The sequence below is a fragment of the Oncorhynchus keta genome, chromosome 25, assembly GCF_023373465.1.
Source record: "Oncorhynchus keta strain PuntledgeMale-10-30-2019 chromosome 25, Oket_V2, whole genome shotgun sequence".
NCBI lineage: Eukaryota > Metazoa > Chordata > Actinopteri > Salmoniformes > Salmonidae > Oncorhynchus > Oncorhynchus keta.
The window spans coordinates 18,173,767-18,317,287 of record NC_068445.1 but is presented as its reverse complement, the minus strand read 5'-3'; the positions used below and the strand labels follow the sequence as shown (position 1 = coordinate 18,317,287).

General features: G+C 42.5%; 6 protein-coding genes across 22 annotated transcripts in view; 5 read left to right on the top strand and 1 right to left on the bottom strand.

Annotated features, from left to right (window-relative positions):
• LOC118382028 (drebrin-like protein B) overlaps positions 1-10,748 on the top strand; it is a 16,011-nt gene extending 5,263 nt beyond the window's left edge. For 4 of the 6 annotated variants that reach the window (XM_035768900.2, XM_035768904.2, XM_035768901.2 and 1 more), the window contains 13 exons: positions 1,901-2,013; positions 2,119-2,193; positions 4,036-4,182; positions 4,715-4,792; positions 5,640-5,791; positions 5,903-5,957; positions 6,571-6,645; positions 6,997-7,132; positions 7,457-7,573; positions 7,987-8,103; positions 8,297-8,376; positions 8,576-8,657; positions 9,303-10,748. In XM_035768900.2, coding sequence (XP_035624793.1) covers positions 1,901-2,013; positions 2,119-2,193; positions 4,036-4,182; positions 4,715-4,792; positions 5,640-5,791; positions 5,903-5,957; positions 6,571-6,645; positions 6,997-7,132; positions 7,457-7,573; positions 7,987-8,103; positions 8,297-8,376; positions 8,576-8,657; positions 9,303-9,439 — 1,364 coding nt within the window. In that variant the 3' untranslated portion in view covers positions 9,440-10,748. Of the gene's footprint in view, positions 963-1,900; positions 2,014-2,118; positions 2,194-4,035; positions 4,183-4,714; positions 4,793-5,639; positions 5,792-5,902; positions 5,958-6,570; positions 6,646-6,996; positions 7,133-7,456; positions 7,574-7,986; positions 8,104-8,296; positions 8,377-8,575; positions 8,658-9,302 lie in introns of all 6 variants that reach the window. The other 2 variants (XM_035768906.2, XM_035768903.2) reach the window with 2 other exon arrangements.
• A 9,769-nt stretch (positions 10,749-20,517) lies between these two features.
• Positions 20,518-28,076, top strand: LOC118382026 (AT-rich interactive domain-containing protein 5A-like). 3 transcript variants are annotated; one of them, XM_052478788.1, is made up of 7 exons: positions 20,518-20,608; positions 22,077-22,159; positions 24,965-25,120; positions 25,346-25,398; positions 25,971-26,068; positions 26,165-26,324; positions 26,450-28,076. In XM_052478788.1, exons 3-7 carry the CDS (start codon positions 24,967-24,969, stop codon positions 27,716-27,718), a joined length of 1,734 nt encoding a protein of 577 aa, XP_052334748.1. In that variant the 5' UTR covers positions 20,518-20,608; positions 22,077-22,159; positions 24,965-24,966; the 3' UTR covers positions 27,719-28,076. The 3 variants fall into 3 exon arrangements, with proteins under 3 accessions (XP_052334748.1, XP_052334750.1, XP_052334749.1); XM_052478790.1 differs by having other exon boundaries at positions 20,521-20,568; XM_052478789.1 differs by lacking the exon at positions 20,518-20,608 and adding an exon at positions 20,638-21,927.
• A 322-nt stretch (positions 28,077-28,398) lies between these two features.
• LOC118382027 (DNA replication complex GINS protein SLD5-like) lies at positions 28,399-34,591 on the top strand. 2 transcript variants are annotated; one of them, XM_052478792.1, is made up of 8 exons: positions 28,399-28,715; positions 28,901-28,987; positions 29,083-29,196; positions 29,301-29,398; positions 29,532-29,620; positions 29,773-29,863; positions 31,770-31,874; positions 32,150-34,591. In XM_052478792.1, exons 1-7 carry the CDS (start codon positions 28,608-28,610, stop codon positions 31,864-31,866), a joined length of 684 nt encoding a protein of 227 aa, XP_052334752.1. In that variant the 5' UTR covers positions 28,399-28,607; the 3' UTR covers positions 31,867-31,874; positions 32,150-34,591. The 2 variants fall into 2 exon arrangements, with proteins under 2 accessions (XP_052334752.1, XP_035624792.1); XM_035768899.2 differs by having other exon boundaries at positions 28,400-28,715; positions 32,270-34,591.
• Positions 34,592-58,889: 24,298 nt separating this feature from the next.
• Positions 58,890-78,009, bottom strand: LOC118357932 (phytanoyl-CoA hydroxylase-interacting protein-like). 3 transcript variants are annotated; one of them, XM_035735238.2, is made up of 5 exons: positions 77,750-78,009; positions 66,491-66,670; positions 65,005-65,179; positions 60,309-60,426; positions 58,890-60,209 (listed from the first exon to the last, which is right to left on the bottom strand). In XM_035735238.2, exons 2-5 carry the CDS (start codon positions 66,656-66,658, stop codon positions 59,666-59,668), a joined length of 1,005 nt encoding a protein of 334 aa, XP_035591131.1. In that variant the 5' UTR covers positions 66,659-66,670; positions 77,750-78,009; the 3' UTR covers positions 58,890-59,665. The 3 variants fall into 3 exon arrangements, with proteins under 3 accessions (XP_035591131.1, XP_035591132.1, XP_035591133.1); XM_035735239.2 differs by having other exon boundaries at positions 66,491-66,667; XM_035735240.2 differs by lacking the exon at positions 77,750-78,009 and adding an exon at positions 67,041-67,125 and having other exon boundaries at positions 66,491-66,667.
• Positions 78,010-86,802: 8,793 nt separating this feature from the next.
• LOC118358342 (DNA-directed RNA polymerase III subunit RPC4-like) lies at positions 86,803-94,180 on the top strand. 5 transcript variants are annotated; one of them, XM_035736065.2, is made up of 9 exons: positions 86,803-86,822; positions 89,549-89,717; positions 89,820-89,863; positions 89,981-90,138; positions 90,245-90,369; positions 90,472-90,643; positions 90,759-91,009; positions 91,110-91,262; positions 93,324-94,180. In XM_035736065.2, exons 2-9 carry the CDS (start codon positions 89,550-89,552, stop codon positions 93,441-93,443), a joined length of 1,191 nt encoding a protein of 396 aa, XP_035591958.1. In that variant the 5' UTR covers positions 86,803-86,822; position 89,549; the 3' UTR covers positions 93,444-94,180. The 5 variants fall into 5 exon arrangements, with proteins under 5 accessions (XP_035591958.1, XP_035591955.1, XP_035591954.1 ...); XM_035736062.2 differs by lacking the exon at positions 86,803-86,822 and adding an exon at positions 86,916-87,062; XM_035736061.2 differs by lacking the exon at positions 86,803-86,822 and adding an exon at positions 86,940-87,117.
• A 796-nt stretch (positions 94,181-94,976) lies between these two features.
• Positions 94,977-126,408, top strand: LOC118358340 (glycerol-3-phosphate acyltransferase 4-like). Of its 3 annotated transcripts, XM_035736057.1 has the most exons (13): positions 94,977-95,121; positions 96,474-97,090; positions 103,214-103,283; positions 103,386-103,686; positions 111,501-111,575; positions 111,691-111,780; positions 118,034-118,127; positions 118,413-118,528; positions 120,012-120,067; positions 120,215-120,300; positions 120,388-120,516; positions 125,408-125,487; positions 125,656-126,408. In XM_035736057.1, the coding sequence occupies exons 2-13, from the start codon at positions 96,917-96,919 to the stop codon at positions 125,762-125,764; spliced, it is 1,380 nt and encodes a 459-aa protein (XP_035591950.1). In that variant the 5' UTR covers positions 94,977-95,121; positions 96,474-96,916; the 3' UTR covers positions 125,765-126,408. The 3 variants fall into 3 exon arrangements, with proteins under 3 accessions (XP_035591950.1, XP_035591951.1, XP_035591953.1); XM_035736058.2 differs by lacking the exons at positions 94,977-95,121; positions 96,474-97,090 and adding an exon at positions 101,368-101,386; XM_035736060.2 differs by lacking the exons at positions 94,977-95,121; positions 96,474-97,090; positions 103,214-103,283; positions 103,386-103,686 and having other exon boundaries at positions 110,199-111,575; positions 111,659-111,780.
• The last annotated feature ends 17,113 nt before the right edge of the window (positions 126,409-143,521 follow it).

The following is a 143,521-nucleotide window of genomic DNA, read 5'->3' as shown; positions in this document are numbered from 1 at the left end:
TATTCTACAAGTGCACAGACACAAGGGACAATAGACACACCGGTCTCGACATTGCAGATGAGCTGAAGGCAGTTATCAATAACCTTGGACCACAGAAGGTATTTCCACTGGTGACAGACAATGCTGTGAACATGAAGGCTGCTTGGTCTAAGGTGGAGGAGTCCTACCCTCACATCACACCCATTGAATCTGCTCCTCTAGGACATCATGGCACTGAAAACAATGGATACACTCTACAAGAGAGCCAAGGAAATGGTTAGGTATGTGAAGGGTCATCAAGTTATAGCAGCAATGTACCTCACCAAGCAAAGTGAGAAGAATAAGAGCACCACATTGAAGCTGCCCAGCAACACCCATTGGAGTGGTGTTGTCATCATGTTTGACAGTCCTGGAGGGGAAGGCATCTCCAAGAAATGGTCATATTATAGTCTGCCGATATGGACAGGCCCATCAAGATAGATGATGTATTTTGGGAGAGAGTGGTAAGCAGCCTGAAACTCCTGAAACCTATAGCAGTAGCCATTGCACGGATTGAGGGAGACAATGCCATCCTGTGTGATGTTCAGAATCTGCTTGCAGATGTAAGAGAAGAAATGCGTACTGCCCTGCCCACTTCACTGTTGCTCCAAGCAGGAAACTGCAGTTCTGAAATGCATCAAAAAGCGTGAAGACTTCTGCCTGAAGCCCATACACGCCGCAGCGTACATGTTGGACCCCAAGTATGCTGGCAAGAGCATCCTGTCGTGTGCAGAGATCAACAAGGCCTATGGTGTCACTTCATTTCATGAAGCTGCTAGTTGAGGACTTGAGATGTCTGTTTCTCAAACTAGACACTAATGTACTTGTTCTCTTGCTCAGTTGTGCACCGGGGCCTCCCACTCTTTCCATTCTGTTTGGCGCCAGTTAGTGCTGTTCTGTGAAGGGAGTACTACACAGCGTTGTACAAGATCTTCAGTTTGTTGGTAATTTCTTGCATGGAATAGCTTTCATTTCTCAGAACAAGAATAGACTGATGAGTTTCAGAAGAAAGGTCTTTGTTTCTGGCCATTTTGAGCCTGTAATCGAACCCATAAATGCTGAAGCTCCAGATACTCAACTAGTCTTAAGAAGGACCGTTTTATTGCTTCTTTAAACAGAACAACAGTTTTCAGCTTAGCTGACATAATTGCAAAAGGGTTTTCTAATGATTAATTAGCCTTTTTAAAATGATCAACTTGGATTAGCTAACACAACGTGCCATTGGAACACAGGAGTGATGGTCGCTGATAATGGGCCTACGTCGCTATTCCAATAAAAATCAGCAGTTTCCAGCTACAATACAATACATTAACAATGTCTATACTATATTTCTGATTAATTGTGTTATTTTAATGGACAACAAATGGGTTTTTCTTTAAAAGACTTGAATTTCTAAGTGACCCCAAACTTTTGAATGGTAGTGTATGTTGAAAATGTTTTTGGGAGATGTGATGGATCATTCAATATTCCCTTTCTTTTGTTGTTCAGTGAAATCATCCCATGTGAATAGTCAACTAATTTAATTAAAAGTTAAAATTGTAACATTTTTTTCCCCTATTGGAAGGATTTAATTATTTGCAATTATGTCTACTTATGATTAAGGTCAAATGTTTGTTTCTTTTGCCATCTGGTAAATATATCCAACGCAAAAAAAACATATACATTTAAATGGTATTAATTCCCATGGAAAGTTTCAATCTCTGAATATTCCACAAAATCTGCAAACCTACTTACAACACACACTGTCAAAAATAGAGCATGTTGAAAAAGGGAGTCATTTGCCATGTATTGTGTACATAATGTAGGCTATACACAGTCATGTACGTGAGAGACTTTGCATAGAACATAAATTCTACAATGTTCCTGATACTGGTGTTTTCAGATGGTGGACTGGAGGAACTGGTGGAGGAACTGAGCAGCGGTAAAATAATGTACGCTTTCTGTCGTGTCGAGGACCCAAACTCTGGCCTGTGCAAATACGTCCTGATCAACTGGGTGAGTGCTGCACTACACTCCCTTTTCTTCCAAAGGTGGCACTCCTCTGTATTTTGTAAATCATGTTGTCAAGTTGAATGAATCCTATGAGTATTTGTGTTTCAGACTGGAGAAGGTGTGAAAGACGCCAGGAAAGGACTATGTGCCAATCATGTCAGCTCCATAGCTAATTTTCTCAAGGTAATATAATTTGGCATGGTTTAGACCACTAACTCTGGACCTCGAAGCCAGTTCCAAAGCATTTTTAAATGATTCCCTTCAAATTAGGGACTGATTTAGACCTGGGACACCAGGTGTGTGCAATTCATTATCAGGTAGAACCGAACCAGCAGGCTCCGGACCTCATAGGCTAATAGTTGAGTACCCCTGGTCTAGGCATTTTCTCCATACAGACTGCTTATGTTTAGTTAATGATCAAAATCAACTACTTTTGGTCATGTAGTGTAATTCTGTAGTATGTGGACACCTGCTCATTGAACATCTCATTCCCAAATCATGGACATTGATGGAGTTGGTCTCTCCTTTCATGCTATATCAGCCTCCACTCTTCACGAAAGGATTTCCACTAGATGTTGGAACATTGCTGAGGGAACCTGCTTCCATTCAACCACGAGCATTAGTGAGGCCGGTTACTGATGTTGGACGATTGGGCCTAGCTCGCAGTTGGTGTTCCAATTCATCCCAAAGGTGTTCAATCGGGTTGAGGTCAGGGCTCTGCAGGCCAGTCAAGTTCTTCCACACTGACCTCGACAAATAATTTCTGTATGGACATCGCTTTGTGCACTGATTGTCATGCTGAAACAGGAAAGGGCCTTCCCCAAACTGTTGCCACAAAGTTGGAAGCACAGAATCATCTAGAATGTCATTGTATGCTGTAGCGTTATGATTTCCGTTCACTGGAACGAAGGGGCCTAGCACAAACCATGAAAAACAGCCCCAGACCATTATTCCCCATCCATCAAACTTTACAGTTGGCACTATGCTTTGGGGCAGGTAACATTCTCCTGGTATCTGCCAAACCCAGATTTGTCCGTCGAACTGCCAGATGGTGAAGCATGATTCATCACTCCAAAGAATGCATTTCCACTGCTCCAGAGTCCAATGGCAGCGAGCTTTACACCACTCTAGCCGACGCTTGGGATTGCGCATGGTGATCTTAGGCTTGTGTGCGGCTGCTCGGCCTTGGAAACTCATTTCATGAAGCTCCTCAACGAACAGTTATTTTGCTGACGTTGCTCCTAGAGGCAGTTTGGAACTCTGTAGTGAGTGTTTCCACCGAGGACAGATGATTTTTACGAGCTTCAGCACTTGGCTGTCACTTATGTGAGATTTTGTGTATCCTACCACCTCGTGGATGAACCATTGTTGCTCCTAGACGTTTCCACTTCACAACAGCACTTACAGTTGAGTGGGTCAGCTCTAGCAGGGCAGAAATTTGACGAACTGACTAGTTGGAAAGGTGGCATCCTGTGACGGTGCCACGTAGAAAGTCTGAGCTCTTCAGTAAAGCCATTCAACTCCATTGTCAAACATTGGCAGTATTCATGGCTGTGTCCTCGATTTTATACACCTGTCAGCAATGGGTGTGGCTGAAATAGTCTAATCCACTAATTTGAAGGGGCGTCAACATACATTTGTGCATATATAGTGTATTTATGTGTACACTTGCAATACTAACCTCAACAGGACATGAAATTAAGAACAATTGCAGGAATGACTGAGTAGACACCCCTGTTAGTGCCAGTAATAGCTTTTGAGTGTTTAAGAGTTCAGCAGAAGTTGGATGCTACTTATGGTAAATTATTGGTTGTGGTTTCTGAATCAGCTCTTGAAGTGGTCTGTTATCAGTTGTTATCATGAAAGTCACCTTGCTAACTGCATGTCAACAAATCCTATGGGTGGTGGCTGTCAGATATCAAATATCCCTCCTATGGACAGCTTTTTCATGGACAGCTTTTTCATGGCCTTATCTGTCTAATGTGTGACGCGTGTTTGTAGCTAAAATGTCTGCTGTAACTCCAGGGAGCCCATGTCACAATAAATGCCCGTGCAGAGGAGGATGTGGAACCTGAGGCTATTATGCAAAAGGTGGCCAAGGCCTCAGGGGCCAACTACAGCTTCCACAAAGAGTCCAACAAATTCCGAGACGCTGGTCCCCAAGGACCTGTGGTACGTACCAAATACATCATCTTATCCTTTTGGAAATTTAAAATCAGAACATTTTTAGTTATGCATTGAGTTTGTTTCATCAGATGTTAAGTGTCTGTAGAGATGTTTTGTACAGGCAGATTGCACTGTTAGGCAAGTTGCTTTGTGGTCAGATATACTCTCATAGCTAATTTGTTTCGGTTAATAAGTTGTCTGCCTGTGGACATTTTTGGTAAGATTCATTGCACAAGGCTGCGGATGAGAGATTGTCAGTGTGGGCTTGTTTCCAACATGTTGGATGTTGTGACGTGCAGAGCTGGTTGTTTACAATGACTCATGTGCAGTAGAATCCAGGGGCTTAGTTGAGCTCATGATTGTTGGCCAGGGCTGGAGCCAGAGAGGCCAGGCCAGGACAGGCTGTTTAAAGCCTGTTAACTCTGCATAATTAACTGACATGCTGTGTCAGTACTGGATCTAGGTGGGGGGTTGGTGTCTAGGAGTGCCAATTAGTTTTTTGTTGTGTTTAACTAACGCTTGTATTTTGTTGTGACAGGGCTCTGTGTATCAGAAGACCAACGCCATGTCTGAAATCAAACGGACCAATAAAGACAACTTCTGGGCGCAGGCAGAGGTGAGTCAGCCCCAACACCTTACTGCCACTACAGGGTCTCCATGGTGTCCCCCTCCCAGAGTGCAAAGAACCTTGGCGTGGCTCCAGCAGGTTAATGCTCTACAACATCCGTAGAGTATGACCCTACCTCACACAAGAATGGTGCAGGTCCTAATCCAGGCACTTGTCATATCCCATGTAGAATACTGCAACTAACTCGCTGTTGGCTGGGCTCCCTGCTTGTGCCATCAACCTTCCTATGTTCTCCATGTCGCCACGCTCCTCCACACACGCCACTGGTGTCCAGTCGACGCTTGCATCATCTTCCAGACCCTGGTACTTGCCTACAGAGCAGCAATGTGAAGCCCCTCCTTACCTTCAAGCTATGCTCAAACTCTATATCCCAAACCGAGCACGCCACCTCTGGTCTCTTGGCTCTCCCACCCCTACAGGAGGGCAGCTCCCACTCAGCCAGTCAAAACTCTTCTCCGTCCTGGCATCCCAATGGTGGAACAAGCTTCCCCCTAAACTAAGGACAGCGGAGTCCCTGCCCATCTTTTAAAAACGTTTGAAAACCTACCTCTGGAGAGTATCTTAAATAACTCTCACATGCTTTTTCTACTTGCACTGACTTTGCCCATGAGGGAAAATGTACTTGATACGATTGTGATGTTGTCTCACCTAGTTATCTTAAGACGAATGAACTATTTGTGAGTCGCTCTGGATAAGAGCGTCTGCTGAATTACAAAAATGTACATTTAAATGTAAATACTGGTTAGATTAGCTTGTGTTGCTCCGCTTGTTCTGATGAAATAGTCCTTTGTGACAGTGAATACCCTAACCTGGTCTCGTGTTCTGTGTGTCTCAGAAAGATGAGGAGAAGCGGCAGCAGGAGGAGCGCAGCAAGGCAGATGAAGAGCGCCACAAGCTGGAGAAAGATCGGAAGGATCGAGAGGCCAAGGAGGCAACTCTCAGAGAGAAGAGAGACAAGGAGAGGGCCTCTATGATTGACCAGCAGAAGTGAGTAAAATGGTGGTTAGTAAACTTAGCTGAAGGTGGTTATCTTATCGAGTTGACCTTATTAAGACAGCCAGGTTTCCATTAAGTCTGCTTTTCCCATTTGTTTAACAGGAAGTACCAGCAGCAGCAGGAAGCTGAGAGCAGAGACAATGAAAAACAACAATGGGTGAGTTGTCTGCTGACTCACTGCAGGACAGGCCGGCTGACTGAGGAGAATTCAAATCAAATCCGCTATGTTTAACTGGTGTTTCATCCTCATGTAGGGGGCAGCAGATCCGTTTATGCAACATGCACCCTGCCAGAACTGGGTTCAAATACATGTGTATTTGTTATTTAAATAGGCCTACATATTTTCAAATAATGTAGCCTTACTCAATTAATTCTATTGGAATTATTTTCAAATAATTTCCTATAAATAGCCTACTATTTAAATGCATCTTCAAATACTATTTTAAATACCTGGGTTAAAAGCAGGGGAGTGTATTTGAGTCAGTATATTTTAAAATGCATGTCAATACTTTCCAAGTGTATTTCCAAATGCATTCAAATATTCAACTATTAGTTTTTTCCCCCCCAAAAAATATCTGAACACTTTCTTTGAAATGTATATAAAAGTAATTGCGATATTTGAACTCAGGTCTGCACCCCACCTAAATGATCTGTTTTAAATGTCAAGGCACACATTTAGGACGTAGGTATAACACAAGAACAAACTATACAGAACCGGTAGGTGTAGCCTCGTGGGTAGTGTTGAATTATGTGTGGTGCATCATCATCAGGAGGAGCAGGAGAAGGACTTCCAGGCAGCTCAGAAGAAAGGGATGAAGCGTGGTGAATCTGTAGAGAAAGCCAATGTGAGTTAACTGTGGCCCCCTGTAGGTTTAATAATTGTTTAAAGGTTCCCTATACCCTGTGACTCAGAACCCTCTGTTTCCTGCTTCCCTTTCCATTGACACAACCAAATCTGCTCCTTGCTTGAATCTGAACTCCCCATAGCTTCACTTACCTTCATTTTCCTGTTTGTACATTCTTTCTGCTCTACTACCATTTACTGTGGTCATGACTTCTCATCGTTGAACATCATTCAGAACACCTTTATGCATACAGTAGATGGTATTGTTCCCTTTTAATAAAGAACACATCTGGAATGTTGCTATGGCTATACAATACCCAGTGTGTCTGTCTGACCACATGGTGTGTTTCAGGAGGCGGCCTCCCTGATCTCTCAGCGTTCTATGAACCCCAGAGAGATGTTCAAGCAGAGAGAGAAGGGCATGGCCCCCAGCACTGCAGACACCGACACCCCTGCTGCTGCCCACACCCCTGCCAGCCCCCAGCCAGGTATGCCACCAATTCAATACAACTGTTTGCTGTTTATATACATAGTGTAGTTCTTAAAATGTTTTTTTCCATGAGTGTTTCCTAGCTGGGCTTTCTAGCTCTGTCAGGTGGGGATGTGGTCATGCAGTGAGATCAGGGGATTGTCTGGGCCATGTTGAAACATGCAGGAGGCGAATCTTGTCGCATTACTCTGCCTTCATCAACTTTAACTCATTGTCTCGTATCACATCTTGTCTCTAGTCCACATCTGCTTTGTGTTGTCTCTGCTCTGCTGGGTAACCTTCCCGGCCAAACTGTCTGTCTGCTCTGGTGTGTGTTTCTCAGGGCGTTTGAACAGCCCTTTTCTCTCTAAGCAACCATGCGAGCCCGAGCCGTCCCGCTTGCCCCTGCGCCAAGCCTCCCCTCTGCCCACAGGCTCCGCCTCTCCTGTCCCTGCTGCAGGTCTGAGTTCACTCATACTGCTGACACAAACTGACCCTTTCCCAACACACACACGTACTTCACACGTAGGTGACTGAGTGACATACAATTGCTATGTTTGTGTTTTGGACAAATACCTACCTGATGCTACTCGCTTTAAATCCATCAATCTAAATGATTGACCTGATGCTACTCCCTTTAATCTCTTGTTATTTCAATTTAACATCACCCTCATGGCTCATAGGCCATGTCCATCATTAGATCACTGTACGTCATCAATCTCATTCAGTGTCTTGTTGTTTACCATGAGACTTGACAGATGGTTTTATAATTATTCAGTGTCTGAATATTTGAGTTCATGCTTTAGTATGTTTGTACACTGTGTGTATCTGTGCTCGTATATCATTTGTGTGTCATAATTGTGTCATAATAAGAACCCAGTGTGGATGAGCCCGTTGTGGATGAATCCACTCCCAGTGTGGGTGAGCCATCCCAATCTGAGTGCTTGGATGAGCAGGATGCAACCCCTGAGGATCAGTGGCAAGATGAAGGTGGGCCCTGCTCCCCACACACCTCAGTCTGATCACACAACAGTCCGATTCATCTCATCTGTTTCATCATGAACCTTTCTCTGGACACATTTCATAATTACTTTGTACTCTGGATCCCTGGTGTTGCTGCTGCCACCTGTTGGTAGAGAGGTATTCCTTTTCAGATAAAGACAATGCACTTTTTCTGTTTCAGTAAAGGCAACAGCAGCTCCCACTGAGCACAACCATGCCACAGAGCCAGCCCAAAACAACCTCTATGAGGAGCCCCCAGAGGTAAATATTTGTCAACACATGAGCAGTGAGATTCATTATTTGTAAACAGCAATAGTATACTTTTTTAAATCAGAAAATCCCTTATCACAATCATTATTGAAATACCATTTAAGTCCAGAGGACTTTGGTAAAAATTTGCACTTGGACTTAAATGTGAAGAGCATTCTCAGAGGTATAGCACCCCTTGTTGTTCGCTCAGGTGGAAGAGAACACGAATGAGGTGGCTGCAAAGAAGACCGACCGAGGCGTCTGTGCCAGGGCTCTATACGACTACCAAGCTGGTAAGCATTGTTAGTCACGGCCTACTGACAATTTACAGTAGACACTCTACCCACTGAACTGGTTCTCTGTGTGAACAATGTGTAACCGTGCTGTATTTCCCTTATGGAGAATGTGAGTGAAACTGCTAGATGGAAACTGGCAGTCAGTGAGCAGTAGTTACCCTAGGATTTTCTTCAACAACTGTGGCAAATTTGTGGGGGGAATGGTTTTAGAGGCACTCATCTTGGCCCCATAGACAATGTTTCTGTTTTAAAGCTAATTTCCTGAAATTCTACACATTTTTTCATGGGGCTGAGAGAAACTGCAGTTCAAAATGAATTTCCTGCAATTCTACGTTTTGCAATGGCTTATGCCTTGTTTTTATGCTATCTGGGTGATTCAAACATAACAAAATCAATGGGAGCCACATGCCATGACATTTTAGGAATTTCTGATTCTCTCGTTTTTGTTTTGGTGAGTTCTCAAATATTGTCTTATAAAATAATATATAGGTCCATTATCCTTTCTACACACTTCCTGGTTTTTTAAGTGGGGTTCACGAAATCAGGGAAACATTGGCGACGGAATAGACACCTTACAATAATACAGTAACAGATATCCTAATGGACATGGTGATCTAAGGTATTGCTCTTTTCATTCCACAGCTGATGAGACAGAGATTTCCTTCGATCCTGATGACATCCTCAATGGCATCGAGATGATTGACGAGGGCTGGTGGCGGGGCTATGGCCCAGACGGTCATTTTGGAATGTTCCCAGCCAATTACGTGGAGCTGGTCTAAATCCGTACCTTGCCCGCTCACTGGACCAGCATATAGGAGGCAGAAGAGAACCCCCCTCCAGAAGAATTCGGCAGTAGGAAAACTGCTAGCTCCAGAACACAGCATCAGAAGTAACTCAACAGTGAACTTTTCAGAGTCAATTGCTGAACTGTATCCTTCACATTATGGACCAATGTATGAACAGTGACCAGGGAGTGCTCAAATCTATCCCTGTTGATGAGAGACATTTCATTTATGTTGTGAGAACTTAGGTGGCATTGTTTAGGTTTTGATGAAATCCCAAACTGAATCTCTTTCCTCCTGTGATGCAGTAAATTGTCAGCCTTTTTTTTTATGTTTCAATTCAAGATTCCATTGAACATTTAATAGCACTTGTACATCACATATCTTAAAGTGAAGCCAGTTTTGTTCCAGGTGTACTTTTTTTGTGTTATTTGTATCATTCACTCATGTCATGTTCTGGATAATAACATTTCATAGCTCACATAACGGTACCAAATATATATTTTTTGCCTTTTCCTCAGACTGACATTTTATGTGAGTTTGCTTAAATAATCCTGTGAATTTCAAACCATAGTTTGGTATTGCAGTTGAATATTAGAACCAAAATGTTCAATATTTGCTGTGCTCTCCTGTGGCTGAATTCAAGAAAAGATGGGGGTGAAAATGACACCATCATCATATCCTTGTGCAAAAGTATTATTTTTTAAAAATATGTAACGATTATGCTACAGAGCTTGTCCCCATACCCTCCCTCCCTCTGCCCTCTTTTGCCCCTAGAGAATTTGAATGAATGACTGTTTTCAGGGACCAGTTACACGGAACAAGGCATGAGTAATCTTTCCTGTCGTGTTGTTGAATCGTCTTGTCATTATCTGTGTCTTGGGTACAATTTGTCTCTGCTTAACCTGTCTTTCACAGTCCAGCTTTCATCCAAATACAGGTCTGTGAATGGCTTAATTTAGCAGGCTTAAGAGGGCAATGATCAGATGCTGTTATCATGTGAGAGTGCTAAATGAGGGTAAAGGAGTGGGGTGATGATGCTGTCCTCTGGAAAGTGCTTTCTCTCATTCTAATCTGTGTGGAAACCTCATTGTTATGCAACTTCCCTGCTTTTTTTTAAACTTATAATGAAATCATTGCAATAAAAAGTTTGTGGGACATTGTCACTTTAAATAAAGATTTAAAAAATTATTAAAAAGGGTCACTGTAATTTCAAGGTGCATGATGTATCCGTTGTCCTTGTTTTTCAAGAGTATGTTGTAATGCAAATACTTTCGTCATAATAAAGTAGTTCAAGTAAAATGTGTACAAGTCTTACGGCATCTTTTGTAAATGTTGGTTGTGGCGGCAGTAAGTTGATTTAAACATGGGAGGGCAGTAGTAGCTAGCTGATAGAATAGAATGGTGTGAAAGCATTGGGGACATTCAAGGAAGGAGCTGTTTGATATTGTTGCTACAGTTAGGAGTATCACTTTTAGTCTCATACATAAACCTTAGCTGTGATATATATATTCATTCTATAAGCAGTTTCCTGGAATGAGAACATAAAGGTAACTGCCGGGGATTTTTGTTATTACCTCAGTTTCAGTTTCACATGAACGGACAGTTTTAAGTTAAAGTTTTTTTCCCCCATCGTTTAAGATAAGATCACACTTTTTTTCCCTCAACTGAAAAGACATGCCTTAAAGCCTCACAAAGTGCACTTTCTAAAATTATTAGTTCATGTTACTGAAAATGGCTGAAACTTACAAGAAACCTAAAGTCACACGAAAAATGAAGAACTGAAAGCATAGGCCTATATTTGTTTTCTAACGGTAGAATACAACGTGTAACTAGAAAGGCCATTTGATGATGGGTTCCAAACCTAGAGACTGTTCTGTGAGTCAAACCCAGAGACTGTGCTGATAGGAATGGCAAAAACAATTCTCAACTGTTTCTGTTAACAGTTTACTGACCCTCTTCACTGAAAGGCTGAGAACTGTCATGGGATCTTTTACATCGAATTTCTCACTGTAAACACTCAGTTTAACTTGGTATTAACATGAATATGTCATGTGGCATGCATTATGTCTCTAAGATTTACATGTACAGTGCATTCAGAAAGTATTCAGACCCCTTGACTTTTTCCACATTGTTATGTTACAGCCTTATTCTAAAATGGATTTAAAACAATTTTCGCTCATCAATCTACACACAATACCCTATAATGACAAAGCGAAGAACATATTATTTTATGACATTTTTACAAATGGAAGACTATGTATTTGGATAGTGACACAATTTGCATCATTTTAGCTCTGTACACCACCACAATGGATTTGAAAGGAAACAATCAAGTTGTGCTTTAAGTGTAGAATTTCATCTTTAATTGAAGTTTTGTCTTTAATTGAGTTTTGTCAAAATGATTGTATGAACCGTGTAGGAATTACAACCATTTTTATACATAGCCTGCCAATTGTAGGGGTTCAAAAGTAATTGGACAAACTAACAATCATAAATTAAATTGTGAGTTTTAATATTTGGTTGCAAATCCTTTGCAGTCAAGGACTGCCTGAAGTCTAGAACCCATAGACTTGGAACCCAAGGATTGTTTTAAGGTGGAGATATGGTTATTCTGTTGTTATTCAATCGACAGGATAATTGAAAAAAACATGCTTATTTTATTTCATAATATACATAATTTAAAACGGTCAAGTTCTATTCACAACGGTATTCAGTTGATAAGAGACAGACATTCCGTAAATACTAGGAATAGATTGTCCACCATCTATGCGTTATCCAGACAGAAAAGAGAAATAGGCAAAAGAACATTTCGATTTAGAGCAATAAAGAAATTGAATAAATTAACTGAGCAAACTAGAAACCTTTCAAAATATATATTTAAATATTATTTTAAAACAACTTATATATAATTCATAGAAATGTTGTGGGACTATAGTAGATGAAGAATCAATTTTTTTTTTTAGATTGAGTATTTATTGGGGCATTGTGTTAGTATGTTATGTATGTTTGTAATAGTGTGTTATATGTGAAAATGTGTTCGTATTATAAATTGTATTTTAATGTTTAAGGACTTTTGGAAGATTAGTCCAAATGGGGACAAAAAGAGATCCAAATTAAACCAATCAAAAATCAAAATAGACATCACTAGATGCTGGGTTTCTTCTCCGGTGATGCTCTGCCAGGCCTTTACTGCAGCTGTCTTCAATACCTGCTTGTTCTTGGGGTGTTTTGCTTTCAGTTTTGCCATCAGCAAGTGAAAAGCATGCTCAATTGGATTCAGGTCAGGTGAATGACTTGGCCATTGCAGAACATTCCACTTCTTTGCCTTAAAAAAAGTATTGGGTTGCTTTTGCAGTATGCTTCGGTTCATTGGCCATCTGCACTGTGAAGTGCCGTCCAATGAGTTTTGAAGCATTTGGCTGAATCTGAGCAGATAACATAACCCTAAACACTTCAGAATTCATCCTGCTGCTTTTGTCAATAGTCCCCATTAATAAATACAAGGGAACCAGTTCCATTGGCAGCCATACATGCCCACGCCATAACACCACCTCCACCATGCTTCACAGATGAGGTGGTATGCTTCACAGATGAGGTGGTATGCTTCGGATCATGAGCAGTTCCTTCCCTTCTCCATACTCTTCTCTTCCCATCATTCTGATACAAGTTGATCTTTGTCTCACCTGTCCATAGGATGTTGTTCCAGAACTGTACAGGCTTTTTAGATGTTTTTTGGCAAACTAATCTGGTATTCCTCTTTTTGAGGCTTACCATGGTTTACATCTAGTGGTAAACCGTCTGTATTTACTCTGGTGAAGTCTCTTGATTGTTGACTTTGCCACCAATACGCCTGCCTCCTGGAGGGTAATTCTTGATCTGGACAACTGTTGTTAAGGGGTTTTTATTCACCAGGGAAAGAGTTATTCTGTCATCCACCACTGTTTTTTCTGTGGTCTTCAGGACCTTTTGGTGTTCCTGAGCTCACCAGTGTGCTCTTTCTTTTTAAGAATGTACCAAATAGTTGCTTTGGCCACACCTAATGTTTTTGCTATCTCTCTGATGGGTTTGTTTAGATTTTTCAGCCTAATGATGGCTTGTTTCACTGGCAGTGACAGCTCTTAGGACTTCATATTGAGGATTAACGGCAACAGATTCCAAATGCCACACTTTATATAAACTCTAGACCTTTTATCTGCTTACTTTTAAATGAACTAATTAGGGAATAACACACATCTGGCCATGGAACAGCTAAGCAGCCAAATGTCCATTTACTTTTGGTCCCTTAAAAAGGGGGGGACACATGTAAAAAGTGTTGTAATTGCTACGCTGTTCACCCGATTTGGATGTAAATACCCTCAAATTAAAGCTCAAAGTCTGCACTTTCAGCTCATATTCATTCAACTCCAATATGCTTTGGTATATTATGTTGTAGACAGCTAAAATAATAATAACTTGGTCAATGTCCAAATATTTATAGACCTGACAGTAAGTATTTAGACTCTCTGCTATAAGACTCGAGAAAGAGCTCAAGTGCATCCTATTTCCATGGATCATCCTTGAGATGTTTCTACAACTTAATTGCAGTCCACCTGTGGTAAATTAAATTGATTGGACATGATTTGGAAAGGCACACATCTGTCTATATAAGGTCCCTCAGTTGACAGTGCATGTCAGAGCAAAAACCAAACCATGAGGTCGAAGGAGATCCGAGACAGGATTGTGTCAGGGCACAGATCTGGGGAAGGGTAACAAAAAATGTCTGCAGCATTGAAGGTCCCCAAGAACACAATGGCATCATTCTTAAATGGAAGAAGTTTAGAACCACCAAGACTCTTCCTAGAGCTGGCTGCCTGGCCAAACAGCAATCGGGGGAGAAGGGCCTTGGTCAGGGAGGTGACCAAGAACTACTCTGACAGAGCTCCAGTTCCTCTTTGGAGATGGGAGAACCTTCCAGAAGGACAACCATCTCTGCAGCACTTCATCAATCAGGCCTTTATGGTAGAGTGGCCAGATGGAAGCCACTCCTCAGTAAAAGGCACATGACAGGCCGCTTGGAGTTTGCCAAAAGGCACCTAAAGGACTCTCAGCCCATGAGAAACAAAATTCTCTGGTCTGATGTAACCAAGATGAAACTCTTTGGCCTGAATGCCAAGCGTCACGTCTGGAGGAAACCTTGCACCATCCCTACGGTGAAGCATGGTGGTGACAGCATCATACTGTGGGGAGACTAGTCAGGATCGTGGGAAAGATGAACAGAGCAAAGTACAGAGAGATCCTTGATGAAAACCTGCTCCAGAGCACTCATGACCTCAGACTGCGGCGAAGGTTCACCTTCCAACAGGACAATGACCCTTAGCACACAGCCAAGACAACGCAAGGAGTGGCTTCAGGATAAGTCACTGAATGTCCTTGAGTGGCCCAGCTAGAGCCTGGAATTGAACCATTGAAACTCCCCAAATACAGGTGTGCCAAGCTTGTAGTGTCATGCCCAAGAAGACTCGAGGCTGTTATCGCTGCCAAATGTGCTTCAACAAAGTACTGACTAAAGGGTCTGAATTCTTATGTAAATGTGATATTTCAATTCATTAATTTTTTTATACCTTTGCAAAAAAATCTAAAAACCATTTTTTTCTTTGTCATTATGGGGTATTATGTGTAGATGGATGAGGGAAAAAACGATTTAATCAATTTTAGAATTAGGCTGTGACGTAACAAAATATGGAAAAAGTCAAGGGGTGTGAATACTTTCCCAATGCATTGTATCTATTTGAATGCTATCATGTATGTACAGTTGAAGTCGGAAGTTTACATAGACCTTAGCCAAATGTATTTAAACTCATTTTTTTCACAATTCCTGACATTTAATCCCGGTAAAAATTCCCTGTCTTCGATCAGTTAGGATCACCACTATATTTTAAGAATGTGAAATGTCAGAATAATAGTAGAGAGAAGGATTTGTTTCAGCATTTAGTTCTTTCATCACATTCCCAGTGGGTCAGAAGTTTACATACACTCAATTAGTATTTGGTAGCATTGCCTTTAAATTGTTTAACTTGGGTCAAACCTTTCGGGTATCCTTCCATAAGCTTCCTGCAATAAGTTGTGTGAATCTTGGCCCATTCCTCCTGACTGAGCTGGTGTAACTGAGTCAGGTTTGTAGGCTTCCTTGCTTGCACACGCCTTTTCAGTTCTGCCCACAACTTTTCTATAGGATTGCGGTCAGGGCTTTGTGATGGCCACTCCAATACCTTGACTTTGTTGTCCATAAGCTGCTTTGCCACAACTTTGGAAGTCATTGTCCATTTGGAAGACCCATTTGCGACCAAGCTTTAACTTCCTGATTGATGTCTTGAGATGTTGCTTCAATTTATCCACATCATTTTTTCCCTCATGATGTCATATAGTTTCTGAAGTGCACCAGTCCCTCCTGCAGCAAAGCACCCCCACAACATGATGCTGCCACCCCCGTGCTTCACGGTTGGGATGGTGTTCTTCGACTGGCAAGCCTCCCCTTTTCCTCCAAACAAAACCATGGTCATTATGGCCAAACAGTTCTATTTTTGTTTCATCAGACCAGAGGACTTTTCTCCAAAAAGTACGATCTTGTCCCCATGTGCAGTTGCAAACCGTAGTCTGGCTTTTTTTACGGCGGTTTTGGAGCAGTGGCTTCTTCCTTGCTGAGCTGCCTTTCAGGTTATGTCGATATAGGACTCGTTTTACTGTGGATGTAGATACTTTTGTACCTGTTTCCTCCAGCATCTTCACAAGCTGCCCACTGCACTGAGGCTAGGAAACACGGTCTCCACCGATAAATCCATGATTATCGAAAACTTCAATAAGCACTTCTCAACGGCTGGCCATGCCTTCCGCCTGGCTACTCCAACCTCGGCCAACAGCTCCGCCCCCCCCGTAGTTCCTCACCCAAGCCTCTCCAGGTTCTCCTTTACCCAAATCCAGATAGCAGATGTTCTGAAAGAGCTGCAAAACCTGGACCCGTACAAATCAGCTGGGCTTGACAATCTGGACCCGCTATTTCTGAAACTATCTGCCACCATTGTCGCAACCCCTATTACCAGCCTGTTCAACCTCTCTTTCATATCATCTGAGATCCCCAAGGATTGAAAGCTGCCGCAGTCATCCCCTCTTCAAAGGGGGAGACACCCTGGACCCAAACTGCTATAGACCTATATCCATCCTGCCCTGCCTATCTAAGGTCTTGAAAGCCAAGTCAACAAACAGGTCACTGACCATCTCGAATCCCACCGTACCTTCTCCGCTGTGCAATCTGGTTTCCGAGCCGGTCACGGGTGCACCTCAGCCACACTCAAGGTACTAAATGATATCATAACCGCCATCGATAAAAGACAGTACTGTGCAGCCGTCTTCATCGACCTCGCCAAGGCTTTCGACTCTGTCAATCACCAAATTCTTATCGGCAGACTCAACAGCCTCGGTTTTTCGGATGACTGCCTTGCCTGGTTCACCAATTACTTTGCAGACAGAGTTCAGTGTGTCAAATCAGAGGGCATGCTGTCCGGTCCTCTGGCAGTCTCTATGGGGGTGCCACAGGGTTCAATTCTCGGGCCGACTCTTTTCTCTGTATATATCAATGATGTTGTTCTTGCTGCGGGCGATTCCCTGATACACCTCTACGCAGACGACACCATTCTATATACTTTCGGCCCGTCATTGGACACTGTGCTATCAAACCTCCAAACGAGCTTCAATGCCATACAGCACTCCTTCCGTGGCCTCCAACTGCTCTTAAACGCGAGTAAAACCAAATGCATGCTTTTCAACCGATCGCTGCCTGCACCCGCATGCCCGACTAGCATCACCACCCTGGATGGTTCCAACCTTGAATATGTGGACATCTATAAGTACCTAGGTGTCTGGCTAGACTGCAAACTCTCCTTCCAGACTCACATCAAACATCTCCAATCAAAAATCAAATCCAGAGTCGGCTTTCTATTCCGCAACAAAGCCTCCTTCACTCACGCTGCCAAGCTTACCCTAGTAAAACTGACTATCCTACCGATCCTCGACTTTGGCGATGTCATCTACAAAATGGCTTCCAACACTCTACTCAGCAAACTGGATGCAGTCTATCACAGTGCCATCCGTTTTGTCACTAAAGCACCTTATACCACCCACCACTGCGACTTGTATGCTCTAGTCGGCTGGCCCTCACTACATATTCGTCGCCAGACCCACTGGCTCCAGGTCATCTACAAGTCCATGCTAGGTAAAGCTCCGCCTTATCTCAGTTCACTGGTCACGATGGCAACACCCATCCGTAGCACGCGCTCCAGCAGGTGTATCTCACTGATCATCCCTAAAGCCAACACCTCATTTGGCCGCCTTTCGTTCCAGTACTCTGCTGCCTGTGACTGGAACGAATTGCAAAAATCGCTGAAGTTGGAGACTTTTATCTCCCTCTCCAACTTCAAACATCAGCTATCCGAGCAGCTAACCGATCGCTGCAGCTGTACATAGTCTATAGGTAAATAGCTCACCCTTTTTCACCTACCTCATTCCCATACTGTTTTTATACTGTTTTTTATTTACTTTTCTGCTCTTTTGCACACCATTATCTCTACCTGTACATGCCCATCTGATCATTTATCACTCCAGTGTTAATCTGCAAAATTGTATTATTCGCCTACCTCCTCATGCCTTTTGCACACATTGTATATAGACTGCCCATTTTTTTCTACTGTGTTATTGACTTGCTAATTGTTTAGTCCATGTGTAACTCTGTGTTGTCTGTTCACACTGCTATGCTTTATCTTGGCCAGGTCGCAGTTGCAAATGAGAACTTGTTCTCAACTAGCCTACCTGGTTAAATAAAGGTGAAATAAAAAATAAAATAAAAAAGATCCTTTGCTGTTGTTCTGGGATTTTCGCACCAAAGCACATTAATTTTTAGGAGACAGAATGTGTCTCTTTCCAGCGCGGTATGACGGCTGCGTGGTCCCATGGTGTTAATACTTGTATACTATTGTTTGTACAGATGAATGTGGTACCTTCAGGCGTTTGGAAATGGCTCCCAAGGATGATCCAGACTTGTGGAGGTTTGAGGCAATGAGTTTGAAGGTAGGCCTTGAAATACCTCCACAGGTACACCTCCAATTGACTCAAATTATGTAACTTAACTTATCAGAAGCTTCTAAAGCCATGACATCATTTTCTGGAATTTTCCAAGCTGTTTAAAGGCACAGTCAACTTAGTGTATGTAAACTTCTGACCCACTGGAATTGTGATACAGTGAATTATAAATTAAGTAATCTGACTGTAAACGATTGTTGGAAAAATTACTTGTGTCATGCACAAAGTAGATGTCCTAACCGAATTTCCAAAAATATAGTTTGTTAACAAGAAATTTGTGGATTGGTTGAAAGACGAGTTTTAATGAATCCAACCTAAGTGTATGCAAACTTCCGACTTCAACTGTATATACACTCTGTACAAAACATTAGGACCACCTTCTTAATATTGAGTTGCACCCCCTTTTGTCCTCAGAACAACCTCAATTTGTTGGGGCATGACTCTACAAGGTGTCGAAAAGATTCCACAGGGTTGCTGGCCCAGCAGCTTGCAGTTCTTGAAACACTCATGCCGGTGTGCCTGTCACCTACTACCATACCCTGTTCAAAGGCACTTAAATACATTGTCTTGCCATTCACCTTTCTGAATGGCACACATACAAAAACCATGTGTCAATTGTCAAGGCTTAAAAATCCTTCTTTAGCCTGTCTGCTCCTCTTAATCTACACTGATTTGAAGTGGATTTAACCAGTGACATCAGTAAGGGATCAAAGGATTCACCTGGTCAGTCTATGTCATGTGTTCCTAATGATTTGTACACAATGTATGTATATGTATGCAATTTGTGTATAAAAAATGTCCATGTTTTCATCAGCTTAATAAAAGTAAATTGTGAGTCAAATTAAATATTTAATCAACTGACATCAATATCACAATTGCACGAACCAGTAACAATCGTAATACAGTTATTACATATTACTTAACTATTTGATGTGACAAAAGCTAAGTTTTGTGAGAGCGCTCAGCACCTGCCCAAGTCATTAGTATATCAAAGGAAGAATTAATGTAGCGGGTTGAATCAAGGTAATTATTTTTCAACGGCAGTGAAACATGTGTTTTGTCTCAAAAAACTCCCTGTGAAATCTGGCCTGCCAACTGATAGGTTTGTTATTTTGACATTTAAAGGTTGAACATATATCCAAATGTCATACTCTATCTGCAACAAGTGGAAGACTACGGCCTATGCATTTCACTGAGATTTGAAACGTCTCTAGAGCAAAGCTGGATAAATAGTATCCTGCACCAATATTGACGGCTGTATTTGATTTGCTAGGTTTTTATTGAATACCTCCTAAGTTTATAGATACATTATGATTCAGCAAACCATTCCCATGGGTGAAATGCACATTTCAGTGTGGTAGAGACAGTTTTGTTGAAAAGATCAAAATATCAGATTTTGTTTAGGCTTATATGTAGGCCTAATCTTAGCTCATTTCAATGACTATCTAGACAAAATGTTTTTATTGCTATTAGGTCAACATGTGGATTGAAATGAAATGATACTAGATTACTTTTGATTTTTTTTGGGCATTCACAGATCAGATCAAATGATGACATAAAGAGCTGTTGTGTTGAAACGCCGTGCGATGTTTATTAACAGTGAGAATCGCAGAATGGTGAACTTACTAAATTACTGAGAGTTTGACTGTGTGATTTTAGATTGCTTCATGTGTAAATATTTTCTGTCTGGATTTTTAATGATTTGACTACAATGATCAAATATATAATCTGTTTTTGTTTTTTCATCTGTGTAGACTAGTCTAGTAAAACACATAAAATATTGCCTCAGGTAATCAATCTGAGAAAGGCTACATGAGAGTAAACAATTATTAAAACGGTGCTTCAATGTGCCTTGAGCCTATTATTAGGTGTTCACAAAGCTTCTATCAAAAACTCTAACTCCCAGACTCACTTGCTGGCCCCCGAGACATGACGAATGATGATCCACTGAAGACGTCTTATTTCGAGGTGTGCTGAATTAGAGGCGCTTCTTGAATAAGTTGTGCTGAAACAAGGTAAACGATCTTCAGGATTCAACGTATTGTTTTGTAATGAGTAAGTTTTTTTTTTTTAAATGTTAAGTACCATCAGCTTTCATTGTTTTAGTTGGAGAAGAATCTAAATGTTTTGGAAAATACACGTAGTTATAATGATGATGTAGGCTGGAAATTGTGGCACTGTTTAATAACATTTGCAATCAGACAACAGCCTATTGTTTTTAGTAACGTCGATCACACATTCAAATTTTAATCATACGAAATAAAATGTGATGGGAGGTTGTGAAATTGTGCTTAAGGTAGGCTACATTGCCTGGGGCAGGTAGGATATTGTAAGAATGCAAGTTAACTGACAAAAGTTTTTTTTAATAGAGACATAAATTACATGCATGTACGTACGTTCATACATGACAAGGGAAGTTTATGCAAATGTTATAATTTGTATACTAAATTAACTTTTTCGTTTAAAAAAAGCACCAAGCAGAAACATTTGAAATGCCTTATTCAAGCAATATAGAAATATTAGTAGCATTCCTAATTACTGGTTTGGAGCTCATAACACTGGAATACAACCCAGATATGGTCAATTGCAATTTATCAAGACTTAAGCAGGTTACTTTAAACTGTAGATTCATTTGAATGAGATAGAAAAATACTTGTGATTCATTGGAAGTACCTCAATTACATATCTTTTTCTTTAAAAAAGTCCTTCATACATTGACCAAAGTACATATTTGAACAGATGAAATAGAGAAGTTCTATAGAAAGCATGATTCATGCTGTAAACCACAGCTCAGGAAATGGCTGATCTCGAAAGAGAAGCATATATTGGGTGAGGAAGAGATAAGAATGTGGTTGTTCACAGTTCATGGACAATGACAAATACGTTTGACAGTTGTCAGGATGGAACATGGACCGATTCACTTTCAACCTTTTTATGTCTTATACATTCGGATCAGTAATACGGTTTTTCTCTGGCAGCTAAAAAAGACATGTTGTACCTAAAAATGATGGAGGGGTTTGGTCTTGGGTTTGGTGTATGATCATTTGTTTTCATTTATTCACCAACACATGCATATAAAAACTGAAAACCAAATAAAACTGTATGCCTTTTACATGACATTTCTCATTTTCATTCATGTTGTAATGCTTTCATATCAGGAAGGGTACCACATAACTGCGGTTAGACTCATAAGCAGGAAGTGGTTTTGTAACCATGTGGTTTTATATTAGAACTGAATTTTCTTTTGTCGGTACTGGAGTGTGTGTTAGTTTACAAAAGACTCAGTAATAGATCACAAGTCCACTCTTTCTTGCTGCTGGCACAGGACTGGAAATGCAACCATAGGGGAACTACAGAATCAGACTTTCACATAGGTAGGGTTTTATTGTGTCTTGTTCTGGATCACCTGGTCTGCCTGATGATGAATATTCTTTGCTTACAGTTCACACATGCCCTGTATGGAGTGGAGGATGTGTGCTCTCGCCTAGTTGTGACTGTTTTCCCCCCCTGTGTTCTGTGGCAGTATTAGATCCTGAAGGGGAGTGAGACACCAGTAAGAGACCAGTCAGGGAGGAGGGCAGAGGTGTGGAGGGGACACTGAACCAGGTGAGATGGGACACTGTCATTTATCACTCATAAGGACTCCAGGCAGCTTGAGACACTTTCAGTACGCTCACATCCTTAATTTCTTATTTGTGTTTCATTTCCCCACTGCTTTCAGTTCTCTATTTCTTCAAAAATCAAATAAGCATATCAAATATTAAGCTTGTGTAAGGGGTGAATTTTCTCTGAAAAATGGTATGTTTTCTTCTTCTTTACAGAAGTTGTAAAATAACAAAACCACAAGTCACCTGAAGTCACATGCATGTCTTCTCTGATATGTCTGAATTCATGTGTGGCCATACAATTTAAAAACATAAATATATCTAAAGGGAATGATTTCTACAATTAGAAAATGAAATGGAATGTGAAGTACAGAGGCTACCGAAAGTCGAGTGTTTGTTATTGATGATTGTATTTTATGTTTATGGTTTGCGTATGTTCATTGTGGCATAAATTCACAATTTTGTTTTGTCATCATCATAGGAAAATAATATTGCTAAGTGTCATGTTGCAATATCACAAGTCTGAACGTTTCAGCTTATTCACAAATGAGTAATAGGAGGAAGGTGATTATTTTATGTGGGAGTTAAGTGGGTGGTGTATTATGGAGTGTGAAAGAATATATGTACACATTTCCCTGTAATCTATCTACATATACAGAAACTGCAGGAGTTCCACTCAGACACAGTTCTGGTAATTGAAGATTTGAAAATAAAAGTTAGAGCAGAGAAGCATCAAATTTCCAAGACACTGATCTGAGATGAAAGACTGTGGTTTCTGTGGTGACAAGTGGACTGTTGATATCATCAACCTGGCACCAATCAACGTGATTCTTGTTGATACATTGACATCAACATCTCCTACGCCCTTTTCCAAAATGTGAATGTGGGGGAAATGTAGAGGCTGTTTACTGACAGTCTTTCACAGCGATATTCATGCTTATTTTAGTGTGTGGTTTACTGTGATGTATATTGTATGCTGGGCTTCATGACTCGGACTGCAGTTGTTTCCTGTATGAAACCAATGTCACATGGAGCTGACTGACATCTCTCTGTTTTGTGGTCCAGCCATGAATAGAATTAATTTATTCAATATAGTACACAAATAATTTAACAACTGGCTTGCTTATCTTATAGTACTTACTGTAAACCTGTTCAATAGTCATGTGCAACTAATGCATTACGTTTTTAGAAAAATACTATTGAATATTTTCTGGAAATGTATTGCCCTATATGACTAATCCATATTCCAGTCATACATGCTTTGTCTTTGTTCTTATGAAATTTGCATTGTAACTCATTGACTAACAGATTAGATGTGAAGATGGCTGTGTATGTCATTAACAATTATTCTACAACTCTGTAAAGTACTTAACCATTTAAAAATATATATTTAGTTGAAAATGACCTAAAACGCAACGTAACTCATTTATCCATAGCAAGAGAAAGAGTTGCAGCTGGCCAGTCAAGGCAGGAAGAAGAAAGTGAGAGAGCATTGCATGGTGTTAGTGGAGAAGCTCATGGATGAACGATGGGCTGTTGTAGCTAGGAACTGTATCTATGGGACAGCTGTAAAGAGCTGTGAGTCAGTCAGTGCTATCCCAAATAGGGGCCTACATCTTCACTATGACTCACCACTGGGTCCCGCTTCTCGGAACCAGTAACCACAGATAGGAACCTGATTCAATATGAAACTCTGGTTGACTTTTGCCTACAGTGCAGCATACACCACCGAAACAAAATAGTCTCTGTATTTGGTGATTCAGACTGGGATATTGTATTTAACATATGTTTTCATTTTCTACTCTCATTTGATGTAAATGCAATAAAAAATATCAAACTTCTACACTATCTGTCCATAACCCTGTGCAAATTGAACCTGTATGAATGAACCTGTATACAAAACCAATATTTTCCCTTTCAGAATTTGGACTGTTGCCAAAAATGATATTTTTACAAGTTTTTGGGAATTTCAGCTTCCTATACTTTTGTTATGTTAGTAAGTGTTAGTTTGATCAGTTTAACGTGTCATATACACTTCTCATCCTGACGAGTGCAGTGAATTTGAGGACATTTATTGGTGAGCACTGGGGTTAATTTCTGCTTGCCTCTACTGTTTCATTTCTCATTTGGTATCCACCGCATGTTGTGACTTTTCTACTCGTTAGTATTTGCTTACACAAAGCTTAAACAGAGTTCATAATAATCAATTCCTGAAATATGCCTCTGAAAACAACTCTATGCAACACCAGTAGCACTACTGATAATTGCAAACAAAATTTTCTTACTTCACTTTTTTTGCATGGAACAGATTCTAATCATGTGAACTACTTCCTACGCTACTCAGTCTTTGTCATTTCTAAATGACATTCATCCCATTCACTTTCATGTCAGTGGAAAATATATGTATAACAAAGGGCTTGTGAGTAAAGGCTTTGTGGAGGAAAGAGGCCTTTCATACTGTGTAAAAAAAAAAAAAACGATTCATACCTTCATATTTGTTATTACCAGGTCTAGACCATATGTCTATTGGTTTCCCTTTTGTACAGGATGTATGGTTACTTATTGAAAAGGGTGGTAAAAGCCAACTCAAATTCTAGTTGTCCAATAAAGGACAAGTAGTCTGAGAACTGACTTTGTTGCAATCAACAACATAAAAATGATTTCCTATTTTAAGATTGGTTTATTTGCTCATTGCAGTTCTGTTTTGAATAATTACAGGTAAAGTAATAGTATGCATTCCTGGAATTGGATTTGCATTTCTATAATTTCTCTCCCTCTTTTGTCGATCTGGTGGTCTCTACTGCAGCGATGGAGATTTCTGACTCGGCCAGTGACTGTGAGGAGAGGCCCAGTTCGAGCCCAATGGAGACAGAGGAGAGGTCCTTCATGGCAGGTTTGCACTGTTTCATGAAGGACCGTGGCACACCCATCGAGAGGATACCACACCTGGGATTTAAGCAGAGTGAGTCCATGTTCAAAGCATATAGCCATAGCTTTATCACCCAATCTCCATCTGCATACATTATTATATAGATTAATTTCCTCTGCTCAGAGCACCTCAATCTCGAGCGTAGTTTGAAGTAAATGCATGTGTTAAGACCATCTCATCATACTGTAGCTTCATAGCGAACATTATTAATTATATCATTGTGCAATGTCCCCATGGAGTTCAAATTTCTACTTGCAGTTAACCTGTGGAAAATCTACAAAGCTGTCGAGAAGCTTAGCGGTTACGACTCTGTGAGTACACCCATATATAGTACAGAATCATTCAATATCTTCACCAGACATAGGTTATTGCTGTTGATCATACATACAGAGATGGCAGTGGCAGCTACTCTCCTTGTATATATTTGTTATGTTGTCAAAGAGACCACGCAGCTTAGCATCTTGTGTGGCACATTAGCTTAGTTGACAGGATGTTAACATGATTGTTCCTACCACATTAAGAGCTGAGTCCACACTAGGCTGCCAACATGAACCTGGCCATGTATCCTACCGTTCTACTGCTTTGTTCTCTTTGGCTGAATGAAGTTTCCACTCTGTGGCATGTGTACACGCCCAATGCGCTGAGAGAGGAAGGGTTTCTCTGAAATGCCACTTGAGTCAGATTTCACAGGAGCTTGGCCAATAGGACCTGGTTCTCTATTTTAGTAATGGGCCATTCATTTAAGCTCCCTCCATATATTCTTAATTAGTTCCAAAAGACAGATTAAGCATTGTCTTATACTGTACGTCAAATATAGGAATAGTGATTCTGGATGAGTGTCTTAAAGGTGCATGTTTGCTCACTATGGTGTATGATCCAACAGGTGACATCACGGCGGCTGTGGAAGAATGTGTATGATGAGCTGGGCGGCAGCCCAGGCAGCACCAGCGCTGCTACCTGTACCCGCAGACACTATGAGAGGTGAGGACAGATACTGCTTTGCTCCCGCTAACCTGTCAGTCAAATCACTCCATCTCTACCTGTTTTCATGGTGTCATCTGTTTGTGTTAAATACAGGCTTGTTTTACCCTTTGAGAGACAGTTGAGGGGGGAGGAGGACAAACCTCTGCCTCCAAGTAAACCGCGCAAACAGTATAAGAGGAGTCCAGAAGGCAAGGGGAGCAAGTCTGAGGGCAAGAGGAAGAGACCCCATCTGGAAAAAGAGACAGACTCTGAGGTACCTCACCTTTTACCTGTTAATGGCCATTGTCATAACAAAGTCACTTCCTGTTCTTTATTACTCCTGCCTATGTACCCCACCTGTATGAGTGGAAATGACCTCTACATGTTGTCTTGTTACAGGGCCAGGTACATTCTACTCCATTGTCTCCATGGACTACTCCATCTGAAAGCCTCCACCCAGACCATCCTCCACCAATCAGTGAGACTACCGTGTGTGACGACCTCTCTTCCTCAGCATGCACCCTATCCCGCCCAGCCCAGGGCCCTACCTCATGCCCCTGGAGAGGAAGTCAGCTCCAGTCTGCTGCTGCAGATATCATCTCTCCTCTGGAGAAGAAGAAGCGTATGGCCCAGGCCAGCCTGAGCGAGTCCCAGGACTCACAGAGCACCAGTCAGGGTGACTGTAAGGGCAGGCCCTCTGTGATCCACTGCTCCCAGTCCCCAGAGCTGTTCCTTCCCAGCCGGACACGCACTACCTCTGAGGGCTCTCCTCTCCCTCCGTCCTCCTCCTCCTCCTCCCGTAGCCCGTCCCCCTACTCCATCTCTTCTGAGGACTGTCCAGCACTAACTGAAGACAGGCCCCCAGTACCAAAACCAGAAGTACCCCTTCATTTTTCCAGCAACCCTTTATCTGCCCACAGTGGGGTCCACAAGCCTCAGACCTGCAGCCCTGATGTCAAGGAATATGTTGGCTTCCCTGGAGGACAAAGAGATTTCCCTCTGGTCAGCCCCCTACCAGTTGAAACTGTCTCTATCAAAGGTCGAAGTAAAAACTCTGTATGGAGCCCTGTCTGCAATGGGAGTAACAGACATCCAGCTCACCAAATACCCCCACCAACGTCTTGTACATATACTGTTAGGTCTTGCTTGGTTCCATCCACCTCCAGTTTCACCAAGGTTTATCCCAAGTCTATGGAGTCTTTGCGGCCTATACCCTTTCAGCCAGGTTACACATTCCATCAGAACCCAAATAGGCCCATGTTGCATGATGACCGTCTGATCTATAGGAAGAAACTACAGATGGTCCCTCGACATTATCAGACGGAGAAGAAGCAGAAGTCCAGGACAATGTTGCCCAAGCCACTTCCAACTCAACAGCCTGTGTTCCACCCTAATGCCAGCATCCCAGTGTCCTACCTTATCCCAGCCTATGACAGGACAAGGGGAGGCTCTGGGCAGAAGCCACCTGTACACCCTCTCTTTATACCTACCCACGTCAGACTGTCCCAGTCCCAGACCAGCCCTATGTACCGCCATGTCCCAACGGGACACACACATACTTCCTCTTATGAGCCTGCTCTCTACTCCTATCCCTTTCACATTCCTATGTGTAATCCCCATACTGGATACAGCATCACTGATGTGCATTATCCTCACACCAGGCTTTGATAGCCCCACTCTCAGACTCAAGGCCTATTGACAATGTGACAAGTGAAACAGAGATAATGACAGTACCTGCTTCGTTCTAGATATTTTCAAAACTTGCCTCGAACACTGCTGCATTCTATGTGAGTGATCAACAGGGAAACATTGTTGTGATTGTTATGCTGAGATGTGCTCCCCTCCATGGCAACTGACAGAATTGCACTGATAAAAAGGACTATACTTTCTGTATTTGTAACAATAACTTTGAGGTTTACTGCAATGCACATGTGCTTTTACGGTATGATCCAATCATTTTACATTGATATAATATATGAAACAACACAGATTTATTTGTCTATTTCTGAATAAAATCTAAAACTATTCCTGTCTCATCCTAGCCTGCATTCTTTGGTAAGTAACCATGGTCTTTTTTTCTACAGTATTTTAATGACATTGGAGCCAAATTAAACTTCAAATTAACATGCTCCATGATAAATGTTTGAGAAATGGGACATAGCACTTGATCCATGGAAAGTAAACTACTGTTCATTAAATTAAATATTTCATAAATGTCCCTAGCACAGGGCAATGCCAGAGCTGAAATAAACATAGTTTTGCAAATAATACTTGTATTGTATTTACTGTAGGCGTAAACCAAACACTGCGCGTTTGTTGCGCACGTTTGAATATCTCCGAAGCCTTCACGCGTTGCATTCCGTTGGCGCGAACTTTAACCGGAAGTTTGTGGTTTTCTTTGTTGTTTCTGTGTTGTGCTGTCGAAATCGAGCTTTACAGTATTGTTATTTGTAGTTGTAATGTAGAATGTTAACATTCTGCGTAGTTCAGTACCAACGTTTTCTGGTCTGCCGTTGAATAATTATTGTAGACTAAGCAAGTCGGCTGAAGAGCACTCATGGCGGATGCGATGTCTGATGATCATGATGCCAGCGACATGAGCGGAGGAGATGACGGCCAAGAAGATGTGATGACTCCATCGGAACTGATTAGGAAACTGGAAGAGGTAGATAACTAACTAGCTAGCTAGCAATGTTCACTATACTGTAGCCAGACACACATGTTTTGCAATGCACGGATCCTGTCAATACAAAAAAAGACCTTGTCACTGCTGCTACTCTATCATAAAGTGTGTGTGTGTGTGTGTGTGTGTGTGTGTGTGTGTGTGTGTGTGTGCTCCTCTGCCCCCAGGCTTGGCTGAATGAGAAGTTCTCTCCTGAGCTTCTGGAGAACAAGTCAGAGAGGGTGGAGTGTTTGATGGAGCAGCTGACTCACATGGTAAATGGTGGTGGGGTGCAGCAGCTGTATCTCTGTGAGCATGAAGGTTCCAGTAATAATAACAGGACTACTACCTTGTGTGATTCTGTTGACAGGAGGCCAATCTGCAGCGGGTTAGGAAGGGTGATATGAAAGCCAGTGTCCACCGCATGGAGATTGACAGGATTCGCTATGTCCTCAGCAGCTACCTCCGCTCTCGCCTCCAAAAGGTAACAACATCCCAGCATGGTGTTTGATGATGTTCTTATGAGAGGGACTATAAATCAACGCTCGGACTGACACCGTTCTCTCTGGTCCTTTGTTACCGATGTAGATTGAGAAGTTTTTCCCTCATGTCCTGGAGAAAGAGAAATCTCGAGCGGAGGGAGATGCTTCGTTCCTGTCTCCAGAGGAGTTTGCCTTTGCCAAAGAGTGAGTGTTTTGTTGACGTTGACGTTTGTGGTTATCATGACTGTAGCTGGACGAAAGTCTGTGCGTTGTTTGAATGTCTTACTTACTTCCATTATTACTATCGTATGTGCTGTGTTCCATCTCTTCCATTCAGATATTTGGCCAACACAGAGACCTATCTGAAGGCTGTAGCTCTGAAACACATGCCCCCAAATCTACAGACAGTGGATATGCTAAAAGCAGGTGAGGCCTGGCAAGGTATTATTTACTATAAACAATATTCTGATGGGCTGCTTGTAAAAAATATCAGTGGCATAATGTTTAATGTGCATGGATGGAAGCATTGTATTCACATGCCACATGATTAACTCCCATGTGTAATGGTGTGTACCCAGTGCCAGAGCCCTGTCTGGACTCCTTTGTGTTCCTACGTGTGAGGGAGAGACAGGAAAACATCTTGGTGGAACCTGAGACAGACGACCAGAGGTACAGTATCACATATGAGCATTGGACTGATTGATGGGTGCTACAGCTTCACGAGAGCAGCTCCATTTTTATTTGGAAAGGCTTACTACTATCTCATTTTGATGACGAAGTATCAAGATTCAAGAATAAAGTCATGATTTGGATGTTATTTATGCAGCATATGTGGCAGAATATGTCTGTATGCAGTGCCTTGCCAAAGTATTCATCCCCCTTGGCATTTTTCCTATTTTGTTGCATTACAACCTGTAATTTAAATAGATTTTTATTTGGATTTCATTTACTGGACATACACAAAGTAGTCAATTGGTGAAGTGAAATGAAAAAAATTACTTGTTTCAGAAAAAATATATATCTTTAAATTAATAAAATAAAATAAACAACTGAAGTGGTGCATGCATATGTATTCACTCCCTTTGCTATGTAACCCCTAAATAAGATCTGGTGCAACCAATTACCTTCAGAACTCACATGATTAGTTAGATTGCACACAGGTGGAATTTATTTAAGTGTCACATGATCTGTCACATGATCTCAGTATATATATATATATATATACACCTGTTCTGAATGGCCCCAGAGTCTGCAACACCACTAAGCAAGGGGCACCACCAAGGAAGCGGCACCATGAAGACCACGGAGCTCTCCACACAGGTCATAGACAAGGTTGTGGAGAAGTACAGATCAGTGTTAGGTTATAAAAACAATCTGAAACTTTGAACATCCCACGGAGCACCATTTTAAATCTAATATGATTATGTTTTAAGAATATGGTACCACAGCAAACCTACCAAGAGAGGGCCATCCCACCAAAACTCAAAGATTACGCAAGGAGGGTATTAATCAGTGTCAACAAAGAGACCAAAGATAACCCTGAAGGAGCTGCAAAGCTCCACAGCAGAGATTGGAGTATCTGTCCATAGGACCACTTTAAGCCGTAAACTCTTCAGAGCTGGGCTTTATGGAAGAGTGTCCAGAAAAACAGCCATTGTTTAAAGAAAAAAAATAAGCCAACACGTTTGGTGTTCGCCAAAAGGCATGTGGGAGACTCCCTAAACATATGGCCATCAAGGAAAATGCTATGTCTGGTGCAAACCCAACACCTCTCATCACCCCAAGAACACCATCCACACGGTGAAGCATGGTGGTGGCAGCATCATGCTGTGGGGATGTTTTTCATCGGCAGGGTCTGGGAAACTGGTCAGAATTGAAGGTATGATGGATGGTGCTAAATACAGGGAAATTCTTGAGGGAAACCTGTTTCAGTCTTCCAGAGATTTGAGATTGGGACGGAGGTTCACCTTCTAGCAGGACAATGATCCTAAGCATACTGCTAATGCAACATGCGAGTGATTTAAGGGGAAACGTTTAAATGTCTTGGAATAGCCTAGTCAAAGCCCAGACCTCAATTCAATTGAGAATCTGTGGTATGACTTAAAGATTGCTGTACACCAGTGGAACCCATCTAACTTGAAGGAGCTGGAGCAGTTTTGCCTTGAAGAATGGGCAAAAATCCCAGTAGCTAGCTTATAAAGACATACCCCAAGACACTTGCAGCTGTAATTGCTACAAAAGGTGTCTCTACAAAGTATTGACTTTCTGCACGCTCAAGTTTTCTGTTTGTTTTCTGGTTTGTTTCACAATAACAAATACTTCAAAGTGGTAGGCATGTTGTGTAAATCAAATGATACATACCCCCCAAAAATCTATTTTAATTCCAGGTTGTAAGGCAATAAATAGGAAAAATGCAAAAGGGGGGTGAATACTTTTGCAAGCAACTGTATATGTGTGTTCTATTTACTGTTACTATCTGCAAGAATATACCAGCGTACTCCACAGACATTGTTTTGTTATTTATTTATATTCCTGGTCTTTTACTATTTGACATTTTTTGTCCATTTTCTTTCAGAGAGTATGTTGTGGATCTTGACGAGGGTTCTCAGCATCTGATGCGGTATCGCACTATAGCACCTCTGGTTTCAAGTGGAGCAGTACAGCTAATTTAACTGTCAAGGTACTCAACTAATAGGCCACACTGATTTCCCTCATATCTAATCTATGACACACACACACACACACACACACACACACACACACACACACACACACACACACACACACACACACACACACACACACACACACACACACACACATCCATACTGTGTTTTTAAAATATGTTGGAGTGTGCATTATTCCAATCCAAATCTTACGTAATAGACTGCTTTGTACTGACATCATTTTAATTTTTAGCCTTTGCTTTTTTCCCTGAACATGGTCTCTTGGCAGCATTACCAACACAACAATGAGGCAATTTGCCTCTGAACTGCAACACAACAGGCAGTATATTATGTTAGCACGTTTGCAGATCTGTCTCTGTAATAACATAGGCATACTCTATTTGGTCAGTTTTAGGTCCCTCTGTCCTTTGTTCAGTCCCACTTGTGATGGCTGATGACCAGAGGAACACTGACTCCCTTCATTGAACATTGCCTATATTGATTGAAGTACATTGAGAAGGGCTATATGGGCGTTATTTGTGGACTACTAACTCTTCAGAAGCCGGGCATAAACTGGAATGTCTTTTAAATATGTTACTGATTTACGTACCTGAGGACACTCATATCTCTCACATGAAGCCTGCTTTGAGTTGTAATGGTGATCATTGGATATATAGGAGGCTATAAGTGAGAGAGACTTGAGGATGACAGGAATACAATCATGTTATCTACATGTACATTATAAGGTTGAGTGGCACAAACAAATATAGGGAGTGTGTTTGTTGCTTGTACAATAAATGTGATTTGAATGGTGTAGAGAATGTCTCAGTGGTCATGTACAGTGTACACATATAATTGCCATTTGCAATTATATGTGAGAATACTCTTGCTTTCCAACCACGGTGCAAGCATGTCATTGCCATACATGAATTTGTATTTAGCGTGCTGTTGCTGCCTTGGTCTTATGATGTGGTCTATTTCAAATCTGGGTGTGTGAATTGCTTAGACCAATAGAAATGAAGATGTAGATTTATGTTTATAGACAGACTGATATTAATACTTTGACTCCATGGTATGATGTCAAGTCCCCTGTTTTGGGGACCTGTGTGTTTCTAGTGCCGGTTCCGATCGCTTAAATCACAATGTGGACACAAAATGGCTTGCATTGAGCGGTAGCCCTGATTCTCACGCATAGGAGAGTCTCTTCTGCCTTTGTGAAGCATGATAAGAAATCTGACACCACTTGAAGCTGGGATATCCCTCCTACCATTTAATTTGGTCTTCCGACTGTCAACTCCTGCCTGAACCCTAAGTCACAGCCACTAACAATGCATATGCCTGGAATCCTTACATCGTAACGCAGAAGGAGAGTGGATTCGTCTCTGTAGCACATTCAGAAGTCGATTTATAGCCAGCAATCTAAAGTAATTCATAGATTTCTGTTTGTCATAGATGGACAAGATTAATATGAGATAAAAGGTGAGTTCCTAACGAGTTCTGGAAGCCAAGCTAGAGCTCTGAGATGTTCACAATGATGGGGTCAGACGTTTAGAAAATATGTACACTTTCTCTAACACTAAATATATAAATATGTCTCTTACAGTTATACTATAGTTAGAAAAAGTACAAGTAATTTCAAGTCTTATGCATACAGTTTTGTGGAATAGGAAATGTATCATATTTGTACTGTGTATTTGAGCTTGTGCCCTAAACTGACTACACCTAACTATTTTTACCAGAAAGGTGAGATTTGAACCTTTCTTGGAGTATGCAGTGTTATTGTTTATGGCCCTCTCATGATAAATCATTACTTTTGGGGATTACGTAGATTACATTTTCAGTTGCATTTAAGAGGTTAAGTCTTTAGGAATAGGACCTTGTCTCACGTTGCCCCCTAGTAAATAATGGTTGATCAGCCATAAGCTGTGCACCAACGGTCCACAAAGACACAAGCTGTTTGTAGGTGAGAAGAACACACCTGCATCATTACATGCATTAATCTTACACACATCCAATGACACCCAGAATCCCTCTCTTTCTATGCATCAGTAAAAACATCTCAGTTGTGTGATAATTTATGAAAGGTCATGCACATACAAACTATGTACTGTACAGTACCTTCAGGAACTAAAAAATTGAGGGAGTGTACAATTGGCATGCGGACTGCAGGAATGTGCCATTCATCTGCAGCCATCACCTCATGCCTCAGCATGATAATGCACGGCCCCATGTCTCAAGGATCTGTACACAATTCCTGAAAGCTGAAAATGTCCTAGTTCTTCCATGGCCTGCATACTCATTTACATTTAAGTCATTTAGCAGACACTCTTATCCAGAGCGACTTACAAATCAGACATATCACCAATTGAGCACGTTTGGGATGCTGTGGATCAACGTGTAGGACAGCGTGTTCCAGTTCCTGCCAATATCCAGCAACTTCGCACAGTCATTGAAGAGGAGTGAAACAACATTCAACAGGCCACAATCAACAGCCTGATCAACTCTATGCAAAGGAGATCGTCGCGCTGCATGAGGCAAAAGGTGGTCACACCAGATACTGACTGATTTTCTGATCCACGCCCATACCTATTTTTTTAAGGTATCTGTGACCAACAGATGCATATCTGTATTCCCAGTCATATCAAATCCATAGATCAGGGCCTAATTTATTTATTTAAATGGACTGAGTTCCTAATATGAACTGAAACTCAGTAAAATCTTTGAAATTGTTGCATGTTGCATTATTTTTTTTATTGAGATTATTTATGCTTGTCATAACAAAGGGGTTGAATATTTATTGACTCAATTTCAGCTTTTCATTTTTAATTCATTTGTTGAACTGTCCAAAAACATAATTTCACTTTGAGATTATGGGGTATTATTGTGTGTAGGCCAGTGACCAAAAGCTCAATTTAATCCATTTTAAATTCAGGCTGTAGCACAACAAAATATGGAAAAATTCAAGGGGTGTGAATACTTTCTAAAAGGCACTGTAGTTTCACCCACTATATTTGGACAAATATTGAATCATACTTTGCCATTAATGCTGATATTGCAGGGCTTAAATGCTTGTGATTAAATATGAACTGAAGGTGATGCAAGTTAGAATGGGTCATGTTTAATATCTCAGTTTTTAGTAGTCATGGTTTTTCCGGTTATTAGGCTACATCTGGTTGACTCAATATCATCAGCTCATGGTTCTTTATGGCTCATTGGAAAGATAATCAACCAAGGGTTGTAATTGCATCAGCGTTACAGTATGGAGAACTGCAGCTCATCCACTTCTAAATAACTAGGTCAGTGAGTAATACTGTGTGCGTGAGATAGTTTTGTTGGGGAAATGATATGTCCCTAAGCAAAACCTTCTGAAGAGAGACAGTGTTTTTTTTATAGGAAGGTAGTGTGTTGCATCATTTGTTTTTTTCTGAAGCATTTCAAAAGTAATATATTTTCATGACATCACCAGTTGAACTATTAAACTTTAATACTATGAGCCAGGGATCATCAAATAGATTCAGCCGCGGCCCGTTTTTTCATGACAGGATGGTCGGGGAACCGGAAAACCTCATTACAAATCATTTGTAGACTGCAAATTAACTGCAAGAAGCCAAATCAGATATGTTTGACTAAAACATAATAATTTCTAACCTTGCTTACATTTGCATACAATCACGTCTTTCTGTTATGCATGGGAATACTTGGTAACAGATTTCTTAAGTTAAAATCACTTAGAACTCATTTCCTGTGGGTTTTACAGTCTTATGTCCAACAATACAAATTCCACAAAAAATGCATTTTTTTAATTACATTTTTTCCCCAGAGGACTTGGGGGGCCAAATAAAACCACTCGCAGGCCAAATTCAGCTGGGGAACCCTGCTATAAGTCATACCAGGGTGGCGTGGCTGAAATGATGTCCTTCAAAGACTGAATTATTTGATGATAATAATGATAGGTTGGCTTCTTCTTGGCTTACTAATTTTAACAGCTGAAAGAGAAGGGCTCACACTGCCATACCAGTGAGCTCATGGTCTTTGAGACAGAGTTTAGCTATGTGCTGCAGTACATGCCACAACACATTATTAGGCTACATCTGGTTGACTCAATATCATCAGCTCAGGGTTCTTTACGGCTCATTGAAAAGATAATCAACCAAGGGTAGTAATTGCATCAGCGTCACAGTATGGAGAACTGCAGCTCATCCTCTTCTAAATAACTAGGTCATTGAGTAGTACTGTGTGTGTGAGATGGTTTTGTTGAGGAAATTATATGTTCTGGGGTTTACAGAGAAAATCATCACTTGTTTTTTCTGAAGAATTTAAAAAGTGATATATTTTCATCACATCACCAGTTAAAACCACCAGCGGGCCAAATTCAGTTGGGGAACCCTGCTATAAGCCATACCAGGGTGGCGTGGCTGAAATTATGTCCTTAAAAGACTGAATAATTTGATCATAATAATGATAGGTTGACTTCTTTTTGACTTACCAAGTTTAACAGCTGAAAGAGAAGGGCTCACACACATTGCCAAATCAGTGAGCCCATGGTCTTCCAGACAGATTTTAGCTACCTGGTGTAGTATATGCCACAACATCTCATCTGGAAACCTGACCTGTGCAGTTGCATATACAGTGGGGCAAAAAGTATTTAGTCAGCCACCAATTGTGCAAGTTCTCCCACTTAAAAAGTTGAGAGAAGCCTGTAATTTTCATCACAGGTACACTTCAACTATGACAGACAAAATTAGAAGAAAAAAGTCCAGAAAATCACATTGTAGGATTTTTAATGAATTTATTTGCAAATTATGGTGGAAAATAAGTATTTAAAAAATAAAATGCAGACAGATAATTTGTTAATTTGCCATGGTGGGATCTTTTTGTGTAGGTAAAATTGATTATGTGAGAAATGGTGGTGGAAATATTGATATAATAACCATCATATCGAAGTAAACTTGGAGTCACGTGATAATAATGATGATAATGATAATGGCGCCGGAGGAGATGGCTGCCGTTTTACGGTCCGCTAACCAATTGTGCTGTTGTGTGTGTTTTTATTGCGTTATTTGTAACCTATTTCACATTATGTAACATATCTTATGTTTCACCGAGTCGTGGCTGAATGAAGTGATGAATAACATAAAGCTGGCGAGTTTTACGCTGTATCGACAGGATAGAACAGCTGCCTCTGGTAAGACAAGGGGTGGTAGTCTATGTATATTTGTAAACAACAGCTGGTGCATGAAATCTAATGAAGTCTCAAGGTTTTTCTCGCCTGAGGTAGAGTATCTCATGATAAGCTGTAGACCACACTATTTACCAAGAGACTTTTCATCTATGTTCTTCGTACCTGTCTATTTACCATCACAAACCGATGCTGGCACTAAGACCGCACTCAATGAGCTGTATACAACCATAAGCAAACAGGAAAACGCTCATCCAGAGGCGGCGCTCCTAGTGGCCGGGGAATTAAATGCAGGGAAACTTACAGTGCCTTGCGAAAGTATTCGGCCCCCTTGAACTTTACGACCTTTTGCCACATTTCAGGCTTCAAACATAAAGATATAAAACTGTATTTTTTTGTGAAGAATCAACAACAAGTGGGACACAATCATGAAGTGGAACAACATTTATTGGATATTTCAAACTTTTTTAACAACTCAAAAACTGAAAAATTGGGTGTGCAAAATTATTCAGCCCCTTTACTTTCAGTGCAGCAAACTCTCTCCAGAAGTTCAGTGACGATCTCTGAATGATCCAATGTTGACCTAAATGACTAATGATGATAAATACAATCCACCTGTGTGTAATCAAGTCTCCGTATAAATGCACCTGCACTGTGATAGTCTCAGAGGTCCGTTAAAAGCGCAGAGAGCATCATGAAGAACAAGGAACACGCCAGGCAGGTCCGAGATACTGTTGTGAAGAAGTTTAAAGCCGGATTTGGATACAAAAAGATTTCCCAAGCTTTAAACATCCCAAGGAGCACTGTGCAAGCGATAATATTGAAATGGAAGGAGTATCAGACCACTGCAAATCTACCAAGACCTGGCCGTCCCTCTAAACTTTCAGCTCATACAAGGAGAAGACTGATCAGAGATGCAGCCAAGAGGCCCATGATCACTCTGGAAAGAACTGAAAACTGCTGTTCACAAATGCTCTCCATCCAACCTCACTGAGCTCGAGCTGTTTTGCAAGGAGGAATGGGAAAAAAGTTCAGTCTCTCGATGTGCAAAACTGATAGAGACACCCCAAGCGACTTACAGCTGTAATCGCAGCAAAAGGTGGCGCTACAAAGTATTAACTTAAGGGGGCTGAATAATTTTGCACGCCCAATTTTTCAGTTTTTGATTTGTTAAAAAAGTTTGAAATATCCAATAAATGTCATTCCACCTCATGATTGTGTCCCACTTGTTGTTGATTCTTCACAAAAAAATACAGTTTATATCTTTATGTTTGAAGCCTGAAATGTGGCAAAAGGTCGCAAAGTTCAAGGGGGCCGAATACTTTCGCAAGGCACTGTACATCTGTTTTATCTAATTTCTACCAGCATATTAAATGTGCAACCAAAGGGAAAAAAACTCTAGACCACCTTTACTCCACACCCAGAGACGTGTACAAAGCTCTCCCTCGCCCTCCATTTGGCAAATCTGACCATAATTATATCCTCCTGTTTCCTGCTTACAAGTAAAAACTAAAGCAAGAAGCCAGTGACTCTGTCAAATAAAATGCTAAGCTACAGGACTGTTTTGCTGGCACAGACTGGAATATGTTCTGGGATTCTTCCGATGGCATTGAGGAGTACACCACATCAGTCACTGGCTTCATCAATAAGTGCATTGATGACGTCGTCCCCACAGTGACTGTACATACATACCTGATAGAGGAATTTTTAAATTCCCTTATGTTTTATTACCAAAGCCAATCAAATTCACACTCATTTCTAATTCATGATAAGTTGTAAGTTTATCATTTGCATGAATTAGCAAGAGACCAGTCTTAAAAAACAAGTTCAGCATTTATTCTTGATGAGTACTAAATGCTCACACACATTACCACAGGTTATAAACTGAAAATGACGTCAGCGTTTTCCAAACTTTCCATTTCACAAACAGAGGGCCCCTCTAATTCTCAAGCCTCCGCGTTATCAGCACGAAGTCAAGGCCAGTCAGCATAAATCAACATTCCCAACCATTTTGGAGATGGCCCGTTCCCACCACCTGGAGATTTGTACAACTGAATGAACTTAAAGAACAGACCTTCATTGTTACTAAACTTCTTGACTACATTATATACAATTGTGAAAGGGAGCAAGAGGGACAGTACATTATAGCATTCGCACTAGTCAGTTTCTGATTGGAATGTATACATAATTAGTCATTTCAAACATATTTTCCTCTATCAATCCTCCCTTTGATCAAATATTATACATTCAATTCTACATCTAGTTTTATTTAATCATAAAAAATGAAAGTATAAACGAACTTATCTAACCTTTTTATAGAGGTTTATCAGATTATCATATGAATAGACAAATAATCAACAAATCAATTATAAATGTTTATCCAACTCTCCACATTTCATTAATCAATTCTAACCTTAACTCCAACTGTTTTTAAACCTACATCAGAATCATAACACTTCCTTCCGGATTTTCGTCACGGCCTTCATTAAAAAAACAGTTTAATCATGGAAACAAATTACAATCTAATTCCCTTTATCTCAACACTAGCCTCATCAAACATAAATTCCCCACAAATGACAGATCCGGATTCGTCCACTTCCTCTGTAGACATGCCTTCAAGTCCTCCACAGGTCAGAATCTGGAATCGGCCCATAACGCACCATCTGTTGGGTCATTGATCTTTCCAGAGTCCTGGAAACAAGGCCTCGCACACAGGGAATTAGACAACAGCCGCATAAAATTAAAACAGTCATACAGGTAGATACAGCCCAAAACACCGTGATTACAACACTTTTCCATTTTCCAAATGTACTATCATACCAATTAGTCAGGGAAGGATCCACCCCAGAGTTTTCTGCCAACTCGTGAGCCAGGGTGGTCAAACCAGCTAAGGCTTTGGTCACAGATCCGTCCGGAGCTGTGTCATTCGGGATGAAAGTACAACACATGTTCCCGAAGATCACACATACTCCTCCCTTTTCAGCCAATAACATATCCAATGCAATTCTATTCTGCCAAGCCATCAGACTGGTTGCTTCAGTCTGTTCTGCCAACCCTTTAATCGCATCTCTGGAATAATTGATAAAGCGCTGTTGATTATAATAAATATAATTAATCCAGTCTACATTCTTATTGAGAGTAGACCACCAAAAATACTTGACTCTAATCCTGCTAGTATCTGATTTCTTGCCTTGAACTCATCCGGCACCCTCGTGGAACCCCAATGTTATCAATATATACTCTGTCGTCAAAAGACCCCGATGGAGCATCCCTTCTCTCTCGTTTGACTAACTTCATGTCTTGGTGTTGTATGAGTGTAAAGGCATTCCTATATGTACTAGAGCACATAGTCCAGTCCAATCAGTCGGTAATACCGGCCACAAATTCATTCCCCCGCACAACCACCAGATATATATGCCATTTAGCAGACGCTTTTATCCAAAGCGACTTACAGTCATGTGTGCATACATTCTACGTATGGGTGGTCCCGGGAATCGAACCCACTACCCTGGCGTTACAAGCGCCATGCTCTACCAACTGAGCTACAGAAGGACCACTATGTCAGCCCTGGCCACCTTCAACATTTTGAAATCTCCAGAGTTCAACCAGCCTGTCAAATCAGACATGGTCTCGTCAGTGGTAATATTCTCTGTCTTATTGCAGGTACCAACTTCCCCCACGTATTTCCCGTGTGTACTGTATCTGGCCAAACAGTAATATTCTCCTCTCGTCACGGTAAAGGGAGGAAGTCTTGATTTAAATGGAACCTGGAGATATAAATAGTGTAAATCAATACAGCTATCATTACTTGGCATTCCTGCTTTCATGAACAGCTTTACCATACATGCCATTCACTTACTATACTCCACCTTCAGAGAATCTTAGGTAACATCCCATTTCCCTCATCTAGCACATGAGTCAAATGATCCTCTTTGGCACTTTCCGGGGGATCATGGTGAATCAGGAATATGGCCCCCACAATAAAACAGCTCAGGACGGTCAGTGCACACGTGAAGCCCCACCCTCTCCCCGAGAACATATCAACAGCCAGAGGCCAAGCCATCACTTCACTTCTATGAACGCTCACAGCTGGGGAAAGGTCAGGTATAGGGAATCTTCAGAAGGAGTTTGACCCCCGTTCCATATGGGTCACGGTTCCTCTCCTCCTTCTGTGACCGCTCGACAGTGCCAGTATGACCCACCCTCTTACAATGTGTGACATGTACCCAGGTAGCTCTTTCGGCTATTCTCACAGCGAAGGCAGTCACCAGTAGTACTTGGAATGGTCCCTCCCAACGAGGCTGCTTCCATTTTTTTTTTTTCTTCAGTGATCGGATCCAGATCCAGTCTCCTGGTTGAATCTCGTGTGCCACCTCCCTCTGTAGTTCTCCTGCTGGGCATAAAACTTTTGACATACGGGTTTGATTAATGAACCACCTCCTCATGTGTTCCACCATACTGCTTTCTATTTCTACATTTGCTTCCTCCAATCGCCCTAATTGGGACATTCTATAGGGTCTACCAAAAACCTTCTCAAATGGAGATAGCCCCTCCTTATCAGGGGTTATTCTAATAGTCATTAACACTATGGGCAGGCATTTTACCCAGTACATTCCAGTACTTAGGTGTGTTTTCCTTAATCGACCTTTTACCGATCGATTCATGTTCTCGATAAGGCCAGCGCTTTGGGGGTGATAAGAACAATGTTTCTTCATATTTATATCCAATTTCTGACCTATATGATCAATTACTTGATTAGAAAAATGGGAACCATTGTCGCTATAGTTTTCTGGTAATCCGAATCGCGGAATTATCTCCTGACATAATGCTCTAGCCACTGTTTCTGCGTCTGCTGAGGATGTAGGAAACGCTTCTACCCATTTGGTATATTTATCAATTATTGTTAAACACCACTTCTTGTTTTCACTCTTAGTTAATTCAATATAGTACACCGTGAGCAAAAGTTTTTAAAATAGTTAGTTATTCCATATGCTACAAAGTGCTGTTTAACCATTCCTACCATCCCCCCTGTTGATACATGGCTTTGCCCATGTATCAATACAGCAGCATATTTAAACAGTGACTTAGGTAAAACAGGTAGATTCCCTTTATGCCAAATACCTCCTCTATCTACAGCTCCCATTCTGACCCATTTAGTAACTTATTTACCCACTATGTTATCTTTGCTCTTCCTGGCCCCCCCTCTAACTTCTCTGCTCTCCCACCTTCAAGGTCTCTGCGGTGCGGGGGAGGGCTCCTCTGTATGTTTCTCATGTTTTCCAAATTTGAACTACATGGGAACTACAAACCCATGGACCCTCTTTTAGAAAAAAAAATGTCTATGAGCGGCTTTTCTCCAAATTCCTTAATCAATCTATCTTAATCCCAACAATAATCCTAACTCCTCATAGATGTCCTATATTCCTGTTAAATATAATACTATTTAAAAACTTATAATCTAATAGATGCTAACCATATTAAAAATCCTTCCTACACTAACAAGCCCTCTCCTTGGGGACCCTCAGTATTCTATCTGACAATAACATGGGTTTAATATGTGTTGCAAAGTGTGGAATAAAACTTTGGTCCTGGAAAACAGAGTAAAGCAGAACAAAGCATTCTTATACCCCATCTGGTCCTCTCAGCTATTCTTATCCAGCATCAGGTGGGCACCATGCCACCCTTCACGACAGGGAGAACAAACATACATGGGTCATCCTCAGTCAGTAAATAATACAGGAATTAGGGTCAGAAATCCAGTAACCACCATACCGGTATACTTACCAAACCAGTCTCCCAACCAGGGTGGACAGTCAGACTCCTCTACCCCCGCCATGGTCCTCATCTCAGCAGATAGTGCATCAAGCCCATTTAAGGCCCTTAGATATACTACCATCTGGCCTAGTGTTATTAGGGATATACGTACAACATTGTTCACTGAACATTTGTAGACTCCCCCCTGACTAGCAAGAAGCATATTCTAAGCAAGTCCATTCTGTATAAGACAGCCACAAATTGTCCCTACCATCAAAACCAGTCTCCGTGCCTCATTGATCAATAGCTGAATAGTCTAACATTAATTACCTGAATGGGATTTTTAGCATAGTGGTGACAGGTTCGGTCCAGGGGTGATAGAGGAGTGTGTCTGGCCCCGCCCGATCCGTCTGAGACCTCCGGTTTTGGCAGTACCTTAATAGAAAACACACCCACCGTGTCTGTCCCGGTCCCTTGCAGTCCGGGGGTGCAAGTGCCTGCATCAGAGAGCTTAATAGTTTTGATGGTTAGTAGGATTTCATCACCTTTACAAAGTTCAACAGTGCTCCCAGGTTTCCCCCATATCATGGAAAGCCTATCCACCTTTGTGGGGTCCCCTATGCTATAAGATATCCTCTTCTCCAGTCCCAAAACTGTCCCAAGTAGGTTATCATACGGACACCCTCCCCTATTACACAGGTAATGTCTCCCGTCTTTTGACACTCCTGTAACCTAGTGTTAAAACCAAACAAAAATATCTCAATTTCTTCCCTGCCCTGTTGGCTCTAAATATGTTATCTTCCACTATTTATTCTCAATGATAAATATGACTTTCTCTCTGTTACAATACCAAATCCCTAATAGCCCATTCAAAAACTTCACAGCTAATGTTATAAGACAGAATCCTGAACCACTTTCTCATTTGCGGTTCAAACCTTAATTCTAACCCTCAAACAAAACTGCTTCATTTCTAATGAATTTACCTTAATACTAGTAACTCAATATGACCCCATTCATTATACAAATGACTCTCCCCCGAGGCTGATCAGACCTTGGGAGCCAGTCATGATAAGGTCAAAAGGTCATACCATATTAGGCATAAAGAACCCTTTATCTTTTGAATAGAAATAGTCACCTGTATAATTCAAACCCATAAAAAAAACATCTCATACGGTTCCATATGTGAGCCTGTCTCTTTAAAATACCCTTGCACTAAACAAACAGTTCTAACAGTTGTTCCATGTGTATAATTTGCAGACCTTTTTCAATTTGGTCGTTTAAAGCTTCTCTCCCCAAAGTTATAATCCCAGGAGGCCTCTGAAGTGTGCCACCACACCCCTAACTATCATTCCCTAATGTTATTTCGAATCAGAAACTCAATAAGTGAACTATAACTAAACCTAATGATAATTCCCCTTTGACTCAAATCATTAATCATAAGTTTTAAACATCGTCTACGGATATGTTTACTTAAATGACCATGCTACCTTTAGATACAATTAACCCGATAACATTATTATCCAATGCATTACTTTTTCTCTCTGCCGCAAATGTCATACATTTCACAGTGTAAGGAATCCGTAATTTAATCCCCGATATTTAATAAATATGCATTCGCATTCTCTCATGGCTCCTTTAATTTACTTATCTTGGGTAACTTTCATCCGTTCCGGAACAAAGAGTTCTACCTAAACCCGCCAGAACACACTGTTCAACTAAGTTAAATCAAACCCAAAAATTGACTATAACCAATAAACAAATAAACAAAACACTTTTATCTCAACTTCTGAAAGGTTTACTCGAAGCCTCGATACACACTCTAATAGCCATACAGTTTGCTCCGTTATTGCCAGTTTTCTGGTGACAAAAGTGTCGTGCTAGTGACGTCATCATCAAGCGCTCAATCTGCCAATTCGTAGCGACTTCAAATGAATTGTAAATAATTATTGTTCGATTAACCAAACCTAATTTGTCACATCTGTTCAAATTCTGAATTATAATTTACCACCCCAACCAATCGTCTCTAAATTCGCCAATTTTATAAAATCTTTTCGATGGGCATAAATCATAATTGTCTCTTTGTTATCATTTAGAATCCATTTTGCTCTAAATACCTGTCTCGTCTTTGACTTAGTATTTTAATTACAACTCTATTCCCAATACGTTATTCACTTGTCTAATTACAACTCAGACCAGCATTAGCGAAAATGCAGAGAATGCCTTGTCTCTGGGAACAGGGAATTTACTCCTACAACGACACCCAATAATTCTTATGATCCCTTCACGTCGTTCGTTTTAAATCTCTTGATGTATCATGTAACTTATTTTTCTCTCTTCGAATTGTCGTCCTACAATATTTTTAACCCACTGTCATACACTCAAACCACCTGTGATTACCGTGCACTGTCCCTTTAAGATAAGACTTTTCATTTGTTCCCCGCAATGAGAACGGAAACCAGATCGTTTTTAGAATACGTTACTTTTTTGTTCAAATTCACTGGCGTTACCTTAACCAAACATCAATAATCAGAAAAACAATCACAACTTCTTACGATTAAACTATTCTTACCTAATTTATAGTCAAAAGCGTTGCACTATATAGCCCCATTTGAGTGTCGAGCAATTCCGTTGCTTGGCTATAGACACAAATCTGCCCGCCTTTGTAAAATATATATTCCCTATTCCGATTGAGTTCAGTTTTAAATTATAATCAGAGTAAACCCAACCGAACTTCTCAATTTAATTTACCCCAACATTTAACGTACCCTGTTTTTGTTTTAAACTTCTCATGTCAATTGATTCATAAATAGCCATAACGTCCAGGCAGGCTGGAATTGTATTGTATCTCTCCGTTATCCCCTTTTTCACAGTTAATTGTATTTGTTACTCCGACATCTAGACAACAGAAAATAGCCCAAATTTAAACGCCCAAAGTTTTCCCTCAGTTCCCTCTCTTTACTCGATTGTCGCCTCTGACTTCCCCACAGTTAAATTACAACCTGTTGATGATTTTTTTCGTGGAGTGTTACACTCCCAATTTTGTTACAATTAAAACATCTTGTATTTTTCTTTTTCACATTATTACCACATTCCTTATGTATTTGTTTTACCAGGAATTCTAACTTTTCGACATCTAGGCGTCCGTCAAGACCATACCTTTTTCCCCATTTAGGACAGAAATCTACATTCCTTCTATCTTTTTTGTTTCATATAACGGTAATCTTCCGTCTCTTCAGAAAGCAGTTTAGAAGGGTTACTACCCATTATAGTAAATTCCTGCCCCTCCTACTAATTCCAATCTTCAACCCTTTATGTTAATTTCTCTTTATTGGAATCCTTATCTACTTACGCCTAGTAATTCCAATATCTAACACCTTATGGTTAATATCTATTTTATTGGGATCCTCATCTACTGAAGCCTGACATTAAGTTTCACCCGTATACGATACATTACTGTTCCTTTAGGACTTTTGCTAAGATTGCCGCTCCAAATCAGCCTATTTGTAGGGTTGACCGAAGACAAATAGACGGAGTCTCAAGAGTCTCCGTCCACTCGTCGTTCAATCTGATACTAGTTTTCACCCGTATACATGATCAATGTTCCTATAGGACTTTGAACTTAAAATACCGCCCCAAATATAGCTTAATCTGTAGAGTTGATTGAAAATGACCAACGGAAAAGCAACTCAATTGTTCCCCATAATCTACTATATATCTATGGGGTCACTTGTTCCGTCTCTCCGCTGGATACATTGTTCAATCTGACATTTAACTCACCCGTATACAGTAATCCTCGTTCCTTTAGGACTTTTAACTTGAAATATCGCCCCAAATATAGCCTACTTGTAAAGTTGACCGAAGACAAATGGATCGAGGCCAGTCCCAAAATCAATCCTGCAGTGTCTATTCTTGAAAGCTGATGGCATAAAATCACCTGTTCCGTTTCTTCCCACGGAACCTCAACCACACGATCACTTTTCACTATCAAGAACACCGACTACTAAAAACCGGGAAAGACCCCCCCCCCGTCCATTCATCGCTCACTCTGACATTTAGTTTTCACCCGTATACAGTGATCACTGTTCTCTATAGGACTTTGAACTACAATGTCGCTCCAAGCATAGCCTATTTGTAGAGTTGACTTTTAAACTGAGAACAACTTAAATCACTCTATGATAATTTAAATCATTCCCCCTTAATCAAGAATAAAAAATACTGACCTTATCGCCGACTGGGAAAGCAATGTTCGTTGTATCTAGTCACTCTCTCTGTCCTCTGTGGTAATACGCAGGCCTGTTTCAATTTTTAACCTCAATTCAGAGGTCAGGTCTTTAGTAAAACGAGTCGAACTCGTCCGTGCACGATTTTCCAGCTTACTACCCCCAGGCACAGAGAGAGATGTTTAGATCCGGCTCGAAGGACCAAATTGATAGAGGAATTTTTAAATTCCCTTATGTTTTATTACCAAAGCCAATCAAATTCGCACTCATTTCTAATTCATGATAAGTTGTAAGTTTATCATTTGCATGAATTAGCAAGAGACCAGTCTTAAAAAACAAGTTCAGCATTTATTCTTGATGAGTACTAAATGCTCACACACATTACCACAGGTTATAAACTGAAAATGACGTCAGCGTTTTCCAAACTTTCCATTTCACAAACAGAGGGCCCCTCTAATTCTCAAGCCTCCGCGTTATCAGCACGAAGTCAAGGCCAGTCAGCATAAATCAACATTCCCGACCATTTTGGAGATGGCCCGTTCCCACCACCTGGAGATTTGTACAACTGAATGAACTTAAAGAACAGACCTTCATTGTTACTAAACTTCTTGACTACATTATATACAATTGTGAAAGGGAGCAAGAGGGACAGTACATTATAGCATTCGCACTAGTCAGTTTCTGATTGGAATGTATACATAATTAGTCATTTCAAACATATTTTCCTCTATCAATACCCCAACCAGTAGCCATGGATTACAGAAAACATCCGCATTGAGCTAAAGAGTAGAGCTGCCGCTTTCATAGAGCGGGACTCTAACCCAGAAGCTTATAAGAAATCCTGCTATGCCCTCCGATGAACCATCAAACAGGCAAAGTATCAATACAGGACTAAGATTGAATCGTACTACACGGTTCAGATGCTCGTCGGATGTGGCAGAGCTTGCAAACTATTACAAACTACAAAGGGAAGCACAGCCGCGAGCTGCCCAGTGACATGAGCCTACCAGACGAGCTAAATAACTTCTATGCTCGCTTCGAGGCAAGCAACACTGAAACATGCATGAGAGCATCAGCTGTTCCGGACAACTGTGTGATCACGCTCTCCGTAGCCGATGTGAGTAAGACCTTTAAACAGGTCAACATTCACAAGGCCACAGGGCCAGACAAATTACCAGGACGGGTACTCCGAGCATGCGCTAACCAACTAGCAAGTGTCTTCACTGACATTTTCAACTTGTCCCTGACTGAGTCTGTAATACCAACATGTTTCAAGAAGACCACCATTGCCCCTGTTTCCAAGAACACTAAGGTAACCTTCCTAGATGATTACCGACCTGTAGCACTCACGTTTGTAGCCATGAAGGGCTTTAAAAGGCTGGTTCACATCAACACCATTATCCGAGAATCCCTAGACCCACCCTAATTTGCATACCGCCCCAACAGATCCACAGATGATGCAATCTCTATTGTACTCCACACGGCCCTTTCCCACCTGGACAAAAGGAACACCTATGTGAGAATTCTATTAATTGACTACAGCTCAGCGTTCAACACCATAGTGTCCTCAAAGCTCATCACTAAGCTAAGGACCCTGGGACTAAACACCTCCCTCTGCAACTGGATCCTGGACTTCCTGACGGGCTGCCCCCAGGTGGTAAGGGTACATTTACATTACATTTAAGTCATTTAGCAGACGCTCTTATCCAGAGCGACTTACAAATTGGTGCATACACCTTATGACATCCAGTGGAACAGCCACTTGCATCTAAATCTTTTTTTTTTTTGGGGGGTGAGAAGGATTACTTACCCTTACTTACCCTATCCTAGGTATTCCTTGAAGAGGTGGGGTTTCAGGTGTCTCCGGAAGGTGGTGATTGACTCCGCTGTCCTGGCGTCGTGAGGGAGTTTGTTCCACCATTGGGGGGCCAGAGCAGCGAACAGTTTTGACTGGGCTGAGCGGGAACTGTACTTCCTCAGTGGTAGGGAGGCGAGCAGGCCAGAGGTGGATGAACGCAATGCCCTTGTTTGGGTGTAGGGCCTGATCAGAGCCTGGAGGTACTGAGGTGCCGTTCCCCTCACAGCTCCGTAGGCAAGCACCATGGTCTTGTAGCGGATGCGAGCTTCAACTGGAAGCCAGTGGAGAGAGCGGAGGAGCGGGGTGACGTGAGAGAACTTGGGAAGGTTGAACACCAGACGGGCTGCGGCGTTCTGGATGAGTTGTAGGGGTTTAATGGCACAGGCAGGGAGCCCAGCCAACAGCGAGTTGCAGTAATCAAGACGGGAGATGACAAGTGCCTGGATTAGGACCTGCGCCGCTTCCTGTGTGAGGCAGGGTCGTACTCTGCGGATGTTGTAGAGCATGAACCTACAGGAACGGGACACCGCCTTGATGTTAGTTGAGAACGTCAGGGTGTTGTCCAGGATCACGCCAAGGTTCTTAGCGCTCTGGGAGGAGGACACAATGGAGTTGTCAACCGTGATGGCGAGATCATGGAACGGGCAGTCCTTCCCGGGAGGAAGAGGAGCTCCGTCTTGCTGAGGTTCAGCTTGAGGTGGTGATCCGTCATCCACACTGATATGTCTGCCAGACATGCAGAGATGCGATTCGCCACCTGGTCATCAGAAGGGGGAAAGGAGAAGATTAATTGTGTGTCGTCTGCATAGCAATGATTGGAGAGACCATGTGAGGTTATGACAGAGCCAAGTGACTTGGTGTATAGCGAGAATAAGAGAGGGCCTAGAACAGAGCCCTGGGGGACACCAGTGGTGAGAGCGCGTGGTGAGGAGACAGATTCTCGCCACGCCACCTGGTAGGAGCGACCTGTCAGGTAGGACGCAATCCAAGCGTGGGCCGCGCCGGAGATGCCCAACACGGAGAGGGTGGAGAGGAGGATCTGATGGTTCACAGTATCGAAGGCAGCCGATAGGTCTAGAAGGATGAGAGCAGAGGAGAGAGAGTTAGCTTTAGCAGTGCGGAGCGCCTCCGTGATACAGAGAAGAGCAGTCTCAGTTGAATGACTAGTCTTGAAACCTGACTGATTTGGATCAAGAAGGTCATTCTGAGAGAGATAGCGGTAGAGCTGGCCAAGGACGGCACGCTCAAGAGTTTTGGAGAGAAAAGAGAGAAGGGATACTGGTCTGTAGTTGTTGACATCGGAGGGATCGAGTGTAGGTTTTTTTCAGAAGGGGTGCAACTCTCGCTCTCTTGAAGACGGGAGGGACGTAGCCAGCGGTCAGGGATGAGTTGATGAGCGAGGTGAGGTAAGGGAGAAGGTCTCCGGAAATGGTCTGGAGAAGAGAGGAGGGGATAGGGTCAAGCGGGCAGGTTGTTGGGCGGCCGGCCGTCACAAGACGCGAGATTTCATCTGGAGAGAGGGGAGAAAGAGGTCAGAGCATAGGGTAGGGCAGTGTGAGCAGAACCAGCGGTGTCGTTTGACTTAGCAAACGAGGATCGGATGTCGTCGACCTTCTTTTCAAAATGGTTGACGAAGTCATCTGCAGAGAGGGGAGGGGGGGGATTCAGGAGGGAGGAGAAGGTGGCAAAGAGCTTCCTAGGGTTAGAGGCAGATGCTTGGAATTTAGAATGGTAGAAAGTGGCTTTAGCAGCAGAGACAGAGGAGGAAAATGTAGAGAGGAGGGAGTGAAAGGATGCCAGGTCCGCAGGGAGGCGAGTTTTCCTCCATTTCCGCTCGGCTGCCCGGAGCCCTGTTCTGTGAGCTCGCAAGGAGTCGTCGAGCCACGGTAGGTAACAACACATCCGTCATGCTGATTCTCAACAAGGGGACCCGTCAGGGGTGCGTGCTCAGTCAACTCCTGTTCTCCCTGTTCACTCATGACTGCATGATCAGGCACGACTCCAACACCATCATTAAGTTTGGCGATGACAAAAAAGTGGTAGGCCTGATCACCGACAATGATGAGACAGGCTATAGGGAGGAGGTCAGAGACCTGGCCATGTGGTGCCACGATAACAACCTCTGCCTCAACGTGATCAAGGCAAAGGAGATGTTTGTGGACTACAGGAAAAGGAGGATCGAGCACACCCCCATTCTCACTGACGGGGTGTAATGAAGCAGGTTGAGAGTTTCAATTGCCTTGGTGTCCGCATCACCAACAAACTATTATTGTCTAAACACACCATGACAGTCGTGAAGAGGGTACGACAAAGCCTATTCCCCCTCAGGAGACTGAAAAGATTTGGCATGGGTTCACAGATCCTTGTACAGCTGCACCATTGAGAGCATCCTGAGTGGTTGCATCACTGCCTGGTATGGCAACTGCTAGGCCTCCGACCGCAAGACCCTACAAAGTTAATGCGTACGACCCAGTACATCACTGGGGCCAAGCTTCCTGCCATCCAGGACCTCTATTCCAGGCGGTGTCAGAGGATGGCCCTAAAAATTGTCAAAAACTCCAGCCACCCTAGTCATAGACTGATCTCTCTGCTACCGCATGGCAAGCGGTACCGGAGCGCCAAGTCTCAGTCCAAAAGGCTTCTTTACAGCTTCTACCCCAAGCCATAAGACTCCTGAACAGCTAATCGAATGGTTACCCAGACTATTTGAATTGCCCCCCCTCCCTTATTTATGCTGCTGCTACTCTCTGTTTATTATCTATGCATAGTCACTTTAACTCAACATGTACACTACCGTTCAAAAGTTTGGGGTCACTTAGAAATGTCCTTGTTTTTGAAAGAAAAGCAATTTCTTTGGTCAATTTTGTCCACCAAACTGTCTCTAACCAGAGTAGAAAGAGGAGTGGGAGGCCCCGGTGCACAACTGAGCAAGAGGACAAGTACATTATAGTGTCTAGTTTGCGAAACAGATGCCTCACAAGTCTTCAACTGGCAGCTTCATTAAATAGTACCCGCAAATCTCCAGTCTCAACGTCAACAGTGAATGCTGGCCTTCTAGGCAAAGTTCCTCTGTCCAGTGTCTGTGTTCTTTTGCCCATCTTAATATTTTCTTTTTTTTGGCCAGTCTGAGATATGGCTTTTTCTTTGCAACTCTGCTTAGAACGCCAGCACCCCGGAGTCGCCTCTTCACTGTTGACGTTGCGAACCCACAAATGCTGATGCTCCAGACACTCAACTAGTCTAAAGCAGGCCAGTTTTATTGCTGCTTTAATCAAATTGCAAAAGGGTTTTCTAATGATCAATCAGCCTTTTAAAATGATCAACTTGGAATAGTTAACTCAACGTGCCATTGGAACACAGGAGTGATGGTTGTTGATAATGGGCCTCTGTATGCCAATGTAGATATTCCATTGAAAATCAGCTGTTTCTAGCTACAATAGTAATTTACAACATATTTTCTTAGCTTTATTTAACTAGGCAAGTCAGTTAAGAACAAATTCTTATTTTCAATGATGGTCTAGGAACAGTGGGTTACCTACCTTGTTCATGGGCGGAACGACAGATTTTGTACCTTGTCAGTTCGGGGATTCGATTTTGCAACCTTTGGGTTACTAGTCCAACGCTCTAACCACTAGGCTATGCTGCTGTCTACCCTGTATTTCTGATCAATTTTATGTTATTTTGATGAACAAAAAAATAGCTTTTCTTTCAAAAACAAGGACATTTCTAAATGACCCCAAACATTTGAACGGTAGTGTACATGTTACCTCAATTACCTCGACTAACCGGTGCCCCCGCACATTGACTCTGTACCGGTACCCTCTGTATATAGCCTCGCTACTGTTATTTTACTGCTGCTCTTTAATTATTTGTTACTTACATTTTTTATGTTTGACCTCAATTTTTTACTTAACACTTATTTTTCTTAAAACTGCATTGTTGGTTAAGGGCTTGTAAGTAAGCATTTCACTGTAATGCCTACACCTGTTGTATTCGGCACATGTGACAAATCAAATTTGATTTGATTTGATATGGTGTGTGGTCTTCCCACTACAATTTGGGAAACCATGCAGTTTATTAGGCTGTGAATGAAATAAATGAGGATGAACTTCACATGGTGGTGAAAGTGCACAGTGGTCTTGATACTCCTTTCCAATAAATACCAAAGGTCTTATTTTGGTGACATGGATGCGTGACTGCATTTGACAAATAAAAATATTCTCACTCTTATCGATAATAATCTCATGTACACTAGCCTACTCGCACGGTATCTGCAAACTGTTGGCTAGAACGCAAAATGCCAAGTCCAGAGTAGTCATATTTGTTATTTAACGCAACAGGTTTTGGGACAAACTATCGTTAGAATTGATGCGATGGAAACACATTGAACTTTAGATTTTTAGTCGGTACATGAAAACTTAAGAGAAAAAGTACATTTTGTGTGCACTATGTTGTCACACACTGATTTTTATCCACTATATGTCCATTTGGTGAAAACACACCACTGGTGGGAAAACTTTCATATTTTATTTATGATTCTAGAATATTCATGTGAAAATCTGTCACTAATTGGAAACCAAGCTGCTGTTCTGTAAATTAGTCATAAAACTCATCATTATTGGCTAAGAATGATAAGGAAGTTAATTTCATTGGTCAGGAGAGTCAAGAACATTGGATACATGTGTTGTCATGATGATGAAGGAGGTATATAGTGGCAGGCACTACTGAAACGAGGTTCACAGTGCAGGACCAGGAAGGAGTGAAGTGAGAGATTGGACTTTTTTGAGTAAACCTTAAATTACAGCGTTTTTAGATTGACTGTTGCAATTACTGTTTTTAACTCACCATATATAGGTCCAAGGCTGCTTCATGAAACGTCTGATGCTTTTTCTAATTAAAAGTCTTAAAAAATATATTTTTAGCAAATTCTACAATCGGAATGTCTATGACTAATTGCTGTATTTTAAAGTGTCATTCTAACTGACATCTATACCTTTATGATCTTCTTACTACAGAATATATCCCAAAACAACAGAAGATGGCCTGTACAACAGAATAATTATTATATTATCTTGATGTTAATGATTAATCATGAATCTGTAGAAGATTGTTCTTTTGTATTGCCTTTCATCTTTATCCTTCATAGGGTATTAATTATGAATGTTTGGTGATCAGTCCATGCCTCAGTCTGTGGGACCTTTGGATATTGCTGTAAGGCTGTGGGACCTCTGGACATGGCTGTAAGGCTGTGGGACCTCTGGATATTGCTGTAAGGCTGTGGGACCTCTGGACATTGTCGTAAGGCTGTGGGACCTCTGGACATTGCTGTAAGGCTGTGGGACCTCTGGACATTGCCGTAAGGCTGTGGGACCTCTGGACATTGCCGTAAGGCTGCGGGACCTCTGGACATTGCTGTAAGGCTGTGGGATCTCTGTGTCACATCCTGACCATAGAAAGCTTTTCATTCTCTATGCTAGTTAGGTCGGGGTGTAACTACGGTGGGTCATCTAGGTGATTTATATTTCTTATGTTGGCCTGGTATGTTTCCCAATCAGAGGCAGCTGTTTTTCGTTGTCTCTGATTGGGGATCATATTGAGGCAGCCATTTCCCCTTTGTGTTTTGTGGGATCTTGTAACGGCTGTTGTGGGTTGAAGAAGGTGAGGACCAAGGTGCAGCGTGGTACATGGTCATCTGTATTTATGAATTGAACACTGAATGAAAAAAACAACAAAAGACAATGAACGAAACCAAAACAGTTCTGTCTGGTACAGAATACAAAAACAGAAAACAACTACCCACAAACACAGGTGGGAACAGGCTACCTAACTATGGTTCTCAATCAGAGACAACGATAGACAGCTGCCTCTGATTGGGAACCATACCAGGCCAAACACATAGAAATACAACACACAGACCAAAACATAGAATGAAAAACATAGAATGCCCACCCCAACTCACGCCCTGACCAAACCAAAATAGAGACATAAAAAAGGAACTAAGGTCAGGACATGACAGATTTTGTTTTTGTGTAGCTGCCTGTGAGCAGCCCAGAACGTCACGTTTCGTTTTTCTTCTGTTTTTGTTTGGTGAGTTTATTTATTAGGAGCACGCTGCTCCTTGGCCCAATCATTATGACGAACGTGACACTATGGACATTGCCGTAAGGCTGGGGGACCTCTGGACATTGCCGTAAGGCTGGGGGACCTCTGGACATTGCTGTAAGGCTGTGGGACCTCTAGACATTGCTGTAAGGCTGTGGGACCTCTGGACATTGCCGTAAGGCTGTGCGGGAGCCAGTGTCCACCCCTGTGTCAGCTCTTTTGTGCATCCTCTCTGAACCACCTGAGACCCTGCATCAGAGCCCCTGTGCCAGAGCAACTCTCCCAGAGCAGCCTAAGCCCTACACACACAGGAGACTGGTGAGGATGAAGTCAAGGCTAAGACTCAAAAGGGTTGTCTCTAACAGCAGTCAATGTCTTCTCTGAGATGGAGCACTGGATGTACCCACAGCCATCACGCCCATAAAGGGACCAGGAAACGACAGAGGGTGGTTCGAACTGCACCGTCAGGAATTTCAGTGAAGAGAGCAGGCTGCATATGGGTTTCCCACAGCCCTCTGCAGACTTCCTGTGTTTCCGTGCCAGGCTGAAGGAGGGCATGGTTCTCCTGGAGAACTGCAGTGTGATTGCACTGGCCCTACACGGAACAGTCCGTATGAAGAACCTGAGCTTTCAGAGTGCTGTGTGCATCCCAATCACCTTTGACTCTTGGCACAGCCACCAAGAAGTGCCCTGTGATTTCCTGAAGGAAAGCTATGGTGTACCTGACACAGACATTTGAATTTGACATCACCCTGCCCAAGCTCCTAGATGAAAATATAGAATGATGTGTGTCTTATCTACCTGATAGGTGCAGCACCCCATTCTGGGAAAATAACAATGGACAGAATTACAGCATCTTTGTCTCTGACAAGTCTAAGGCACACTGGGGCATAATCTGGACAACAGAAAGACTGCACTCGGTTACTCTGAACCTCACAGTAATATTTCTGTTTAGACCCCAAGGTGAACTTTAATATGCTAAAATGTGAAAAAGAGCTGGCTACTGCACTACGTCTTATCAGCTTATTAAATAAACTATTTATGTTTGAATTATGTGGATTTTCATATTTTTCACAGCGTGTGCTGCTTGTTTTCTGGAATAAAAGTAATTTGAATAGAATAGTATTGGAGATGGCTCTGTGCTTATTCCGTTTTAAACAATCATTGAAAACTTTTATATTTGCAATATTTCCAACATGGCTGGAGGGAAAGCCTGATATTTTCTAGTCTTCTATACTTCTGTCAGTGTGCAATGCAATTCAATCCCCCCTTCCCCAAAACACTTGTGAATATTGGACTATATATAAATTGTGCGTTCCTGTATTATACTTAAGCTCAAATGTTTATTCTATTCTACTCAGCCATGTACTTTATGTTTGTATTCTTATATTTTATTATTTCTTATTGTTGCATTGTCGACAAGGAACCAGCAAGTAAGCATTTAGTTGGACGGTGTATACCATGTGTACATACTACGAATAAAACTTTAAACTTGGAACAATTTGATCCCTCTCAGGAGAGAGTGAGATAATCTTATCCCAGTATTGTACTCTCTAATGCCCACATGACCAAAGCCTGGTATCATACGCTATAGGGATCAGGTATTGTTCCTGTGGTATTATCCTTCCATAGATCGAGACAGCCAGAGACACAATATCGTTACTTATCGACTAAAAGACAAAAGGAATGATGGCAGAGGCAAGCTGTGACTGGTCATGCTGCCCACTCAGAATGGATCCCTGTGTACATGATGACCAGTGTTCTAAAGTACTTAAGTAAAAATTACTTTAAAGAACTACTTAAGTCATTTTTTGAGGTAACGGTACTTTACTTAAATTTTTATATTTTTGACAACTTTCACTTTTATTTCAGTACAATCCTAAAGAAAATTATATAATTTTTACTCCATACATTCTCCCTGACATCCAAAGTACTCGTTACATTTTGAATGCTTAGCAGGACAGAAAATGGTCCAATTCGCACACTTATCAAGTGAATATCCCAGGTCATCCCTACTGCCTCTGATCTGGCGGACTCACTAAACACAAATGCTTTGTTTTTAAATTATGTCTGAGTGTTGGTGTGACCCTGGCTATCCGTAAAAAATAAAGAAAATTGTGCCGTCTGGTGTGCTTAATATAAGGAATTTTTAATTATTCTTACTATTACTTTTGATACTTAAGTATATTTTAACAACAACATTTACTTTTGGTACTTAAGTACAGTACAGTGGGGCAAAAAAGTATTTAGTCAGCCACCAATTGTGCAAATCACATTATAGGATTTTTAATGAATTTATTTGCAAATTATGGTGGAAAATAAGTATTTGGTCAATAACAAAAGTTTATCTCAATACTTTGTTATATACCCTTTGTTGGCAATGACAGAGGTCAAACGTTTTCTGTAAGTCTTCACAAGGTTTTCACACACTGTTGCTGGTATTTTGGCCCATTCCTCCATGCAGATCTCCTCTAGAGCAGTGATGTTTTGGGGCTGTTGCTGGGCAACACAGACTTTCAACTCCCTCCAAAGATGTTCTATGGGGTTGAGATCTGGAGACTGGCTAGACCACTCCAGGACCTTGAAATGCTTCTTACGAAGCCACTCCTTCGTTGCCCGGGCGGTGTGTTTGGGATCATTGTCATGCTGAAAGACCCAGCCGCGTTTCATCTTCAATGCCCTTGCTGATGGAAGGAGGTTTTCACTCAAAATCTCACGATACATGGCCCCATTCATTCTTTCCTTTACACGGATCAGTCGTCCTGGTCCCTTTGCAGAAAAACAGCCCCAAAGCATGATGTTTCCATCCCCATGCTTCACAGTAGGTATGGTGTCCTTTGGATGCAACTCAGCATTCTTTGTCCTCCAAACACGACGAGTTGAGTTTTTACCAAAAAGTTATATTTTGGTTTCATCTGACCATATGACATTCTCCCAATCTTCTTCTGGATCCTCCAAATGCTCTCTAGCAAACTTCAGACGGGCCTGGACATGTGCTGGCTTAACAGGGGGACACGTCTGGCACTGCAGGATTTGAATCCCTGGTGGCGTAGTGTGTTACTGATGGTAGGCTTTGTTACTTTGGTCCCAGCTCTCTGCAGGTCATTCACTAGGTCCCCCCCGTGTGGTTCTGGGTTTTTTTCTCCCTGTTTTTGTGATCATTTTGACCTCAAGGGGTGAGATCTTGCATGGAGCCCTAGATCGAGGGAGATTATCAGTGGTCTTGTATGTCTTCCATTTCCTAATAATTGCTCCCACAGTTGATTTCTTCAAACCAAGCTGCTTACCTATTGCAGATTCAGTCTTCCCAGCGTGGTGCAGTTCTACAATTTTGTTTCTGGTGTCCTTTGACAGCTCTTTGGTCTTGGCCATAGTGGAGTTTGGAGTGTGACTGTTTGAGGTTGTGGACAGGTGTCTTTCATACTGATAACAAGTTCAAACAGGTGCCATTAACACAGGTAACGAGTGGAGGACAGAGGAGCTTCTTAAAGAAGAAGTTACAGGTCTGTGAGAGCCAGAAATCTTGCTTGTTTGTAGGTGACCAAATACTTATTTTCCACCATAATTTGCAAATAAATACATTTAAAATCCTACAATGTGACTTTCTGGATTTTTTTCTCATTTTGTCTGTCATAGTTGAAGTGTACCTATGATGAAAATTACAGGCCTCTCTCATCTTTTTAAGTGGGAGAACTTGCACAGTTGGTGGCTGACTAAATACTTTTTTGCCCCACTATATGTTTCAACAAAATACTTTAAGACTTTTAATCAAGTAGTATTTTACTGGGGGACTTTCACTTAAGTCATTTTCTATTGAAGTATCTTTACTTTTACTCAACTATGAGTATTGAGTACTTTTTGCACCACTGTACATGATTCACAGCTATTGTGTCACACTGAAAATGGTTTAGTGGTCCTTCTGTAGCTCAGTTGGTAGAGCATGGCGCTTGTAACGCCAGGGTAGTGGGTTCGATTCCCGGGACCACCCATACGTAGAATGTATGCACACATGACTGTAAGTTGCTTTGGATAAAAGCGTCTGCTAAATGGCATATATTATTATTATTATATTATTAATGTCTGATCACAGGAATCATAACACATCTGTTGTGGGCATTGATTTGGGGCATTTTCTTTTTGACCAAATGACATCCTACAGTCAATTCAAATCTTTATTATTCACTTATCATAAGCATTGACTCAATAACAATGTTTGAACATTTTCAAATAGTAATTCAGTTGACAGTGTGTTTTAACGTACAAGAAATATTGGAATCATCTAAGACCAACAGGTACTGTAAGGAAAAGATGGAAATATCATACGAATATATATCATACGAAATGTTATTCGACAAATACAGTGTTACACAATGTGTACATCACAGCTTCCTCAAGCAATGGAGGATCTCAAACATATGGTCCTCTGTATCAAACTGTAAGCCCAGAATCTATCGTGCCTTTCTTTGGGTCCACATGATGATTGATAATTTTGGAGATTTTGAATACTAGTAGCGACGGAGAGGGATGGGGCAGCCAGCATGCACATACCCCAAGAGATGGGCTGTCCCAGTTGTGTTACTTTACCTTACACTATGAGATAGATGAAATCGCTCTGCACATTTCTCTACATCTGCAGCTATGCCTACACAAATCCTCAGTGTTCTCTAAAGCCTGTCAGTCCAGCCCGTTCTCTCAGCGGCCCACACTGATGTTGCACACCTTGCAGCTGGGGTCCTTCTTGGCGTTGGCCGTCGTCTGGCTCATCTGGTGGTGGCCACTGATCTTCACCACACTGCCCTGCTCCAGATGTATCGGCTCTGTGTACAGCACCTCCAGGATGATATCACTGGCGTGGCAGAACAAGGACTCTTCCTCTTGCCTCTGAGAGGGGATGTATGTCAGGAAGGGGTTGGCAGTCAAGTCCAGCAGGGGGAGACTGGTATGGCAGAAATTATCCCCCTCTGAGCCAGCAGGGGCCAGTACCAACACCACATAGTGATAGGCTGTGTACATACAGTAGAAGTCAGCAAAGTAAAGATTAGTGTTGCGATTCAGCAGGTTCCCGGCCGGGATCTGGAAACGCAGGGGGCCGTAGGGGGAGTCGTTTGGAGGAAGACCTGTGTCAAACTCAGTGTTGCAGCTGAGGAAGACTCCCTGCAGTTTGCTGTTGATAGGAGAGCCATGGCTTCCACTATTGTCTTTCATGGCTGGGCGCATCAGCCCCCCACACTCAGTTCTAACAGAAAAGGAGAAACATTTGTAAGTTTTGTTATTGAACTTCACAGCACATCCATATATACCTGTGTGTATTTACAGAGAATTGTGTGGAACTGACCTGACATATTGAAAATAATCAGGGTGCTGGTTGCGATAAAATACAGAGAACCTTAGCAATCTTCCTGCAGAACCCTTCGCCTTGCCAAGGAGCTGTTTGAGGTGGTCCATGGCATAATCTGTGTCAAACAACAACTGTCAGTTATGAAGTCCCTGCTTCAAATCCTTTTTTGGGCAAATTCAATTGAATCTATACTCTAAAGCTGGTTATACTGTATGTATGTAAATACTGTATATACAGTTGAAGTCGGAAGTTTACATATACGTTAGCCAAATACATATAAACTCAGTTTTTACAATTCCTGACATTTAATCCTAGTAATAATGCCCTGTCTTAGGTCAGTTTGGATCACCACTTCATTTTAAGAATGTGAATTGTCAGAATAACAGTAGAGAGAGAAATTGATTTCAGATTTGGTTTCTTTCATCACATTCCCAGTGGGTCAGAAGTTTACATACACTCAATTAATATTTGGTAGCATTGCCTTTAAATTGTTTAACTTGGGTCAAACATTTCAGGTAGCCTTCCACAAGCTTCCCACAATAAGTTGGGTGAATTTTGGCACATTCCTCATGACAGAGCTGGTGTAACTGAGTCAGTTTTGTAGGCCTCCTTGCTCACACACGCTTTTTCAGTTCTGCCCATAAATTTTCTATAGGATTGAGGTCAGGGCTTTATGATGGCCACTCCAATACGTTGACTTTGTTGTCCTTAAGTCATTTTCCCACAACTTTGGAAGTATGCTTGGGGTCATTGTCCATTTGGAAGACCCATTTGCGACCAAGCTTTAGCTTCCTGACTGATGTTTTGAGATGTTGCTTCAATACATAATTTTGGGAGCAATTTCCACACCTGAATGTACCACGTTCGTCTGTACAAACAATAGTATGCAAGTATAAACACCATGGGACCACACAGCCGTCATACCGCTCAGGAAGGAGACGCGTTCTGTCTCCTAGAGATTAACGTACTTTGGAGCGAAAAGTGCAAATCAATCCCAGAACAACAGCAAAGGACCTTGTGAAGATGCTGGAGGAAACAGATACAAAGGTATCTATATCCACAGTAAAACGAGTCTTATATCGACATAACCTGAAAGGCCGCTCAGCAAGGAAGAAGCCACTGCTCCAAACCCGCCATAAAAAAGCCAGACTATGGTTTGCAACTGCACATGGGGACAAAGATCGTACTTTTTAGAGAAATGTCCTCTGGTCTGATGAAACAAAAATATAACTATTTGCCATAATGACCATCATTATGTTTGGAAAGAAAAGGGGGAGGCTTGCAAGCCGAAGAACACCATCCCAACCGTGAAGCACGGGTTTGGCAGCATCATGTTGTGGGGGTGCTTTGCTGCAGGAGGGACTGGTGCACTTCACAAAATAGATGGCATCATGAGGAATGAAAATAATGTGGATATATTGAAGCAACATCTCAAGACATCAGTCAGCAAGTTAAAGCTTGGTCGCAAATGGGTCTTCTAAATGGACAATGACCCCAAGCATACTTCCAAAGTTGTGGCAAAATGGCTTAAAGACAACAAAGTCAACATAATGGAGTGGCCATCACAAAGCACTGACCTCCATCCCATAGCAAATTTGGGGGGCAGAACTGAAAAAGTGTGTGTGAGCAAGGAGGCCAACAAACCTGACTCAGTTACACCAGCTTTGTCAGGAGGAATGGGACAAAATTCACCCAACTTATTGTGGGAAGCTTGTGGAAGGCTACCCAAAACGTTTGACCCAAGTTTAACAATTGAATGGCAATGCTACCAAATACTAATTGAGTGGATGTAAGAATGAAATAAATTAAAGCTGAAATAAATCATCCTCTCAACTATTATTCTGACATTTCACATTCTTAAAATAAGGTGATGATCCTAGCTGACCTAAAACAGGGAATTTTTACTGGGATTAAATGTCAGGAATTGTGAAAAACTAAGTTTATATGTATTTGGCTAAGGTGTATGTAAACTTCCGGCTTCAATTGTGTATATACACAGTACCAGTCAAAAGTTTGGACACACCTACTCATTCAAGGGTTTTTCTACATTGTAAAATAATAGTGAAGACATCAAAACTATGAAATATCACATATGGAATCATGTAGTAACCAAAAAAGTGTTAAACAAACAAAATATATTTTATATTTGAGATTCTTCAAAGTAGCCACCCTTTGCCTTGATGAAAGCTTTGTACACTCTTGTTATTCTCTCAACCAGCTTCAACTGGTATATATATACACAGACGCCTCACAAGTCCTCAACTGGCAGCTTCATTAAATAGTACCCACAAAACACCAGTCTCAATGTCAACAGTGAAGAGGCGACTCCAGGATACTGGCCATTTTGCCCATCTTAATCTTTTCTTTTTATTGGCCAGTCTGAGATATGTTTTTCTCTTTGCAACTCTGCCTAGAAGGCCAGCATCCCGGAGTCGCCTCTTCACTGTTGACGTTGAGACTGGTGTTTTGTGGTTACTATTTAACAAAGCTGCCAGTTGAGGACTTGTGAGGCATCTGTTTCTCAAACTAGACAATATAATGTACTTGTCCTCTTGCTCAGTTGTGCACCGGGGCCTTCCACTCCTCTTTCTATTCTGGTTAGAGCCAGTGTGCGCTGTTCTGTGAAGGGAGTAGTACACAGAGTCGTACCAGATCTTCAGATTCTTGGTAATTTCTCACATGGAATAGCCTTCATTTCACAGAATAAGAATAGACTGACCAGTTTCAGAAGAAAGTTATTTGTTTCTGGCCATTTTGAGCCTGTAATCGAACCAACAAATGCTGATGCTCTGAATACTCAACTAGTCTAAAGAAGGTCAGTTTTATTGCTTCTTTAATTAGAACAGCAGTTTCAGCTGTGCTAACATAATTGCAAAAGGGTTTTCTAATGACCAATTAGCCTTTTAAACTTGGATTAGCTAACACAACGTGCCATTGGAACACAGGAGTGGTGGTTGCTGATAATGGGCCTCTGTATGCCTATGTAGATATTCCGTTAAATATCAGCTGTTTCTAGCTACAATAGCCATTTACAACATTTACAATGTCTACATTGTATTTCTGATCATTTTGATGTTATTTTAATGGACAAAAAAATGAGCTTTTCTTTCAAAAACAAGGACATTTCTAAGTGACTTCAAACTTTTGAATGGTAGTGTATATGGACCCCAGTCTGGGTCTCAACTTATTATTGAGAGTAAGAATAGTAGAATACACCATGTGCATTTTCTAAATTTGGTTGTGGATCAGCAGTTTTTCTCTTGTTAAGTCAGTCACTGACAGTCACTTAATTAGCCATGTCAGCTAACAATGTCTTGACTTGTAGTAATAAACTTGTAGTAATCATGGCCAAATATTGACTAGTCACGCAGGGCATGTGTCCACGGGCCCTGACCTCCATGGGGCCCCCATTGATTTTGTTAGTCATTCTCACTCAGATCATATTTTTATTTGTTTAACCCTTATTTTACCAGGTAACTTGACTGAGAACGCATTCTCATTTACAGAAACAACTTGGGGAATAGTTACAGGGCAGAGGAGGGGAGATTAATGAGCCAATTGGATGCTGTGGATGATTAGTTGACCATGATGGTATGATTGACACATTGGGAATTTATCCAGGACACCGGGGTTAACACCCCTAGTCTACAATAAGTGCCATTGGATCTTTATTGACCACAGAGAGTCAGAACACCCGTTTAACGTCTTATTGAAAAGACGGCACCCTACACAGAGCAATGTCCCCAATCATTGAGCTAGAGTGCCTCCTACTGGCCCTCGAACATCAATTCCAGCAGTATCTGGTCTCCCAACCAGGACCAACCCTGCTTAGCTTCAGAAGCAAACCAGCAGTGGGACGTATGGTGGTGTGCTGCTGGATAAACATGGCAAAAGTCATTACTTTAAAATGGCAAATGTTCTCTCTCCGTTCCATTGCAAAATGTGTGGAATTGCAGAAAACGTTCTGTAAATCTGCAACATTTTCTCTACGCCCCTTGGCAAAATGTGTAGAATTGCAGGAAATGTACTTATAAAACTGAGTTTTCTCTCTTCACCGTCAAGAGGGGTGCCACTAAAATGTTTTGCCGCGAGGTGAGGTGCCCCCCAACTAAATCTTGCTTAAAGGCTAGAGCCTGGCCTTTGTGCTGCTATAAAAACAATAATATATTTATTTTATATAGTGCTTTTCATACCAAGTACAATCTCAAAGCCACTTTAAAAACAAAGAAACGTAACTTAAACAAATGTAGGGATCTGGCAGACTGTAACGTCGTTCTTCGTTTGTCAAAAGAGAGTCGGACCGAAATGCAGCGTAGTGTTTACTCATGACTTTAATAGGAAAAGTGACACATGAAATAACGATACAAAATACAAAACAACAAACGGAACGTGAAACCTAATTACAGCCTATCTGGTGAAACTACACAGAGACAGGAACAATCACCCACAAAATACACAGCGAAACCAGGCTACCTAAATACGGTTCCCAATCAGAGACAACGAGAATCACCTGACTCTGATTGAGAACCGCCTCAGGCAGCCAAGCCTATACAACACCCCTAATCAGCCGCGATACCAAATACTACAAACCCCAATACGAAATACAACAACATAAACCCATGTCACACCCTGGCCTGACCAAATAATTAAAGAAAACACAAAATACTAAGACCAAGGCGTGACACAGACATACCCCCTGTGCAGAACTCGACCACCTGGCTCCAGTCAGACACCAGGTACTCTCCATCTGCCTGTCTTACTGCTGTCTGCACAGCAACACAGTACTCTGTCCGCGGGCTCAGGAACCAATGGCCTCTCACTGCCATGGGTAAGGGCACCGCCTTGGCCACCAATTTGGTGGGCACATCCTAATGGGTGAAACAAGGATACATGTTAATTCAAGTGACTCATTAGTTGAATTACAAGAGTACAGCAATTCATTGATACAAATGCCATTTTCGGTAGTTTCTAAATGCTTATTATGTAATCATACTCGTGAATTTGACATTTCTGCCACATATTGTGGTACAAACTGGTCTAGCTAAGCTGCTGTATATCTAACCAATTTAGTGGCTTTGTTTTGGCCAGGGGCTCTAAGACGCAACAAGCTCAGAACTAATTGCAACCACCTCAGAGGGGCCACATATCCATGGCAACCACCCTGGTGCAAAATTGTTTGTGTCAGTTTGATTCCTGAGTGATAGAAACACGCTTCCAATCAAGTACTCGGCACAGCTCTGGACAACGGAAGTCAGGAGCTTTTGTAAAGGCTGAGTATATTCAGCACAGAACAAATCCAGGACACTAACTGATCAGAAATGAAGAAAAATGAATACCTTGCATTGCTGACTCAAATGTGTGAAATACGGAAAGGACTTATGAGATAGAAATGACAATAAATAGAGAACCTTATCAAAGTAGGTAATCAAGTATCTAATGTGTGGATAGAGTAGGTGTAGAGATAAGTAAAGCTCAGAAGCACCCATTTAGGGTTGACTGAGCATGACATCTTTTATTTCAATCATTCAAATTCTCCCTCTGTCACAAGATAAGAGATTACCTCAAATAATAGCCATAAGGTCCTTCCAACGGTAAGGCAATTGAATCTGCTGCAAATGCATAATTTCTGTCTGTTAGGAAGGATCCCATTGTAAATAACGGTCACTTCATTTTCTATTTCAAACATTCTTGTATTTTATATAATGATTGCAATTAGCTAAGCCTATATATGTTTTACCCCCAACATGTTGTTAAGAAAATAAAAGGAAATTATGGGTAGTGTAGAGTAGCTCAGTTCAGAGATCGGTCTGGAATAAAATCACAGTTCATAGCAAAGAGAACAGAGCTGCAGTTTTTAGGCTTTGTCAGTTTTTAGCCATTGAAGAGGAAAGAAATGTGACAATGAGCTGCTTGCCCGAAGCTGTTTTGTAGCACACAATAGACACTGCACAGACACTGTCTCATGCAAGGCCATCTCTGGTTATATCAAAATATATCACATCCCATGTTGTAGTGAAATGTATTTTATTGGAGAACAGGATGGAATGACGTAAAAAACATGGCTCTAGACAGTGGGAGTCAGAGTCATGATGGTAATGGTCATTAAGTTAAGGGGGAAGGATGGGGGGCCGGGGAAGGTTTTATGAGGGAGAAAAGCAGTGACAGTCTGTCAGACAGACCCTGTGCTTGAAGCGGTTGGGATCCCCGCCCTCCTTGCGGCTGAGGTCAATGAAGAAGTGTGTGGCCTTGGCAGTATCCTCAGGGGTCATGTGCCAGCCGATGCGGAAGGAGTCGCAGGTCACCTCACAGATCTGGATATTATGGGGGGTGGAAAGGGCTGTCTCCATGGTTGTTAGCTGCTGAACAAGAAGAAAAAGGAGATCAGATGGGATCAGATTGTAACACTGTGATAAAGACTTATAGGTGCAGGACTGAGAACATTTGATAAAATAAAAAAACCTCCAGTGGAATAGCTACGTTGCAATATTTTCCCATGTCCAATCTCAATTCCTTCCTTTCAAGCTATTTTTGATCATTCTAAATCCATTGTGACTTGTAATACTAATCAATGAATCACGATTGCATATATTAGATTAGTTTCACTTTCTCAACTTCCTCGTCATGCATAGAGGGCTGGGACAAATACTGTGCTAAAACACCAAGATGGAAAGATTATACAACAATGACACTGCCAGCTACAGAACATGCCTCAGACCAAATTCAATTAACCTTTAGTTCGGGGACCTGTCTGTGGTCACATCTCCTCTCCTCTGCCGTATTTGCTGCCCTTCTCTCTCTCTCCTCCCACCCTCTTTCGCCCTCCACTGGCTTTTCCTTCATCACAATATACAACCCTATATTACGCCCACAGCCAATTGACTGGTCTCTGCAGGTTCTCCTTATTTCATAATCCACCAACAGCAGTCGCCTGGCAACCAGGCAACATCGGCCACCATGTTCAACCCTCTAGTTTTACATTACCTCATTTACCTCATCTGCAAGTCTAAGGAAATGGTCCTACAGTCAGAGCTTAAAGGTCCAATATCAAAAAAATTCTGGGTAACAATTAAGTACCTGTGATTGTTTTCAATCAAAATGGTAAAAAAAAAAAACATCTTAGTAAAGAGCAATTTCTCAAGCAAGGATTTTGTAAGGACTGTCTGGGAGTGGTGTGGGGAGGGGAAAACTGAAAACTAGCTGTTATTGGCAGAGAGGTTTGAAACTCTCTTTCTTATTGATCTATTTAACTCATTTACCTCCTGGTGATGTCACCAGGCAGCCCAAAACTCCATCCCATCAAAACAGGCTGACATTTCAGGTGGTCTTTTCCAACAGCTCTTACACTAATAGGACATTATCATAATTTTCACAATTTCACAATTTTATTCCAACCTCATAGTGTGGAAATATATACTGTGCATTCAGAAATTATTCAGACCCCTTGACTTTCACATTTTGTTAGGTTACAGCTTTATTCTAAAAGGGATCAAATAGATTTTTCCTCTAATCAATACACACAATACCCCATAATGACAAAGCAAAAACAGTTACTTTTATTTAATTGTTTTGCTAATTTATTCAAAATAAAAAACGGAAATATTACATTTACATAAGTATTCAGACCCTTTACTCAATACTTTGTTGAAGCAACTTTGGCAGCAATTATAGCCTTGCGTGTTCTTGGGTATCAAGCTTGACACCTGTATTTAGGGAGTTTCTCCCATTCTTCCCTACAGATCCTCTCGAGCTCTGTCAGGTTGGATGAGAGCGTTGCTGCACAGCTATTTTCAAGTCTCTCCAGAGATGTTCGATCAGGTTCAAGTCCGGGCTCTGGCTGGGCCACTGAAGGACATTCAGAGACTTGTCCCGAAGCCACTCCTGCATTAACTTGGCTGTGTGCTTAGGGTCGTTGTCCTGTTGGAAGGTGAACGACACATCTCATCTCACCACACTGAGGTCCTGAGCACTCTGGAACAGATTTTCATGAAGGATCTCTCTGTACTTTGCTCCACTCATCCTGACTAGTCTCCCAGTCCCTGCCGCTGAAAAACATCCCTACAGCATGATGCTGCCACCACCATGCTCCAGCGTAGGGATGGTGCCAGATTTCTTCCTGACGTGACGGTTGGCATTCAGGCCAAAGAGTTCCGACAGACCAGAGAATCTTGTTTATCATGGTCTGAGAGTTCTCCAAGTGAGCTGTCATGTGCCTTTTACTGAGGAATGGCTTCCATCTGGCCACTCTACTATAAAGGCCTGATTGGTGGAGGGCTGCAGAGATGGTTGTCCTTTATTTATTTATTTATTTTTACCTTTATTTTACTAGACAAGTCAGTTAAGAACAAATTCTTATTTTCAATGACAGCCTAGGAACAGTTCAGGGGCAGAACGACAGATTTGTACCTTGTCAGCTCGGGGATTCGAACTTGCAACCTTTTGGTTACTAGTCCAACGCTCTAACCACTAGGCTACCCTGCCGCCCGTCCTTCTGGAAGTGACCATCGGGTTCTTGTTCTCCTCCCTGACCAAGGCCCTTCTCCCCCAATTGCTCAGGCAGCTCTGGGGAAGAGTCTTGGTGTTCCAAACTTAAGAATGATGGATGCCACTGTATTCTTGGGGACCTTCAGCGCTGCAGAAATGTGTTGTTACCCTTCCCCCTATCTCTGCCCTGACACAATCCTCTCTCTGAGCTCTACGGACAATTTCTTAGACCTCATGGCTTGGTTTTTGCTCGGACATGCCCTGTCAACTGTGGGACCTTATATAGACAGGTGTGTGCCTTTCCAAATCATGTCCAATCAATTGAATTTACCACAGGTGGACTCCAAGTTGTAGAAACATCTGAAGGATGATCAATGGAAACAGGATGCACCTGAGCTTAATTTCGAGTCTTATACCTCTGAATACTTACGTAAATAAGGTATTTTTGTTATTTATTTTCATAAATTTGCAAACATTTCTATAAACCTGTTTTCGCTTTGTGATTATGGGGTATTGTGTTTAGGTTCATGATGACATTTCTTTTTTTTAAAATCCATTTTAGAATAAGGCTGTAATGTAACAAAATGTGGATAAAGGCAAGGGGTGTGAATACTTTCCGAATGCACGGCATAAAACAAGAAAATCACGTTTTTGACTGCACTGGACCTTTAACAGAACTTCTGAGTAAAATTGAATCAAACTTTTATTTTCTAAGTTGGATGTCATCTCTGATTGAATGTATTTCCTATGGTGCTCAGAGCACTATGAAAGCTGAGCAAGCAGAACGAGTGCAACTCAGGGGATATGGCATGTGACGTGTATGGAAGAAATAGAAAAAACGTGAATTGACAGGATAAGGTTATCTATGTATGGTCTTATTTATTTGCCCATAACAGCCAGGGGATTCAGGCTGGTGAACATAGCCTTGAAGACTGGAGTGTGTGTAATCTGTGGGTTAGCCTATTGTTTTTGATTAGCTGTCACATTCCCTCTCCTGAATTGATGATGCCATTGGTGTGCCTTCCAGGGTAAAAACAATTATCTCCCTCTCCGTTCCTGGCTGCTGTGAGTATGAAAGACAGGCAGGGAAGGCATCAACTTGTGAACTCCAGTCTACTGGCCTCTTTTCAGTTGCATGTTTTCACCCTCAGTAATTCCTGAGATGAATTATCATTATATAATTATATAAATGTTAATGTCTCCTCACCAGGATCCTTGACCTGGGGAAAGGTTATTGGGTTTCATGTATGTTCTCGAGTTGTCTTTGAACTAGCCTTTGATGTAATTAAGTTTTATGCAGACCTAGCAGTTGGATTAAATATTAATCATCGAAATGAGAAGTTGTTCGGCTCATCTTTATATCCATGCCTTACACTTAGAATATAATGTATATTTTTTGTATCTCTGTCATCCTTCTTTGTCCTATTTTTCTCCCGTCTCATAATGCCAATAGCTTGGTACAACACGACATATGGCCCATTTCCCTGATTATAAGAACAGACACGTGTAACATGTGCTGTAACAGTTTGATGCTCAGCAGTATGCGGCTAGCAATAAACAGTAGTAGTACAGACAGCATCTCTGTTATATTGTGTGATATTTGTTTATTATAGTGAGAGTGGATGTTACAGTGAGTGGATGGTGGAGAGACTGCGTGTGTGGTTTATAGTATGTGAGGTTCACTGTGTCACACATGGGTGTACATACTGCCTGGTCCTGTAGTGCATCTGCTTACCTAGGGCTGAGGCGTTCATTAAATATTGTCAGCCGGTGATTGTCATGCAAAAGACTGCTGGTTTCACCGTAATTTACTGTAATTAACATAAACACCTATAGCGTCTCCAGGCCTCCACGCATACAAGCCTCTGTCGTGCGCCTTTGAAAAATCTACATTTGAAAATAGTGTAATAAATCAGTTGAATATACACCATCACAATAAATCTATTTCAGAAGAACAGAATATGAGTTGGACTACTGAATGTTATTCTGCCATGCCATAGGCCGTAGGCTTGTTCATTTAGCATACAATATATAATTATAAGTCCTGTACCATTATTATACTGTATATTATATGATTTTATAGGAAGAATAATCTAGTTGAACTTAGCTGAATAAAATAGAAAGGATATTTTTCCCATTCTGGAGCGAGTGCTCATATGAAGCCGCTATGGTGAGAATAAACCTGATCATTTGAAACAGGACCAAAAAACTAGATTTAGAGTTATTTGGTAACTTTAGTTGTGAATGATACAATATAAAGCTTTAGAAATCAAAAAATAAATGGCCTGCATGAAGCTACTAGGCTATTGATGATTTGAGAAATTGATGATGATGATGATGATTGTGGTCCTTCTGTAGCTCAGTTGGTAGAGCATGGCGCTTGTAACGCCAGGGTAGTGGGTTTGATTCCTGGGACCACCCATACGTAGAATGTATGCACACATGACTGTAAGTCGCTTTGGATAAAAGCGTCTGCTAAATGGCATATATTATTATATTATTATTAGAAAGTGGCAAAAAAAAGCTTGTCATCTGTTCCTTGCCTCAGGGTGCACATACTATTCTCTGATCAAGTGATGATATTTTCACCCATCAGACTATTGTCAATTGAATCTTGTCTTTACTAATACAGTACAAGTCAAAAGTTTGGACACACTTACTCATTCAAGGGTTTTTCTTTAATTTTACAATTTTCTACATTGTTGAATAACAGTGAAGACATCAAAACTATGAAATAACACATATGGAAACATGTAGTAACCAAAAAAGTGCATTTTATATTTGAGATTCTTCAAAGTAGCCACATTTTGCCTTGATGACAGCTTTGCACACTCTTGGCATTCTCTCAACCAGCTTCACCTGGAATGCTTTTCCAACAGTCTTGAAGTAGTTCCCACATATGCTGAGCACGTGTTGGCTGCTTTTCCTTCACTCTGCGGTCCAACTCATCCCAAACCATTTCAATTGGGTTGAGTGTGGGTGATTATGGAGGCCAGGTCATCTGATGCAGCACTCCATCACTCTTCTTCTAGGTCAAATAGCCCTTACACAGACCGGAGGTCTGTTGGGTCATTGTCCTGTTGAAAAACAAATGATAGTCCCCCTAAGCACAAATCAGAAGGGATGGCATATCACTGCAGAATGCTGTGGTAGCCATGCTGGTTAAGTGTGCCTTGAATTCTAAATAAATCACTGACAGTGTCACCAGCCACTCCCACATCATCACACCTCATCAGCCATGCTTCACAGTGGGAACCACACATGCGGAGATCATCTGTTCACCTACTCTGCGTCTCACAAAGACACTGCGGTTAGAACCAAAAATCTCAAATTTGGACTCATCAGACCAAAGGACAGATTTCCACAGGTCTAATGTCCATTGCTCATGTTTCTTGGCCCAAGCAAGTCCCTTCTTATTATTAGTGTCCTTTAGTAGTGGTTTCTTTGCAGCAATCCGACCATGAAGGCCTGATTCACGCAGTCTCCAATGAACAGTTGATGTTGAGATGTGTCTGTTACTTGAATTCTGTGAATAATTTATTTGGGCTGCAATCTGAGGTGCAGTTAACTCTAATGAACTAATCCTCTGCAGCAGAGGTAACTCTTGGTCTTCCTTTCTTATGGCAGTCCTCATGAGAGCCAATTTCATCATGGCGATTGATGGGCTTTGCGACTGCACTTGAAGACATTTTCAAAATTCTTAAAATGTTCCATATTGACTGAACTTCATGTCTTAAAGTAATGATGAACTGTCCTTTCTCTTTGCTTATTTGAGCTGTTCTTGCCATAATATGAACTTGGTCTTCTACCAAATAAGGCTGTATATCACCCCTACCTTCTCACAACAAAACTGATTGGCTCAAATGCATTAAGAAGGAATGGAATTCCACAAATTAACTTTTAATTGAAATGCATTCCAGGTGACGACCTCATGAAGCTGGTTGAGAGAATGCCAAGAGTGTGCAAAGCTATCATCAAGGCAAAGGGTGGCTACTTTGAAGAATCTCAAATTTAAAATACATTTTGATTGTTTGGTTACTACATGATTCCATATGTGTTATTTCATCGTTTTGATGTCTTCACTATTATTCTACAATGGAGAAAATAGTAAAAATTAAGAAAAAACCTGGAATGAGTTAGTGTGTCCAAACTTTTGACTGGTAGTGTTTGTAAATGGCCCATTATGGCCCATTATGAAATGGGCAGGAACAGGGGCAAGAGAAAAAATACATATCATCCTTATGCACTCGATTAGCAAATAGAGTCCACTTTCCCACCGGTTCATTTCACTCATGTCAGGTAAGCTACTTCAGTTATTTTGTTGTGTGATAGGTGATATTTCTCCTAAACTCTGTATGCCATGGACTCTCCAACCCTGTTCCTGCAGGTACCCTGTGCTTAATTTAGGAATCCAAGTGAAATCTCTCCGGGAACATCAATAGTAACATGACACATATTTCATTGAACTGTTGACAGCCCCTCACACTGCGTGCTGGAAAACGGAATGAAGGAGCGAGGAGAAGATGGAAACGCACAGTGGTGAGATATTCTGTAGCTAAAGGTAATGTGTCAGCCTAGTATAAAAAATGCCTTGTTACTATGCCCTATTTTTCAAAATCAAATACAACTGCAATATAATTGTAGGTTCTCTCTGAATTAGTTTAATTTAGGCTAGACCAATTATGTACCAAATATATCTTAATCAGTATTATTATTATTTTTTTTTCTATCTGTTTTTTAGGGTTGGGCTCATTTATATACAGTTGAAGTTTACATACACATTAGCCAAATACATTTAAACTTAGTTTTTCACAATTCCTGACATTTAATCCAAGTAACAATTCCCTGCCTTAGGTCAGTTATGATCACCACTTCATTTTAAGAATATGAAATGTCAGAATAATTGTAGAGAGTATGATTTATTTCAGCTTTTATTTCTTTCTTCACATTCCCAGTGGGTCAGAAGTTTACATACACTCAATTAGTATTTGGTAGCATTGCCTTTAAATTGTTTAACTTGGGTCAAATATTTCAGGTAGCCTTCCACAAGCTTTCCACAATAAGTTGGGTGAATTCTGGCCCATTCCTCCTGACAGAGCTTGTGTAAATGAGTCAGGTTTGTTGGCCTCCTTGCTCGCAAACACTTTTTCAGTTCTGCCCACAAATGCTCTAAAGGATTGAGGTCAGGGCTTGTGATGGCCACTCCAATACCTTGACTTTGTTCTTAAGCCATTTTTCCACAACTTTGGAAGTATGCTTGCGGTCATTGTCCATTTGGAAGACCCATTTGCGACCAAGCTTTAACTTCCTGACTAATGTCTTGAGATGTTGCTTCAATATATCCACATCATTTTCATTCCTCATGATGCCATCTATTTTGTGAAGTGCACCAGTCACTCCTGCAGCAAAGCACCCCCACAACATGATGCTGCCACACCCGTGCTTCACAGTTGGGATGGTATTCTTCGGCTTGCAAGCCTCCCCCTTTTCTCTCCAAACATAACAATGGTCTTTATGGCCAAACAGTTCTATTTTTGTTTCATCAGACCAGAGGACATTTCTCCAAAAAGTACGATCTATGTCCCATGTGCAGTTGCAAACCATAGCCTGGCTTTTTTATGGCAGTTTTGGAGCAGTGGCATCTTCCTTGCTGAGCGGCCTTTCAGGTTATGTCAATATAGGACTCATTATACTGTGGATATAGATACTTTTGTACCTGTTTCCTCCATCTTCACAAGGTCCTTTGCTGTTGTTCTGTGATTAATTTGCACTTTTCGCACTAAAGTACGTTCATCTCTAGGAGACAGACCGTGTCTCCTTCCTGAGCGGTATGACGGCTGTGTGGTCCCATGGTGTTTATACTTGAGTACTATTGTTTGTACAGATGAACGTGGTACCTTCAGGCATTTGGAAATTGCTCCCAAGGATGAACCAGACTTGTGGAGGTCTACAATTTTTTCCTGGGGTCTTGGCTGAGTTCTTTTGATTTTCCCATGATGTCAAGCAAAGAGGCACTGAGTTGGAAGGTAGGTCTTGAAATATATCCACCTCCAATTGACTCAAATTACGTCAATTAGCCTATCAGATGCGTCTAAAGCCATGACATCATTTTCTGGAATTTTCTAAACTGTGTAAAGGCACAGTCAACTTAGTGTCTATAAACTTCTGACCCACTGGAATTGTGATACAGTGAATTATAAGTGTAATAATCTGTCTGTAAACAATTGTTGGAAAAATTACTTGTCATTCACTAAATAGACTGTAGTTTGTTCGCAAGAAATGTGTGGAGTGGTTGTAAAACGAGTTTTAATGACTCCAACCTAAGTGCATGTAAACCTCCGGCTTCAACTGTTTGGCCTATGTATTTGCATAAGCTCTAATATGCATATAGTTGTTTTTAATTAATCATCAGGTTAGAAAGCACTGTCCATTTAGTTGTGTTAGGCTTTGAAACAACATCCACAAGTTCCATGTTTTCCACTCAGTTTCAACCTTTTTTTAAATTGATCAATCACGGTGAGGTATGTTTTAAAAGCACCTACTATTTTGATGATGTGTTTAATGTGATTTTAGATTGTATTTGCATTGATGTCAGAGTGGTTAGAGGGACAATAGAGCCCTTAGTACCAGACCATTAGCACCCTGACTATCATTAGTGAGTTGGGTACTACTTACACATGTCCAGAGTGCATAAGAGATTACCATGACTAAATGGTCACATAGAACCCTATGACTCATGACTGCCGGTGTGGCGGTAATATGGTCACCGCAACAGCCCTATGTGTACCAGAGGGAGCTGGTGGGAGGAGCTATAAGAGGACGGACTCAATGTTATGGCTGGAATAAATAGAACTGAGTCAAATGTGATTTCCATATGTTTGATACCGTTCCTTTTATTCCATTCCCTTATTTACAATGTGCCTGTCCTCCTACCAGCCCCCTCTACTATGCACTGTATGTGGCCTGAAGAGCCATTGTGTTCTGGTCCACCTCATGATGGCGGCAGCTCATTAAAGCCACAGAGCTGTGAAATGTGTGAGCTAGCTTGTTCACACCAGGGATGAGGGAGCTGGCTGTGGCACCACACACATTCCCTCCCTGGGTCTCCTGTGTTACCCAGCTGCTGCCTGCCTGTCTGCTCCTCTCCCTCTTTTCACACACACAGAATTTAGGGCAAGAGGAGATTCTCATAGAGAAAACCATCAAAGCCTCCTAATTTCCAGTTGTGCTTGCTCCACTTTCTGACTGAATATGTCTGAACACAGTTCAAACGCAAGTCCCCCACATCATTTAAATAGTCCTCCCTAAGCTCTTAATTATATATCAGTATGCTAAATAGAGAGATATTTCATTCCACTGTCTTTCCCCTATCTAATTGCCCATAATCAGCTAATTAGATCTGCAAGAAAACAGACTATTGAACTACATAGATCAATTCCACTCTTGGGTAAAGCAATTGAATATAATAATAATTATTATTATTATTCTTGCCTCTGGTCTTTGATAGTAACACATTTTACAGTTTGACTCATAGATTTGTTTGTTATGTAAATATGTGATGTGTTCACAGTGGGAACTGTGAAGGGCATATTACTCATTCTCATTCTCCAGTGATCTAGAACCCTGATGCATACATTATCACTGTGCTGTGACAGTGTGGTGATGAATGCTGCTGCATACACCAAAAATGAATAGTGTACGCACAGTAAGCAGCTCCATGCCTCAAAGGCTGCATACATACAGGCAGACCAATTCTGATATTTTTTTCACTAATTGGTCTTTTGACCAATCAGATCAGCTCTGAAAAAGATCTGCTGTGAAAAGATCTGACGGGATTGGGGAAAAGATCAGTTAGTGGAAAAAATATCAGAATTGGTCTGCCTGTGTAAACACAGCCTTTGACATTTTTCTGCTAGAATAGTGGGTATCAGGTGCATATAAGATACAAGTCATGGGATGTGTCCTATAAGGTGGAGGGTCATACATATGTGACAGTCAGTTGACTGAGGTTGAGGAAATGAAGCGACAGAGAGGCAAGTTTAGCGTGCCTTCTGCTCCACATCAGGTCATGGTAGAGGGACTGTGTGATCTCCAATTAACTGTATCCTCTGTCTACACCATATGGTGTGCTCTACACTGAATCACTGTGTGGTAATCACTGTGTGGTAATCACTGTGTGGTAATCATTGTGTGGTAATCACGGTGTGGTAATCATCATGTGGTAATCACTGTGTGGTAATCATTATGTGGTAATCATTGTGTGGTAATCAGTGTGTGGTAATCACTGTGTGGTAATCATTGTGTGGTAATCACTGTGTGGCAATCATTGTGTGGTAATCATTGTGTGGTAATTACTGTGTGGTAATCATTGTGTGATAATTGTGGTAATCATTATGCTATCAACAAAAAGGATCCTATTTGCACAGTGGTTCTTGTAATCTCTCAAAGCTCGTTTGTGATTGTGACTGTTTAATACATATTTTAGCCAGGTTATTAATGACTGTCAGTCATAGACAGATCTCTACACATGGGCTGATGATAATCACACCTGCATTGGGGCAAATTCTAAATGCCTGTACCACAGCTGAGACTCAAAACAGTTTATTACAAGATCATTGGCTTGACATAATGCACTAACTGCAAAAACACAGACTGCCCGATAGCATAATATAATAATTCTTTCTACCTCAATAATAAGAAATGTAAACAGGCATTCTAACACTAAGCACACTCACATTATCAGTGGGTCAATGTATCTACAGTACATAGTGTCGAACAGTAAAAGGAGAATGCCCTGGTAATAAGCATGGAAAAAAGAGCATGCGATTTCCAGCATATAAATGAACCAACTGTCATCCTATTTACTGTGGCTCTACAATAGGTTTTGTTTACCTTCTGAACACTTGATGCATTAAGAGACTGACTTAAAGAGAAATCAGATGGAAATATAACCTTACCTCCGTGTGGTAGGTGAGTGTCTATGCAAACAAAATGCAATAGGTCCTTAACCAGAGAAGATGACTGCAGAAATCTATTCTATTTTACCCCTTTATTTTCTTCTGCAGTCGTTGATAGATTCCCCCAGGAAAACCGACTAGGAAGTAAAATGAACACTCCTTTTCTCTTACTCTTATTCTCACTTGATCTTCCTCTACTCTCCCTCTCTCGTTCCCTCTCATTCACTCTCTCTATCACACACACTCCCTCCCACTCTCTCCTCCTCTAGCTGGGCTTTGATAAGGATATTTACTGGACTGCTGTACAGCTGCATCGCCTAATGCAAAACGACTGCTGATGCTGAGAACACAAACAAGAGATTTGCAACTGAGGTGCGTGAGCAATTGGGATAAGCCATTCACCGACATCAGCACCAACTTGCTGACAAATGGCAACGCAATTACACATCACTGACGAGCATGCCTCTAATGGGACAGGGACAGCAGCTGTACATAGCTGACAGTAGCTGACAGAGAAATCATCCTACATCTGACTACACAGACTCATACCGTATATCCGATGATGCCAGGAGGGGATGGAGGGGGTTCTGAGGATGCATGTAGTCCAGTGCTTAAGCTCACAGAGTTACACCATATGGGCATCCTCCACAGTACCTCCACCATCCATAGGACAGGAAGAGACTGGTACTGGATGCTTGCAAAGAAAAATATTATTGAAGATAGAGATGTGCTTGCATATTAAAAGAAAATTTGTTGGTCCGGCTGTAAGTGGAAAGAGCAACCTAACCCTTTGAAGAAATCAAATGAAAAGGCTGATATTGCCACAGGCCTATATTATGTGGCCGTTTGAGGCTGAAATAACACATATGATCATTGAATCATAAAGACAGCGTAGGACTAAATGGAATCTGGACAAATATGTGTAGACAGCCTTCGGTGAGGTGAATAAGTGCATATTGGACATTCATAAAAGCTGTTCATTCTCTCTAGGGCATTGTTGACTAAATACTCTGTTTGCTGCAGCATTGTCTTCATTTAAAGATACACTCTGTGATTTCCCAGGACTGGGCTGTGTGAGTTATCACCCAGCACCCAGGCTCTTTTAAAAGGTTTGCCAGCCACAACTTACTGATTCCATCAAAATGCAATCATTCATCATTAGACATTCCAGCCATGCAAGGGCAAGATGGAGGGGGCTGGAGCAGCAGGGGGAGGGAGCAGGGTCACAACACAACTTATGCCTCATTTACATGCTTGTCGGAACTAGGAAACTGACATTCAACTTGCTAACTGCTTGAACATAACACAGCACATATACTACAACCAGTTAGCAAGTTGGAGTTTCCTAGATTCCAAAAGGACATGGACACAGCATTAAGGCGTTTAAACGCTTCCCAGACAAAACTGTAAGAGTTTGTGCATATATTGTAACGACATGTAACGTTTGTTGGTTTGGACTTAGGTAAAAAAAATTCCGGCTGATCGGACACACATTTCTTCTGAGGCTAGCAGAAAGGGGCCAAAGACTGTCATTGGTCAACCTTAGAGATTCTTCAATTAAGTCTTTGTTGACTCATTTTCATGCACATTTTGCACATCAAAATGAATACAGTTTCTTGAGTTATTTTAGCTTAATTCTGACTCCTTTGAGGACGTGTATACTGGCTACGGCTTCTCAAAATGGACAAACAGTAGGCCTACTTTTGCACTTCTTTCTAGTTTTACTAAGCAAAGGTTTTAAGGGAGTATGCAAGCACACTTGTTCGGTTCACAGAACTGAAGCATGTTGAGGCATAGGCCTACTGTCACGATCATTATATAAATAATCGGACCAAGGTCCAGTGTGAGTAGTGTTCCACATATTTATTACAGTGAATCTTCACCACAAAGACTTCACGAACATGCAGTACATAGCTCACATAGATACAAAAAAACAAAACAAAAACAATATCCCACATCACAGGTGGGAAAAATGACAACCTAAGTATGATCCCCAACTAGAGGCAAAGATATTCTGCTGCCTCCAATTGGGAACCAAACTCACACACCAACATAGGACTAAAATGACTAGAAACCCCCCACTAGTCACGCTCTGACCTATTACAACATAGAGAACCCCAAGGGCTCTCTATGGTCAGGGCGTGACATCTACTGCAAATGTTGCAGGCTTGTTAGACTATTATTATGTTTTCATGTGTCACGTTCTGACCCTAGTTATTGTGTTAATTGTTTGTTTTAGTTGGTCAGGACGTGAGTTGGGTGGGCATTCTATGTTTTGTGTGTCTAGGTTGTTTTTCTGTGTTTGGCCTAGTATGGTTCTCAATCAGAGGCAGGTGTCGTTAGTTGTCTCTGATTGAGAATCATACTTAGGTAGCCTGGGCTTCACTGTTGTTTTGTGGGTGATTGTTTCCGTGTCTGTGTTTTACACCACACGGTACTGTTTTCGGTTTTGGTTATTCACGTTACGTTTATTGTATTGTATGGAGTGTTCAGTTTATGTGTTTAAATAAACAACTATGGACACTTACCACACCGCATATTGGTCCTCCAATCCTTCTCGCCACTCCTGTTCAGACGAAGAGGAGGAAAACCATTACAGAATCACCCACCAAACAAGGACCAAGTGGCGTGGTAATGAGCAGCAACAGCGGCCGAAGACACAAGACTCCTGGACGTGGGAGGAGGGGGAGTTTGTGCATATACTCCAGGGGAGTGTCGCCATCCCAAGGTGCAGCAGGAGAAGCAGCAGCGGCAGGACCAACAGCAGCTGCAGCAAAAGCAGCAGCAGGAGAAGCAACAGAAGCAGCAGAGGAAGCGGCAGCAGCAGCAAAAGCAGCAGCAGGAGAAGCAACAGAAGCAGCAGCAGCAGCAGCAAAACCAGCAAAGGGTGGAGGCATTGAGGAGAGCAGAGGCAGCCGGAGAGAGGAGCCATCGATACGAGGGAACGCGACTGGCAAGGAAGTCCGAGAGGCAGCACCAAAAATGTATTGGGGGGGCACTTGGAGCTGTCGGCGAAGCTGAGGGCTGAGTCTGAAAGGGTCGAGGAGTTATTGGACAGATTGGAGGAGAGTGAACGGATGGGAGATGAGGAGACACTCGAGGAGTTGTTAATAGAATTGGAGGAGAGTGAAGAGAGAGAGCTGTTGATTTGGCGTAGTATGCAAGGCATTCGCCCTGAGGTGCGTGTCCCCAGCCCGGTACCACCAGTGCCGGCACCCCGCACCAGGCTGACTCTCCGTGCCATCAATACAGGTGCTCCCGTCTGTCCGGCGCTACCACAGTTTCCGCCCCTCAGTCCAGAGGCACCAAAGCCCCTCAGTCCAGAGGCGCCAGAGCCCCTCAGTCCAGTGGTGCCAGAGCCCCTCAGTCCAGAGGCGCCAGCGCCCCTCAGTCCAGAGACACCAGAGCCCCTCAGTCCAGAGGCACCAGAACTCCTTTGTCCAGCACTGCCAGAGCCTTCCTCCTCTCCGGCGCTGCTGGAGTCTCCCCCTTGTCCGGCGCTGCCAGAGCTTCCGCCCGCAAGTCCAGAGGTGCCAGAGCCCCTCTGTCCAGCGCTGCCAGAGCCTTCCTCCTCTCCAGCGCCGCCGGAGTCTCCAGTCTGCCCAGCTCCGCCTGAGCCGGCCGTCTGCTCAGCGCCGCCTGAGCCGGCCGTCTGCCCAGCGCCGCCTGAGCCACCCGTCTGCCCAGCGCCGTCTGAGCCGCCCGTCTGAGCCGCCCGTCTGCCCAGCGCGGTCTGAGCCTGAAAAGGTTAAGGAATTATTGGACAGATTGGAGGAGAGTGAACGGATGGGAGATGAGGAGACACTCGAGGAGTTGTTAATAGAATTGGAGGAGAGTGAAGAGAGAGAGCTGTTGATTTGACGTAGTATGCAAGGCATTCGCCCTGAGGTGCGTGTCCCCAGCCCCGTACCACCAGTGCCGGCACTCCGCACCAGGCTGACTCTCTGTCCCATCAATACAGGTGCTCCCGCCTATCCGGCGCTACCAGAGTTTCCGCCCCTCAGTCCAGAGGCGCCAGAGCCCCTCAGTCCAGAGGTGCCAGAGGCCCTCAGTCCAGGGGCGCCAGCGCCCCTTAGTCCAGAGGCGCCAGAGCCCCTCAGTCCAGAGGCGCCAGAGCTCCTCTGTCCAGCGCTGCCAGAGCCTTCCTCCTCTCCGGCGCTGCCAGAGTCTCCCGCTTGTCCGGCACTGCCAGAGCTTCCGCCCGCAAGTCCAGAGCCGCCAGAGCCCCTCAGTCCAGAGGCGCCAGAGCCCCTCTGTCCAGCGCTGCCAGAGCCTTCCTCCTTTTCCAGCGCTGCCGGAGTCTCCCGCCTGTCCGGCGCTGCCAGAGGCGCCAGAGCCCCTCAGTCCAGAGGCGCCAGAGCCCCTCAGTCCAGAGGCGCCAGAGCCTCCCGTCTGTCCAGAGCCGCCAGAGCCTCCCGTCTGTCCAGAGCCGCCAGAGTCTCCCGTCTGTCCAGAGCCGCCAGAGCCCCTCTGTCCAGCGCTGCCAGAGCCTTCCTCCTCTCCAGTGCTGCCGGAGTCTCCCGCCTGTCCGGCGCTGCCAGAGTTTCCGTTCTCAGTCCAGAGGCGCCAGAGCTCCTCTGTCCAGCGCAGCCAGAGCCTTCCTCCTCTCCGGCGCTGCCGGAGTCTCCCGCCTGTCCGGCGCTGCCAGAGCTTCCGCCCGCATGTCCAGAGCCTCCAGAGCCCCTCAGTCCAGAGGCGCCAGAGCCCCTCTGTCCAGCGCTGCCAAAGCCTTCCTCCTTTCCAGCGCTGCCGGAGTCTCCCGCCTATCCGGCGCTACCAGAGTTTCCGCCCCTCAGTCCAGAGCCGCCAGAGCCCCTCTGTCCAGCGCTGCCAGAGCCTTCCTCCTCTCCAGTGCTGCCGGAGTCTCCCGCCTGTCCGGCGCTGCCAGAGTTTCCGTTCTCAGTCCAGAGGCGCCAGAGCTCCTCTGTCCAGCGCAGCCAGAGCCTTCCTCCTCTCCGGCGCTGCCGGAGTCTCCCGCCTGTCCGGCGCTGCCAGAGCTTCCGCCCGCATGTCCAGAGCCGCCAGAGCCCCTCAGTCCAGAGGCGCCAGAGCCCCTCTGTCCAGCGCTGCCAAAGCCTTCCTCCTTTCCAGCGCTGCCGGAGTCTCCCGCCTGTCCGGCGCTGCCAGAGTTTCCTCCCCTCAGTCCAGAGGCGCCAGAGCCCCTCAGTCCAGAGGCGCCAGAGCCTCCCATCTGTCCAGAGCCGCCAGAGCCTCCCGTCTGTCCAGAGCCGCCAGAGTCTCCCGTCTGTCCAGAGCCGCCAGAGTCTCCCGTCAGTCCAGAGCCGCCAGAGTCTCCCGTCAGTCCAGAACCGCCAGAGTCTCCCGTCTGTCCAGAACCGCCAGAGTCTCCCGTCTGTCCAGAGCCGCCAGAGTCTCCCGTCTGTCCAGAGCCGTCAGTCAGCCTAAACTACCCCTCAGTCCCGAGCTACCTCTCAGTCCTGAATTACCTCTCAGTCCTGAGCTACCCCTCAGTCCTGAGTTACCCCTCAGTCCGGTGGGCCTGTTGTTTAGGGTTCCCAGGTCAGGGTCGGCGGCAAGGGTTGCCGTTCCTAGGAGACCACAGAGGCGGACTAAGACTATGGTGGAGTGGGGTTCACGTACAGCGCCAGAGCCGCCACCGCGGACAGATGCCCACCCAGACCCTCCCCTATAGGTTCAGGTTTTGCGGCCGGAGTCCGCACCTTGGGAGGGGGGTACTGTCACGTTCTGACCCTAGTTATTGTGTTAATTGTTTGTTTCAGTTGGTCAGGACGTGACTTGGGTGGGCATTCTATGTTTTGTGTGTTTAGGTTGTTTTTCTGTGTTCGGCCTAGTATGGTTCTCAATCAGAGGCAGGTGTCGTTAGTTGTCTCTGATTGAGAATAATACTTAGGTAGCCTGGGCTTCACTGTTGTTTTGTCGGTGATTGTTTCCGTGTCTGTGTTTTACACCACACGGTACTGTTTTCGGTTTCGGTTATTCACGTTACTTTTATTGTTTTTGTATGGAGTGTTCAGTTTATGTGTTTAAATAAACAACTATGGACACTTACCACGCCGTATATTGGTCCTCCAATCCTTCTCGCCTCTCCTTTTCAGACGAAGAGGAGAAAAACTATTACATCATGCAATTCCTGAACTATATAAAAATAACACCCAAAAACAAACAAATTGTTTGTTTATAAATAGTATGTTGATCTATGGCTTTGTAAATGTACATATGTTTTCTGTATTCAAATAGTCTTACCAAACTCAAATCCTGCGCACAAAAAGAGAGACCATGTGTAAGGTTATGTATTTATTTTCTTAGTCAACCTTGTGTTGTGTTTCGTTGTGTTCTTGAACGTAGCCCTGTCTTTCATTTTTGTTCAATGATTTCACCTGTGTTAGTTACTCACCTGGTCTCATCAGCTCCTTATTTAGGTCAGTTCATTCTGTTTGTAGCTTTGTGAGGTATTGTTCATTTTGACTCTGCTAAACCTTTGCCTAGCCCATTTGTAAGAAACAGTTATAGACTTAATTCCCAGTTTTGATTCACCTGCCTGTTTGTCTACCTGTGTATGACCATTGCCTGCCTGTGACCACTATTCCTGCCTTCTGTGAAGGCAAAATAAACACCTGCTGAGCTTTGCGTGTGAATCTACACCTTTTTCTTCCTGAGTATTCATTACACCATGTTATTGAAAGTACTGGTGCTTCTAGTACAGAGAGCGTGAAGAGAGTGATGGTAGGGAACAAGAGTAATGATGTATGTATTGTGGAAAGTTGTGATGGTGTTTGATGTCACCACAGGGCCGCATCCTCACGCTATCCGATTAACAAATTACGTAAAGAAAGAGGTGATGTAAAACTAGCCCGGTTCATTGGAAATGGTAGACTGCTAATATTTTGTGTTAGTCATGCTCAACAAGGGAAGATTCTTCAAATGGAAACTCTCAATGGGAAGAAGATCAAAAGCCATGTCCGTGGAGCTTATGCTAAGTTGAGGGGGAAAAAATGTGCCAACCCACTGGGTACAGAGGTCAATTCAACTACTAGTTTTGATTTACATTTGGTGGATGCCAGGTGCAGAGAGAGGCCCAGAGATATAGAAACAATCATGATGTCGCATATGCAGAGGCTGTAAGACCAATTGGTGGAACTACTAGGTGGACAATGGAGCTACCATGGCTGCTCTCCTAGTAAATGGACCTTCTGTCAGAACTGATGCTTCTACTAAGGCCTGTTCAGAAATCTTGCTCCCATATTTGTGCTGTGTCAAAGGACACTGATTGTAAATAAAATTGACTTAATAGCATTAATTGGAAAGGTTATCAACACAACTTGGATTGTGGAAAGCAGAAATGCCAGGTTAAAGATGATTGTAGATATGTCAAAGGCGTTATTAGGGTAACAGATGTCATTGGTTGACATGCTTTTTGAAATGCTGAATAATCCTAAGGATGAGTCTCAGCATGATAGAGATAATGTTTGATGAGGTTGGGAGGGTTTTGTGGAGGGGGAAGGTTTGTTAGAAGTTATTAAGTATTTATTTATTTATACTGAAGAAAAATAAATGAACGCAACATGTAAATTGTTGGTCCCATGTTTCATGAGCTGAAATAAAATATCCTAGAAATGTTCCATAAGTACAAAAAGCTTATTTCTCTCAAATGTTGTGCACACATTTGTTTACATCCCTGTGAGTGAGCATCTCTCCTTCGCCAAGATAATCCTGACAGGTGTGGCATATCAAGAAGTGAATTAAACAGCATGATCATTACACAGGTGCACCTTGTGCTGGGGACAATACAAGGCCACTCTAAAATGCGTTGTTTTGTCACACAACACAATGCCACAGATGTCGCAAGTTTTGAGGGAGCATGCAATTGGCATGCTGACTGCATGAAGGTCCACCAGAGCTGTTGCCAGATAATTTAATGTTCATTTATCTACCATAAGCCACCTCCAATGTCATTTCAGAGAATTTGGCTGCACTTCCAACTGGCCTCACAACAGCAGACCTCTACAGCAGGTTTCTTCACCTGTGGGATCGTCTGAGACCAGCCACCTGGAAAGCTAATGAAACTGTTGGTTTGCACAACCAAATAATTTCTGCACAAACTGTCAGAAACTGTCTCAGGGAAGCTCAACTGCGGGCTCGTCATCCTCACCAGGGTCTTGACCTGGCGTCGGCGTCGTAACCGACTTCAGTGGGTAAATGCTCACCTTTGATGGCCATTGGCATGCTGGAGAAGTGTGCTCTTCATGGATGAATCCCGGTTTCAACTGTACCGGAGCAGATGGCAGACAATGTGTATAGCGTTGTGTGGGGAGCACTTGCTGATGTAAACATTGTGAACAGAGTGCCCCATGGTGGCTGTGGGGTTATGGTATGGGCTGGCATAACACAACAGAAAATGAACACAATTGCATTTTATCGATGGCAATTTGAATGCACAGAGATACCGTGACGAGATCCTGAGGCCCATTGTCGTGCCATTACCTCATGTTTCAGCATGATAATGCACGGCCCTATGTTGCAAACACAATTCCTGGAAGCTTCCAGTTCCCGCCAATATCCAGCAACTTTGCATAGCTATTGAAGAGGAGTGGGACAACATTCCACAATCAACATCATGATGAACTCTATGCGAAGAAAATGTGTAGAGCTGCATCTGGCAAATGGTGGTCACATCAGATACTGACTGGTTTTCTGATCCACGTCCCTACCTTTTTTTGTTTGTTATCTGTGACCAACAGTTGCATATCTGTATTCCCAGTCATGTGAAATCCATAGATTAGGTCCTAATGAATTTATTTCAATTGAACGATTTCCTTATCTGAACTGTAAAATTTCTGAAATTGTTGCATATTGCGTATATACTTTTGTTCAGTGTATTGTCTTTGTTGTACAGAATTAGGCAACCCATGATTGGGGCGGCAGGGTAGCCTAGTGGTTAGAACGTTGGACTAGTAACCGGAAGGTTGCAATTTCAAACCCCGGAGCTGACAAGGTACAAATCTGTCGTTCTGTGGGGCAGTTAACCCACTATTCCTAGGCCGTGATTGAAAATAAGAATTTGTTCTTAACTGACTTGCCTGGTTAAATAAAGGTAAAAAAATAAATAAAGATTGATCGCACAATCCAGCACAGTAGAAGACAGCATGCACATTAAAAGGTTGTTTGTATAGCACCTTGATACTATAGAAGAAATCCTGCGCATGTTTGATCCGCAAAAATACACGAGATGCAACGTCACGTCTATCTGTCATGGCGCTGTACAGCAGTCAATGTTGACTTTTTGAGTAGACCACTGGCTGAAGAAATTGACACGGTTTCACTCATAGAAGGGGTACAGTACATTTAAACGCAATCTTGGTTTGGTGAACATCTATAGAAGTAATCAGGTAATTGTAATAAGACAACAATATCTAAACGCAGTCAGTCCTTGCTAACTAATGTAACCAGCATGCATTGTTGCCATGTGTTGACAACTTCTTGATTCTCAGTTGTGGTAGCTATAACTTTGTCTAACTACCAATAGCATAGGCTCTATAAAACTTGAAGAATGGTCTCAAGACAAATATAAAGCTATGCGCATTCCATCCAATTATTTATATAAGTTATACAATAGATGACGCTTCGTTGAAGCCTCCATCTTGGCACTCCCCTACCATTATAGTTTTTGGAACGTTTATTCTATCGCGGACACCATAATGTACATGTATCAAACTAATTCCACAGATGGCCGAGTGTCTGCGGGTTTTCGCTCCACCCTTGTACTTGATTGATGAATGAAGGTCACTAATTAGAACTCCCGTCACCAGGTTTTCTAGGTCTTAATTGAAAGGAAAAAAGTATAAGTTTTAGGAATGACTAATGATACTGTCCCCACTACCAAAAAAACAATACAAATTATATTTGGCCTTAATATTTAATAGAAATACTGTAGAATTCCATTAATTCCTATGGAGGACTGCTCCTACTGGGGAGTGTTTTTGAGAACCCAAGGGGGACTTTTAACACGGGGACCCCTCAAGGGTGTGTGCTTAGTCCCTCCCTGGTCACCCACGATTCCAACACCATCAAGTTTTTTGACGACAAGACGTGGTAGGCCTGATCACCTTTGGCAATGAGACTACAGGGAGGATGTCAGAGACTTACATGCTGACCACACCGGCTCGCGTCGCGTGGGTGAGCTTTGCAAAATAAATATACACATGTTATTCAGTCATTGCACCCACATTGCTCGCAAGCGTCTGCATAGCCAGGTGCTAAAATAGAGCTTGGTTCTATTTGTGACTCTTAACGCTCTGCAAATCCCGCCTCTCCCAACTCCTCATTGGTTTTTAGGAGTTTATACCTACGTGGGTGATTGAAAGATGAACTGAGGTGCACGCTCCAGTTGGTAGTGGTTATGCACCTTAAAGTTGGTTGCCAACTGCCATATAAAGTCCAAAGAAGAAGCCTGAAGGAGGAGAGATTACTAGAAAACAAACTTTTACCCTTTTATCTGTGGATTAATTGTCGGCGTAGAGGACCTTGTGCATTTCAGGTAAAATAACAACCCAATGTTTGTATCCCAGGACAAATTAGCTAGCAACAGCAAGCACGCTAGGTAAATTGCCATAAATGTTTAATGCTTTTTGACAAGTCCACAAATTAATATAGGTGGTTCAGATTTTGTTTGATATTTCAACCTCCTTGTCCTGATTGTGCCTGGTGTGGGGGGACAAAATCAACATGCGCGCGATGGCTCAGCATTTTAGTAGTGTGGTACCAGGATAAAAACCTCTCCCTCATCGTCAGTAAGACCAAGGAGCTGATCGTGGACTATAGGAGAAAAGGGAGAGCTCTCCCCCAACCACATCGACAGGGCTGTTGTGGAGTGTGTCGAGCGTTGTATCATGGTATGGCAAATGCACCGCCTTCAACTGCAAAGTGCTACAGAAGGTGGTGCTGACAGCCCAGTACATCACTGAGGTATATCAGGTGGTGTCAGAGGAATGCCTGAACAATTGCTGATGATTCTAGTCACCCAAACCATAGACTATTCACTCTGCTACCGTCTGGAAAACAGTACCGGAGCATCGGCTCTCGGACCGACGAGCTCAGAAACAGCTTCGACCTCCCCCAAGCAATAAGACTGCTAAATAGTCAATTAATGGTACCTAGTGTGTGGGAAATGTGAATGTGTGTGGGAGTGTCAATATAGTGTGTGTATATGGTGTGTATATATAGTCTAGTGAGTGTGCGTAGGGTCAGTGCAAGATAGTCAGCGCAGATAGTTTGGGTGCCATTAATACGCATACACACACACATACAAATTACGCACACACATTCCCACTTTTACTCATCAGTAGCTGCTGCTACTCTGTTCTTTATTTTACTCCTTTCTATCCTGATGCCCAGTCAATTTACCCTGCCTTTATGTACATATTTACCTCAAATACCCCGCACCCCTGCACATTGATCTGGTACTGATACTCCCTGTATAAAGCTCCATTCTTGTGTATTTTATTCCTCTTGTGTTATTATTTTTAAACGCTGCATCTTTGGGAAGGGCTCATAAGAAAGCATTTCACAGTAAAGTTTACACCAGTTGTATACGGCGCATATGACAAATACAACTTGATTTGAAGGCCAGCGGGTCCCCCTCTTGGATTCTCAGCTGAAGGTATGGACCACAGCTGGCTCCATGTGAACTACAATCCTGACGCTCTGTTTTAACGTTTAGAAACGTTATTAATTCTTGCAAGTGATACGGTTTTGGAAACCTTTTGGAACTTTATATGTTTATTGCTCGCATACAATTTTCTCCCTAATTGCTTTGTCCAGGATGGCGGAGCCAGGCTCAAGCGACCCTGGTGGCCCCTCTAGCACTCCAGCAACGCATGGAGGGAGTGGCAGGGGATTAGTGATGGGACGCCGGCTTCCAGCTACCCTCTCCACCGGCCGCTTCCCTTCCATGCGCACCAAAGACCTCACCTTAGGAGGGGTGAAGAAGGTAGGCTCAGTGAATTGTATGGAGTGTTTTTAATGGTCTATCACCAGCACTTGTGTATTTATTTAACTAGGTCCATCTTGACTTCAATGTTTTATATTTCAGAAAACCTTCACCCCTAACATTATTGGCAGAAAAGCTAAAGAAGAGTAAGTTCAATCGTTCTGTCTGTGACAATATATGTGATTGCATGATACTTAAATGTTTTCCAGCACATACTAAAGGACCATATGTTGTTAACAGAGTTTTACTTTCTTAAACTATAGGCAGAAGGTTGAGGCTGGGCAAAGGAGGGAAAGGAGAGAGAATGATCGGGGTCGTGAGCGAGGTGGTAGGGGTGGTCGAGGCCGGGGACGCCCAGAAGTCATCCAGTCCCACTCTATCTTTGAACAAGGCCCTGCAGAGATTATGATGAAGAAAAGAGGTAGAATCAGGGTCATTCAGCTGTAATTCCATAACATTTGTTATATGGTATCATTACCATAATGATGTATCATTTCATTTTAACTTTCTTCCTGTGCTCTATTCAGGTGGCTATGAAGGTGAGAGAGATGCACCAAGTGTGGGTCCCTCACCCATCATCAACATTAAGAAGGAGAAGAGGGAGACAGAGGAAGAGACCAAAGAAATTTTGCGCAATCTGGAACGAGACAATGTGAGTCCTCCATGTACCTATGTCTCATCATACTGTCTGTCTGTACAATAATTGTCTAGTTTGTTGTCCACTTATGAGTAACTTACAACTAATTTCCACCAGTTCCTGGATGACCCTCACCTAAGGAGTGATGTAAGGAGCTGCCCTGTTCAGCTGCCCCTGGCTGTGTCAGGGTGGGGATTTAAGGAGGAAAGTGATGTCACTGATCTAGCCTTCAAACCAGACAAGTCTGAGGAGGACATTGAGGCCATGGAGGGAACAAATGCAGTCAAAGGTAACTATAATTACAGCCCTTACATCGCCAACGTTCATGTCAGTTCAAATGAAACAGAATGGCAAAACAATCTACTATAACTGTCTAATTTGTCTCCCTCCCTCCCTCTCTTCAGTGAAGCAGGAGCCAGAAGATGCTCCAGAGGTCAAGAAGATGGAACCCACTTTCAGACGACCTCCACTCCCTGAGCCTGAAGTTTTACCTGAACTGCTGGACACCTGGAGTCAGAGCAAAGTGGAGGAGCTGTTCTTCATCCAGCTCCCCGACTCTCTACCAGGGCAGCCGCCCACCCGAGAGGTCAGGCCAGTGAAGACAGAGATGCAGTCAGAGGATGGACAGTCCATGCTATTGAAAACTGAATCTCAAGTAGGTATTCAGGTGTATTAAATATGTGGTTCAGAGAGCAAGGCTTCTATGTACTCTGTATACGATCAGTTTGTTTGTGTATGTGTCCACTATGGAATAGGAGGAGCAGCAGGAGGAGAACAGTTGCCATCTGAGAGACCTGCAGGAGGGTCTGGTGGGACGACTGTTGGTTCGGAAGTCTGGTCGGGTGCAGCTCATACTGGGGCATGTCACACTAGATGTGGCTCTTGGAACCTCATGCGCTTTCCTCCAGGTCAGAGGAAAACACAACCTTTGGCAGCTCATAGTTGGTTGAAATTAGTGTCTACGGATGATGTCACCGGAAACACTTATCTTTTTCTATTTAGTTTTACTACAAAACATGGAAATCTGATGTTTTCATATACACTATATATACAAAAGTATGTGGACACCCCTTAAAATAGGGGATTTGGCTATTTCAGCCACACCCGTTGCTGACAGGTGTATAAAATAGAGCACACAGCCATGCAATCTCCATAGACAAACATTGGCAGTAGAATGGCCTTACTGAACAGCTCAGTAACTTTCAACGTTGCAACGTCATAGGATGCCACCTTTCCAACATGTCAGTTCTTAAAATTTCTGCCATGCTAGAGCTGCCCCAGTCAACTGTCAGTGCTGGTATTGTGAAGTGGAAACGTCTAGGTGCAGCAACGGCTCAGCCGCGCAGTGGTACCACACAAGCTCACAGAATGGGACCGCCGAGTGCTGAAGCATGTAGTGTGTAAAAAAAAAACAACGTCTGTCCTCGGTTGCAACACTCACTACCTAGTTCCAAACTGCCTCTGGAAGCAATGTCAGCACAATAACTGTTCGTCGGGAGCTTCATGAAATGGGTTTCCATGGCAGAGCAGCCACACACAAGCCTAACATCACCATGCAGAATGCCAAGTGTCGGCTGGTATGGAGTGAAGAATCAAGCTTTACCATCTGGCAGCCCGACGGACTAATCAGGGTTTGGCGGATGCCAGGAGAATGCTACCTGCCCCAATGCATAGTGCAACTCTAAAGTTTGGTGGAGGAGGAATAATGGTCTGGGGCTGTTTTTCATGGTTCGGTCTAGGCCCCATTTAACGCAAAAGCATACAATGACATTCTAGATTATGTGCTTACAATGTTGTGGCAACAGTTTGGGTAAGGCCTTTTCCTGTTTCAGCATGACAATGCCCCTGTGCACAAAGCAAGGACCATACAGAAATGGTTTGTCGCGGTCGGTGTGGAAGAACTTGACTGGCCTGCACAGAGCCCTGACCTCAATCCCATCTAACACATTTAGGATGAATTGGAACGCTTACTCTGAGCCAGGCCTAATCAGTGCCCGACCTCACTAATGCTCTTGTGAGCTGAAATAGAAGTCCCTGCAGAAAAATTCCAACATCTTATGGAAATTCTTCCCAGAAGAGTGGAGGCTGTTATAGCAGCAAAGCGGGGACCAACTCCATATTAATGTCCATGATTTTGGAATTATATGTTCAATAAGCAGGTGTCCACATACTTTTAGTAATGTAGTGTATGTTGATGTTGGTGATGAATTTGATGTTGGAAAAAGGGTGTAATTTCCCTTCAAATCTTCTCTTCCCTGTAGTTGTATGTAAACATACAGGTGTGGCCAATTAATATGGGTTTCTTGGCACTTTTCTTAAATAATTCCCTATTCTAAAATAAGTTGAAATTGAAAAACACTTGGTCACACTTGTTATCGGATTTTCAACATTGCAGAAACAATTACATTTTTTAACTTAAGTTTACAATTTGACAAAAAAAATATCAAGACAAAGGGAATGGACAAAATGATTGCCATCCCGGAGCTAGTACTTGGTTGCACAGCCTTTGGCCAAAATATCTGCAGAAATACACTTATCGTAGCCATCAATGAGCTTGCTTCACCTTTCTACTGACAATTTGGCCCACTTTTCAGCAGCAAACTGCCCTAATTCTTCAATATTCGATGGGTGCCCTCCATCAACTACTGTATTCAGAGCTCGCCATAGGTTTTGATGTGATTCAGATCTGGAATCTTCGCTGGCCACTCAAGAACAGTCCAGCATATCCTCTTAACAATTCCTGTGTGCTTCCTGGTGTGTGTTTGGGGTCCTTGTCATGCTGGAAGACCCACAACCTTCAAAGGAGACTCAATATTTGGACACTGGGTTGAACATTGGACCACAAAACACCTGACACTCTGCTGATTTCATGATGCCTTTTCAAATTAAACTTATTTTAGACAAATTAGGAATTATTAAAGCAAAGTGCAAGTGTGCCAATATAAATGCCTCTCCCCCCACCCCCTTAGGAGCTGGTGTCAATTGGAACAGGAGAGGGCCGGACTGGTGACTTGTCAGTGCTGGGTCACATCAAACACAAAATGGTCTGCTCGCCAGACTTCGAAGCCCTGCTGGAGAACAGTGTATGACAAACCAGGACAGGACTAACAGGACAAATATAAGCACCCACCATTAGGCCAGGGTTTCTACAGTACAGTGGGGACCGTGCAGTGCTGTATAAGGTCTATAAGGACAGTAGTACTACAAGCAAACATGGCACCTAAAACCTATACATGTTTTTTCCATTGTTGTAACTTGGCCCTGGATAGTTTCAGAATGCGAAATAGAAAGTCTTGTAAACAGATTTCCTACCACTAGTTTGTAAGAAAAGCTGGCTTGTTTACAGAACATTTTATTTATTTTTCTCTGCTGAAAGTGATGGGGAAAGATTACCTTGTTTGAGATGTGTGCTAAATGACTCTAATAAAGGGATGGTACAGTATTCTCTCATTAAAAATGATTAGCCTACATGAATGTGCCAAATTCCAAATGTCCTATTTAGTGATGTAGTGATAAAGAAAATAGGTGGGTAAACTCTGATTGCCGGTCGTGCTGTAAAAATGAACGGGATCTATGCTTCCATTTTAATTTTCTTACTGTCATACAAAAAAGGTCAGTAAACTGTCTCACAAAGGTGGGTAACACTGCATTTACTTGTGTTTACCATCCACTACACCACTGGTCCTATTCCAGTTTTGTAAGCAGATCACACTATCAGGTCTATGCTTGGGAGGGATAAGTAGAGCAGTAATATTTCCCATGTGGTATCCGGTAAACCCATACCTAAATGACTGGATGTAAGATGAATAAAAATAACTAAAGTTCTTGTGTGCTTTATGTATTCATATACTTGTATTAGCACTGAAACTCTAAGGTAACTTGTTATACTTCAAACATTTTCATTGTGATATATATATTTTCAACTTTACATGATGTGAGATGAGGATTTATCAGGGTCTAGTGTGGATTGCGTAAGTATTTTTACTTAAGTATTTTTTGGGGGTATATGTACTTTACTATTTATATTTCTGACAACTTTTACTCCATTGCAATCCTAAAGAAAATAATGTACTTTTTACTCCTTACATTTTCCCTGACACCCAAAAGTACTCGTTACATTTTGAATTGCTTAGCAGGACAGAAAATGTCTAATTCATGCGCTGATCAAGAGAACATCCCTTGTCATCCCTACTGCCTCTGATCTGGCAGACTCACTAGACACATGCTTAATTTGTAAATTATGTCTGAGTGTTGAACTGTGACCCTGGCTATCTGTAATTTTTTTAAAAATTGTGTTGTCTGGTTTGCTTAATATAAGACATTTTAAATTATTTATACTTTTGATACTTAAGTACATTTAAATCCAAATACTTTTAGACTTTTACGCAAGTACTATTTTAATGAGTGACTTACTTTTAATTGAGTCATTTTATTTGAACGTGTCTTTAACTTTTACTCAAGTATGACTATTTGGGTACTTTTTCCACCACTGCATTTACGCAACTATATCATATGTGTGATTGCCCTCACTGAGCCTCCTGTGATGTATATAAAATACATGTATTTTGTGTTCAGCGTTAAGTAATGCGTCGGTTCTTCCACGTCCTACCACCAGATGTCAGTTTAGATACGAGGAAGAATGTTTTTGTTCTTGCTGAAAAACGAGACCACAAAACCGACGAGATTCTCGCAGGAACATCTGATGCGCACCATCACCTTACGTCTATGCCGCTGTCTGTTGGCCACGGGTGGAGACAACAATGTTAGGTGAGTACATTAATGTAGCTATCTACCCACGTTTCAGGAAATGTTATCTAATCTTCCATGAAAGCTAACGTAGCACAAAAAAAATCGACTGCTTGATATTGTTTGTGAATAGATGGTGTATAGCGTCAATGGTTACCACAGCCACAAAGTGATCGTCTAAACCCCGCCTATTTCTACAATTGTCTTAATGTGATTTTTAACCTACAATTGTCTTCATGTGATTTTTAACCTAACCATAACCACACTGCTAACCTTATGCCTAATCTTAAATTAAGACACATAAGCAAAGTTTTGTTTAATGAATGTGTACTATATAGCTAGCCAATATTTACTTTGTGGCTGTGGTAAATAGTGACAGAGTACAGCAGGTTAGAACTAAGATCATTTTTAGCTAACCATAACCCTTTTCTTAACCTATTCATCATAAACTGCTATGTTACTTCTAAACTAATGTGTAATTTCTAAAGTGCTAAGAAAAAGTCACTTCTGGTCGTAGCTGCATTCCACCTAGTCAGAGTACTCAATACTAGCCTAGCTAGCCATGCCGACTCAACTCTATGATTTAAGAATAGCCCGCAATTAATGTGTAAATGCAGGCTATTTGGCTGCTGAAATCCAGCCCGCCCACATCCGCAGCAGCTCAAGTCCGTCGTAATTTGTTGAGTTGCTCAACTCATTGTAATTCGTGGAGTTTAGTTTAATTGGCTAGCCTAAAAGTGTGATACGGATTGAATGCATAAATATTGTCACATATTATTAGCTAGAATCCGTGTAATTTCTCCCTTCCTGGTCTGCTGGAGTTGGTGTTAAATGATTGCAACAGTCAGAAAATGTACGTACATAATTTTCTCGATTCTCATACTGTGCAATAGCAAGCCCCTCACCAAAATGTTATCAGCCAGCCAGCTACCGTTACGTAGCTAATTTGCCGGTTTCCGATGTTATAATAACATGTCGTGACTGGAGCGAGGAGTGATGTTTAGTGGAAATAGTAGCGTATTTAAAAACAAATATATATATATAGTGGCGTTAGTACTTGCAACTAGCTACAACGAACTAACGTTAGCTAACTAATGTTACGAAGAACAGACTTGGCTGGCCTGACCATCCTAACATTTGAGTCATCATAATCTGAAGGAGAGAGACGCCACGCCAGCATCATGGTCGTGTCCATCATGCGCAGTTAATTTTATTTTACATTATTTGCGTAAAGCTTCATATTGGTTGATTATGATACTTCCCAAGTGGGGGACACATTTCTACAACGAGTTAGCAAATCAGAAATCTCCGACCTTCCTAGTATCGACCAGCACTTAGGCCTGACCTTGTGTTTTTGTTTACATCTCTTTCAGGAACATGTGATACTCAACTAAACAGTTGCAACTTTTGGATTCTTTCAATGCACAATATTCTCAAACCCTTTCCGGCTCCATAAAGAAATGTTTGGTAGTAGTGGAGTTAAGTTAAACCCAAATTCATTGTAGACCAATGCCCCGCAATAAGTTTGAATGATAAGAAGCTACAGAAAACAACTTAATTGATAGACTGGAAGGCCCAGTTGCTATAACATATCTATAAAGCTGGGAGACAGCAGCAAGATGCTGTCCTCTACAGACATTGATTCACTGACCAGTGTGAGGAGGAGTCTGGTCCCTCAGATGTCTTAATGAAGGCACTGCTCTGACTGAGACTGAGTCCTAAAAGGCGGACAAGTGCGACACTGTCTCCTCCTGCTTTTGGGTAGCCTTTATATTCTGTGTAGTAGGATCTCCCCATTGCCCCCTAAAGCCTCAAGATGGGCCCATTCTTAGACTTCAACCCTTTTGATAACCTGCTGTGCATTCTCTTGGGCATCTCCTTCACTGTGTGGTTCACCCTACTGCTCGTCTTCATCATCGTGCCTGCCATCTTTGGAGTGTCCTTTGGCATTCGCCGGCTCTACATGAAAACCTTACTGAAGATCTTTGAGGTGAGTGGGAACCACTTCACTGTTTGCTGGGGTTCACAGATGTTATCAGTTTGTGGTCAGATAGGACATCACATCAGACATTTGCACATGCATAATTCATTTGAATGATCGAGAATAGATGGTAGGCATATGTCACACAACATTTATGACTGACATAGACTTGAATGGAGTGCATGAATTATACAAATCAAAATCAAATCTAATTTATTTGTCACATATACATGGTTAGCATGTCTGTGATTTTATTTATACTCAATGTGTGCAGTGATGTGGTACTTCCTTGTTTGACAGTGCACCTGACCCAAACTGGGATTTAGCAATGGGAATTTAGTTTAGTGTAGGTCATGTGCACCTCCCCAACTTCAATCCCTCCCTTTCGACATCAACTCTCTATTGCGTGAGTTCAGTTCAGGTCCATATTTACAATGTGCTTCACATGAAGTCACAACAAGCACCTTTGTTGTCACAGAGATGCCGAAGCAGGACATGTAATATAATATGGGTATAATGAGTGTGTAATAGCAATAGCACACAAGCATAAAGTTAGCACCACTCTAATCAATGACTCAACAATATAATGGGTCACTGCCAAGAGAGTCAATAAAAACTTTGCTGGCTGGCCACCATAAGTCAATTGTTAGTGGCACTCTTCACAACTCTGGCTTCACAGTGACCTTTTATCACTGGTACCCAGACAGCCGTGCATTCAGTGGTTGGTGGGTGGAGATTACATGATGGCCAGGGGCCCTGCCTCCTCCTCATTATGTACAGTGCCATGCGAAAGTATTCTGCCCCCTTGAACTTTGCGACCTTTCGCCACATTTCAGGCATCAAACATAAAGATATAAAACTGTATTTTTTTCGTGAAGAATCAATAACAAGTGGGACACAATCATGAAGTGGAACGACATTTATTGGATATTTCAAACTTTTTTTAACAAATCAAAAACTGAAAAATTGGGCGTGCAAAATTATTCAGCCCCTTTACATTCAGTGCAGCAAACTCTCTCCAGAAGTTCAGTGAGGATCTCTGAATGATCCAATGTTGACCTAAATGACTAATGATGATAAATACAATCCACCTGTGTTAAATCAAGTCTCCGTATAAATGCACCTGCACTGTGATAGACTCAGAGGTCCGTTAAAAGCGCAGAGAGCATCATGAAGAACAAGGAACACACCAGGCAGGTCCGTGATACTGTTGTGAAGAAGTTTAAAGCCGGATTTGGATACAAAAATATTTCCCAAGCTTTAAACATCCCAAGGAGCACTGTGCAAGCGATAATATTGAAATGGAAGGAGTATCAGACCACTGCAAATCTACCAAGACCTGGCCGTCCCTCTAAACTTTCAGCTCATACAAGGAGAAGACTGATCAGAGATGCAGCCAAGAGGCCCATGATCACTCTGGATGAACTGCAGAGATCTACGGCTGAGGTGGGAGACTCTGTCCATAGGACAACAATCAGTCGTATATTGCACAAATCTGGCCTTTATGGAAGAGTGGCAAGAAGAAAGCCATTTCTTAAAGATATCCATAAAAAGTGTTGTTTAAAGTTTGCCACAAGCCACCTGGGAGACACACCAAACATGTGGAAGAAGGTGCTCTGGTCAGATGAAACCAAAATTGAACTTTTTGGCAACAATGCAAAACGTTATGTTTGGCGTAAAAGCAACACAGCTCATCACCCTGAACACACCATCCCCACTGTCAAACATGATGGTGGCAGCATCATGGTTTGGGCCTGCTTTTCTTCAGCAGGGACAGGGAAGATGGTTAAAATTGATTGGAAGATGGATGGAGCCAAATACAGGACCATTCTGGAAGAGAACTGCAAAAGACCTGAGACTGGGATGGAGATTTGTCTTCCAACAAGACAATGATCCAAAACATAAAGCAAAATCTACAATGGAATGGTTCAAAAATAAACATATCCAGGTGTTAGAATGGCCAAGTCAAAGTCCAGACCTGAGTCCAATCGAGAATCTGTGGAAAGAACTGAAAACTGCTGTTCATAAATGCTCTCCATCCAACCTCACTCAGCTCGAGCTGTTTTGCAAGGAGGAATGAGAAAAAAATTCAGTCTCTCGATGTGCAAAACTGATAGAGACATACCCCAAGCGACTTACAGCTGTAATCGCAGCAAAAGGTGGCGCTACAAAGTGTTAACTTAAGGGGGCTGAATAATTTTGCACGCCCAATTTCATTTTTTGATTTGTTAAAAAAGTTTGAAATATCCAATAAATGTCGTTCCACTTCATGATTGTGTCCCACTTGTTGTTGATTCTTCACGAAAAAATAGTTTTATATCTTTATGTTTGATGCCTGAAATGTGGCAAAAGGTCGCAAAGTTCAAGGGGGCCGAATACTTTCGCAAGGCACTGTAACTATGGAGAGACCAGAGAGAACGGTACAGACCTGGGTACTAAAAGTCTTTATCTGGCTACATGTTTATGGTATGAACATGACTTTGTGGGATATGTGCTTCTGACCCTACATTATCAACATTCACTTTCTTGTTTGGCCTGCTGATGGGATCAAGTGTCTCTCAATATGATTCATCAAAGGTTTCAATGGTTGTTGGGAGTTAGCCTAGCTGTCTGTTCACCTCTTACTCGTGAGATGAAACCAGAGAAGGTTATCTCCCTCTGTCATCTTCTGCTTTATGTGCTGACAGTAAGCCTGTGAGCAGTTTCCAGTCAACCCCTTTGAGAGAAAGTTCTAGCGGCAGAAATAATTGGGCTGGAGGGAGATGGCTGGCGATATGAGAGGTTTCTCAGCTCGCAGTAGCGCCAAGCCTAGTCTACCAGCATTTTTATGAGAGAAATAAGCTTACAGGCTGACCACACCGCTCATGTTGCAAAATAAATGTAGGAATCTATGTTATTCAATTATTGCACCCACACTGCTTTTGCACGCGTCAACGAGCGTCTGCCTTGCCAAGGGCTAAAATAGAAGTCATTCCTATTTCTGATGCAGATCGCGCTGCAAGTCCTGCCTCTCCCATCTCCTCATTGGTTTATAGAAGCTGGTACCCACGTGCAGTCTCCTCATTGGTTATACCCACGTGGGTGATTGAAAGACTAACTGTGTCGCCGGTCGGTGTAGTAATACTATGAAAGTTTAGATGCCAATCACCATATAAATTCAAAGATTAAAAAGCCTGCAAGGAGGAGAGATGACTAGAAACGATTCGCGTGTCCGTTTTATGTGTGGATTAATTGTCGGAGTAGAGGACCTTGTGCATTTCAGGTCAAATAAAAACTCAATGTTTATATCCCAGGACAAATTAGCTAGCAAGTGCAAGCTAACTAGCTAAATTGCCATAAATGTATAATGCTTTTTGACAAGTCAAATTGCATCAACTGCAGTGTTAGAGAATGGGAAGGAGAGAATGAACAAGGAGGACCCTGTAACTTCTACTCAATCTAGGCTATGAAGTGAGTGTAGAGGTATCACACACAGCTCTTTTTTTGGTTAGTATTATATAATCCTGTGCTACCACACCCCTTTGTCCTAAGCCATGTCCTGGCCTTGATTTGCCCTGTTCCAGTTCAGACTCAACAAGATTGCTATGTTCGTCATCTACTAGCCTAAACCAAAGCAAACACATTTGTGTCCCTATAAGCTGCACTTTAGTCTTATGATTCACATGTAATGGTATTGTCATGTCAGTAAGGATTTTGTTGAGGCCAACCAACTGTAAAATCTCCCCTCGGTGAGCAGTGTTATCATTTCAAAAGGTGGGATGGTCAATTTCAGTTTCTAAAGAGAACTGTCCTTCGTCCTGTAGTGTTGTTGACATTGGCCTGGCACTGCTAAGTAGCAAAGATGCTTTGCCTCTTACTATGTTGTTGTGCTCCTGTCCACAAGTGGTCAGTCTTGTAAATGTCCAGTTTACCTATCCTGTCAGAGTAATGTTGTGAAGTTGATCAGGTGAACCTTAACTGCTGTCAAGGTCTGTTGCCTAGTAAAGCCTTTTTGAATGTGAACACAGTCTATACACTTTTTTTTGTTGCTAGGTGCCCTGCTCTACTTCCATTAGCCATTTGGCTCAAATAACTGTATTGGAGTGTAATGTATGTGTAAGATGGATGCTTGAGCAGATTGGAATGTTCTGGCAGCAGAATTCTGCTCCTCTTCGCCCTGTCAGTGAACATCAGGATCCTATAAAGATGTGATGTGTTGTGTGAACTTGCACCCAGCTCAGTGCCTGAGGTTGAAGTAAAAGTTTGAGAACAGTGGATCCCCTCCCTCTTCCTCCTCTCCTCCCTGCTCTGCCTGTTGTTGCTAAGGTATGTGCAACACTGTCTATTTCCAGCCTCATACTTTAGTGTTTGTCTAGGTGTGCAGACACAGTATGGACATCTGCACTTCATTCAGCTTAGGTGAGCATGGTCTTTTAGGCCTACATAAAACGGACAATTACTAAAAAAAATAGAGAACCAATCATTCTAATGATTTCCATGGGGACAGACTCCTCTCATAATCGCTAGCTGCCCTGGAATAGTAATATCAAACTAATAGCAAAATAACATATCAACCTAGTAGAATTAACTGCTTTATGTTATACTGTGTTTGTCTTGTGCAATATCGGCCTATTGGAAATGGCACTTGTTGATAACATGTCCGCAATTTACTGCACATCTTTATAAATTCAAGTGTTGTAGATCAAATATAATGGACATATCAATGTAGGCCTATCTGTAATTGTATTATCTAACCTGTCAAACTGCCTCATAATTCCCGTAATAAAGCATGAAGCTGTTTTGGTCATTTTATGTGAAATAAAGTAAAAATGGAAAGTCTATTATTTAGAATTTGATTATTGTCTGAAGGAGGTTGAGGCAGAATGTTTCTCTAGGAAGTAACGGGCTAACACCTGCAGGATCTTTTCTGGATCAAAAGGGGGTTTAGGTGGGCGTGGCAGGGGGTGTGGAAATTGGCGCTTGTGTAAATGTTTTTTTTTCTTCATTTTTGGCGGTGTCGAGAATTGTGTTCATTTCCTGCTATTCAAAACATTTCTCCATGGAGCTGAGACATTTTAGCAATTTCTAAGGTCATTTCCTGCAATTGTACATGTTCTGTCATGGAGCTCAGAGAATGTTTCCGTTTTAAAGCTTATTTCCTGAAATTCAAGTCATTTTTGCCTTGGCTAATGCTGTTCTTTTGCTCAAACATAACAAAATCAATACTGCTGAATTCAATGTTTTTGGAATTAAGTTCTCTGTGACTTTCTAGCTTTTATTAAAATGTTTCCAGTATTATACAGTAGGGGTTTTTCTTGAAAAAAAAAAAACTATTTTCTACATTTGTATAATAATAACACACGGAATCACGTAGTAAGCAAAAAAGTATTAAACAAATCAAAATATTTGAGATTCTTTAAAGTGGCCACCCATTGCCTTGATGGCAGCTTTGCCCACCGTGAAGCATGGCGGAGGTGTGATTGTATGGGGGTGCTTTGCTGGTGACACTGCCTGTGATTTTTATTTAGAATTCAAGGCACACTTAACAAGCATGACTACCACCGCATTCTGCAGTGAAATGCCATCCCATCTGGTTTGTGCTCAGTCCCACTATCATTTATTTTTCAACAAGACAATGACCCAACACACCACAGGCTGTGTAAGGGCTATTTGACCAAGGAGAGTGCTCCAGCAGTTGACTTGGCCTCCACAATAACCTGACCTCAACCCAATTGAGAGGGCTTGGGATGAGTTAGACTGCATAATGAAGGAAAAGCAGCCAACAAGTGCTCAGCATTTGTGGGAACTCCCTCAAGACTGTTGGAAAAGCATTCCAGGTGAAGCTGGTTGAGAGAATGCGAGCAGTGTGCAAAGCTGTCAAGGCAAAAGATGACTACTTTGAATAATCTCAAATATTTTGATTTGTTCAACACTTTTTGGGTTACTGCATGATTCCATATGTGTTATTTCATAGTTTTGATGTCTTCACTATTATTCTACAATGTAGAAAATAGTAAAATAAAGAAAAACCCTTCAATGAGTACGTGTCCAAACTTTTGACTGGTAGTGTATATATTTTTAACTACAGTTTGGACTTAAGCAACCCAAAATGACAGAAAAATCCCTGACCTGTCTACTTTACTTTTCTTGTAGTGGGCCACGCATAGAATTGAAAGAGGAGCCAAGGACAACAACCATCTCTTGTACATGCCCTACTCGAATGGTGAGTGATAGGCTGTGTGTTTTGAGTGTGTTCTGTGTTGTTGATGAGTTTGTCTGGTGTATAGGTGTTAACCATTTCCCATGTCTCCCTGGGGCATTGCAGCCATCATTGCCAAAGAGCCCACCTCCCTGGAGGAGGAGATTAATGAGATCCGGCGCCGTGGCAGTAACCGGGACCTGGACTCCGCTTCTGAGTTTGAGATGTCTGACATCTTCTACTTCTGCCGGCGAGGAGTAGAGAGCATCATGGACGACGAGGTGACCAAGAGGTTTTCTGCTGAGGAGCTGGAGTCATGGAACCTGCTGACCCGTAGCAACTATAACTTCCAGCACATCAGCCTGAGGCTGACGGTCCTGTGGGGGCTGGGGGTGGTGATCCGCTACGGCTTCCTGCTGCCTCTCAGGTAAGACAGGGTCCAGGTTAGCTCAAGGGATCAGATGGGGCGCTGGTTGGTTCAGTAATAGTACTCTCTGTTTTCTGACATGTGGAAACAAAGGTGTTTGACAGGCTAACATAAATCACTTCTCTATGTTTCTTCCTGAGAAGATAAAACAAACAAACATTTGGCCATAGGCAGTGCTCTAACTAATAAAAGTAAGGAACACAACATAGAACTTTAGAAACCAGAATTTTTATTTTTATCGATTGAGCTATACAGTAACCTATTGTATGGTGTTCATCCATAAAATGAATAATTCTTTCAAGGTTTATAAAAATGTCCATTCAATAGGTATTTGCTTCTGAAAAACAATCGTCCAAACCCCATGTCTCTACCATACAGTACGTTCCGAAAGTATTCAGACAGCTTGACTTTTTCCACATTTTCTTACCTTATTCTAAAATGTATTGAATCGTCTTTTCCCCCTCATTAATCTACACACAATAACCCATAAAAAGCAAAACCAAGTTTTTCAAAATTGTAGCAATGTATGAAAAATAAACTTATTTACTTAAGTATTCAGACCCTTTGCTATTAGACTTGACAGTTTGCTCAGGTGCATCCTGTTTCCATTGATCATCCTTAAGATGTTTCTACAACTTGATTTGGAGTCCACCTATGGTAAATTAAATTGATTGGACATGATTTGGATAGGCACACACCTGTCAATATAAGGTCCCACAGTTGACAGTGCATGTCAAAGCAAAAGCCAAACCATGAGGTAGAAGAAATTATCCATAGAGCTCAAAGACAGGATTATGTTGAGAAACAGATCTGGGGAAGGGTACCAAAAACTTCCTGCAGTGTTGAATGTCCCCAAGAACACAGTGGCCTCATCATTCTTGAATGGAAGAAGTCTTGGTGGTTCCAAACTCTTCCTAGAGCAGGCTGCCCAGCCAAACTGAGCAATCGGGGGTCAGGGAGGTGACCAAGAACCTGATGGTCACTCTGACAAAGCTCCAGAGTTCCTCTGTGGAGATGGTTGTCCTTCTGGAAGGTTCTCCCATCTTTGCAGCGCTTTAACAATCAGGCTAGGCGGAAGCCACTCCACAGTAAAAGGCACACGACAGCCCGCTTGGGAGTTTGACAAAAGGCAGCTAAATGACTCTGACCATGAAAAACAAGATTCTTTGGTCTGATGAAACCATGATTGAACTCATTGGCCTGAATGTCAAGCACAACTTCTGGAGGAAACCTTGCACCATCCCCATAACCATCTCCACGGTGAAGCATGGTGGTTGCAGCATCATGCTGTGGGGGTGTTCTTCAGTGGCAGTGACTGGGAAACTACTCAGGATCAAGGGAAAGATGAATGGAGCAAACTACAGAGATCCTTGATAAAAACCTGCTCCAGAACACTGGGACCTCAGACTGGGGTGACGGTTCACCTTCCAACAGGAGAATAACCCTAAGCAAACAGCCAAGACAACGCTTGAGTGGCTTCAGGATACGTCTCTGAATGTCCTTGAGTGGCCCAGCCAGAGCCCGGACTTGAACCCGGTCAAACATCTCTGGAGAGACCTGAAAATATCTGTGCAGCGATGCTCCCCTTCCAACCTGACAGAGCTTGAGAGGATCTGCAGAGAAGAATGGGAGAAATTCTCCAAATACAGGTGTGCCATGCTTGTAGCATCATACCCAAGATTCAAGGCTGTAATCGCTGCCAAAGGTGCTTCAACAAAGTACTGGGTAAATGGTCTAAATACTTATGTAAATGTGATATTTCAGTCTTTTTATACATTTGCAAAAATGTCAAACTCTTTTTGCTTTGTCATTATGAGGTTTGTGTTATTTATTTTAAAAATCAATTTTAGAATAAGGCTGTAACCTAACAAAATGTGGAAAAAGTCCGTCTGAATACTTCCGAATGCACTGTATATGATTCAAAAGTTAGACTATTTACTCTGAGAATTTAGCATTAACTTAACTCTGTGACACTGCTCCGTGACAACGGGACTGACTTTGAACATCAACTGACAACCTAACTGGCTGCCGGTTTGTGATCGACATGGGCTTTTTCTAAATGAAATCTGCAGAATGCAAAATAAGGACTAAATATATATTTATTTCCAAAGCTAACAGACTGAATTTTAATATCCACCCCCTGAAGATAGTATTCCTGTTTTCATATTGTATTTCTGATTCTTTCCCTTTAAATTGCCATAGAAACTCTCAATGTAGATTGATCGCCAAAGAAAGCTATGGATCTGGACATAAATATGACATGGGTATCAAGTTGATTTTAATTGGTCCAACCATCGGTTACCCACCCAAATGGTTCCACCTCCAAATGCTGGATAAACAGTAAAAAATTATCTGCAATTTTTTAAAATTGTGGCTGAGCTTTCAGTCAGTGGACCTTCATCAGAGCACCTCCCAAAGCCAAATATGAAAGAGATACAACCAAGAGCGACGAAAGTCTAAACTAGCAACGGTCAAAGCAATTTAAATTTCTTATTTCATCAACAATATCAAGTACAAGTATATTAAATTACAATATTGTAGAGAACAATGATTAATTTCTTGATTTATAAAGACAGGGAAATAACTGTTTTGAGATTCATTTCATAGCATCCTCTGGAATTGCCCCTTTCTCTACATTCTAGAGTCAAAAGTTATACATTGAAGAATCTCAAATATAAAATATATTATTCTACAAAGTATCCACCCTTTGCCTTGACGACAGCTTTGCACACTCTTGGCATTCTCTCAACCAGCTTCATGGGGCAGTCACCTGGAATGCATTTCAATTATCTAATCTAGGGTAGGGGGCAGCATTGGGAATTTTGGATGAAAAGCATGCCCAAATTAAACTGCCTGCTACTCGGCCATAAAAGCTAGAATATGCATATGGTTAGTAGATTTGGATAGACAACACCCTGAAGTTTCTAAAACTGTTTGAATGATGTATGTGAGTATAACAGAACTCATATGGCAGGCAAAGACCTGAAAAACAATCAAAACAGGAAGTGGGAAATCTGAGGTTTGTAGTTTTTCAACTCTTTGCCATTCCAATATACAGTGTAAATGGGGTCATATTGCACTTCCTAAGGCCTCCACTAGATGTCAACCGTCTTTAGAACCTTGTTTGATGCTTCTACTGTAAAGGAGGGGGGAATGGGTCAGTGGTCTGGCAGAGAGGCATGAGCTGGCAACGCGCGTTCACGTGATGGTTAGCTTGCATTCCATCCATTGCAATTCTACAGACAAAGGAATTCTCTGGTTGGAACATTATTGAAGATTTATGTTAACATCCTAAAGATTGATTCTATACATAATTTGACATGTTTCTACGGACTATAAAGGAACTTCTTGACTTTTCGTCTGCACCTAGTGATCGCGCGTCATGAATTTGGATGACTGGGCTAAACGCGCTAACAAAAAGGAGGTATTTGGACAAATGATGGACATTATCGAACAAAACAAACATTTATTGTGGAACTGGGATTCCTGGGAGTGCATTCTGATGAAGATCATCAAAGGTAAGTGAATATTTATGCTATTTCTCACTAATGTTGACTACAGAGAGCTAATAATTATATGCATGTCAATCTCTCCTGGCTGAAAGTGGAGGAGATTGACTTCATCACTACTTTTATTTATGCGAGGTATTGACATGTTGAATGCACCGAGCTGTCTGTCTAAACTACTGGCACACAGCTCGGACACCCATGCATACTAGAGGTCGACCGATTTTTCATGTTTTCATAACAATCGGTAATTGAATGATGTCTGTGAGTATAACAGAACTCATATGGCAGGTAAAAACCTGAGAAAAATCCAACTAGGAAGTGGGAAATCTGAGATTTGTAGTTTTTCAACTCTTTGCCATTCCAATATACAGTGTAAATGGGGTCATATTGCACTTCCTAAGGCTTCCATTAGATGTCAACAGTCTTTAGAACTTTGTTTCAGGCTTTTACTATGAAGGGGGGGAGAATGAGAGGGGATTGTGCCAGGTGTCTGGCAGAGTGCCTGAGGCGCAGTCATGAGTTAGCTCTCATTCCATTGCTTTTCTACAGACATAGGAATTCTCTGGTTGGAACATTATTGAAGATTTATGATAAAAACATCCTAAAGATTGATTCTATACTTAGTTTGACAAGTTTCTACGACCTGTAATATAACTTTTTGAACTTTTCTTCCGACGTTCGTCTGGCCCTGAACGCGCAGATTTGTTTCCCGAACGCGCGTTTTGGATTTGTTTCCCGAACGCGCGTTTTGGATTTGTTTCCCGAACGCCCTAACAAAAAAAGCTATTTGGACATAAATGATGGACTTTATCGAACAAATCAAACATTTATTGTGGACCTGGGATTCCTGGGAGTGCATTCTGATGAAGATCATCAAAGGTAAGTGAATGTTTATAATGCTATTTCTGACTAATGTTGACTACACAATATGGCGGATATCTTTTTGGCTGCTTTGTTGTCTGAACGCTGTACTCAGAATATTGCATGGTTTGCTTTTTCTGTAATGTTTTTTTGAAATCTGACACAGCGGTTGGATTAAGGAGAAGTTTATCTCTAATTCCATGAATAACACCTGTATATTCATCAACATTTATGATGAGTATTTCTGTAAATTGATGTGGCTCTCTGCACAATCACTGCATGTTTTAGAACTACTGAACGTAACATGCCAATGTAAAAGGATTTTTTAAAATATAAATATGCACTTTAGCGAACAAAACATGTATTGTGTAACATGAAGTCCTATGAGTGTCATCTGATGAAGATCATCAAAGGTTAGTGATTTAAGTTTATTTCTATGTGCTTTTTGTGACTCCTCTCTTTGGCTGGAAAAGGGCTGTTTTTCTGTGACTTGGTGGTGACCTAACATCGTTTGTGGTGCTTTCGCTGTAAAACCTTTTTGAAATCAGACACTGTGGCTGGATTAACGAGAATTTTATCTTTACAATGGTGTAGAATACTTGGATGCTTGAGGAATTGTAATTATGAGATTTTTGTTGTTTTGAATTTGGCGCCCTGCACTTTCACTGTCTTGTGTCATATCATCCCGTTAACGCGATTGCAGCCCGAAGAGGTTATCCTTTTCACATGTGAGTTCCATATATCGCTAACGGTCGCCCCAGCGCGAGTTTTATGCACGTGATGTCAGAATGCACTCACTGTTCCAAAATGTGATTGTTACGGATACGTGTGTGTGTGTGTGTGTGTGTGTGTGTGTGTGTGTGTGTGTGTGTGTGTGTGTGTGTGTGTGTGTGTCCTGTGTTCTTTTCTCTCCTTCTCCGCTCACAGGTGAAAATCATCACTCCCCAATCAATCATCAATCAGAAGACACACCTCCTGTTTCCTACCCAATCACAGTTCCTTTCCCTTGGTTTAAAAACCCTGTCAGTTGTTTTCTCTAGAGCTCAATCTCTCTGTAAATGCCATGTCTGTAGGTCTCTGTGTTTCACTCTCTCTTTGTGTATTAACCTCTCTTTTGTTTGTGCACCTCCATAGCACTTTGTCATCACCTGTGAGTATTGTTTTTGGTTATAGTGTTTGTGTTTGATTGCTGGTGGGAAAAGGGGAAACCAAGACAAGTCGCCCATGGGCGTACACTACCCATAGGTAGACTTTGTTAGATACACTAGTTTGAACTGGGCGGACCACCCACTGTATTTTTGGTTAGTTAGCTGTTGTTAAAGTAGGCTAGTCTAGCTTAGGGGTGTTTTTGAATACTTATTGTTTCTTTCCTTGGGTCCAGCTCAGCCCCTTTTCCTGCTCCCCCCATTACCGTGTGTTTATAAATAAACCTAGAGTTTGACGGTAGATTTCAGTAGTCGTGGTTATTTCGTTCTCACTTTTACTTCGTCACAATTATAATTTGCATGAGTTATATTATGGGTCTGATTACCATCCCCCCCTAGACTGTCGGGCCAAAAGGGATTCGTAACAGTTACGCAACAGGACAGTTAACCCGCACTGCCCGCTAATTATCTATAGGCTGTTTTAACTTGTCAAATTTCTAATTATTTTCTAACACGAGTTTGAATTGAGATGTGTTCTGCCTCATTAATTCACAGTAGTAGTCAATTTCAGTGATGTGAACAACTTATGTTTGAGACTTTACTGAGTCAGACTTCACTCTTCGAGGAGAGCCCTTCCGCATTTTCCCCACATATCAAGTATGCCGACATTTGTGCAGTCCTGCACAATCTGGATTGTTTTTTTTGATTGGCGCTCGCATTGTTGTTTTCCTTACAAATAATAACTTTGGATATGTGTGCGTTCCAATCAAAATGTGTTATTTTCTGTATACCATGTCATTTCTACTGTATCATCATACAGTATTGTATGTAAACTCAGCAAAAAATAAACGTTCTCTCACTGTCAACTGCGTTTATTTTCAGCAAACTTGTGTGAATATTTGTATGAACACAAGATTCAACAACTGAGACAAACTGAACAAGTTCCACAGACATGTGACTAACAGAAGTGGAATAATGTGTCCCTGAACAAGGGGGGTTAAAGTAAGTCACTATCTGGTGTGGCCACCAGCTGCATTAAGTACTGACTGCAGTGCATCTTCTCCTTATGGACCACACCAGATTTGCCAGTTCTTGCTGTGAGATTTTACCCCACTCTTCCACCAAGGCACTTGCATGTTCCTGGACATTTCTGAGAGGAATGGCCCTAGCCCTCACACTCCGATCCAACAGGTCCCAGACGTGCGCAATGGGATTGAGATCCGGGCTCTTCACTGGCCATGGCAGAACACTGACATTCCTGTCTAGCAGGAAATCACGCACAGAACGAACAGTATGGCTGGTGGCATTGTCATGCTGGAGGGTCATGTCAGGATGAGCCTGCAGGAAGGGTACCACAAGGGAGGAGGATGTCTTCCCTGTAACGCACATAGTTGAGAATGCCTGCAATGACAACAAACTAAGTCCAATGCTGTGTAACCGCGCCCCAGACCATGCTGTAAATCGGGCAGTTGTTGTCGCCATCCTGTACCTGTTCCGCAGGTGTGATGTTCGGATGTACCGATCCTGTGCAGGTGTTGTTACACGTGGACTGCCACTGCGAGGACGATCATGCTGTCCATCCAACATTCCTAAGGCATGTTCACGCAGATGAGTTGGGACCCTGGGCATCTTTCTTTTGGTGTTTTTCAGTCAGCAGAAAGGCCTCTTTTAGTGTCCTAAGTTTTCATAACCGTGACCTTAATTGCCTACTGTCTGTAAGCTGTTAGTGTCTTAACGACCGTTCCAAAGGTGCATGTTCATCAATTGTTTATAGTTCATTGAACAAGCATGGGAAACTGTGTTTAATAAACCCACAGTGAGCTAATTTAGGTCAGTGGTCTGAGTCTGTTAGCCTCATTCACCTCCTGACATACACACACCTTTCCTCACGTGATGTGGAGTTAACGAGCTTTGATAAATCTAAATCTGCACCTCCTTTATCCAGATTTGTGTGTAGTGGGGATTCACCTGGATTAGACCTGCTGCCTCTGTCTGCCTGCATGCCCGCCAGCCAGGGAAAGTGGAGACAGACTCGGTGTAGGATAACATGGCTCTTATTAATGAAAGTTTCAAAAAAGTTTCAACGTTACGCAACGTAATTTCGTATCCAGAGTAATCCATGTCCACTTGGCATTTATCATTAGGGAGAGTGAAAGCATTGCCACAACTGTCTGTTAAAGACCCTTTGAAAATGTCTTATGTTGTGTGATATGCACATGAGCTCAAACACAGAAATCATATGATTAGAATGGGCTGTACTGAGCTGTGTTTGACTGGAGCTCTGTGTGTTCTCTGACAGGGTAACTCTTGCCTTCACCGGGGTGGGTCTTCTCGTCGTTCTCACATCCATCATCGGGTTTCTTCCAAATGGGAGGTAAGGATTTCTCATTGTAACACTTTCCTTCTACCTGAGTCGTAACATAGTAATTACGGTAGTAACAACATTGGTGTTGCCAGGTACCAAGCTGTTTCCTGTCTTCTTCCTGAAGGATGAAGAACTTCCTCAGTGAGCAGGTGCATCTGATGTGTTACCGTATCTGTGTCAGAGCGCTCACTGCCATCATCACCTACCACGACAGGTAAGCAGCAACCACTAGGCATACACATGGAAAGCATGTTGATGCATCTGGCCGTGATTGGGAGTCCCATAGGGCGGCGCACAATTGGTCCAGCATTGTCCGGGCCGTCATTGTAAATAGGAACTGACTTGCCTAGTTATATCAAGGTTACACACATACCACACTGACCAAAAGTTTTACCCCCTTTTTCTCCCCAATTTCGTGGTATCCAATTGTTAGTAGCTACTATCTTGTCTCATCGCTACAACTCCCGTACGGGCTCGGGAGAGACAAAGGTCGAAAGTCATACGTCCTCCAATACACAACCCAACCAAGCCGCCCTGCTAATACTTACACACAAGGATTCCTAAATCATTGCTAAGAATAATGAAAATTACTCAGTTTCTACTGTTCATTGTTATCAGGCTGGTTGTATTGGTGCTAGCTAGCTACCCCAGAAATTGCGGTTGAACAAATGATGCTTTATTACCAACGCGGTATTGTAAACACATCGTTCGTGGCCGGTGTTTGCAGACTTTTTTTTGTGCAGCTTTGACAGTGCTACTGTATTTTTTTTTTTGACATGCAAATACCCAAACAGCGTTCCACAGTATGTATGTCGTGAAGCTAATAGCAGTGACACTATTACTGTGTAACTCCGGTAGGGCAACATCTGAAAAATAGTGCAGTTGGTAGTGTGTACTGGTGCTCGACCAGTTTGCGAAAGCCAACATCACCCACAATAGAGAACGGCTGATTGTCAAGGGCAATGAATTCCATTATCTTGGTGTTTTAATGGATTTTGCCTTTTGAGTTGTCTCGCTGAAATGTTCTTACACTTTCAAATGACTGCTCAACTTGTTGACCGCTCAAGCCACACAGCAGACATTGTGCGGGCTAGGTTAGGAATGCTGTGTTGCACGTGTAGTGTAACATTTTACGTGGCGTTATTACGTCATGTAGGTATGCATGTTAGCTTTGACATCGGTTTTTAACATCGACGTAAAACTAGACATCGGGCCGACACCGATGTTGGCATTTTTAGCTAATATCGGCTGATTCCGATATGTTCACCGAATTTATATCGTACATCCCTAGTTAGTGCAAAAAGGTAAAATGCAGATGGTAAACTGGACTAACTATTTAGCCATCTTATGGCTTGGGGGTAGTAGCTATTCAGGGTCCTATTGGTTCCAGACCTGGTGTATCGATACCACTTTCTGTGCGGTAGCAGAGAAGTCTATGACTTGGGTGGCTGGAGTCTTTGACAATTTTTAGGTCCTTCCTCTGACACTGCCTGATACATATAGAGGTCCTGGATGGCAGGGAGCTCGGCCTTAGTGATTTACTGGGCTGTAGGCACTACACTCTGTAGCGCGGTCGGATGCAAAGCAGCAGTTGCCATACCAAGCGGTGATGCAGCTAGTCAAGATGCTCTCAATGGTGCAGCTGTAGAACTTTGAGGATCTAAGGGCCCATGCCAAATCTTTTCAGCCTCCTGATGAGGAAGAGGCATTGTTGTGCCCTCTTCATGACGGTGTTGGTGTGTGTGGACCATGATAGATCCTGAGTGATGTGGACACCGAGGAACTTGAAGCTCTCGACCCACTCTGCTATACCCACTGTCAATGTGAATGGGTGCATGCTTGGCCCTCCATTTCCTGTAGTCCACGATCAGCTCCTTTGTCTTGCTGAGGGAGAGGTCATTGTTCTGGCAGCACACTGCCAGATCTCTGATCTCCTCCCTATAGGCTCTCATTGTCGTCGGTGATCAGGCCTGTGTTGTCGGAAAATGTAATGATGGTGTTGGAGTCGTGCGCAGCCACACAATCGTGGTTGAACAGGGAGTACAGGATGGGACTAGGCACGTACCCCTGAGGGTCCAGCGTGGTGGACTTGTTGTTGCCTACTCTCACCACCTCAGGGCGGCATGTCAGGAGGTCCAGGATCCAGTTGTGGAGGGAGTTGTCCAGTCCCAGGGTCCTTAGCTTAGTGCCCTCCAAGCTCATCACTATAGTGTTGAAAGCTGAGCTTTAGTCAAAAACGGAATTCTCACATAGGTGGCAAAGAGCAGTATGGAGTGCAATAGTGTCATCTGTGGATCTGTTGGGTTGGTATTGGAGTGGGTTCAGGGTGGCTAGGATGATGGTGTTGATGTGAGCCATGACCAGCCTTTCAAAGCATTTCATGGCGACAGATGTGAGTGGTCCAGGGCAATAGTCATTTAGACAAGTTACCATGGCGTTCTTTGGCACAGGGACTATGGTTGTCTGCTTGGGACATGTTGGTATGACAGACTAGGTCAGGGAGCAGTAGAAAATGTCAGTGAAGACACTTGCCAGCTGGTCAGCGCATGCTCTGAGTAGGCGTCCTGGTAATCCGTCTGGCCTTGTGAATTATACCTGTTTAAAGGTCTTACTCACATCCACTACTGCGAGCGTGATCACACAGTCATCCGGAACAGCTGGCGCTCTCATGCATGGTTCAGTGCTGCTTGCCTCAAAGCAAACAGAAGGCATTTAGCTCTTCTGTTAGGCTTGAGTCATTGGGCAACTCACGGCTGGGTTCCCCTTTGTAATCCGTGATAGTTTGCAAGCCCTGCCACATCCAACGAGCGTCAGAGCCGGAGTAGTAGGATTTGATCATAGTCCTGTATTGTTGCTTTGCCCGTTTGGTGATTTGAACAAGGCAATCACATTTAATCTAGGTCTGGGGTAGACTACCCTGAGAGGAACCCAGCACAAACTGTTGCCACGGACTTTACCAGGCTAGGTGTCACTAAAGGCACTAGCGCCAGAGAAACATCAGAAAAGCCTTCATTGTTTGGGCATTAAAAACCCGATGTTCCCACCCGGTGAAAATCTGTTAATTAAATAAATCCCACTTCTGCATCTGCTGTCAAAGGTAACAGTGAGCAGCAGTGTTTGTCAGACCATGAGACATCCCGAAAATTGGTCTTCTCACAAAATTGTCTGTGATGTCCGAACAGTTTGGCCTATAAACTATTATGACCCCTCTATGGAAAGACTCCCGAACGGTCAAAATAAATAATGGAAGTATAGTGCATTCAGACCCCTTGATTTTTTTTCACCCATATTTTTTTACAGCCTTATTCTGAGATTGATTGATGTGGGGGGAAAAAAATATTTTGTCTACACACTATACTGCATAATGACAAAACAAGAACAGGTTGATATTTTTGCTCATTTATATAAAAAAAATGAAGTATTCAGACCTCTTACTTAGCACTTTGTTGAAGCACATTTGGCAGCGATTACAGCCTGCAAGCTTGACACACCTGTATTTGGGGAGTTTCTCCCATTCTTCTCTGCAGATCCTCTCAAGATATCAGGTTGGATGGAGAGCGTTGCTGCACAGCTATTTTGAGGTCTCTCCAGAGATGTTTGATTGGGTTCAAGTCCGGGCTCTGTCTGGGCCACTCGGGGACATTGAGACTTGTCTCGAAGCCACTCCTGTTTTGTCTTGGCTGTGTGCTTTGGGTCATTGTTCTGTTGGAAGGTGAACCTTGGCCCCAGTCTGAGAACATTCGCCACAATCTGCTCCATAGCGCTCAGGACTTCGTTAAGGATCTCTTTGCGCCGTTCATCTTTCCCTTGATCCTGAGTTGTTTCCCAGTCCCTGCCGCTGAAAAACATCCCCACAGCATGATGCATGCTTCACCGTTGGGATGGTGCCAGGTTTCCTCCAGACGTGACACCTGACATTTAGCTCAGAGTTCAGGGGACTCCAATTCAGGGACTCCCAAGTTGTAGAAATATCTCAAGGATGATCAATGGAAACAGGATCCGCCTGAGCTCAATTTCAAGTCTCCTAGCAAAGGGACTAATACTTATGTAAATAAGGTATTTCTGTCTTTTTTATAAAATTTGCTAAATTCTAAACCTGTTTTCATCATCGTTATGGGGTATTGTTTGTCAATTTAAATATTTTCTCAATCAATTTTAGAATAAGGCTATAACTTAACAATGTGGACATAGTTGTGGCCAAACGTTTGCTGCCTCAGTTTGTATGATGGCAATTTGCATATACTCCAGAATGTTATGACATGAATTGCAATTAATTGCAAAGTCCCCCTTTGCCATGCAAATGACCTGAATCCCCCAAAAACATTTCCACTGCATTTCAGCCTTGCCACAAAAGGACCAGCTGACATCATGTCAGTGATTCTCTCGTTAACACAGGTGTGAGTGTTGACAAGGCTGGAGATCACTCTTTCATGCTGTTTGAGTTCGAATGTATTTATTTTGTTATTTTTTTAACCTTTATTTAACTATGACGGCCTAGGAACAGTGGGTAGAACGACAGATTTGTACCTTGTCTGCTCGGGGATTTGAACTTGCAACCTTTCGGTTAATAGTCCAACGCTCTAACCACTAGGCTACCCAGACTGGAAGCTTGAAAAGGAGGGTGGTGCTTGGAATCATTGTTCTTCCTCTATCAAGCATGGTTACCTATAAGGAAATATGTGCTGTCATCATTGCTTTGCACAAAAAGGGCTTCACAGATATTGCTGCCAGTAAGATTGCACCTGAATCAACCATTTAACGCATCAAGAACTTCAAGGATAGCGGTTCAATTGTTGTGAAGAAGGCTTCAGGGTGCCCAAGAAAGTGGGACAGACTGATATTCTGCACAAGGTACAGGGATTGGACTGTTGAGGACTGGGGTAAAGTCATTTTCTCTCAATCCCCTTTCTGAATGTTTGGGGCATCTGGAAAAAAGCTTGTCCAGAGAAGACAAGATGGGCGCTACCATCAGTCCTGTGTCATGCCAACAGTAAAGCATTCTGAGACCATGTGTGGGGTTGCTTCTCAGCCAAGGGAGTGGGATCACTCACAATTTTGCCTAAGAACACAGCCATGAATAAAGAATGGTACCAACACATCCTCCGAGAGCAACTTCTCCCAACCATCCAGGAACAGTTTGGTGACGAACAATGCCTTTTACAGCATGATGGAGCACCTTGCCATAAGGCAAAAGTAATAACTAAGTGGCTCGGGGAACAAAACATCGATATTTTGGGTCCATGGCCAGGAAACTACCTAGACCTTAATCCCATTGAGAATTTGTGGTCAATCCTCAAGAGGCGGGTGGACAAACTCACAAATTCTGACAAACTCCAAGCATTGATTAAGCAAGAATGGGCTGACATCAGTCAGGATGTGGCCCAGAAGTTAATTGACAGCATGCCAGGGCAGATAGCAGAGGTCTTGAAAAAGAAGTGTCAACACTGCAAATATTGACTCTTTGCATCAACTTCATGTAATTGTCAATAAAAGCCTTTGAAACTTATGAAATGCTTGTAATTATACTTCAATATTCCATAGTAACATCTGACAAAAATATCTAAAGACACTGAAGCAGCAAACGTTGTGGAAATTAATATTTGTGTCATTCTCAAAACCTTTGGCCAAGACTGTACTTTCCGAATATGGGGACTGTTTAGTGCCAAAATACATGCAAAAATATATATATTTTTCTAAACATCTTTCAGATATAGGACAGACACTTCAGAACAGACTTCCTTTTAGATTTCTGTTCCGTGTAGTGAATCTCTTATTCAATGTTTGTATGGGCTAATAGCATTAAGACCCTACATTTATTTATCATACTTTTTAAAATATACTTTCAAGGGGTCTTTAAATTCAAAATCAAATAGCTGAATGATCCTTGGTATGACCTGATTTTAAAACAATTCCATATAACTTAGTAGAACCCCTCCCCCAGCTTAGACAGAGCTTAGACTGTTATGGGTTTAACACCCACAGTGTTGTAGCCTGTGCTCTGGGGGAACTGTTTGTCAAGAGACCCATGGTGAGACCTACAGTTCAGGCTGGCTGGCACAGCTCAGCAGGAAGTAGTACAGGAAGTTAATCAGATTATTTATATTTACCTGACTCTACATTAGTATATGCTACAATTTGTGATTGATTAGTCTAAATTCGAAAAGTGGTGTAAGAGGGGCTCTGTTTTGGAAACAATACAACATGATCACCATTTATCTCCTGAATGTCACCTCGTACTCCAGTCCATGTTCAGGGGGTCAGGCTTTGGATGCCAACATCATTTGTCTTCTCTCACGGTCATGTTAATTAGGGAGGGGTGAGGGAGAGGGAGCCTGGCTTCTCCCTCAAACCCATTTTCCATCATCCACAGGTTTCTTAGGATCTAGTTTATACTGGAATGGTCATTTCCTGATAATGTCTTGTTTACTGATACTCATCCTGTCCTCTCTCTCTATCTATCCTCCCAGTGAAAACAAGCCCAAGAATGGAGGGATCTGTGTGGCCAACCACACCTCACCCATCGACGTCATCATCTTGGCCAGTGATGGCTGCTATGCAATGGTAAGGCCCATGATGAACAGCAACAGCAGTCAGACACAATGCTACCTACCACAGCACTGAATGACTGCTGTCAATCATTGAGTTAGTGTTAAAATTAGAACGTTACTGGTGTGCTACTTACTACCATAACACAAAATATTTTAGAAGCAAGCTCTCAAATTTTCTTACTGAGAATTTACCAAAAAATTTAGAATTAAAATAGTATTTTAAAGAGGCAAGTGTGAGATTGTTGACCTGTATCATCAGATGTTTGTTAAACCACACATGTGTGTGCGTCTATTCCAGGTTGGGCAAATCCATGGTGGTTTGATGGGCGTAATCCAGAAGTCTATGGTGAAAGCCTGTCCACACATTTGGTTTGAACGCTCTGAAGTCAAAGACCGACATCTAGTGGCCAAAAGGTAGTAATGCACATCTGCACTTTTGGGTTGGAAGTCACTCCGCTCGAGTCTGGTAGGTACCAAACTCGGTCCTCCTGACTAGAGTTTCGGAAGCTGCTTGATGTCGGCACGATGCGTCAATTATAAAGGGGGCTGTGCATTTACTGGTTGGTTCAGTCTTTCCCACCCAAAAATAAGTTTGAGAGAACCAATCAAAGCTCGCTCTATTTCTAAGCAAATACATACGCACAAAAAAGAATCCTGTGCAGACCTGTGGGGGGCACAGCTCAACCTCGCTGTGTACCACGTTAGTCGTGTCAGCCAGGCTAACTCAGCTGTACCTTAGCTAAGACCTAAAGAATCTATACTGAACAAATATAAACGCAACATGTAAAGTGTTAGTTTCATGAGCTGAAATAAAAGATCCCATAAGTTTTCAGAATGTATAAACTTATTCTCAAATTTTGTGCACAAATTTGTTTACATCCCTGTTAGTGAGCATTTCTCCTTTGCCAAGTTAATCCATCCACATGACAGGTGTGGCATATCAAGAAGCTGATTAAACAGCATGATCATTGCACAGGTAGGTGCACCTTGTGCTGGGGACAATAAAAGGCCACTCTAAAATGTTCAGTTTTGCCATACAAACACAATGCCACAGATGTCTCACGTTTTAAGGGAGCATGAGATTGGCATGCTGACTGCAGGAATGTCCACCAGAGCTGTTGCCAGATAATTGAATGTTCATTTCTCTACCATAAGCCACCTCAAACCGGCCTCACAACCACAGATCACATATAACCAGGCCAGGAACTCCACATCTAGCGTCTTCCCCAGCGGATTCGTCTGAGACCAGCCACCTTGACTGAGTATTTGTCTGTAATAAAGCCCTTTTGTGGGGATTAACTCATTACGATTGGCTGGGCCTGGCTTCCCAAGTTTGTGGGCCTATGGACTCCCAGGCCCACCCATGGCTGCGCTCTTTCCCAGTCATGTGAAATATATAGATTAGGGCCTGATGAATTTATTTAAATTGACTGATTTCCTTATATGAACTGTAACTCAGTTGCATGTTGCGTTTTTTTGTATAGTATAAATAAAGTATAAAGTATAAATAGATAATTGACAAATCCATTGACGGTTTACTGTGACCATGTTTTGATTTAACGACTATTTTGGGTTTAGTGTTTGTATTGGTAAAGACTAGTCAAGCTGTATCTAATCAATATACTTAAATCTAAAATTTGACACCAACCAAACCGACCACTCATCGAAGACATAACGATAAGTAGCCTATACTAGAGAAATGTGAAGTTTGAAATAAGTCTTTAATTTGGGCAATTGCTAACTACAACATTCAAAGTAGTAGTAGCAATTACAAGTATACAAAAGTAACTGGTGCACATTATTGTTCTATCATGAGAATTCAGTTAATTTATCGGGATATAGATTTGTCCATATAGCCCAGTTCTACTGTACACTTACAACACCTCTTGTGTTGCAGATTGAGTGATCATGTAGAAGACACAACTAAACTTCCTATTCTCATTTTCCCCGAAGGTGAGTCGTTTTTGTTTTTCCTTAGTTACTGCTTTGAACACAAGTTACAGTAGTGTTGATTACTGCATTTCTATTGTGGAAATGTGACTAAGTTCGCTTTAATATAATTTCCTATCCCAATTTGTTAACATTGACTTTTCCCCATAGGCACCTGCATCAACAACACTTCAGTAATGATGTTTAAAAAAGGCAGCTTTGAGATTGGCTCCACAGTCTACCCTGTGGCAATCAAGGTGAGTGTGTGTCATGAGCGCTTGCGTGTGATGTGTTTACCGGTCTCCCAGTATTAATCAATGTCCCTGTCCCTCCGGTCCCAACAGTACGACCCCCGCTTTGGAGATGCCTTCTGGAACAGCAGCCAGTTTGGGATGGTCAACCACCTGCTGAGGATGATGAGCAGCTGGGCCATTGTGTGCAGTGTGTGGTACCTGCCACCCATGACCAGAGAGGTTAGTCTGGGAACAACCTCACCGTTTTCTTTTTAAAATCCATCTTCTTGAAAATATCGCTAAAAGGCTTAAGGGTTGCTTTGACATTGATTCAAGACCCTAAGCTCAGTGGCGTTTTTGACTGGCAATTGTGCGTTGTTTAATGATGGCTGGAACATGATATTTGATTAGCACACTCTAGCCTCAGTAAAATTAATACTGTAAAGCACGACCCATTTCAAAAAATGTAGAACCAGGAATAGATATAGCCCTTGGTTCACTCCAGACCTGACTGCCCTTGACCAGCACAAAAACATCCTATGGCATACTGCAGTAGCATCGACTAGCCCCCGTGATTTGCAACTTTTCTGGGAAGTTAGGAACCAATATACACAGGCAGTTAGGAAAGCTAAGGCTAGCTTTTTCAAACAGAAATGTGCATCCTGTAGCACAAACTCCAAAAAGTTGTGTAACACTGTAAAGTCTATGGAGAATAAGAGCACCTCCCACTTTACTGAGGCTAGGAAACATAGTCACCACCGATAAATCTGTGATAATTGAGAATTTAAATAAACATTTTTCTACTGCTGGCCTTGCTTTCCACCTGGCTACCCCTACCCCGGTCAACAGCCCTGTGCCCCCCACAGCAACTTGCCCAAGCCTCCCCATTTCTCCATCACCCAAATCCAGATAGCTGATGTTCTGAATGAGCTGCAAAATCTGGACCCCTACAAATCAGCCGGGCTAGACAATCTGGACCCTCTCTTTCTAAAATGATCCGCCGAAATGTTTGCAACCCCTATTTACTAGCCTGTTCAACCTCTTTCGTAATGTCTGAGATCCCCAAAGATTGGAAAGCTGCGGCGGTCATCCCCCTCCTCAAAGGGGGAGACACTCCAGACCCAAACTGCTACAAACCTATATCTATCCTACCCTGCCTTTCTAGGGTCTTTGAAAGCCAAGTTAACAAACAGATTGACCATTTCGAATCCCACCATACCGTCTCTGCTATGCAATCTGGTTTCCGAGCTGGTCATGGGTGCACCTCAGCCACGCTCAAGGTCCTAAACGATATCATAACCACCATCGATAAGAGACAATACTGTGCAGCTGTATTCATCAACCTGGACAAGGTTTTCGACTCTGTCAATCACCACATTCTTATCGGCAGACTCAACAGCCTTGGTTTCTCAAATGACTGCCTCGCCTGGTTCACCAATACTTCTCAGAGTTCCGTGTGTCAAATCGGAGGGCCTGTTGTCCGGACCTCTGGCAGTCTCTATGGGGGTGCCACAGTGTTCAATCGGAGGGCCGACTCTTTTCTCTGTAAACATCAATGATGTAGCTCTTGCTGCTGGTGATTCTCTGATCCACCTCTAAGCAGACGACACCATTCTGTATACTTCTGGCCCTTATTTGGATACTGTGTTAACTAACCTCCAGGTGAGCTTCAATGCCATACATCTCCCCTTCCGTGGCCTCCAACTGCTTTTAAATGTAAGTAAAACTAAATGCATGCTCTTCAATTGATCGCTGCCCGCCCGTCCAGCATCACTACTCTGGACGGTTATGACTTGTGGACAACTACCAATAGACTGTAAACTCTCCTTCCAGACTCACATTAAGCATCTCCAATCCAAAATTAAATCTAGAATCTGCTTCCTATTTCGCAACAAAGCATCCTTTACTCATGCTGCCAAACATACCCTTGTAAAACTGACTATCCTGCCGATCCTTGACTTTGGCGATGGCATTTACAAAATAACCTCCAACACTCTACTCAGCAAATTGGATGCAGCCTATAACATTGCCAACCGTTTTGTCACCAAAGCCCCATATACTACCCACCACTGCGACCTGTATGCTCTCGTTGGCTGGCCCTCACTTCATATTCGTCGCCAAACCCACTGGCTTCAGGTCATCTATAAGTCTTTGCTAGGTAAAGCCTTGCTTTATCTCAGGTCACTGGTCACCATAGCAGCACCCACTCGTAGCACACGCTCCAGCAGGTATATCTCACTGGTCACCCCCAAAGCCAACTCCTCCTTTGGTCACCTTTCCACTCCAGTTCTCTGCTGCCAATGATTGGAACGAATTGCAAAAATTACAGAAGCTGGAGACTCATATCTCCCTCACTAGCTTTAAGTACCAGCTGTCAGAGCAGCTCACATCACTGCACCTGTACATAGCTCATCTGTAAATAGCCCATCCAACTACCTCATCCCCATACTGTCATTTTATTTATGTTGCTCCTTTACACCCCAGGCTATTTTATAGATGACATCGCCGAAGTCAAGGATCGGTAGGAGGGTCAGTTGTTGCGAAATAGGAAGACGATTCTAGATTAAATTTTTGATTGGAGATGCTTAATGTGAGTCTGGAAGGAGAGTTTAGTCTAGCCAGACACCTAGGTATTTGTAGTTATCCACGTATTTTAAGTCAGAGCCGTCCAGAGTAGTGATGCTGGATGGGCGGGCAATGATCGGTTGAATAGCATGCATTTAGTTTTATTTGCGTTTAAGAGGTGTTGGAGGCCACGGAAGGAGAGCTGTATGGCATTGAAGCTCGTCTGGAGGTTAGTTAAGTGTCCAAAGATGGGCCAGAAGTATACAGAACGATGTCGTCTGCGTAGAGGTGGATCAGAGAATCACCAGCAGCAAGAGCGACATTATTGATGTATACAGAGAAGAGAGTCTGCCCGAGACTTGAACCCTGTGGCACCCCCATAGAGACTGCCAGAGGTCCGGACAACAGGCCCTCCGATTTGACACACTGAGCTCTATCAGAGAAGTAGTTGGTAAACCAGGCGAGGCAATCATTTGAGAAACCAAGGCTGTCGTGTCTGCCGATGAGGATGTGGTGATTGACAGTCGAAAGCCCTGGCCAGGTCGATGAATACAGCTGCACAGTAATGTCTCTTATCGATGGCGGTTATGATATCGTTTAGGACCTTGAGCGTGGCTGAGGTCCACCCATGACCACCTCGGAAACCAGATTGCATAGCGGAGAAGGTACGATGTGATTCAAAATGGTCAGGGATCTGTTTGTTAACTTGGCTTTCGAAGACCTTAGAGATGCAGGGTAGGATAGATATAGGTCTGTAGCAGTTTGGGTCTAGAGTGTCTCCCCCTTTGAAGAGGGGGATGACCGAGGCAGCTTTCCAATCTTTGGGAATCTCAGACGATACGAAAGAGAGGTTGAACAGGCTAGTAATAGGGGTTGCAACAATTTAGGCAGATAATCCAGATGGTCTAGCCCTGTTGATTTGTAGGGGTCCAGATTTTGCAGCTCTTTCAGAACATCAGCTATCTGGATATGGGTGAAGGAGAAATGGTGGGGGCTTGGGCGGGTTGCTGTGGAGGGTGCCGGGCAGTTAGCCTGAGCTTTCCTAACTGCCTGTGTATAATGGTTCCTAACTTCCTTGAAAAGTTGCATATCACGGGGGCTATTCAATGCTAATGCAGAACGGATGTTTTTGTGCTGGCCAAGGGCAGACCGGTCTGGAGTGAACCATGGGCTATATCTATTCCTGGTTCTAATTTTTTTTTGAATGGGGCATGCCTATTTAAGACGGTGAGGAAGGCACTTTTAAAGAATAACCAGGCATCCTCTACTGTCGGGATGAGGTCAATGTCATTCCAGGATACCCCGGCCAGGTCGATTAGAAAGCCCTGCTCGCAGAAGTGTTTTAGGGAGCGTTTGACAGTGATGAGGGGTGGTCGTTTGCTAAATGAGAACTTGTTCTCAACTAGCCTACCTGGTAAAATAAAAAACATTTGTGTAGTCAAGCTAACCTCCCTGAAGTTGGCTGTTTTATGTGGTTGATATTATTGTGCAATCTATCATTTCAATACACCAGTAGGTCATATTGAATGGATGCATATGATGCACACCTTCCTTTGACCTTAGCCTTGCATGATTTACCTAGGTTATGTTCAAGCTACCCAGAGTTTGCATTTGGTGATGCAAATAAATCCTGCTCTCAGTGTGTTTTCAAATCAGCATTCATCTCATGAACATTTTACGGTTGATAGCCTCTCAGCTTCCACCCCTGATTCTGAGGAAATATGATTCAAATCAGTATTTTGAGATGCTAGTATGGCTGCCTCCTTTAGACGCGCTGGCTTATGAACTTGTTGGTTTGTTTCATTTTAGGTTGTCTTTCACAGTACATTCATGCTGATTGCACAACCAGAGCTTGACAACGCAATTTGTACCAGGATTGTGGATGACCATTGTGTGTGACTTGGTATAATGATTTTAGTATTTTGAGCCGGGTGTGGATGTGAACTTGGTCAGACCTGGCTCATGAATAACAGGAAAGAGTTGAGTACTACCACCCACTTCTAAAACAACATGTTCAGCGGCAGGGGTTGGCTAGCTTTGTGGCCCTGGCCATTGACCGACGACTGTCCCATTTTGATGTAGAAAGCAGAGGGAGGGAAGATTGGGACATTTTTCTTTAAATGTCAGAGTTGAAGAAACTTGGGCTTTGATCCAACTGGTCCTCAGAGGTGTCCTGCCCTTTGAATACATTTTCCACTTGCTGCTTGAATGGAAACTAGTACTTGGTGCAGACATTTGGGGCAGCCATCTTCTCCAGTCTCTTTGTAACCTGGAGATCATAGTCACACAGAATCAGAACACTCCATTTTTAGAGATTCTTCTGTCCTCTTGATGCATGGCCCATGAATTGCACTGTGCTTGATTTGATATCCCAGTTTGTCAATTTACTTGATACTATACTACAATATGCCAATTTTGCCCGTTAGTGGCTGTAGCCATTGAATAGGATAGGTCCTTCATACATTATGTGCACTGAGACCCTTTCCAGCACATGTCTGATGCTCAGGTGGCCCAGTCCCCTTTGTGTGTCAACCTGGTCTTCATCTTTGTTTTCCTTTCTGAACAGGAAGGCGAGGATGCAGTCCAGTTTGCCAGTCGGGTCAAAGCAGCTATCGCCAGGCAAGGAGGGCTGGTGGACTTGCTATGGTGAGTAACCCATAGCAAACATCTGTGAACATATGTACACATGGGTTATAGGCTTATAATATCAGGTCTGTGTCATTGTTAAACCCAACTTAGTTTTGCTCAGCTGTATCCCTGTGTGAGCATCACAGAGTACTGTGTAATGGATTTGTGAATGATGTTGCTTTGTAGGGATGGCGGTTTAAAGCGAGGGAAAGTAAAAGATGCATTCAAAGAGGAGCAACAAAAGTTATACAGCAAAATGCTAGTGGGAACCCAAGAGGACCGCAGTCGTTCTTGAAGTGAAACGTACAGAGTATGAGATGATCAGAGACCCACCTGTGGACAACAGAGTGGACAGTCTTCTGCACCCTTAAGGATTTTTTAAACCTGGAATACTCCAACCCTCATGTCAGGAATTCTTCACTTGGCTTCCTCGGTCAGTGCCTCAGCTTGGCATATTAAGTTGTTATTGCTGTTACAGCCCATTCTGGTCACTGTCCTCTGATTCTAATGATTTGACAATGGACTGGCCTCTACTGCACCAGCCTGTCATGATGCTGTGCACTAAGAGTTCTCTCACCATCAGGGAAGATAACACACTCTCTTTTGAGTGACTAATATATTTATGACCTTTGTTGAGTTAATGTATATGTTTTGTTTTTATCTGGTCTCTCTGTTTATTGTTAATAGTATTATTATCATAATTGTTCTTTAAGTTAAAAGTGATCTGCCATGGGACGTAGCAGTGCAGCATAGAGAATTATTGGAGAGCTTGTACTGAAGGGGAAATCTGTGACCATGTTGTTCCCAACAGACTGAGATGGCAACGTACCACGTGAATGTTTCTAATACTTTTTTAATTGTTTTTTTTTTCAATGAAAACCTTTTTTTATTTTAAGCATTGTATTCACGTGTAAAATATAGGAGTTATGTTAAAGTGGAGCTTGGGTTTTGTTTTTTGTTTCTGTTCTTGTGTCCATGGAATGTGGAAGACTGTTGACATTATGATGTGGAGAATATACATTCTCAGTGACTGAGGGTTGTTGAAGTGTAGTAGATACCCCACCTTCGTCTCATCTAAACACTCACGTCTGCCTCCCATCCTAATTGACCATGAAGCTTATTTCTGAGCTCTCTGCCACCTCACGATAGATGTGGTTTAAGCAGCATTCTGTGCTTTTACTTACTTACAGTGGCTTGCAAAAGTATTCATCCCCTTGGCATTTTTCCTATTTTTGAATTTCCAACCTGGAATTTAAAAAAGGGGGGGGGTTGTTTCATTTCATTTACCCAGCATGCCTTTCCCTTTGAAGATTCATATTTTTGTGTGAAACAAATAAAATCTGAGAACTTGAGCATGCATTCACCCCCCCCCAAAGTCAATACTTTGTAGAGCCACCTTTTGCAGCAATTACAGCTGCAGGTCTCTTGGGGTATGTATGTATGTATAAGCTTGGCACATCTAGCCACTGGGAGTTTTGCCCATTCTTCAAGGCAAAACTGCTCCAGCTCCTTCAAGTTGGATGGGTTCCGCTGGTGTACAGCAATCTGTAAGTCATGCCACAAATTCTCAATTGGATTGAGGTCTGGGCTTTGACTAATCCATTCCAAGACATTTAAATGTTCCCCTTAAACCACTCAAGTGTTTCTTTAACAGTATGCTTCGGGTCATTGTCCTGCTGGAAGGTGAACCGCCGTCCCAGTCTCAAATCTCTGGAAGACAAACGGGTTTCCCTCAAGAATTTCCCTGTATTTAGCGGCATCCTTCAATTCTGACCAGTTTCCCCCAGTCCCTGCTGATGAAAAACATCCCCACAGCATGATGTTGCCACCACCATGCTTCACTGCGGGGATGGGATTCTCGGGGTGATGAGAGGTGTTGGGTTTGTGCCAGACAGTGCTTTCCTTGATGGCCGAAAAGCTCAATTTTAGTCTCATCTAACTAGAGTACCTTCTTCCATATGTTTGGGGAGTCTCCCACATGCCTTTTGGACACCAAACGTGTTTGCTTATTTTTTTTCTTTGAGCAATGGCGTTTTTCTGTCCACTCTTCCGTAAAGCCCAGCTCTGTGGAGTATACAGCTTAAAGTAGTCCTATGGATAGATACTTCGATCGACGCTGTGGAGCTTTGCAGCTCCTTCAGGGTTATCTTTGGTCTCTTTGTTGCCTCTCTAATTAATGCCCTCCTTGCCTTGTCTGTGAAGTTTGGTGGGTGGCCCTCTCTTGGCAGGTTTGTTGTGGTGCCACATTTTTTAATTATGGATTTATTGGTCCCCCGTGGGATGTTCAAAGTTTAAGATATTTTTCATAACCCAACCCTGATCTGTACTTCTCCACAACTTTGTCCTTGACCTGTTTGGAGAGCTCCTTGGTCTTCATATTGCCCCTTGCTTAGTGGTGTTGCAGACTCACCTTTCAGAAAAGGTGTGTGTGTGTGTGTGTATATATACTGAGATCATGTGACACTTAGATTGCACACTATTTAACGAATTATCTAACTTCTGAAGGTAACTGGTTGCACCAGATCTTATTTAGGGGCTTCATAGCAAAGGGGGTGAATACATATGCACATACCACTTTTCAGTTTTACATTTTTTTTAAACAAGTAATTTTTTTCACTTCACCAATTTGGGCTATTTTGTATATGTACATTACGTGAAATCCAATTTAAATTACTGGTTGTAATGCAACAAAATAGGAAAAGTGCCAAGGGGAGTGAATACTTTTGCAAGGCACTGTAGGTATAACATGGTTTTAATGTGATATACTGGGCCACGGATGTTCAAAATGCCTTGTTCCCTTGCTGCTGAATCTATTAATATTTCTATGAAAGCTTCTCATCTACTGTGGGAATCCTCTTGCCAAATTCACTTCAGAAAGTGACAGCTATTAGCTGTCATGTTTTTGAATCAACTATCTTCCCATAGCTTGGCAGCTTATTTGAAGGGGCCTTACGGAGAGGGAGTGCAGATGCAGAGTTAGTCTTACGCCCTGCTAGGCTGCAGTGCAAGCCTAGTGGAAATCCTTGGCCCTCGACTTCCTCAAACTCCTGTTTTGGTTCTTTCATCCCAGTACTGTACCAGGGGTATAAACGTTCCAGTGTTTACCAATAAAAATCCCTGGATGAAGACATCAAACTTGTACAAGTTTAGTTGATGTAGAATGAGCTATTGAGAGCAGTTGTCAACGCAAGCATATGCCATCATTTTTTTGTTCTCATTAGTATACAAGAACACACTTGGACAGGCTCGTTGAAAAGAGTGGCCTTTGTCCTCTGGAACCCCTAAGAAGAAGGATTCCATCAGAATTGAAAGCATGAAGCTGGCATTCAGGTAAGGAAGGTGGCCGGCTGTGGGCCTGCTGGCCGGCAGTGGGTATGTTGGCTACATTTTACCCTGTACCAGGTTCCTTTCAATATTTTGTTGGCTGCCTGACTGATATTGCTTTGTGTTCTTGATGCTTCACAGTAGTGTTATTCAAGTATTCCTGTTTCTGAATGTCATCCAAAAAACTAAGTGTTGCTTTAGTAATGGTTGATGGGGTTGAATAAATCATTTATATGTGGGGATCATTTCAAGTTCCTTTTAAGACGGGTATTCCCAAACTGGGGTACTGGGGGTACACCAAATAAAAATGTGATTCACATTAAAAAATATATTTTACATTTTCCAACGTGGCTATACATTTTGGTGAGTTTATTTCCCCTTGCCTGAGTAGCCTCGTTTCACTGCTAAAAATATAGTTAAACCATCTAGTGTTCAGCGAAATAACGTCAAATATAGGTAGCCCGGTCAAATAATTAACATCCAGTCACATTAACTGTTACACTCTCACGGGAATTCCACTAACGGTCTGTAGCCAAACATTGCTATTGCTCATGTTTGCATCTGTACTGATGGCGCAATAGCCATGACAGGGAGACGGAGTGGTAACGCTCGTGCAAGCAGTTGCTTCCGACGCCACTTGGCTACACTGCAGCATCTGAGAGGCTCTTGCTGCCAAGGGAATGCCTGACAGCTTGAAAGACGTTTTGGACACTACAGTGAAAATGGTTAACTTTGTTAAAGCAAGGCCCCTGAACTAGTGTGCATTTTCTGCACTATGCAATGATATGGGCAGAGACAATGTAATGCTTTTTGCTGGTTATCAAGGGGAAAAGTATTGACATGTTTTTGTTTTAAATTGAGAGATACGAGCTTAGTTTTTACTGACCATAATTTTCACATGTCTGACCGCTTGCATGATGAGTTTTATACGACTAGCCTATCTGGGTGATGTTATTTTTCGCCCAAATGATCTAAATCTAGGATTACAGGGACTCCGCAACTATATTCAGTGTGCGGGACAAAATTGAGGCTGTGATTAAGAAGTTCGAGCTCTTCTCTGTCTGCATTAACAAGGACAACACACAGGTCTTTCCATCGTTGTATGATTTTGTGTGCAAATGAACTCAAGCTTATGGACAATGTCAAATGTGATGGGTGCTTCGCTATGAGTGAGATGGGTGTGCAATTACGCAGGTACTTTCAACTTTCAAACCGATGACAAACTGGATTTGTTATCCCTTGCCTCTAGTCCCCTTACCGATATCTGAACAGGAGAGCCTCATCGAAATTGCAACAAGCGGTTCTGTGAAAATTGTATTTAATCAGAAGCCGTGACCAGATTTCTGGATTTCAAATAAAATCATTTTATTTGTCACATACACATGGTTAGCAGATGTTAATGCGAGTGTAGCGAAATGCTTGTGCTTCTAGTTCCGACAATGCAGTAATAACCAACAAGTAATCTAACTAACAATTCCAAAACTACTGTCTTATACACACAAGTGTAGGGGGATAAAGAATATGTACATAAAGATATATGAATGAGTGATGGTACAGAGCGGCATATGCAAGATACAGTAGATGGTATTGAGTGCAGTATATACATATGAGATGAGTATGTAAACAAATTGGCATAGTTAAAGTGGCTAGTGATACATGTATTACATAAAGATGCAGTAGATGATATAGAGTACAGTATATACATATACATATGAGATGAATCATGTAGGGTATGTAAACATTATATTAGGTAGCATTGTTTAAAGTGGCTAGTGATATATTTGACAATTTCCCATCAATTCCCATTATTAAAGTGGCTGGAGTTGAGTCAGTGTGTTGGCAGCAGCCACTCAATGTTAGTGGTGGCTGTTTAACAGTCTGATGGCCTTGAGATAGAAGCTGTTTTTCAGTCTCTAGATCCCAGCTTTGAGGCACCTGTACTGACCTCGCCTTCTGGATGATAGCGGGGTGAACAGGCAGTGGCTCGGGTGGTTGTTGTCCTTGATGATCTTTATGGCCTTCCTGTAACATTGGGTGGTGTAGGTGTCCTGGAGGGCAGGTAGTTTGCCCCCGGTGATGCGTTGTGCAGACCTCACTACCCTCTGGAGAGCCTTACGGTTGTGGGCGGAGCAGTTGCCGTACCAGGCGGTGATACAGCCCGCCAGGATGCTCTCGATTGTGCATCTGTAGAAGTTTGAGTGCTTTTGGTGACAAGCCGAATTTCTTCAGTCTCCTGAGGTTGAAGAGGCGCTGCTACGCCTTCTTCACGATGCTGTCTGTGTGGGTGGACCAATTCAGTTTGTCTGTGATGTGTATGCCGAGGAACTTAACTTACTACCCTCTCCACTACTGTTCCATCGATGTGGATAGGGGGGTGTTCCTTCTGCTGTTTCCTGAAGTCCACAATCATCTCCTTAGTTTTGTTGACGTTGAGTGTGAGGTTATTTTCCTGACACCACACTCCGAGGGCCCTCACCTCCTCCCTGTAGGCCGTCTCGTCGTTGTTGGTAATCAAGCCTACCACTGTTGTGTCGTCCGCAAACTTGATGATTGAGTTGGAGGCGTGCGTGGCCACGCAGTCGTGGGTGAACAGGGAGTACAGGAGAGGGCTCAGAACGCACCCTTGTGGGGCCCCAGTGTTGAGGATCAGCGGGGTGGAGATGTTGTTGCCTACCCTCACCACCTGGGGGCGGCCCGTCAGGAAGTCCAGTACCCAGTTGCACAGGGCGGGGTCGAGACCCAGGGTCTCGAGCTTGATGACGAACTTGGAGGGTACTATGGTGTTATATGCCGAGCTGTAGTCGATGAACAGCATTCTCACATAGGTATTCCTCTTGTCCAGATGGGTTAGGGCAGTGTGCAGTGTGGTTGAGATTGCATCGTCTGTGGACCTATTTGGGCGGTAAGCAAATCGGAGTGGGTCTAGGGTGTCAGGTAGGGTGGAGGCGATATGGTCCTTGACTAGTCTCTCAAAGCACTTCATGATGACGGAAGTGAGTGCTACGCTGCGGTTGTCGTTTAGCTCAGTTACCTTAGCTTTCTTGGGAACAGGAACAATGGTGGCCCTCTTGAAGCATGTGGGAACAGCAGACTGGGATAGGGATTGATTGAATATGTCCGTAAACACACCAGCCAGCTGGTCTGCGCATGCTCTGAGAGCACGGCTGGGGATGCCGTCTGGGCCTGCAGCCTTGCGAGGGTTAACACGTTTAAATGTTTTACTCACCTCGGCTGCAGTGAAGGAGAGTCTGCATGTTTTGGTTGCAGGCCGTGTCAGTGGCACTGTATTGTCCTCAAAGCGGGCAAAAAGGTTAGTGCCTTGCGAAAGTATTCGGCCCCGTTGAACTTTGCAACCTTTTGCCACATTTCAGGCTTCAAACATAAAGATATAAAACTGTATTTTTTTGTAAAGAATCAACAACAAGTAGGACACAATCATGAAGTGGAACGACATTTATTGTTTATTTCAAACTTTTTTTAACAAATCAAAAACTGAAAAATTGGGTGTGCAAAATTATTCAGCCCCCTTAAGTTAATACTTAAGTCGCTTGGGGTATGTCTATCAGTTTTGCACATTGAGAGACTGAATTTTTTTTCCCATTCCTCCTTGCAAAACAGCTCGAACTCAGTGAGGTTGGATGGAGAGCATTTGTGAACAGCAGTTTTTAGTTCATTCCACAGATTCTAACACCTGGACATGTTTATTTTTGAACCATTCCATTGTAGATTTTGCTTTATGTTTTGGATCATTGTCTTGTTGGAAGACAAATCTCGGTCCCAGTCTCAGGTCTTTTGCAGACTCCATCAGGTTTTCTTCCAGAATGGTCCTGTATTTGGCTCCATCCATCTTCCCATCAATTTTAACCATCTTCCCTGTCCCTGCTGAAGAAAAGCAGGCCCAAACCATGATGCTGCCACCACCATGTTTGACAGTGGGGATGGTGTGTTCAGATTGATGAGCTGTGTTGCTTTTACGCCAAACATAACGTTTTGCATTGTTGCCAAAAAGTTCAATTTTGGTTTAATCTGACCAGAGCACCTTCTTCCACATGTTTGGTGTGTCTCCCAGGTGGCTTGTGGCAAACTTTAAACGACACTTTTTATGGATATCTTTAAGAAATGGCTTTCTTCTTGCCACTCTTCCATAAAGGCCAGATTTGTGCAATATACGACTGATTGTTGTTCTATGGACAGAGTCTCCCACCTCAGCTGTAGATCTCTGCAGTTCATCCAGAGTGATCATGGGCCTCTTGGCTGCATCTCTGATCAGTCTTCTCCTTGTATGAGCTGAAAGTTTAGAGGGACGGCCAGGTCTTGGTAGATTTGCAGTGGTCTGATACTCCTTCCATTTCAATATTATCATGTGCTCCTATGGGATGTTTAAAGCTTGGGAAATCTTTTTGTATCCAAATCCGGCTTTAAACCTCTTCACAACAGTATCTCGGACCTGCCTGGTGTGTTCCTTGTTCTTCATGATGCTCTCTGCGCTTTTAACGGACATCTGAGACTATCACAGTGCAGGTGCATTTATACGGAGACTTGATTACACACAGGTGGATTGTATTTACCATCATTAGTCATTTAGGTCAACATTGGATCATTCAGAGATCCTCACTGAACTTCTGGAGAGAGTTTGCTGCACTGAAAGTAAAGGGGCTGAATAATTTTGAACGCCCAATTTTTCAGTTTTTGATTTGTTAAAAAAGTTTGAAATATCCAATAAATGTCGTTCCACTTCATGATTGTGTCCCACTTGTTGTTGATTCTTCACAAAAAAAATACAGTTTTATATCTTTATGTTTGAAGCCTGAAATGTGGCAAAAGATCGCAAAGTTCAAGGGGGCCGAATACTTTCGCAAGGCACTGTATTTAGTCTGCCTGGGAGCAAGACATCCTGGTCCGTGACGGGGCTGGTTTTCTTTTTGTAATCCGTGATTTGATCTGCATTCAGAGTATCCTACCCTTGGCAAATCGCTCTGTTAAGAGATTGATGCCCTTTGCAACCACGTACCTATGCGAGAGTGGATTCTCAGCCCTCACTAGCATGAAAACTAAATACAGGCACAGACTGTGTGGAAAATGATTTGACTGACACACTCTCCAATACAACCCAACATTGCAGAGTTATGTGCGTCCTTTCAAGCACACCCTTCTCATTAACATTGTTCGATAAACAAATAAGGTTTAATATACAAGATGGTTAAATAATGATGTTAAATAATAAGCCCTGGTCCTATAAGAGCCCTGCCACTTCCCACGAGCCAGGTTGTGACAAACTCGCACTCATTCTTATGTTTAGTGTGTGGCAGGCTTACAATGATTGCAAAAAAAAACATTTGCAAGTGCGCTGACTCTGGTGCTAGAGGGGTTACGCAGCTGGATTGAATGTTTTGAAGGGGTACGGGACTAAAGTTTGGGAACCACTGCGTTAAGGGATACATTAACCAATTAACACTAAAATAACTTGTTTTGAGTCTCTGGAGGTATTGCAGCTGGTGTGGGATATTTTCTTTAAAAAAAATAATGTGAATATGAATATCGCTAGCAACAGAAACCAATTGAATTAAATACAGTAGAAAAGAGAATAAAACTGCTGGTAAGCTTTGACATGGGTATACACTTTTGCCAACCCATGACTAAACTTTGTTAAACCAGCTAAAAAACTGCTCTTACTGAAAACGTGTTTGGAGTTACATTTCTAGCTCAAGGAGTACTGGTACTGAGTCAATGTGCAGGGGTATGATGATGTTGAGTTAATATGTACATGTAGGTAGGGGTAAAGGTGACTAGGCAATTACGATAGACAAACCATAGCAGCAGCATATGTGAAAGTGTGTGTGTGTGTGTGTGTGTGTGTGTGTGTGTGTTGGAGTGTCAGTGTGGTATGTATGTGTGGGTAGAGAGTCTGTCCAAAAAAAGGGGGTCAATGCAAATAGTCAGGTAGCCATTTGATTAACTGTTCAAGCCATACGACTGCCGGGGGTAGAAGCTGTTCAGGAGGTTTTTGGTCTGAGACTTGGCACTCTGGTACCGCTTGCCGTGCGGTAGAAGAGGGAGAACAAGATGGTGCAGCTGTAGAACTTTGAGGATCTGAGGGCCCATGCCAAATCTTTTCGGCCTCCTAAAGGGGAAGAGGCGTTGTGGTGCCCGCTTCACGGTTGTGTTGGTATGTTTGGACCATGATAGGTCCTTAATGATGTGGACACCCAGGAACTTGAAGATATCAACCCACTCCACTATAGCCCTGTTGATGTGAATTGGGGCGTTCCCGTCACTCTGTTTCCTGTAGTTGACGATCAGCTGAAGCGTTACAGATACTGCGCTAGAAATGTAAAGGTAATTTCCAATTTGAGCTGAGATATGCAGCATTTACTCGTCGTCAATGAAGGTGTTAGAGTTGAGTGGGGCCACGCAGTCGTGGGTGAACAGGGACTACAGGAGGGCTCTAAGCACACACCCCTGAGGGGCCCCCGTGTTGAGGGTCAGTGTGGCAGATGTGTTGTTGCCTACCCTCACCACCCGTCAGGAAGAGGGAGGTGTTCAATCCCAGAGTCCTTAGCTTAGTGATGAACTTGGAGGGCACTATGGTGTTGAATGCTAAACTGTAGTCAATGAACAGCATCTTCATGTAGATGTTCCTTTTCTCCATGTGGGAAAGGGAAGTGTGGCGTGCAATAGCAATGGTGTCATCTGGATCTGTTGGGGCGATATGTGAATTGGAGTGAGCAGGACAAGGGTCTCCAACCTTCTAGCAAGAGAGCTACTTAAAAAAGAGTGCTTACGAGCTACAACTTTTTTCCCCTAGTGTTCAAATAGGCACATTCTTCTCTTTGCCTCACCCCTGCAACTCTTACCTGGGTCCTTAGTGTACAATAGAAAGTAGGGCACTGTTTTCTGTCAATATACCTGGTAAAATGGTTAATAAACAACTCTAAAGGGGGCCGTATAAAATCTGTTACACCCCCCCTCCCCAAAAAATGGTATATTTTCCCAAATGATGTACTGTTTTTTATTTTTTACTCACAAAATTACAATTACCCAAGGAGAAAGAGCAAAATGGGATGTTCTGACTACATGGCAAGACATTTCTTTTTAGGTCTGGAAGAAAACTAACATTTTCATTCTTCAGTGTAATTGCGCATCTAGCGAGTGAGGAATGTGCCTTCTAATGTTCAGGTCTAATGATGGTTCTGTACTGCTGCTGCTCATTTCCTGGAAAAGCTGCTGCTCATTTCCTGGAAAAGCTAGAAAATAACATACTAGATACAAATGATACTTCTGCCAGGTAAAGCCTACTTTGCAGTTAACATTTAGTTGAAGGTTTTTGGTAAAGTATTTCTGCCAATCAACAAGACGGTTATCACATCAACTGGCTACACAAGAAGTGATGGACAAACGCATGCACCACAGACAGATGGGCATTACTGCTGGAAATTAATTGCCAGATATTGTGTTATGTTTGGCTTTTTAAGCCAATAGTGGCTAACCAGGGGTGGGATAATGTCAATGTTGATTAGATAGTAGCTGGGAGCGTGCGGTGTCTAATATTTGTGAAATTTATGATAGTTTGCAGTGGAACGTGTGAATTGCATGTAGTGTACTTTCAGAATTGTTTGGCGAGCTACTCATAAGTGTGCTGGTAGCTTGCGATCAACCTGTTGGAGACCCCTGGTCCAGGGTGCCTGGGATGAGTGTGTTGATGTGAGCCATGACAAGCCTTTCAAATCATTTCATGGCTACAGATGTGAGTGCGATGGGGTGATAGTAATTTAGACAGGTTACCTTGGCATTCTTGGGCACAGGGACTATGGTGGTCTGTTTGAAACATGTACATGTCCTGGTAATCCGTCTGGCCTTGTGGCCTTGGGAATGTTAACCTGTTTAAAGTTCTTACTCGCATCACCTATGGAGAGTGATCACAGTCGTCCGGAACCGCTGGTGCTCTCATGCATGTTTCGGTGTTGCTAGCCTCCAAGCTAGCATAAGGCATTTAGTTCGTCTGGTACGCTCACGTCACTGGACAGTTCTCGTGGCTGGGGTTCTCTTTGTAATCTTCGAAAGTTTGCAAGCCCTGCCACATCCAACGACCGTCAGAGCCGGAGTAGTAGGATTTTTATCTTAGTCCTGTATTGACGCGTTGCCTGTTTTTCGGAGTATCTTAAGTGTCGCAATAGGCTATGGTAGTTGACTTTCTCTTCCAATTATAATTTAGGATGTGAAAATAATGATTACTTCTCCTTTCCATTCAGTCATCTAATGAAAAGATGTGTGCTAACGTACGATGGTTTACCTTGGAGGGGGTCCCTGTTCTATATTGATTCATTATCTTGCCATGCACTCAGTGACATGTCCAGCCAGGACTCCTTTCAGCCAGGGTAAATTATTGCCAGTGATTCTGCTGAGACCCCATCCAGTACCCAGGTGGCATCCCAACAGTGAGGAACTGCCTCAGTAGCCTTTCAGGGGAATTTCCCTTTTAGGTGGCTTTGTTTCCACTGCTGATGGACAGGGCAGCATTATGTTCTGCCTCTGTGTGCTGCAATGGCTTCAAATGGATACATTGTCCAGCATGCAATACACAGAGGAGCAAGAGGAAGCAGTGTGAAAACCTCAAACCATGGCATGGTTTACACAACCAACCTTTATCAACTCGTTGCAAGCACTATGGAGAAGATGTTTTCGGCCTCTGCACCCTTTCAGTGCTTTACTATTTTGACTTGTTCTGTGCAAATTCAGACTGAGACAAGTTCAAGACCAAAATAATGGTTGCAACCCCACTTGGAAGAAAAATACATGGTTAGGAACTGTGAAAGCAACTTTTTGTAGAATGTACTGCATTTAATAAAGATAGTGCTTCTGCTGAGAGCTTCACCTAATCCTTGAATTATCTGGCCTAACAAGGTTAAACATTTTATCTGACCTTGCCCATAGGCCTATGTCATTTTTATACACTTCCTTAGGTCTGACCGGGTTATTCAACAGCTCACCATAATAAGTGGGGTGTTGTTTATCCTGTTATCATGTAAGCCCAATAGAGTAGGCTGTGAGGTCTATGACAACATGAGGTAGGGGCAGAATTCTGCTCTTTCACAATATCAGTGTATCACTCAAGAATGTGACTGTTTTAGTGCAGAACTGTCAATGTAGTGTCTGCTCAAAGATCATAGCATATTGTAAAGCCAAAATGGATCATATTCAGTCAAAACACTTGAAAAACATAATAGTTCTGCCTTGTCAGGCTTGGTGGCAGAAAGTGGTGGGCACATGTCCAAATGGAGCTAGTCACGAATAAAAGGATGGTGAGATGAGCTCAATCCAATTAAAAGTACACCGCTCTGCTCTTTTGTTTCCATCATTGAAAATAGTCAACCAGTTATGTTTTACAACAACAGTGTCTGAGTTTGATGGATAATTTAAATCAGAAAACTGCGTCTGGTCTTTCATCTTCTATTCTTTGAACATTTTGCCAGGCCACTGATAATAACAGAATTAACATGATCCACAATCTCTATAAATTAATAGGTTACATGTATATTAATGTTGCTTAATTGTTTATTTGTTTATTTGTGAAGCTGCTTAATATCTGGTTTTTGATAGGCCCAACCATTCATAATAATTTCCCCCAGTCTCAGACATACACGTGTGGGTTATATGTTAATGTGGTAACCTAATGGGCTACTATCTGTATAAATGCTACTACTAGCCTATTGTTTTTAGGGACTGGATGTGGTTTTAGTTAAACTTGACTAAGAAAATAGGTAGGCATTAAAGTCCACCCACTGGGTACAGACATCAATTCAACGTCTATTTCATGTAAATTCAACGTAATATCGTTGACATTATGTGGAAACAACGTTGATTCAAAACACCGTCTGCAGAAAAGAAGTACTCTGAGTGGACTTTTTAGTCCGACTTAGGAGGTGCGCACAACATCCACCGCTTCAGAGTATATTACTCGCTAATGTTCAACACTGGATTAAAAAAAAGGGCAGGGGTGTATGTTTCATGATTATGTCATGACGTTGGCCTGGGGGTAGATTTATGAATCCCCCCTCCCCCCCCTTTTTTTCCTCTCTGCCCTACTGATGTTACATTTGCAAACACCTTGGTTAACATAGAGATTCTGGGAACATCAGAAGGTGGGGGGAAATGAACTATATTCTGGTAATCCGACCAATTGAACATATGTGGTTGGTACTTAATAAATGTCAGTTCGGTTGTCATCTGAGACGTTCTCATCAATGATAAGATGACAAACTCTACAGTGGAAAGTCTACACAGAGTTATCGGATTCACATGGAATTGTTGTTCAATTGAAATGTTTGAATATGAAATTATTTGATGGGATGAAATGTGATTTTAGCTTCTAAAATTTGAGAATTGTTTTTTTATAAGGTTAGGGCTCTGCTCAATCAGTGGCCCCGCCCCTGTGAAGGGACATGGGCTATAAAACTTTTCAAACACGCCCTCTCCCTTCCTATATAAAGCCTTGACGAGAAAAAACCTGCTGTTCCGAGGATGTGAGGACGACGGTTCAGATAACTACAGAACGAAGCCAACATCAGCGTGAGCTTTGGTTGCGAATGGTATGAACTTTGAACTCTTATTCACTACAGAAGTGATCCCTCCTAGCCGTTGAGTTAGCAACAGCAAATGCAGGTTAGGAAGGAACAGACAGAGTATCCCATCTACCACACTAAAACTACTACAATGTATCCAATTTACCAGCAGAGACATTCTTCAAAGGACTCGGTTGTGCAACACGGCCTTCCATCTACCACCAACCTACCGAAGCGCAGCTCAGAGTAAATATTTATTGCATTTTCCTTTTCCAAATGGGCGGTAGTTTAGAATGGATAAGATTCTGTATTTAAGATAGCACAGCTTCGCCCTTTGTTCCTCAGTCTTCCCGCTCTTTCACTCAAACCCAGCCCTTTTCTTTTGTGTAACCAGCTGTCATATCTGTTCCGCCCGCTAGGGACGTTGTCCTTTATGATGTAATTTGTAATCAAGTTATGATTTAATGATGTGTATGTGTAATTCTGTGTGATTAGTTTTAGGTATTTAGTAAATAAATAATTAAACCCAATTTTGTATTGCTGATTCAACTTGTTAGCCAGGGTTTGTGCAGATAACCAAGAATTTACAACTTTCAGATGAGACGGAATTAAGATGACGATTAATATTGACTGCTATTGATGTAAAATATTACTAGGTCTTTAAGAGTTTATTCGGAAGATAACAGCTCTATAAATATTAGTTAATTACATTTACATGATTAGCTGAATCAGGTAATGGTAATTACGGAGAAATTATTTTATAGAATAGCATGTCATATCACTTAATCCGGCATAGCCAAAGACACAACAATTAACTACTCATGGTGTGATTGTGATAACATACAGGAACTTAAGTCCTTTTGTTCACCCGACCTAGAATACCTCAATCAAATGCTGACCGTATTACCTCCCAAGAGAATTCTCTTCGGTTATAGTCACAGCCACGTATTCCCGCTCAAGCAGATACCACGACAGCCCTCAAAGAACTTCACTGGACTTTATGCAAACTTGAAACCACATATCCTGAGGACGCATTTATTGTAGCTGGGGATTTTAACAAAGCAAATTTGAGGAAAACGTTACCGAAGTTCTATCAACACATTGACTGTAGTACTCGCGCTGCTAAAACACTTGACCACTGTTACTCCAACTTCCAGGATGCCTACAAGACCCTCCCTTTGGCAAATCGGATCACAACTCAATTTTGCTCCTCCCTTCCTATAGGCAGAAACTCAAACAGGAAGTACCCATGCTAAGGACAATTCAACACCGGTCTGACCAATCGGAATCCACGCTTTAAGATCGTTTTGATAACGCGGACTGGGATATGTTCTGTGTTGCCTATGAGAACAACAAACTCAGTCATCGTATCAGCGTGTTCGTCTATCAGGAAGTGTATAGGTGATGTACCCACTGAATATTAAAACCTACCCTAACCAGAAACCGTGGCTAGTTGGCAGCATTCACGCAAAACTGAAAGCGCGAACCATCGCATTTAAACATGGCAAGGTGACTGGGAATATGGCCGAATACAAAGTGTAGTTATTCCCTCAGTAATGCAATCAAACAGGCAAAACGTCAGCATAGAGAAAGTCGCAATTCAATGGCTCAGACACGAGACGTATGTGGCAGGGTCTACAGACAATCACGGACTACAAAGGGAAAACCAGCCACGTCGTGGACACTGACGTCTTGCTTACTGACAAGCTAAACACCTTCTTCGCCTGATTTGGGGATAACACAGTGCCACCGATGCGGCCCGCTACCAAGGACTGTGGCCTCTCCTTCTCCGTGGCTGACGTAAGACATTTAATCGCGTTAACCCAGACGGCATCCCTAGCCGCGTCCTCAGAGCATGCGCAGACCAGCTGGCTGGAGTGTTTACAGATATATTCAATCTCTTCCTATCCCCACATGCTTCAAGATGTTCACCATTGTTCCTGTAACCAAGGAAAATAAACTAATTGACTGTCGCTCGTTGCACTCACTTCTGTCATCATGAAGTGCTTTGAGCGGCTAGTTAAGGATCATATCACCTCCACATTAACTGACACCCTAGACCTACTTCAATTTGCTTACCGTCCCAGTAGATCTGCAGATGATGCCATCACACTGCTCTATCCCATCTGGACAAGAGGAATACCAATGTAAGAATGCTGTTCATTGACTATAGCTCAGCATTCAACACCATGGTACCCTCCAAGCTCATCATTAAGCTTGAGGCCCTGGGTCTGAACCCCACCCTGTGCAACTGGGACCTGGACTTCCTGATAGGCCGCCCCCAGGTGGTGAAGGTAGGAAAAAACACCTCCACTTTGCTGATCCTCAACACTGAGGCCCCAAAAAGATGTGTGCTCAGCCCCCTCCTGTACTCCCTGTTCACCCATGACTGCATGGCCATGCACAGCTCCAACTCGATCATCAAGTTTGTAGACGACAACAGTAGTAGGCCTGATTACAAAAATGACGAGACAGCCTACAGGGAGGAGATGAGGGCCCTGGGAGTGTGGTGCAAGGAAAATAACCTCTCACCCAAAGTCAACAAAACCTAAATGGAAACAGCAGAGGTAGCACCCCCCTATCCACATCGACGGGACCGCAGTGGATTAGGTGGAAAGCTTCAAATTCCTCAGAGTACACATCACTGACAAACTGAAATGGTCCACCCACACAGACAGTGTGGTGAAGAAGGCGCAACAGCGCCTCTTCAACCTCAGGAGGCTGAAGAAATTTGGCTTGGCAACTAAAACCCACAAACTTTTACAGATGCACAATTGAGAGTATCCTGTCGGACTGCATCACCGCCTGGTATGGCAACTGCACCGCCCGCAACCGCAGAGCTCTCCAGAGGGTGGTGTGGTCTGCCCAACGCATCACCGGGGGCAAGCTACCTGCCCTCCAGGACACCTACAGCACCCGATATCACAGGAAGGACAAAAAGATCAAGGACAACAACCACCCAAGCCACTGCCTGTCCACCCCACTATCATCAAGGAGAGGTCAGTAGAGGTGCATCAAGGCTGGGACCGAGAGACAGAAACAGCTTCTATCTCAAGGCCATCAGACTGTTAAATAGCCATCACTAGCCCACTAGAGGCTGCTGCCCTGTACACAGACTTGAAATCACTGTCCATTTTAACAATGGAACACTAGTCACTAATAATGTTTACATTTTGCATTACTCATCTCATCTGTATATACTGTAGTCTATCATATTCTACTGTATTTTAGTCTATGCCGCTCTGACATTGCTTGTCCGAGTATTTATATATTCTAATTCCATTCCTTTAGATTGTGTATATTGTTAGATATTACTGCACTGTTGGAGCTAGAAACACAAGCATTTCACTACACCCACAATAACATCTGCTAAACACTTGTATGTAAGAAATAACATGTGATGTGTGCTCACACCTGCTTTACTTAACAAAGGGCACATCTCAATAGATGGTCCGGGTATCCTCATGGCATGGCACAAGTGGGGGGGGGGCATTCCTCTTTTGTTCTCCACCTCTCCTCTACTGACAGGTTGGTTGTTTAGCTACAAAATCAACGCCAAAGATTTGTATAACTAACCCAAGATAGACCACGGCCTGTTGTTTCCAATAGGAGCAAATTAATCATAGTGGGCAGAACAAGCAAGGTGGGCAGAGCCAAGCACGAGCTAGCGAAAGGCTGTTGGCGTGTTCTAGCATGTATTTGCATATTTCTGTAAGGGAAAGCCTACTCTGAAGCACTCAATTCGGCCTTGCACTACTAAACACATCAATTGTTTAAAGCTTTCGCAAAGGGTAAAGTCTACAAAACAGAAAATTATATTGAGATCAAATGTTTAATCAATTAGTAAATTAGCATCTCACTCCATCTTCTCCCACTGCCGGCCACTGAGTTTCCTCTCACCACCATATTTGGTAATGAGTAGAAACGCCAACAGGATTTCTCAGTTATACATCTGGTGAAATATCTACCATTGTATCTGCACTGACTGACGCGTGCGAACTATGGGGCAAAACAGACGGGTGGCTTAGATTGTTGACAATATGTAAACTATATTTCTTCGCCGATGTTTATTGAAAACAGATACATTTGCACAATGAGCACTTGTGTATTTGTGCCAAATTAGCATTGACATGAAATCAGTCAAGAAGACATGGTATCAATAACTAGCT

What these genes read in the sequence shown, in the direction of transcription:
- LOC118382026 (XM_052478788.1), top strand. Translation starts at nt 24,967, where the DNA reads ATGGAGATTTCTGACTCGGCCAGTGACTGTGAGGAGAGGCCCAGTTCG. An exon ending in ACACCTGGGATTTAAGCAGA is followed by an intron (nt 25,121 to 25,345) that starts GTGAGTCCATGT and finishes TTCTACTTGCAG; the next exon opens with TTAACCTGTGGAAAATCTAC. An exon ending in AGCTTAGCGGTTACGACTCT is followed by an intron (nt 25,399 to 25,970) that starts GTGAGTACACCC and finishes ATGATCCAACAG; the next exon opens with GTGACATCACGGCGGCTGTG.
- LOC118382027 (XM_052478792.1), top strand. Translation starts at nt 28,608, where the DNA reads ATGGCGGATGCGATGTCTGATGATCATGATGCCAGCGACATGAGCGGA. An exon ending in TGGAGCAGCTGACTCACATG is followed by an intron (nt 28,988 to 29,082) that starts GTAAATGGTGGT and finishes TTCTGTTGACAG; the next exon opens with GAGGCCAATCTGCAGCGGGT. An exon ending in GAGTTTGCCTTTGCCAAAGA is followed by an intron (nt 29,399 to 29,531) that starts GTGAGTGTTTTG and finishes TCTTCCATTCAG; the next exon opens with ATATTTGGCCAACACAGAGA.
- LOC118357932 (XM_035735238.2), bottom strand. Translation starts at nt 66,658, where the DNA reads ATGGAGACAGCCCTTTCCACCCCCCATAATATCCAGATCTGTGAGGTG. An exon ending in CCAACCGCTTCAAGCACAGG is followed by an intron (nt 65,180 to 66,490) that starts GTCTGTCTGACA and finishes TTCACCCATTAG; the next exon opens with GATGTGCCCACCAAATTGGT. An exon ending in GGTCGAGTTCTGCACAGGGG is followed by an intron (nt 60,427 to 65,004) that starts GTATGTCTGTGT and finishes TGTTTGACACAG; the next exon opens with ATTATGCCATGGACCACCTC.
- LOC118358342 (XM_035736065.2), top strand. Translation starts at nt 89,550, where the DNA reads ATGGCGGAGCCAGGCTCAAGCGACCCTGGTGGCCCCTCTAGCACTCCA. An exon ending in GGCAGAAAAGCTAAAGAAGA is followed by an intron (nt 89,864 to 89,980) that starts GTAAGTTCAATC and finishes CTTAAACTATAG; the next exon opens with GCAGAAGGTTGAGGCTGGGC. An exon ending in CCTCATGCGCTTTCCTCCAG is followed by an intron (nt 91,263 to 93,323) that starts GTCAGAGGAAAA and finishes CCACCCCCTTAG; the next exon opens with GAGCTGGTGTCAATTGGAAC.
- LOC118358340 (XM_035736057.1), top strand. Translation starts at nt 96,917, where the DNA reads ATGGGCCCATTCTTAGACTTCAACCCTTTTGATAACCTGCTGTGCATT. An exon ending in GTGATGGCTGCTATGCAATG is followed by an intron (nt 118,128 to 118,412) that starts GTAAGGCCCATG and finishes CGTCTATTCCAG; the next exon opens with GTTGGGCAAATCCATGGTGG. An exon ending in CGACATCTAGTGGCCAAAAG is followed by an intron (nt 118,529 to 120,011) that starts GTAGTAATGCAC and finishes CTTGTGTTGCAG; the next exon opens with ATTGAGTGATCATGTAGAAG.